This window comes from Phocoena phocoena, chromosome 3 (assembly GCF_963924675.1).
Source record: "Phocoena phocoena chromosome 3, mPhoPho1.1, whole genome shotgun sequence".
Classification (NCBI taxonomy): Eukaryota; Metazoa; Chordata; class Mammalia; order Artiodactyla; family Phocoenidae; genus Phocoena; species Phocoena phocoena.
In genome coordinates this window covers 64182802-64326980 of record NC_089221.1, presented here as the reverse complement: position 1 = coordinate 64326980, position 144179 = coordinate 64182802, and the positions used below count along the sequence as shown (strand labels likewise).

The following is a 144179-nucleotide window of genomic DNA, read 5'->3' as shown; positions in this document are numbered from 1 at the left end:
ACAGGCAAAACTAATCTATGGTGTTTTAAGTCAGGATCCTGGTTACACTGAGGGGGATAGTGGTGGGAAGAGATCAGGGCTGTTCAGTTTGTGAAAATTCAGTCATAAACTTCTGTCTATTTTTCTTTCTTTTAAAACTTTTTAAAAAAAATTGTGGTGTACACATACAGTGAAGGGCATAAAGTAATAATCTTAATACATACTCTTAGATGGATTTTTTACAGTTATATGCAACTTGTAACCACCACCCACATCAAGATATAGAACATTTTCAACACCCCAGAAAGTTCTGTGATGCCCATTTCCCATCTAAAAATCACACACACACACACATACACACACACACACACACACTATTCTGTCTCCTATTATATTGGATTTGTTTTTCATATGCTGAACTTCATCCGACTTCTGTGTCTGATCTATTTTTGCTCAGCATAACACCTGTGAAGTTCATCCTGACTGCTGCATGTGTCAATAGTTTTTTTTAAGTTGTATAATAGTCCATTGTCTGAATATAGTGCATTATGTTTCTTGATTCTCCTATTGGTGGATATTTGAGTTGTTTCTAGTGTTGAATTATGAATAATTCCTGTACATATCTTTGGTGGACACAGGCACTCATTTCTCTTTGGTTATAAATCTAAGAGTGGACTTGCCGAGTCATCGAGTGGACCTATGTTTAGCTTTAGCAGATACTGCCAAACAATTTCGGAAGTAGTTGTACCAGCCTTACTCTTACCAGCAATATATGACATATTTGAGATATTCTAATATTTCCATAACCTCTTCAACTCTTGGATTTGTCATCTTTTTAATTTTAGCTATTTTGATGAGTAGATAATCGTATCTCACTGTGGTTTTAATTTGCATTTCTCTTATGACTAATGATGTCTAACACCTTTACATATGTTTATTAGTCACTTGGATATCTTTTTTGTAAGGTACTTGTTAATGCTTTTGTCCATTTTTCTAAAGCTTGGGTTGTGTTTTGTTTAGTTATTTGTACTTGTTCTGTATATTCTGAAACTCAGAAAGTTGTCAGATACAAGCACTGAAGCTGTCTTCTCAGCTGTGGCTTTCTTTTTGCTTTCTTTATTGTGTCTTCTGATGAACAGCCTTTATTTTAATGAGGTCCAATTTATCAGGTTTTCTTTTTCTTTTAAGCTTAATGCTTTTGTTTAATATTTTAGATATATTTATCTTCCTAAGGACAGAAAGACTTTTTTCTTTGTTTTCTTTTAGAAACTTTATTGTTTCACTTGACACATCTAGGTCTATGATCCACCTTAAATTACTTTTTGTATGTCGTGTGAGGTAGGGGTCAATTTTATTTTATTTTCTATATAAATATCCCATTGCTCCAAGGCCATCTATTAAAAAGGTAATACTTTCCCCCACATGACTGCAGTAGTGTTTTATCATATATCAAGGGACAATATGTGTTTGCATACATTTCTGGACTCCCTGTTCTATGCCATTGATCTATTTGTCTTTCCTTGAGCTAATATCATACTATCTTGATTATTCTTCCTTTAATGAAAGTCTTGAAATCTTATAGTACACATCCTCCAAATTTGTTTCTTATTCAAATTGCCTTGACTATTCTAGGTGCTTTGCAGTATCACATAAATTTTAGAATCACCTTGTCAATTTCCATTTTAATTGGAATTATTATGAATCTAAAGATTAACTATGTAGATTTAACATCTTCCATTTATTTAGGTCTTTAATTCTCTCATCAACATTTTATACTTCTTAGTGTAGAGGAGAGGTCTTTTACATCTTTTGTTAGGTTTGCTTGTGGGAATTTGGTGTTTTTTGATTGTGTTATAATTAAATTTTTTACATTCATTTTCATTTTTTGTTGCTATATAGAAATGATTTTTTAATATAAATTTATTTTATTTATTTATTTTTGGCTGCATTGGGTCTTCATTGCGCACGCGGGCTTTCTCTAGTTGTGGTGAGCAAGGGCTATTCTTCATTGCAATGCACAGGCTTCTCACTGCAGTGGCTTCTCTTGTTAAGGAGCACGGGCTCTAGGTGCTCGGGCTCAGTAGTTGTGGCTCGTGGGCTCTAGAGCGCAGGCTCAGTAGTTGTGGTGCACCGGCTTAGTTGCTCCGCAGCATGTGGGATCTTCCTGGACCAGGGATCAAACCTGTGTCCCCTGCATTGGCAGGCAGATTCTTAGCCACTGCACCACCACGAAGGTCCCTAGAAATTATTTTTGAATACTGACCTTATATCAAGAGACCTTGATGAATTTCTTTATTCTAATAGTTTATAGATTATTTGGGGTTTTCTTTGTATATATTCATATCATCTGTAAGTAAAGATAGTTTTCTGTCTTCCTTTCCAAACTTTACACCTATTTATTTATTTTTCTAGCTTATAATGCAGGCTACAACTTCCAATGATTTTTGTACTTTTCTATACGTACAGTATAATTCAAAAAATTTTTAATTTAGTGGCATAACTGAGCTAGACTAACAGAGACTAAAATGACATAACCAAATGTAATGCATGAAAACTTATTGAATCTTGGTTTTAAAATATTTACAAAAGACCTGTTTTACAATTGGCAAATCTGAACATTAAATGATTAAATGAAATTATTGTTAATTTTTTGAAAACAGCTTGATAATAGTGTTGTAGTTATGTAAAAATGTACTACTCTGAGGAGATAAATGTTTATTTAGAGAGTAATGTTAATCATGACAAGTACTTTTAAACAGTTCAACAAAAATATATGCATGTGTATGAGTTTGTATGTATATATGTATATAGAGAGAGACAGAGAGCAAGCAGATGTGGCAAGATGTTAACAATTCTTGAATCTAAATAGAGAATTGTGGTGCACAGTTGGAGTGGCTCCCATGATCCCCACTTCCTGGAGTTTATGCTCTTTTGTGATGCCTTGTCCTTGACTGTGAGCAGGACCTGTGACTTGCTTGTAGACAATAAAACATGGCAAAGATGTAGGGTGCACATATTTATGTGTACATGATTATGTGATTAAGTTACATAAGACTCCAGTTTCTGTCTTAGTGGAGTCTCTCTCTCCCTTGCTAGCTTTGAGGAAGCAATTGGCCATGTTGGGAGCCCCACATGGCAAGGAACTGTGGTAGCCTCTAGGATCTGAAGATGCCTTCCAGCTGACAGCCAGAAAGAAACTGAACTCCTAAAAGAACTGAATTCTGCCAACAACCTGAGTGAGCTTAGAAGCAGATCCTTCCCCAGTTGAGCCTCAGATAAGACCACGGCCCTGGTCACCACCTTGTGCAGCCTTGAGCAATGCTAAGAACAGGACCCAGCTAAGCCATGCTAAGATCCTGAATCACAAAAACTGTGAGATAACAGATATATGTTGTTTTAAGGTGTTAAATTTGTGATGATATTTTTGTGTAGTAATAGAAAACTAACACAGGTGTGATGGTTAATTATGCCAACTTAACTGGGCCATAGGGTCCCCAGATATTTGGTCAAACTTTATTCTGGATATTTCTGTGAGGGTGTTTTTGGGTGAGATTAACATTTAAATAGGTATACCTAGTAAAGCAGATTGCTCTCCCTAATGTGGGTGGGCCTCATCCAATCAGTTGAAGGCTTGAATAGAACAGAAAAGCTGACCTTTCCCCAAGTAAGAGAATTCTTTCTGCCTGACTGTCTTTGAACTGGGACATTACCTTTTTTTTTTCCTGTTTTCAGACTCAAACTGAAACATCCATTCTTCCTGGGTCTCAAGGCTGCTGGTCTTTGAAGAAGAACTACACCATCAGCTCTCCTGATTTTCAGGACTTCAGGATACATAAGGATATACAGATATCACTGCAATATTCTTTCAACTTTTCCACATGTTTGAAAATACTCAAAATAAAAATGGGGGAAAATTGTTGGAAGTCAGGAAGTGTCAGGAGATAGTTCAGAGAAGGCTCCTATGAAGATTCACTAGATTTTTTCCCTCTTATTCTCAACCTCTCTCCTTTCCTTTTTTTCTCAGTGAATCTACTTTATTTAATAAGAGATTTTTTAAAAATTTATTTTATTGAAGTATAGTTGATTTACAATATTGTGTTAATTTCTACTATGCAGCAAAATGATTCAGTTATACATATATATACATTCTTTTTCATATTCTTTTACATTATGGTTTACCACAGGATACTGAGTATAGTTCCCTGTGATATACAATAGGACCTTGTTGTTTATCCATTCCATATAGCTTGTATCTGCTAATCCCAAACTCCCAATCCATCCTTCTACCACCCTACCCCGCTTAGCAGCCACAAGTCTGTTCTCTATGTCTGTGAGTCTGTTTGTATTTTGTAGATAAGTTCATTTGTGTCATATTTTAGATTCCACATAATATGAGATTTTTAAACACACAATAGCCACTGTAGTTAAACATAAATAATAAATCTATGCTTTTTTGTGGAGATTTATCCTCTATAAACATTATACTGAGAAAGTTTGGCCTTAGCCTTTGTTCTGCAAATGTTTCAGAATTTTTTTCTACTGCCACATTAGAAGATAAATGTCAGTCTAACTGAAGGCTTTTCTGTAAAACTCAGCAGCTTCACAGATGGCCTCTAATCCACACTCATAAAAGACAAGGCTACATTTTTTTGGTTGAAAATAATTTCAAAAGCTCTTCTTAAGTTCCCACCAGAACATAATGCTACTTTTGATGCTGCATGAGGTCAGTTAAATAAACTCAGGCAGTGTTCTCCAGGAGTTATCAAACAAACTGAGAAAATTACATAAAAATTATGGTTTTACCTAGGATTAATATAAACAATTTTCCCAGAAGCCTCAATAATTACATATGGCCAAATCACTGCTTTGCCCCAGGTTGCTTCCTCTGATATGACTTGATGAATAATCCTTCATAGAAAGTGAACAAGGTTAGATGAAGGCAAACAATGGAGATATGCCTCAAATTCATTTTCTTAAAAGCACACCTTAAAGAAACCTCTAACCATTGAGAGCATACTTTTAAGGAGGTCCGTCACATAGTAAAGCAGTTTCTGGCTTGGGCTACACATTAGAATCACCTGGGGATCTTAACAAAACACTGGTGCTATGGGCCTTCCCTGGTGGTCCAGTGGCTAACACTCCGTGCTCCCAATGCAGGGGGCCTGGGTTTGATCCCTGGTTGGGGAACTAGATCCCATATGCATGCCCCAACATGAGTCCTCATGCCGCAGCTAAGAAGTCTGCACACCGCAACAAAGATCCCTCATGCCACAACTAAGACCCAGCACAGCCAAAACAAGTAGATGATAGATAGATAGATAGATAGAAAATCTCAGCAGAGAACTGGAACTTATTATTAAAAAAAAACAGAACACTGGTGCAAGAATTTCCATCCCCCATCCCAGAAAGTCCAATGTTGGTCTGGTATCAGGATTTTTAAGTTTATTTTATGCAACAAAGGTTTAGGAATTATTGTAATAGAAGCACCATATATGTAAACTCCTTACATATTCTTAGATTACATGCAGCAACTAATTTGAATCAACTGTACTAAATGGTGGATACTCATAATCTAGGCCACTCATGCTATACCAAAATGCACAAACCTAGAGGAAGAAAGAAAGGGTCTAAGATGGAGAAAGGATTCAAAATGCTGTCAGATTAGGAATTGCTATAGCAACAGGTGATGTTGATTCCAAAAAGAAAGACCTGGAACCCAACAGCTGCCTTCACATAATTCAAGGGTACACCAAAGGGCAGAGCTAGAGTCACAGATGACAGCTAAAGGAAGCTATATTTTGGTGTAATATAAGACTTTCTTAAAAAGCAGTGTATCTGTGGAACATTCTTTGACATAAATCATAGCAATAATTTTTTTTTTGGATCTGTCTCCTAAAGCAAAGGAAATAAAAGCAAAAATAAACAAATGGCACCTAATTAAACTTAAAAGCTTTTGCACAGCAAAAGAAACCATCAACAAAATGAAAAAACAACCTATAAATGGGAGGGAATATTTGCAAATGATGTGATCAATAAGGGGTTACTCTCCAAAATATATAAACAGCTCATACAACTCAATATCAAAAAAACAAACAACCTGATTAAAAAATGAGCAGAAGACCTGAATAGACATTTTTCCAAAAAAGACATACAGATGGCCAACAGGCACATGAAAAGATGCTCAACATCATTAATCATTAGAGAAATGAAAATTAAAACCACAATGAGATATCACCTCTCACCTGTCAGAATGGCTATCATGAAAAAGAACAGAAATAACAAATGTTAGCAAGTATGTGGAGAAAAGGGAACCCTCATACATTGTTGGTAGGGATATAAATTGGTGCAGTCACTGTGGAAAACAGTATGGAGGTTTCTCAAAAACCGAAAAATAGAACTACCATATGACCCAGCAATTCCACTCCTGGGCATATATTCAAAGAAAATGAAAACACTAATTCAAAAAGATACATACACCCCAGTGTTCATAGCAGCATTATTCACAGTTGCCAATATATGGAAGCAACCTAAGTGTCCATCTAAGCAACCTAAGGAATGGAGATAAACACACACACACACACACACACACACACACACACACACACACACACACTGGAATACTATTCAGCCATAAAGAAGAATGAATTTTTGCCATTTTTAACAACATGAATGGACTTGGGAGGGTATTATGCCAAGTGAAAAAAGTCAGACAGAGAAAGACAATTATTGTACGATGTCACTTGTATGTGGAATCTAAAAAATAAAACAAACCAGTGAATATAACAAAAAAGAAACAGACTCATAGATATAGAGAACAAACTAGTGGTTACCAGTAGGGAGGGGGGAGGGGCGAGGGGCAAGATAGGGGTAGGGGATAAAGAGGTACTAACAACTATGTATAAAATGAATAAGCTACAAGGATATAGTGTACAACACAGGGAATATAGCCAATATTTTATAATAACTATAAATGGAATATAACTTTTAAAAATTGTGAATCACTATGTTGTACACCTGAAACCTATATAATATTGTATATCAACTATACCTCAGTTCTGAAAAAAGCAATATTATCTGGGAATAGACTGGGTTGCCTTGAAATTGTGAGTAGCTGGTCACTGCAGGAATTCTGACACTAGCTTTTTTTTTTTTTAATAACTTTATTTTATTTATTTATTTTTGGCTGCATTGGGTCTTCGTTGCTGCATGGGGGCTTTCTGTAGTTGCAACTAGCGGAGGCTACTCTTCGTTGTGGTGCACAGGCTTCTCACTGCGGTGGCCTCTCCTGCTGCGGAGCGTGGGCTCCAGGTGCACGGGCCTCAGCAGTTGTGACACGCAGGCTCAGCAGTTGTGGCTTGCGGGCTCCAGAGCACAGGCCCAGTAGTTGTGGCACACAGGCCCAGCCGCTCTGCAGCATGTGGGATCTTCCCAGACCAGGGCTCGATCCCATGCCCACTGCGTTGGCAGGCAGATTCTCAATCACTGCACCACCAGGGAAGCCCCTGACACTAACTTTTGAGCTCTAGGCCAGGTTGTTACAGAGGAAACCCCTGTACCAGGTGCTGTGTTAAGGATATTTGCTATTTTTGTGACCATCCAATATCCCTTTGTTCTTTTCCTAGTAGCAGCCCCCTAGCTTTCTTTGAAGGCCCACTTCTATCTTACTCTCAGTTCTGATAGAGCCAACTCGCTGTCTAGCTCTAGGAAAGAATATCGATCCACTCCCAATCAAATGGAAAACTGTGATTGCCCTACACAGTGACTGGTTCGAGAATAAGCAAATAACCTGACTTGAGCCAGTCAGAGGTAATGAGATTAAACTCTGGGAATATTCCTTACATTTTTGAAGACTCTCTCCCATTAGATTCAAAATTGTGACAACGTGATGTGGAAAATATGAACTTGGAAATAACAAAAAGAAGAGAAGAAAATTTCAAAATGATCTTATTGGTAGCCTTAGAGATTAAATAAGATAATATATCTGTGAAACTAGAGGATGATGCTATAGAACAAGAATATTCAGATGCCAAAAAAGAGTTATTGGAAATTAAAAGATATGATGATAGTTCACATACACACACACACACACACACACACACACACACACACACAACACAAATGTACTATGGCTATGCTCAAGCATCCTTAGCAGCATCCCCCTTCAACAGACTTCTGGATAAACCACCTTTTATTATACTGCTGAGCTTCCTGGGTTCTGCTGACAACTGTGTGTATGAAGTACTTTCGTTTGATATTTTCAGTAAACCTCAGTTGTTAAAAACAAACTAAGAGGGCTTCCCTGGTAGCGCAGTGGTTGAGAGTCCGCCTGCCGATGCAGGGGACACAGGTTCGTGCCCCGGTCTGGGAAGATCCTACATGCAGTGGAGCAGCTGGGCCCGTGAGCCATGGCCCCTGAGCCTGCGTGTCCAGAGCCTGTGCTCTGCAACGGGAGAGGCCACAACAGTGAGAGGCCCGCATACCGCAGAAAAGAAAAAACAAAACAAAACAAACAAACAAAAAAACAAACTAATAAAAATATGACATTAGTAATGAAAACAATCACTTATGAAGTTGAGAGATAAATATGAGTAAATCCTACCAAAAGTAGAAAAAGACAAAAGGATGAATAATAGGAGAGAAATTATATATATGATTAATCCAATATTAACATGCTAAAAATAGGAGACCCAGACAAATAGAACAGAGAAGAGGAAACAAATAAATTATTAAAAAAGTAATGAAAGAAAATTCCTAGAATTGAAGGATGGGAGTGTTCATGGTAAAAGGTCCTACCACTGAAAGCACAGCAAAAATAAATTTTAAAAACCCACAGTAAGGCACATCATCGTCTCTGATGATAAGTTATCATCAGAGGATTTGGAAGAAAGTAAAAATCCTACCACTGAAAGCACAGCAAAAATAAAATTTAAAGACCCACAGCAAGGCACATCATTGTCTCTGATGATGTTATCATCATAGGATTTGGAAGAAAGTAAAAATCAAAGTGTAGCAGTAAAGAAGGGTCTTGCCCAGCCTCTGAAATGCAAATCCAAACAATGTCCTGCTTTTGTAATACGTATTTCTCTTCAACAAAGGTAAAAAAAATTTAAACATTTTGAAAGCTTGCTATTTTAAGGCATTCTATAGTGACCTCTTTCATAAATATGAAAACCAAGATTACCTGATCTAAACGAGACTATAAAACAGATTAGGTGATTCAAGAAAGGTTATCAGGAAAATAGCCTTGATGATGAAGGACTGCTGACTGTATATAATCCCAGGAAACTACATGTGACTAGCAAATCTCTCAAGATGACTTCTTAATGCTCCAAAATTCTCTCGATAAAGGACTGAATACAAAATTTTATGAATGCTACAATTGTGTAAAAGATATATCTGTATCATGGCCAAGCACAAAAATCTATAAAATTAAAATAACAAGTTTAGTATGTTTTCTCTATTGATGATGTTTTTATTCATCAAATTGTTCTTAATATTGTTATATTGGTTTGGCAACAAAAAATTAAATTCCTTTTCTTTTTCCTTTAAAACAATTGCTCCCAAGTACAAAATAAAAACTTCAATTCATTTTGATTACTCCCATGACATGTTCCAAGATAATTTTATGAAGACCTAAGTGTTCCATTTAATATTAGGAAAAGCAAAATGTTAAGAGATGTTTAAGCTCTGTAAAGTTGAATAGAATAGCATTTGAATGGCAGGATATAATTACAGATCACTAAGGGTACAGTACAAAATGTACCCAATCCCACCTCTTCATACTTTGCTAAGAACAGAGTGCTTCAGTGATATATGAGATTAATAAAATATCAAAAGAAATAATAGTTCTGGAAGAACCAAATCTTCCTGGTTAGAGTTATCAGAGCTGTAAGAATTACTACTAAAATTTAATAAAATCTATATCAACTATAAAGGACTAGACCCTGTACTACTTGTGTGTCATTGAATTGAAGTCTACCTTTTATTTTCATTTTACTGTTTCCAACAATGTGTGTCCAAATACTCCATCTAAACTTATAAGATGTCTATGGGCAAATATCATATCCTATATATTTATTTGTCTTAGTTCAAATTTCTCCTCGACAAGGTCTGGAAACAGGTGGAATGCGATCCTAGGAAGAAGAAGTGAGAGAATAAAGCAAGAAAGGACAGAAAGTATTTAAAGGGCATATTCCTAAGGTCACTATTAGGTAATGGAGACCTGGCTGAAATTAGAGGTGATCCAAGGGGATGTGACATGGGGCACCAAAAGCATCTGCTATACTCATACCTAAAATCTTGCCCCACACTCAAAAGACTCTCAGTAAAAGCTTTCCAAGTCATTTAATCTATTCCAGGACCCCCCAAAGCTTCCTGCTCCCAACAGTGATATTGTCAAAGATTATCTGAGGGGCTTCCCTGTTGGCGAAGTGGTTAAGAATCCGCCTGCCAACGCAGAGGACACAGGTTCGAACCCTGGTCCGGGAAGATCTCACATGCCGCAGAGCAACTAAGCCCGTGCGCCACAACTACTGAGCCTGCGTTCTAGAGCCCGTGCTCTAGCGCCCGCGAGCCACAACTACTGAAGGCCGTGGGCCTAGAGCCCATGTTCCACAGCAAGAGAAGCCACCGCAGTGAGAAGCCCGCGCACCGGAAGGAAGAGCAGCCCCCACGTGATGCAACTAGAGAAAGCCTGTGCGCAGCAACGAAGACCCAACACAGCCAAAAATAAATAAATAAATTTATATATTAAAAAAAGATTATCTGAGAAGTTGTACATTGCCTTTTACAATTACATTCCAGGACCTAATTTAATTTTGTCAGTTCCATGTGTCTTTGAAGCAAATAGCAGAAACATTCTCATATTAGCTTAAGCTAAGGAGGTAGTTATTATGTGGGGATATCTCAGGAATTCCAACATGACTTTTAGGCTGAGTCTGGATTTAGAAATATGAAGGCAGCTCTCTTCCCTGCATGCTGGTTTCTTCTCTCTGCAGAGTTTAAAATGAACCATCATGCTGAATGGAGTTGTTGATCAGTCATCCGGTGCCCATTGCCTGTATTGAGGTGGCACCAGCAGTGATTCAGAGACCTAAGATATGACTCTGGACCTTAAAGAGCTTAGAATTTTGCTAAGAAGGTAAGGCACATAAAGAATAATCTACATACAAACTAAAGACCAAATGACTCTTACCATGTAAGTATCATAGGAATTCTAAAAAGGGATACGTACGCCATGGTGGTTGGGATGGCTGGCCAAGGCTCCATGGAGGAGGTGAGCTAGGTTTCCAAAGAGATGTAAGATTTAGAAAAGTAGAGAGGAAAAGAGGGGGCAGAAAGGACAAAATGAGCAAGCAAAGGACCAGAGGAAGGAATGTGTCCGGTCCATTTCCAAGAAATGACTTGACTGGTGGCGATGGTGACTCATCCATACTCATTAACTAACTCCTTACTGATTGCTGCTCATGACGGTAAACCAGAAGCAATTAGTATGTTGGAAACATCTTCCTGTTCTTTTCAAACTACAGTTCAGTCATTGCCTTACCTTGCATAAGATCCTGAAAACTGTCTGCAGAGAATATCCTGGGTGAACTCTCTTACCTAAGCATAATCAATATTAAACCTAAGCATAATCAGTTTTAACTGGGATCAAGGAACACTTAAAATTCAGCCACCTGAAAATCACAGAAAAGGTGGTTTTCTTTTCCAAGAAGCATTGACAAGTTCTGTGTATTTTTCCACAGAACTTAGAGACATGGACTATATTACATTAGTACGAAGGCCTCATAATCCATTTTAACATTTCATGCTTAAAATGATTTCCTTGAATTAGAAACAAAACTGAAAGCAACATTAATTCTTAATATTCTAGTTATTAAACTCCCCATTGCTTAAGAAATAGCACATCCTTGACTTAAATCCATGAACTATCGAAGTATCATATTCCTCAATGATTATTATCACCTAAACATTACTTGAATACAGAATATAACAGCTATTTTCATCACACTGTGATGTAAAAACACTCACCAAATATTTTCAACATTAAAAAATATTTTTAAATATTGTATCTTAATCAGGTGATCATTTCTTAGTTTTCTTTCTTCCTTCTACATATTTGTTAAGTAGGAGGTAAAGCGTCAGCAGGAACGGTTCTTCTTTGAACACTGCTTTTTCCTGGAGTAACATATTGCTGGAGTTTCCCCACTAAAGTTTGTCCTAGTTTTGCCAGGATTCTCTAGTCTTCTCTGTACGAGGATACCACCATCCCCTACATAGTCACCAACTTGGTTTGGAAAGAGGTTTTTTTTTTTCCCACTGCAGATCGTTTGCTCATCCAGCAGTGTAACTTTAAAAAATAGTAAGAAGATCTATATTGGGCATAAACCAAATGATAAACAAAAAGAAACTCTAAATGACAAGAGCATGCAGAAGAGATGAGATATCCTGAAGCACATCAGTGATTTTGACACATCCCATCTGTCAATAACGTAACATTAAAGCATGCTGGAGTTTGGTCCTGCGCCACCCTCCCGGGTTTCCTCCCTGCACAGCCTGTGAGTGACAGCCCTTTCCTCGCACCTCACTGGGCCTCTGGGGCGAGGAGGTGCTGCATGAAAGGAAATCTGAGGCACACAGAAGTTAACTACCTGGTCCAAGATCACAGAACTAAGCTGTGAGACTTGAGTTGGATTCCTTCATGCATCACATCTTCCCCATCACTTAAGAAGCCATTGAGATACTTGCATATTTAGCTGTCTCCTACCTTCCATGTGGCTGAAGGGGTCTTGGTGCTCTGGCCTGGTGTCAGGCCTGAGCCTCTGAGGTGGGAGAGCCGAGTTCAGGACATTGGACAACCAGAGACCTCCTGGCCCCACGTAATATCAATCAGCGAAAGCTTTCCCAGAGATCTCTGTCTCAATGCTAAGACCCAGCTCCATGCAACGATGAGCAAACTCCAATGCTGGACGCCTCATGCCAATCAACTAGCAAGATAGGAACACAACCCCACCCACTAGCAGAGAGGCTCCCTGAAATCATAGTAGGTTCACAGACACCCCAAAACACACCACTGGACGCAGACTTGCCCACCAGAAAGAGAAATCCAGCCCCACCCACCAGAACACAGGCACCAGTCCCCTCCACCAGGAAGCCTACACAACCCACGGAACCAACCACACCTACTGAGAGCAGACACCAAAAACAACGGGAACTATGAACATGCAGCCTGGGAAAAGGACACCCTAAACACAGTAAGTTAAACAAAATGAGAAGACAAGGAAACACACAGCAGATGAAGGAGCAAGGTAAAAACCCACCAAACCGAACAAATGAAGAGTAAATAGGCAGTCTACCTGAAAAAGAATTCAGAGTAATGACAGTAAAGATGATCCAAAATCTTGGAAATAGAATGGAAAAAAATACAAGAAATGTTTAACAAGGACCTACAAGAACTAAAGAGCAAACAAACAATGATGAACAACCCAATAAATGAAATTAAAAATTCTCTAGAAGGAATCAATAGCAGAATAACTGAGGCAGCAGAACAGATAAGTGACCTGGAAGATAAAACAGTGGAAATAACTACTGCAGAGCAGAATAAAGAAAAAAATGAAAAGAAATGAGGACAGTCTTAGAGACTTCTGGGACAACATTAAACACACCTACATTCAAATTATAGGGGTCCCAGAAGAAGAAGAGAAAAAGAAAGGGTCTAAGAAAATATTTGAAGAGATTATAGTTGAAAACTTCTCTAACATGGGAAAGAAATAGTCAATCAAGTCCAGGAAGCACAGAGAGTCCCATACAGGATAAATCCAAGGAGAAACACAACAAATCACATATTAATCAAACTATCAAAAATTAAATACAAAGAAAGAATATTAAAAGCAGCAAGAGAAAAGCAACAAATAACATACAAGGGAATCCCCATAAGGTTAACAGCTGATTTTTCAGCAGAAACTGCAAACCAGAAGGGAGTGGCAGGATATATTTAAAGTGATGAAAAGGAAAACCTACAACCAAGATTACTCTACCCAGCAAGGATCTCATTCAGATTTGAGGGAAAAATTAAAACCTTTACAAACAAGCAAAAGTTAAAGAGAATTCAGCACCACCAAACCAGCTTTACAACAAATGCTAAAGGAACTTCTCTAGGCAGGAAACACAAGAGAAGGAAAAGACCTACAATAAGAAACCCAAAACAATTAAGAAAATAGTAATAGGAACATACATATCAATATATACCTCACGTGTAAATGGATTAAAAGCTCCAACCAAAAAACAGACTGGCTGAACGGATACAAAAACAAGACCCATACATATGCTGTCTACAAGAGACCCACTTCAGACATAGGGACACAAACAGACTGAAAGTGAGGGGATGGAAAAAGATATTCCATCCAAATGACAGTCAAAAAAAAAACTGGAGTAGCAGTTCTCATATCAGACAAAATAGACTTTAAAGGTTTTTTTTTTTTTTGCGGTATTTGGGCCTCTCACTGTTGGGGCCTCTCCCGTTGTGGGGCACAGGCTCCGGACGCGCAGGCTCAGCGGCCATAGCTCGTGGGCCTAGCCGCTCCGCGGCATGTGGGATCTTCACAGACTGGGGCACGAACCCATGTCCCCTGCATCGGCAGGCGGACTCTCAACCACTGCGCCACCAGGGAAGCCCCAAAATAGACTTTAAAATAAAGAATATTACAAGAGACAAAGAAGGACACTACATAATGATCAAGGGGTCAATCCAAGAAGAAGATAAAACAATTGTAAATATTTATGCACCCAACATAGGAACACCTCAATACCTAAGGCAAATGCTAACAGCCGTAAAAGGGGAAATTAACAGTAACACAATCATAGTAGGGGACTTTAACATCCTACTTTCACCAATGGTCAGATCATTCAAAATGAAAATAAATAAGGAAACACAAGCTTTAAATGACACATTAAACAAGATGGACTTAATTGGTATTTATAGGACATTTCATCCAAAACCAACAGAATACACTTTCTTTCCAAGTGCTCATGGAACATTCTCCAGGATAGATCATATCTTGGGTCACAAATCAAGCCTTGGTAAATTTAAGAAAACTGAAATCATATCAAGTATCTTTTCTGACCACAACACTATGAGACTAGATATCAATTACAGGAAAACAAATGTAAAAAATACAAACACATGGAGGCTAAATGATACACTACTAAATAACCAAGAGATCACTGAAGAAATCAAAGAGGAAGTCAAAAAATACCAAGGAACAAGTGACAATCAAAACACGACAACCCAAAACTTATGGGACGCAGCAAAAGCAGTCCTAAGAGGGAAGTTTATAGCAATACAATCCCACCTCAAGAAACAAGAAAAATCTCAATTAAAAAATCTAACCTTACACCTAAAGCAATTAGATAAAGAAGAACAAAAACCCCAAAGTTAGCAGAAGGAGAAAAATCATAAGGATCAGATCAGAAATAAATGAAAAAGAAATGAAGGAAACAATAGCAAAGGTCAATAAAACTAAAAGCTAGATCTTTGAGAAGATAAACAAAATTGTTAAACCATTAGCCAGACTCATCAAGAAAAAAAGGAGGAAGACTCAAATCAACAGAATTAGAAATGAAAAAGGAGAAGTAACAACTGACACTGCAGAAATACAAAGGATCATGAGAGATTACTACAAGCAACAATATGCCAATAAAATGGACAACCGGGAAGAAATGGACAAATTCTTAGAAAAGCACAACCTTCTGAGACTGAACCAGGAAGAAACAGAAAGTATAAACAGACCAATCACAAGCACTGAGATTGAAACTGTGATTAAAAATCTTCCAACAGACAAAAGCCCAGGACCAGATGGCTTCACAGGTGAATTCTATCAAACATTTAGAGAAGTGCTAACACCTATCCTTCTCAAACTCTTCCAAATTATAGCAGAGGGAGGAACACTCCCAAACTCTTTCTATGAGGCCACCATCACTCTGATACCAAAATCAGACAAAGATGTCACAAAAAAAGAAAACTACAGGCCAGTACCACTGATAAACATAGATGCAAAAATCCTCAACAAAATATTTGCAAACAGAATCCAATAGCACATTAAAAGGATTATACACCTTGATCAAGTGGGTTTATGTGTATATTGAAGAATGCAAGGATTCTTCAATATACACAAATCAATCAATGTGATAAACCATATTAACAAACTGAAGGATAAAAACCATATGATGATCTCAATAGATGCAGAAAAACTTTTGACAAAATTCAAAACCCATTTTTGATAAAAACTCTCCAGAAATTGGGCATAGAGGGAGTCTACCTCAACATAACAAAGGCTATATATGACAAACCCACAGCCAACATCATTCTCAATGGTGAAAAACTGAAACCATTTCCTCTAAGATCAGGAACAAGACAAGGCTGCCCACTCTCACCACTATTATTCAACATAGTTTGGAATTTTTAGCCATGGCAATCAGAGAAGAAAAAGAAATAAAAGGAATCCAAATCAGAAAAGAAGAAGTAAAACTGTCACTGTTTGCAGATGACATGATACTATACATAGAGAATCCTAAAGATGCTACCAGAAACTGCTAGAGCTAATCAATGAATTTGGTAAAGTAGCAGGTTACAAAATTAATGCACAGAAATCTCTTGCATTCCTATACACTAACGACATAAAGTCTGAAAGAGAAATTACGGAAACACTCCCATTTACCATGCAGCAAAAAGAATAAAATACCTAGGAATAAACCCACCTAAGGAGACAAAAGACCTGTATCAGAAAAAACTATAAGACACTGATGAAAGAAATTAAAGACTATACAAACAGATGGAGAGATATACCATGTTCTTGGATTGGAAGAATCAACATTGTGAAAATGACTATACTACCCAAAGCAATCTACAGATTCAGTGCAATCCCTATCAAACTACCAACAGCATTTTTCACAGAACTAGAAATTTTTTTTTTACAATTTGTATGGAAACACAAAAGACTCCAAATAGCCAAAGCAATCTTGAGAAAGAAAAATGGAACTGGAGGAATCAGGCTCCCTGACTTCAGACTATACTACAAAGCTACAGTAATCAAGACAGTGTGGTACTGGCTCAAAACAGAAATATAGATCAATGGAACAGGTTAGAAAGCCCAGAGATAAACCCACGCACATATGGTCACCTTATCTTTGATAAAAGAGGCAAGAATACACAATGGAGAAAAGACAGCCTCTTCAATAAGTGGTGCTGGGAAAACTGGACAATGACATGTAGAAGAATGAAATTAGAACACTCCCTAACACCATACACAAAAATAAACTCAAAATGGATTAAAGACCTAAATGTAAGGCCAGACACTATAAAACTCTTAGAGGAAAACACAGGCAGAACACTCTATAACTTAAATCACAGCAAGATCCTTTTTGACCCACCTCCTAGAGAAATGGAAATAAAACAAAAAATAAACAAATGGTATGTAATGAAACTTAAAATCTTTTGCACAGCAAAGGAAACCATAAACAAAACGAAAAGACAACTCTCAGAATCAGAGAAAATATTTGCAAACGAAGCAACTAACAAAGGATTAATCTCCAAAATATACAAGCAGCCTATGCAGCTCAATATCAAAAACACAAACAACCCAATCCTAAAATGGGCAGAAGACCGAAAGAGACATTTCTCCAAAGAAGATATACAGATTGCCAACAAACACATGAAAGGATGCTCAACATCACTAATCATTAGAGAAATGCAAATCAAAACTACAGTGAGGTATCACCTCACACCAGTCAGAATGGCCATCATCAAAAAATCTACAAACAATAAATGCTGGAGAGGGTGTTGAGAAGAGGGAACCCTATTGCACAGTTGGTGGGAATGTAAATTGATACAGCCACTGTGGAGAACAGTACAGAGATTTCTTAAAAATCTAAAAATAGAAGTATCATATGACCCAGCAATCTCACTCCTGGGCATATACCCTGAGAAAACCATAATTCAAAAAGAGACATGTACCACAATGTTCACTGCAGCACTGTTTACAATAGCCAGGACACGGAAGCGACCTAAGTGTCCATCGACAGATGAATGGATAAAGAAGATGTGGCACATATATACAATGGAATATTACTCAGCCATAAAATTAAAAGAAATTGAACTATTTGTAGTGAGGTGGATGGACCTAGAGTCTGTCATACAGAGTGAGGTAAATCAGAAAGAGAAAAACAAATACCGTAGGCTAACACATATATATGAAATCTGAAAAAAAAAAAAAAAAGGTTCTGACGAACCTAGGGACAGGACAGGAATAAAGATGCAGATGTAGAGAATGGACTGGAAAACATGGAGAGGGGTAAGGGTAAGCTGGGACGAAGTGAGAGTGTAGCATTGACATATATACACTACCAAATGTAAAATAGATAGCTAGTGGGAAGCAGCCGCATAGCACAAGGAGATCAGCCCCGTGCTTTGTGACCACCTAGAGGGGTGGATATGGAGGGTGGGAGGGAGGCGCAAGAGGGAGGAGTTATGGGGATATATGTATACATATAGCTGATTCACTTTGTTATACAGCAGAAACTAACACACCACTGTAAAACAATTATACTCCAATAAAGATGTTAAAAGAAAAACAAAAAACAATTCTTGAAAGTCTATCAATTAGAAAGAAATACAATTTCCTGAACTGGCTTTCTCTCCTAATTACCTCTGTAATTGCCCTTTCCTATTATTTTGTTCTCTTGTAATACTATACCCTCTTAACTGGTGTGTCTAACTTTTGTGTCTCCCTTCCCTTGTCTTTATTCCACATAGCAAATAAAAAATTATATTTGTGAAGCACACACAAAAAAATAGCATGCTGCATGGTAGTAATGCCTGAGAAAGCAGTTTTATTCTAATTACCAATTTTCAAGCCTGAATGAGACAAATTCTGTCCTTTGAAGTGATCTATTATTTCTTTTTTTTTTTTCTTTTTGGCGAGGGGAGCATATAACTAGTATCTGCCCAACATGTAAAGCAAATACCTCAAACTGAAGGAATAATTCTCTCTAACGGCCAGATATTGTCACCGACTGGTGACAAGTCCAATTGCAATGAAATTCTACTAGGCATTTCAACATCATGACCAAAAGAAGAAGGGACAAAAGTTCCAGAAGTGCAGCTGGATTCATGAGAGTTTTAGAAAGTTGACAAGTTCCCACAGGGTTGAAAAAAAAGTGTTTAAACACTTAGGCTCCTTGTCCACACATGTTTGGGACAAGAGGAAAAATTCAGGTATTACCCTGGCTCTGAGCCTACCCTGTTTTAGCCAACCCTGCATTCCAGCAGCAACTGAACACCTACTCAACTTTTCTGTGTGGCAATTCTCTGACCTTGCGACCTGATTCTGTGACTTCCCTGGCCTCGTAACCAAACACACACTTTTAGATCTCAGTTCTGCAAACTGGATACCTGTCTTTGCCTCTCCCTTCCCCACCCGCCCCATCTTTTCTCCAGGAGTGGTATCTGATTATAACCCCTGCTCTTTCACGGAGTGGCTATACAATTTGGGTAAATCATCTAGCCAGCCTGAATCTCAGTTTTCTTATTTGCAAAATGAGGGGTTTGGATGAGAGTTTCAAAGATCCTTTTGAATTCTAAAATACCACTGCCTTTCTGTCAGGTTCTTGGAGACTGTGGCCTGTCCCTGATTAGTCGTTTGTCTGTTAAAAGGGTGAGTAGCAATTAAATGCACTGAACAAACGTTAGAATGCAACATCTTTTGTAAAATACATGCTTTCCTGTCAGTTGGACCCTAAAAGTAACTGTAGTTTTTAAAATGAATTCTTCCTGATCTAGAATTGGACCAGGTACAGGATAATACCCTGTATCTTACTCTCACATAGAGTGTATATCAGCCAGTGTTTCTCCAAATAATAAAACCAACACAGGCTAACTTATACAGAAAAGAAATTTATTTGAAAGATACCTGATATTTCAAAGAATTTCATGAAGACTGGAGAATCAGCCTTGGAAACAGCAGCTCAGGGGTGTATGGCACAGTCAAGATTCCACCAGAGGTTCCGTAAGTGTAGGGTTCTGGCCCTGGCATCTCTGCCCTGGACGCTTGTCACCATCCACTGAAGTCTCAAGTCCATCCAGGCACTCTGAGTGATCTCTAGCTGTCTCTAGCCTTGTTATCACTCCCTGAAGACTCAGAGTCTCAGTAAAGAGCCTCCGATTGGCTGAACCTTGCTCAAATGTCCACACACAGGTCTAAGGAGTCCAAAGGGGAATTATCTGCTCGGGTCCATGTTCCAGAGTGGGAAGTCAGATCCTGGCCTCCACTCATCTTGGATTTGCCAAAATAGAAAAGGTGCTTGGATGCTGGACAATGCACAATGACACATAGTTTTCTCACTTATGATTATAAATTAACACATCTTGAAGGCGTACCTAAGAGGTTATCATGTTATCGAGAGGTTTACATCGCATCAATTATTCCAGCATTACTTCATCTCTTCATTGGTTTACATGAATCAGTAGTTGGTGCAGTAAATGAAAACATATTCATCAGTATGCTGACTAATTTATTGAGCTGGCTTTTCATATTTAGATGTCATGTCATCTGCATGACAAAATGAGTATTTGGAATGAATAACGAATCATCGGAAGAAAAAACACATCTTCCTTCTGAACATAGGTTGTCACTGAGTTTTAAAGTAAAAATAATACTATTTGGTATTTCGTTCTGGTCTAAAGTTCTTCACAGAGCTGATGTTAGTTTCCTTACGTCGTTGCACTGTCCTGGTTTTATAGATCAGTTGGGATTTCTGAGGTATCTGGAGTTTAGGTGACAGATGTCAGAAGAGACACTAGAGCTAAGTTTCTCAGCCTCTTTCTAGAACAAATCCTCTAAGCCTAAGAAACAGTTCTTCCACCCTAAGAACAGAAGGCAGGAAGGTTCCCACAGGATTGCTGCCGTTAAGTGGGACCCCTCCCAAGGCCAATGTAATAGAAGAGAGTTTTGTCAACAAGCTTAAGGACTGAGACAGTCTTCCAGAATATGCAGTAAGCTCAGAGAACTTGTCTGAGGAACTGCAGGGGTATCAGTGAGTAAGAGGCCTTTGGTTTTTGTTATGTTTTTAAGATATTCAGGGGACAACCAAAGAAAACCTCCCTAAAGAGAAGCAGCTAGCAACCCAGAGTCCTTTATCCTGGCACACAAAGTGCCTCCCTGCACTGGTCCACCCTTTGTTCTGGTACAAAGAATATATTCATCATGAAATAGATATGGATGAATGTAACAGAGATCCTCCAATGACAATGGCTTAAATAGATGAGAAGTTTGTTTCTCTCCATGTAAAAGCCCCTCTACTCTTCACTGATATACCTACTTGTCCTTCAGGTCTCACTGGAAATGTTACCTCATTTGAGAAGCCTTCCCTGATGCTACCTAGACAAGTTAAAGTATTTTTTAAAATAAATTTATTTATTTATTCATTTATTTATGTTTGGCCATGTTGGGTCTTCATTGCTGCGCACGGGCTTTCTTTAGTTGCGGTGAGCCGGGGCTGCTCTTTGTTGCGGTGCGTGGGCTTCAGTAGTTGTGGCTCGCGGGCTCTAGAGCACAGGCTCATTAGTTGTGGTGCACAGGCTTCGTTGCTCCGTGGTGTGTGGGATCCTCTTGGACCAGGGCTCGAACCCGTGTCCCCTGCATTGGCAGGTGGATTCTTAACCACTGTGCCACCAGCGAAGCCCCTCCTCTCTGTCTTGAGATCAGAATTAAATAGATAGTAAATGAATTCTAGTATAACCACAATTTTTAAGAGAGCTGGAGGGGTTCCATCAGTAAACCAAAGTGTTCAACTTATTTCTGGAAGGCAGAAAGTAGATGGAGGGATTTCAGATCAAGATGCTTATCAAACACATGCATCAACTTTTACTTGTTCCTAAAACCCCACCAAAACATATTGTTAATGGTATAAAACCATGAGGACAGCATGTTTCATATTCCAGATCATCCCACTTTATCACCCACAAAGTAGGATGTGTTTAATTGGGTTTGCACACCTTGGGTCAGTCCTGCCTCTCAGCTCCCGTCACCTTGCGTCTCAGTGAATCTCACACGGTAGGGAGTGGAGCAGCGCCAAGGACAACAGGAAGAGCTGCAAGTCTCATTCTGTTCTTGGTTCCATTCCTGAGGCTCTTCGAGTAAATCAGATGGCCTCTTGGAGCCCTGCTGGTCTCATAGGTAAAGTAGAGATAATAACATCTGTCCTGTTTCTTTCAAGGTGTGTTTGCTGGACTAAAATGAGACCAGAAGTAGGTAGACACAATATGTCCTCATCCTCAAGCCCTGACTGTTAAAGTCATCTCCCTTCGACATTCAAGTTACGATGCAGGCAGGGCACGCCTGCCTAGATTAACAGGCTCTTCCATCCCACCTCATCCTCACCTCACCTCACCTATGTGGGAAGTCAGTCCCCACAGTTCCACCATCAGCCCCGAAACAGGTCAGTCCCCAGGGCCTGGAGGATGGATAGGGACATGACATGGGCTGGGGGTACTGTCCACTGAGAGGACCTTGCCAACAGTGCAAAATCTGATCCATTCTCCATTGTCTTCTTGTTATTCCCAACTCCCACAAAGGAGAGTCTGCCTTCCCTAACGTTTCACTCAGCAAGGTGCCCAGGCCCAAACTGACCTGCACTCTCATTCCCTATATGAAAGCCTCTTGCCTCAGATGTGTTGGTGGTGCCAGGATTGTTATGTTCCAGCATCAGCCTCCCTCTCCTGCCTATGAGCCCTGTCACAGCACCCAAGTCAACAGCACTAATCCTCCAGGTGAACTGTATCCCAGGGCTTCATTGTCCTTTTTGTCCCCAGTCCAGCCTCTCTCCATCCATCCAACATGTTCCAATACCCGGATGACAGGTGTAGTAGGCTGAATAATGCCCTCCCCAAAGAGGTTCACATTCTAATCCCTGGAATCTATGGATATGTTACAAAAGGAACTTTGCAAGATGTGATTAAACTAAGGATCTTGACATAGGAGATTATTCTGGATTATCTGAGTGGGCCCAGTATAATCACAAAGGTTCTTATGAGAGTGAAGCAAGAGGATAGAAGGAAGCAGAGAGACACAAAGACATGTGACAACAGAAGCAGAGTTGAGAGAGAGAGACCCTGAGATATGAAGGGAATAAGGGGCTACCAGCCAAGGAATGGAGGCAGCCTCTAGAAACTGCAAAAGGCAATGAAATGGATTATCCTTTAGAACCTCCAGAAGTAACTCAGCCTTGCCAACACTTTTAGTCATGTAAAACCCAGTTTAGATACGACCTCCAGAACTGTAAGAGAATAAACTTGTGTTGTTTTAAGCTAAGCTTGTGGTAATTTGTTACAAGCAGCAATAAGAAACTAATTAAATAGGAGTGAAAATTAGATCATTTACTTTGAAAAACTGTTTGGCGATAATCTGCAGAAGCTGAACATATGCCTACTTCATGACTCACAATTCCACTCCTAGGTACGTACCCAACAGAAATGCGTGTACATGTTCACCAAAGACATCTGCTATAATGTTCCTAGCAGCATTATTTGTAATGTCCCAAACCTGAGAATTACCCCAATGCATATCAGTAATAAAATGAGTAAATCCAGGTACATTCACACAGTGGAATACTATACAGCAAAAAGAATGAACAAGCTAAATCCATAGACAGTACGCACCTCTTCAACAGAATGTTGAGTGAGAGAAGCCAGAAACAGAGTATATTCTGTATGATTCAATTGCTATAAAGTGCAAATACAAGCCAAAGTAATCTAGGCTAGTTGAAGCCACTACTCTGCCCCCTGGAAGGAAGAAATATGAGACAGTCTTCTGGAGAGCTGGTAATATTCTGTCTCTTGATCTTAACGATGCTTCAGTTTGAGCAAAATCGTTGAAATTGTGAAATGTGCACCTATTAAACATCTACTACACATTATTAAAAACTTTTTTAATGGGGGAAAGGAGACCGGTGCCTTCATGCAAATTTGCCCAATCCCTTCCTGTGAATCTCTGACCTTCCCAAACAAACGGATGTGGGCAATGGTCAACCCAGATCTAAGATTCCACCTCTGTAGAGACCAACTCTGGGTTAAAATGACCTGTGAACTTGCTTAACATATACTTACTAAAGGGCCAAATTTAGCAGATTATTTTCCTAAGTAAAGGAAGCCTGCTCAGAGATAAGTGTACTTTCCCCCTTTGAGAAGTCAAAACTACAAATTATTTTAATTTGACATCGTCTGAACAACAACAAAAGGTCATAGTCTTTTCTCCACCAGATGATCCCTTATAAATGAGTTAAAATCATTGCTGCTTCTTAATTTCATCTCTCCTTAATTCCACAGTGGAGTTTAATACATAAAATATACGTTGTGGAATTTTAATATGTATTAATATTTTAATAATAGTATAATGAAGTTATAAACTCATCAAAACAAAAGAAGAACGGCTGCTCCCACGAATGCCTCAACCTGAAGTGAGGCTCTGGCTTTACCAAAACAGGGTACAGGGACGGGAAGGGGGAAGAGAGACCCGTAGGGGACAGACACACGGACCAGCCTGGTGGATATGAACTACGGGGGGGGGGGGGGGGGGGGGGGCGGGATGCAAATGTAGACGGGCTGGGGGACTAAGGGCCGTTATAGAGGGGTGGCTGACGCCCTGCTGTAGGGGAGACGCCGCCGCCCTTGCTCTGGGCCAAGTCGCTCAGGCCAAAGCGCGGTGGCCTGTGGGGTGTGGGAATGGGGGGAGGGCGGATACTCGTGGGGACAGAAGGCGGGGCTTCAGAGGCCACACTTTGGCCCCCAAGGCCGCCGCCCACACCTGCAGCACAGCCGCGAACCGGCGCGTCACTCCCAACGGAAACGCCGTGCAGCCCGGGCGTCTGGCGAGGTGCGCGCCTCCTGGACCCCGCTACGACGCTTCGCCGCTCGGGCTCAGACGCCCGCATCTCTCCGCCGAGTGGGGGTTGGGGATACGGCGGCACCTACCGGGATCTGCGACTCTAGCCGCCGAGTCGCCGAAGACCACATCCCAGCCCGGACGGCGCCCCGGGGCCACAGGCACGGAGGGTCCAAGCGAAACCGGGGAGGCGGGAGGCACTCCGCCGACTCGACAGCGCGTCCCAGGTCAGTGTGAGGCCCTGGCTGTGCGAGCCCTACTTAGGGAAACTTTGGTTTGCGTGTTGGCTGCTGGGAGGAGGGCGCAGCCCGGGCCCAGCGGCCTCCGTGCGCCCCGCCCGGTAAGCTCAGGCCCTGGGAGCCGGCACCTCCCGCACACCCTGACTCTGCAGAGACCTGGCGCCCACTGAAGGCCTTCGGGGTGCAGGGCCCTGTCCAGAGACTCTGCCCCACCATTCCGGTCGCGCTCCACGGAGCCCATTCTCGCGCCTCCCGCAATCCCCGCCGGTTCTTGGCTCGGGCTTTGCGGCGGCGCGGTCTTGGACCCCGCCGGCATGCGGGTTTCGCCTCCTTCTCGGCCTTGCAGGGCTGGAGACGTGATGAGGGTAGCCCGCGGCCGCGGGATGTCTGAGAGGATCCGGGGCAGGGGGCTCGCGGGCGCGGGTCCGCGCCGCAGCGGGAGCGGCGCGCGCTCGGCCGCAAGAGCGCGCGGGTCGGAGGGACGGACTTGGACGTGTCTCCGCAGGTGTCTCCGGCCGCTTGGCGGCGGCAGGTGCAGGCTGGGCGCGGGGTGCGGGCCAGAGGGGGCTACGGAGCCGTTTGCAGCCACTGCCTCCACAAATGCGAGCCACACAGGTGCGGGCAGCCGGGTCCCCGGAGCTGTTGGGGGCGCAGAGCTTTGGCACCAGGACCTCAGTCCCTTTGTCGGAGAACTGGGGTCCAGAGGTGCGCCTGCCCCAGCATGGGGGCAATGGCTGCTCCCATCGGGCGTGCTATTTCCCAAAGAAGGGCCGTGTCCTCCGGGCGGGAGGTGTGGGGACCGCTCCGCAGCGGCTCTGGGCAGAACCCCTTCTCGTGGATGGCGATCGCCTCAGCCCTCCAGCTGTGCCTTGGCTCCGAGACGAGGCGACGAAACGCGCACCCCGCCCCCATCGGTGTCCCGATGCTGTCGCCCCAGTCACCTTCCTTTGCCCTTCTCCGACAGCACCTCGGGCTCGCTCCCTCCCCGCTCTCAGGAAAAGCTGAGCCAGTGAGGACTGTGAAGACGCTGCCAGAATCCTCAGCAGGCTAGAAATCCCATCACCTTGGTTCCCTGAGACTTGGAGGTATAGGTTGGCGTGTCTTTATGTGTGTGCGCTGGGAAGGGGGGTGTGTGTCTCAGAGACATGTGGGAGTGCAGCTCCCCCAGGGCCCAGCCCCAGGGCCCTGGGGGACAGCTGAACCAACTAGAAGTAACCAGCCCTTTTGGGTACGTGTGGGAAAGACAGCAAACCTCACCAGCTACTCCTCCCTCTTGGGCAGTTTCTAAATATTTCTTTCAAGCTGGTGCCAGAGAACACTTTTCCTGGCAAGTCACTATGTTTCCTGGGACAGTCTCAGCTGCATCTTTTGTTCTGGCTCTGACCCTTTCCTTGCATAGGGAGAAGACATATATCTTGCTTGTGGTGGGCAGGCTTGCCTCCTTCCAGGTGCAGCTGGCCTCCGCATCCTGGCCTGGGCTGCCCACTACAACTCTGGACTTTTCTCAGACCCGTCTGGGAAGGGTAGGACAGCAGACCTCCAGTACCTGACCTGTTCTAACTCAAGGCTGTACTCTTCTCTGAGCCTGTGGGCTCCCTTTGCCCCTCTCTAGGCGTGGCAGGCGTCTCTGCCCTTCACTCGTGTGCGGGAGAGTTGAGCATCAGGTGGCCTGGAGGTGATGACGGAGACAGCTTGGTGGGAGCCTGAGGCAGGAATTGATAGCTAATAGGTGGTGGGACTGGAATGAAGAATGAAGAGTTTGTCACAGATTCTTTCCCAGCGTGCACGGGAGGCACCCCCTATTGGGAGTGGAGCCTGGAATCTTATTAACAAACTCACCATGTGATCTTATGCCCACAGAAGGTGGAGAACCTGTTGGTATAGGCACATTAGCCCCCATTCTCAGACCCCATTAGCCCAGAGCATTCACGTTTAGTGATAATATGTTTAGAACCTGACATTGTTGAATTCCTAGCTGGCAAATATATTAGGATCTTCTAAGATCCTCACAGTCATCTTCAGTAAAGTAGGTATTATCCCCACTTTAAGAATGAGGAAACAGAAGCTCAAAGGAACAGCTTCTCAAGAGCCGGTAACTTGGGAGGAGACAGAGCCCCAGGCTTTGATACACAGTCTGCTGCCTCCTCTGGTCCCCTTGTGGGCAGCACAAAGACAGGGCATCCTGGGGCAAAGGTGAGGGGCTGAACTTTGAACTTGAAACCCATTTGTTGATTTCCACCCCCTTGCTGCCCTGCCCCACCATGGCCAGATAAGTAACTTTTTGGGAGGGAGCATACATCCTATCTGGAGGTGGAGTAAGAGGCTCAGAGGAAAATAAAATTTCTTTCTGAATGACAGGAAAACTGGGGGTGGCTTGGGGAGAAAAAGTCACAGGAAACACCAAGCCTATCATCTCCAAGATAGCTTTTAAAGCACCTCGGCCCACGTGGCACTGCCGTGTTAGATACCACACAAATTAGGTACTCAAAACAGAACCCTACTTTGTAAGAAGCAAGGAGACATAAGAGAAGGGACACAGGAACGTCTAGTTAAGTCCTGGCAAGCAGGTGAGTAAGAGAAAGAGTACCTTTCCCTCCTCAGCCACCTCATCTGCACAGAATGGGACAGACCAGGTGATGCTGCAGCCTTACCAACCGCAGCAGTCCTTGCAGGGTAGACTGCTTCCTGCACACACACACACACACACACCCCACACTGGATTGCCGTGCACAGAATCCACTCCAGACACTTTGCAGAGTCATAATCAGTGAAATATGATTAACTGCACAAACACTGTGGGGATGTCTTTCTCAACAAGGAATTAAAAAACTAGACTCCAAATGGGAGAGATGTGTGGAACAAATTATAGGTATTTATGTAGCTGTGATTAGCTTTGATTTCCTTCAGTAGGAACTGACAGCTGGCTGACAGAAAACTCGTCCAGGGAGAGAAAAGACATAAGTGAAGTATGAAATTTTGAATAATGTTTTCAGGTAACTTTCTATTTCCATGTAGAGTGGGTGTCTGGAGGGGTGAATGTAGTTATGGTTTGAATTGCTTCATTTATCGACAGATATTTTTAATAGGGTTCATAATTCTAAGATCCAGTGCTTTTTACTTCTTTTTCCTGCCTTCCAGTCCCGTGGTAGCTAGGAATTTCACCAGTCAGCCTGTAGACTCACTTTCTCTTGTTTTCAGCACACGGCTTCCAAGGTTGGAGCCTACCTGATCAATCTGTTCAGAGAATGAATCTTTGTTTTCTTGCCTAAGAGAGTGGTTGTCTACTTGGGGTGGGGTAAAGTTCTGGGGGTCCGGTTGTTCTATCCAACCATCCTGTAATGTTCAGCCCCGTGCCTCATTGCCACTTTTGGTGTCGTTTGGAACCTCCATGTCCTAAGCTTCCAGGGTCCTGTGGGTAAGCTGGCTTCCTTCTCGTGGGGGCCACCTCCCGGGGGCTTTATGTTGTAGCCTCTGCTATGCTAAGGCAGTTTACCACACCACCACCCACCTCTGTCTCCACAGCTTGTTTGAAATTGTTCATCTGATGATATCTCTCTTCCAGTTTTCTGTGTTCTTCAGAATAGATATCTTTTAAAAAAAATAACTAAACTGTAATTTTAGTGGGGCCTTGGGAGATGGAGAGAGGCACTAAAAGAGTAGAACAATATGCCATGATGAATTACAAGCAAAGTTAAAGACATTCTAATTTTAAAATCAAAAGCAATTTATCCAGCTGTTTAATAATTAACATCTTATAATAATGCAGAAATTATTGTATTTGGAACTTATAAGGAAAATGCACTTAAAGGATATCTTTTTCCATAGTTCACTTATTAGGTTCCATTTATATTTACAAACCATTATTTACAGATTCTAAAAAAAATTTTAAATATTTTATGTTATTTAAATAGTCTGTGGATTAGAGACATGATAAAACTAAAAGATGGCTAAATTCTGAGATAAAAATTTTAAAAAGAAGGGCTTCCCTGGTGGCGCAGTGGCTGAGAGTCCGCCTGCCGATGCAGGGGACACGGGTTCGTGCCCCGGTCTGGGAAGATCCCACATGACGCGGAGCAGCTGGGCCCGTGAGCCATGACCGCTGAGCCTACGTGTCTGGAGCCTGTGCTCCGCAGCGGGAGAGGCCACAACAGTGAGAGGCCCGCGTACCGCAAAAAAAAAAAAAAAAAAAAATTTAAAAAGAACACAGTGAGTATGAAGGCACAACAGGAAAGTCTTTTTCTAGATGTTGTCTGATTTCATTGCCAGCCCCCAGGGGACGAGTGTTTCATGATTGTCTTCCACAGATGGGGAACTCAAGACTCTGAGAGGCTGAGAGATTTGACCAGGGCGTACAGCTAGTAATTAGGAGAGTCAGGATGGAAATCTGGGTCTACCTGACTTTCAGACTTTCTCCAGTTGAACTGCTCTCTGTTTGGAAGGTGTAACAGAACTGGGGAATCATTTATAAGCTAGATTATGAGTCTGACTGAATGTTAATACAGTATTAGCACTAGGTACCCAGTAAGGATGTTTCACAGGAGGACACAGAAGGCGGGCACATTTCTGAACTAGGATCATTGTAGGCTAGAGAGGTGGTTTTCATCCCAGGTGGGGCTTACCTCTATGAAGAGTAAATAAATCAACTTCAATATGGGCATTTTTGACGTGCGAATGGGTGAGGTGAGATAAGAGAATGGACTGAAAGAGGGTGAAGGCATGAAGACAAGGGGATTATTCCAATAAAGTACCGATTACAAAATGAGACACCAGGAAACCTAACATGTATACACATGGAAGATAAAGTACCTGATAACGTTCTTTTCTGAAAATTTTAATGCTTAAACAATTCAGAATTGCTCTACTAAATGTGAACAATTTAAAAAGTGAGCCATCCAGTGGACCTTAGAAGTCTTTATAATGAGCAAAGCGTAAGCCTGTGTTGTTTGTGCTTGACAGCCCTGCGGTACTAAGGGGCGAGGTCTGCCTACGGCCTCACGGTAGATATATTCGCTAGTTGCCACTGGCTAGTGGTGTCACTGCCCAGCTTCCCTGAGGCCCTGGAGCCCATAGCACCCTCCCTTTCCACAGGACCAGAGCGGGGCCACTGCCCCCCTCAGACATCGCAGCCAGCCCCCCTTTTTCTCCCAGAACCTCCTGATGCCGAGTGTGGGAGGGAAAGTTATGGCAGGAAGTGGCCGGGTTTAGCACTGTGGAGAAAGATCTTTACATGAGGATATGTGAAAAGGTTTGAATGTCTTTCCAAAAGATTCTTTTAAGACTTTTTTTTAAAACAACATTGGCCCACATACTAGAAGCTATATGAAAGTTTAATATTGAAATCTGGTAACTGGCAACTGGTTCTCATTTGAATATCTGTTTATCAAATGCTACTTTTGGTCAAAGGTGCTTTTACATGATTGATACTGTTATCTCTTCTTGAATGGCAGTTCTATATTTTATATTACGTTCCAGCTTGTTTCTATAAGTCTCTTTGCTTTATTAAACCTATTTGTATACGAAAAATGCTAAAAGAAGGTTTCTTTTGTGATCACTGTCTCATGTGAGCCCTTTGCAGATGTTTTGCGTTCAGAATAAACCTCAGGTGGGACCCGATCTGTCAACCAGCCCTAAATTCCTAGGTTGCTGAGTTGCAGGTGTGTCTGGCTCTGGAATAGCTTTTTTAGAATGTTGCACGGGGGACAAAAATCATGTATTTCATGTGTTAACTTTTATTATATTTATGGATGTATATATCTAGTGGTTGTTCTTTGCTTAACATCATGAATGAAACTAAAGTGGAAACGAATAAGTATATTCTTTTGAGTACTGCTTATCAGGAGCTGACTAGCTGAAATTCCTTGAAAGTCTAGGCGTAAATACTATTGATAACACCACAAAAAGTGATTTATGTTGTGAAAACTAAGACTTACTATGGCTCTTTATAAATTTTAATTATGAAACATTCTTACATAAATGCTATGTTCTTTTTTCTGTACATGTCCCACTTTACAAAAGAGAATAGTAATATCATACAGGTGAGTACATGAAATATATACTCTTTGAAGAAGAAGAATAAAACGGACACCTATATACACACCACCCAGGTTGAGAAACAGAACATTACCTGAACCTTAAAAGCCTCTGTGTGTCCCTCCCAAATTGCATTGTTCTCCTTAGCCCTCACCAAGAGGTAACTTAGTCTTGACTATTGTGTAAATCGTTCCTTTGCTTTTTTGTTTTCTGAGTTTTCCACTTGCATGTGATCCTTAAGTAAATTAATTGTTTATTTTTGGAAAACTGGGTAGAAAGCACAAAATTAGATGAATAAAGAAAGATCAATATTAACAATATATGGCAAAAGTTCTCAGGAGAACATAAGTTGAACAGTCTCTGGATCTGAGTTCAGCTCAGCATTCCTGAGCATTTACAAGAGCCCCTCTGGGCAAGGTCATGAGTGAGTCCTGGGAAACATGGGGCTTACCATGATAGGGCTTCTGGCGGGCTGCAGTGTAGAGCAGATAGTGGATATGCAAAGGCAATGGGTTTTGAGTCTTTCTCCTCCTAAGCTCACCAAGACTTATCCCCAGATCTCAGAGCAGGTCAAAGTAAAACATTTGAGTAGGGCTGAAACGAGTGCCAGTGGCTGCCCCAGAAAGCAGGGTATGGAGGGGATAGCAGAGATGTGGTCAGGACAAAGCAAGTCATTTAAAGACCTGAGATCAGGCTTACCTGGGCATTTGGTCCTCAGTTAACAAGATGGTAAAATGGCAGTATGATCTCAGAGAGGATGTCTGTGCACATCCATTATCCTGGCATCTCCTCTCACCATCTTCTTGGGGATTTTCGGTGCCTTTCCTCTATGATGATCTCCAGATCTCGTTTCTTCTTTCTTGTTCCACCGTTTCATCTTGATAGAATATATTCTTCAGTAGATTCTTGAGAGTGTATCCCAATTCTTGACGGATGGCTTGGCTAGATAGAGAATTCTAATCTGGGAATCATTTTTCCTTCAGATTTTAAAAAATATTCCTCCGTTGCCTAAATCTTCTCTGTTCTCAGTGTTCTGGAAATTTACAACCATGTGCCATGGTCAGGGTCTGTCTTCATCCATTGTGCTATGTTCTCTTTGGACCCTTTCAATTTGGGAACTCATGTCCCTCATGTCTAAAAAATTTTCTTGATCTTATTCATCATTTCCTCTCCTGCTCACCCCTTTCTCCACCCCCACTATTGTCTCTTGCAAGAACTTCTATTAGTTGGATCTTGGATTTCCCGATCTAGTCCTCTAATTTTCTTGTTTTTTTCCCTCTTTATTCTTTTTGCTTGACTGTGTTAGAGATTTTTATCAATATTATTCAACCCTTCTATTGAGTTTTGGAGTTTGTATCATGTTTTTATCTTTTGAGAGCTTTTTATGATCTCTGAATATTCTTTTTAATAGACTCTTATCACTGTTTCATGGTTACAACATCTTCTTATCCCTTTGAGGATAATGAGTTTTTGAAGTTATTTTTCGGACTAATATCTGTCTTCTCCAAGTTGATTTTTCTATTCTTCTCTCTGTCTTTAATGTAAGAGGCTTTTTGTTTTCATGCTCATGATTAAAGGGCTTGGATTAAAAACCTAATGTGAAGCTTTTTCACATGAGTGACCTTTTTTTTTTTTAATTTTTGGCTGTGTCGGGTCTTCGTTTCTGTGCGTGGGCTTTCTCTAGTTGCGGCAAGCGGGGGCCACTCTTCATCGCGGTGCGCGGGCCTCTCACTATCGCGGCCTCTTTTGTTGCGGAGCACAGGCTCCAGACGCGCAAGCTCAGTAGTTGTGACTCACGGGCCTAGTTGCTTCGCGGCATGTGGGATCTTCCCAGACCAGGGCTTGAACCCATGTCCCCTGCATTGGCAGGCAGACTCTCAACCACTGCACCACCAGAGAAGCCCCATGAGTGACCTTTAAGCCACACTGTGGGATGATCTGGGTGGCATGTTGGGGAATCCCTGTGATCAGTCCTCTTAACTATTTTCTCCTTGGTAGGTCAGATTCTTGAGGGAAGAGTATAGCAGTTTTCTTCTAAAGGATAAAGATATGGCTGCCATCATTCTTGGAGCTGAGGTAGAAGGCTGTGAGTCCCTTCACTCAGTGGTCAGTAAACATACCATCACTTATTCTCCTATTTTCTTGTCCTCAAACATGCCTAGTGTTTCTCAGTCCAGAGACTCTCTGTTTCACCATTTCTGGAGAATAAACCACTGGACATCTTTTGAGGTGGGAGAGGGGCAGTCTTCTATCTCCTAGTGGCTTGGAGTGGAGGAGCACTTCTCAAACTTCAGTGTGCATGCAAATCACCTGGGGATCTAGTTGAACTGTAGGCTCTGACTCAATAGATCTGGGATGGAGCCTGAGATTTTGCATATTTAACAAGTTTCAGGTAATGCTGCTTCTGCTGGTCCAAGGTAGGACCACGGCACTTCCCGGAGCAAGACGTAGGGATCCAACTGCCTCTCTAACAGCTTTTCTCCTAGCCCTCCTTATTTAGCTGTACTCTCCACCCCCTAGTTATAGAGCCTCCTACTGCCGCCTCTTTCAAGGATTTTGTAGCGTACACGGGCTTAGTTCTCAACTCTGCCACCGATGACTCGAGGCACAGCCTTTTCAGGTTGGCTCAGTCAGTTACCACTGGCCTATCTGCTTTCTGGCTTCCAAAATGTTGTTTGTCATCTCCTCTCCTTTTCCTGCTATCTTTGTGAGTTTATGTTTTTTAAAAAAAAAAATCTTTACTTTTAGGGGATTTCAGGAAGGGACAAAATTAGACATACGTGTTCTGCCACATCACCGTAAGTATAATCATCTGCTAAAATATTTTCCTAAAGTTTGGTTGTAGTATGGTGTAGAGGCTGATTTATGATAAATAACTGTGCTATTTTAAGCCTCTAGATCTTTGCACAACGAGTGTTCTCTACTTTTCCTTTCCTCCTTTTTCTGCCTGCCAAACTCTCGCAGTCTTCAAGGTTTAGCTCAAATGGCTGGCCTCTGTGAAGCCCCTTCCATCCTCAAACCATTAAAGCCTGTGTGTAAACTCATAACCAGCTGCTTATACAGTAACTCTTCCAAACAGCTATGTAACCTCTTCAGGGCTAAGGCCTATACCTTTGTAGCTCAGTGCCCAGCACATATTAGGAGCTTACAGCTGTTTAACAATTGAATTAATTTCTATGTGCATGTCTATCTTTCCCTTTTTTCTTCACTTTCTTTCTGCTCTCTTTATCTCTTCTTTTCTTTAAGAAGTCATTATATTTATTATCCATTCCAGCAGTCCCCAACCTTTTTGGCACCAGGGACCAGTTTCGTGGAAGACAATTTTTCCACGGACCCTGGTAGGTGGGGAATGGTTTCAGGATGATTCAAGGGCATTACATTTATTGTGTACTTTATTTCTATCATTATTACACTGTAACATATAATGAACTAATTATACAACTCACCATAATGCAGAATCAGTGGGAGCCCTGAGCTTGTTTTCCTGCAACTACATGGTCCCATCCAGGGGTGATGGGAGACAGTGACCCGAAGTGTGTTTCTTATGTCCAGTCTCCTCCGTGATCTCGTTTTGGTCGTTGTCACTGCAGAAAACCCTGCTTCACAAAGATTGGAGGTTGGAAACGGAAACAGGCTTTTCAGTGCTTTTGTGGCAATCTCAGGATATTCCTCCTTGACTTTAATCCAGAACGTATGGAGATTTGACATTGTCTCAAGCATACTTTTAAGGCCACCGTCACTTGCAATCTCAAGCAGTTGATCCTCTTGTAGCTTGGACAAAGTCGATTCACCTGGCTTATTGACAGTATGGGTGGCGGATCCATTCCTTCCCAGTTTGGGGGTCTTTTGTGGTTGGGAAGTAATGCTCAAACTCTTTTAAAAGCTGAGATGGGTGATCATGCACCAGCTGGGAGAAAGAAGACCCTGGCTCGGTCTCTTTCAAAATCTCTGCTAATGTTTGAAACATGTCAAAAATCCTAATGTTCGCTTGTCGCCCCCATAATTCCAGTTTGGCTTTGAATGCAGCCACTTTATCTACCGACTTGAACACAGTTGTCATTCTCCCCTGAAGTGACAGAATGAGTTCGTTGAGCAGGTTGAATACGTCACACAAGTAAGCAAGTTTTTTTTTGTTTTTTTAAAATAAATTTATTTATTTTATTTATTTATTTTTTGGCTGTCTTGGCTCTTCGTTGCTGTGCGTGGGCTTTCTCTAGTCGTAGCGAGCGGGGGCTACTCTTTGTTGCGGTGCGAGGGTTTCTCATCACGGTGGCTTCTCTTTGTTTTGGAGCACAGGCTCTAGGCACGCTGGCTTCAGTAGTTGTGGCACGCGGGCTCAGTAGCTGTGGCTCATGGGCTGTAGAGCGCAGGCTCAGTAGTTGTGGCACATGGGCTTAGTTGCTCTGCAGCTTGTGGGATTTTCCTGGACCAGGGCTCGAACCCGTGTCCCCTCCACTGGAAGGCAGATTCCCAACCACTGTGCCACTAGGGAAGCCCAAGTAAGCAAGTTTTGTGACCCATTCTGTGTCACTGAAATGTGCTGCCAGTGGTAGCTGTTTTTCTAAAAGAAATCTCTGGAGCGGCTCTCAGAACTCAAAAACTCTGGCCAGTGATCTACCTTTAGAAAGCCATCTCACTTCTGTGTATAAGAAAAGACTTGTATACTCTGCGTCCATCACCTCATAGAGCTGTGCGAACAGACATATGAGTTAAGGGCATGTACCTTATTGTGGTTGATAATTTTAAGCACATCTTGTGAAATGTTGTTAAGTTCAGGTGACATTTTTCGGCTAGCCAGCATTTCTCTAGGGATGACACAGTGCATAGACTCACATTCAGAAGCAACCTCTTTGACCTGAGTAGTGAAATCAGAAAGCCGTCCAGTCATGGCAGCCGCTCTGTCTGTACGTATGCCAACACAAAATGACCAATTCAGTTTTCCTGATATGCAATCATTCAAAGAGTTGAATAGTTCTGCAGCTGTGGTGTTGGTTGGCAAAAAAAGTACACATAACATATCATGCACATCCTCCTGAAAAATATATCACACAAAAACAAGCATTGTTGCCTTGTTGTCAACATCGGTAGACTTGTCAACCTGGATTGCGTACTACGGTGACTTATTAAGCCTAACAATTGTGCCTCAGTATCCTCTGCTATTTCATCAATTCGTCTAGTTATGGTGCTAGCCGAAAGAGGAACACATGCCACCTTTTGAACTGCAGCCTCTCCTAAAAGTTCATGACAAATGTCCTCAGCAGCAGGCAGGATCAACTCTTCCCTAGTAGTAAAGGGCTTCTTAGCTTTAGCAATGCCGTTAACCACTAAGAATGATGCTTTCAGTGCAGACACATTTGATGAAGTGGTGGCCTTCAATAATTGCTTCTGTTTTTCGTGTTAACGTTTTTTTCTTTTGAAAAGGTCCAAAGGCTTGTCTTCTAATGCAGGGTGCTTGGTCTCCATGTGGCAAAGTGGTTTTGAAGGTTTCATGGCTTCCTTGGATAGCCTGTCGCCACATGTTATACAGAGAGGGCTTGAAGAATGTGAATCACCTGTTGCAGTGAACCTGTAATTTAAGTAGGACTCTTGGTATTTTCTTTTAAATGCAGCTTTCTTTTTGTTGGCAGTCTTAAGAGTCTTCTGCTGTCGCATCATTGTGTCTTTTCCCCTCTTCAAAGAAGCTCTCCAGCAACGTTTGTTTTTTACTCAATTTGGCTAGGATTAGCTTGCGGGCTTACCAAAACTGTGAGTGAGACAAGGGTGCAGTGCAGGAAAGAGGTGCGGACGGAAGTGGTAAATAAAACAATGGGTGGGCCACACATGGACTGAAATAAGTATCAGATTCTGACTTAAAGCCTGCCACCAGATGCAGCCTAATTGTCACTTGCCACTCACTGATAGGGTTTTGATATGAGTCTGGAAGCAATTGATTTATTATGGTCTCTGTGCAAACCTCTCTGCTAATGATAATCTGTATTTGCAGCCGCTCCCCTGCACTAGCATCACTGCTTCAGCTCCACCTCAGATCATCAGGCATTAGATTCTCATAAGGAGCATGCAACCTAGATCCCTCGCATGCACAGTTCAGAGTAAGGTTCACACTCCTATGAGAATCTAAAGCCGCCGCTCATCTGACAGGAGGCGGAGCTCAGGCGGTAACGTGAGCGATGGGGAGCTGCAGTAAACATAGATGAAGCTTCGCTTGCTTGCCTGCCGCGCACCTCCTGCTGTGCGACCTGCTTCCTAACAGGCCACAGCACAGACTGGTACTGGTCCGTGGCCCGGGGATTGGGGATCCCTTCTCTATTCTACTATACAATAGAAATCCGTGTCCCATATTCTTTATTTTAAAAATAAATGAGTAGAGTAAATAATACCTCTTGATTTCTCAAAGCTACACAATTCAATGAAATAGATCTAAATGTTATACAAACTTCTATTTGATTTTTCTCCCCAGCTCTAAGGACTGTTACAAGACTAACATTTCCTTGGCTCTCGATAAAGACATAATTCTTATCACCTCATGAAGTTATCTGTTGAATAAGTTTAAATCTAAATTTTTATTTATGTATTTATTTATTTATTGGCCATGCCGCATGACTTGTGGGATATTAGTTCCCCGACCAGGGATTGAACCCAGGCCCTCAGCAGTGAGAGCACAGAGCCCTAACCATTGGACTGCCAGGGAAATCCTGAATCTAAATTATTTAAATAAATTAAACAAATAATTTTCAGTTTTAATGATAATAAAATGTTTTTAAAGTCTATATGTCTTCACTTGTTTCTAGCCTAGAAAACTTTTTTGGAGCAACTGTCAAAATTTAACTCAATAGTATGTTGCTAACCCCATAACCTAGTCAGTGGACAATTTAAGTAATGGAATCAAGAAAACTACATAATCTCATGCTCACCATTCCTATCTCAGTGTGAATTCCAGACATTATATCAGTTATTTTAACATCTTGTAGTCCAAATATTTTTCATCCTTTAAAAGAAACATCGAAATGCCCCTCAAATTGAAAATTTAGATCTTAATTGCATTATTTAACTGAAAAGCATGTTTAAGTAATTAATACTAAGAAGTTTTTGTACTAAGCTATCGTAAACATGCTCTATTTTAGTTGATTCAGTTGCAGTTACACAGAATTTTGGCTTTTTTGCTTAAATTTGCATTTTAATATTATTTTAAAAATATTTTTCACAGGTGGAAACTAAGTGGATTATTGTTTAATTGATGTGGGATTTAGAGAAGTACTAGGCTAGTGTTATGTCATAAATATTCAATGAAGATTTTGGGAAAGTAAATTTTAGCTCAAGCTTCCCTAAATGTTGTTACTCTTCTAAATTTTTCTCTATATTAATAACACAATCTTATTTATGTCTTCTTTATACATATTTCAGACATTAGTTGTGAATAACAACATGAATATAAATTGGGACATTGATTCAGGCTAATCTTTTGTTCTTCATCTTCTTTGCTAACCAGGTATTGATTCTGACTTTTGAAGATGGATGAAGGTATAGAAATTTCCAGTGATGGAAATTCTCTGATCAAAGCGGTCCATCAGAGCCGGCTTCGCCTTACAAGACTCTTGCTGGAAGGCGGAGCCTACATTAATGAGAGCAATGACCGAGGGGAAACACCTTTAATGATTGCTTGTAAGACCAAACATGTTGATCACCAGAGCATCAGTAAAGCCAAAATGGTTAAATACCTATTAGAAAACAATGCTGATCCCAACATACAGGACAAATCTGGGAAAACTGCTTTGATGCATGCTTGCTTAGAAAAAGCTGGTCCTGAAGTTGTTTCTTTGCTCCTAGAGAGTGGGGCTGACCTCAGCTTGCAAGACCACTCTAGTTACTCGGCCCTTGTTTATGCTGTAAATTCAGAAGACAGAGAGACCCTGAAAGTCCTACTTAGTGCTTGCAAGGCAAAAGGGAAAGAGGTCATTATCATAACGACAGCAAAATCGCCCTGTGGCAGGCACACTACCAAACAGTACTTAAATATACCTCCTGTGGATATGGATGAGTGTTATTCCCCAGCCACCTGTGCCACTCCTTCAGAAATAGACTTAAAAACAGCCTCATTGCCACTATCACATTCTTCTGAAACTGAAATGACACTTTTTGCCTTTAAAGATCTGGAACCCACAGGAAGCAGTGATGATATGGGGGACCCAAGCTCCCCCTTGAGGAAGCCTTGCATGGCCCCTAATGGGCCGAAGCTACCTCAAGCTCCACACTGGATCAAGAGTCCCCCCTCATTAATGCACCAGAACAGAGTGGCGTCCTTACAAGAGGAGCTCCAGGATATTACTCCAGAGGAAGAATTATCCTACAAAACCAATGGGCTGGCACTTTCCAAGCGATTCATCACTAGGCACCAAAGTATTGATATAAAAGACACTGCACATTTGTTAAGAGCCTTTGACCAGGCCAGCTCAAGAAAGATGTCATATGAGGAAATAAATTATCAATCAGTTTTTTCAGAAGGAAAGCAGCAATGCATTGACATCCCAGTTGACCGGGACCCAGACTCTAACCAGACAATATTTACTTCCACCTTAAGAAGTATAGTTCAAAAAAGAAACTCAGGAGCAAATCACTATAGCTCTGATTCCCAGCTCTCAGCTGGTCTCATCCCTGCAACTTTAGATGATGGCAAAACACTTACAGGAAAGAAAAAGATCCTCTCACCATCTTCTTCTTTGTTGTCAGGATCCAAAGAATTGTTGGAGAATATCCCACCAGGTCCCCTGAGCAGGAGAAATCATGCCCTTTTAGAAAGGCGTGGTTCGGGAGCTTTCCCTTTAGATCACAGCATTACACAAACCAGACCAGGATTTCTGCCACCCTTAAATGTGAATCCTCACCCTCCCATCTCAGATATCAATGTCAGCAACAAGATTTCCAGCCTTCTTTCTTGTGGTCAAAAAATGCTTATGCCAACAGTTCCTATTTTCCCCAAAGAATTCAAAAGTAAAAAAATGTTGTTAAGGAGACAATCATTGCAAACAGAACAAATTAAGCAATTAGTTAATTTTTAAGAGATGGCTAGAAAATACGTTTTGTTCACATGTCTATACCAGAGAAATATGGAACTAGAGAAGAAAATTCAAACGTTCATCCTTTTAAATCTTTTAAGTGGTTAGTCCATAACAGTTAGGGGTATCAAAATGTACTGTGTATCATCATATTAGGCACTGTGGATATACAAATAATAGATAGCTTTTGCTAAGGGAATTCTCTCAAACAAAATTAAAACTTTTTTTCAAAACCTTCAATATTTAACAACCTTCATGTGGTCCAAGTTTTTAATTTAAACAAAAATAAGCAAAGAAAGAAGGTCACATATGTTGGAGATAACTTTAAAAATTTCAGATTTGCCAAATATTTTATTAGGAAACATTGTGTTCAAATCAATTTTTAAAAAGCATTTCATGATTGTAATTTTCCATGATGCCAACAGCATAAAAGAAAACATAAACAGCTATAAAGTGTTCTATGATCAATAAGCCTAAGCTACAAAGAAAGAATGAACTAATTCTTGAAAAATGTTGACTGCAGGTAGGTGACAACCTAATTAACATTTTAAAAGGTCAGCCATTATAGTAGACGAGGCAGCTATATGTGTTGTCAGCTTAATAAGTGTCAAAAATGGCAGATCTGAGTTTTATAAGCTAGTAATAATCTGTACCAAGTGTTTCTGTGCTGTTTTTTGCTTTTCTTTGTTTTTTAATGTTATTTATGGAATTCTTCCTTCTCCATATCCTTTAATTCCTGTTATTGTTTTTTGAAGCTTATTCATAGGTTCCCAATAACAAGATAATACAAAATTTAAAAAGCATTTCTCATTTTCTTATAATCAAAGTGTTCTTGTCTTTTTAAAGACAACCAAAAAAAAAGTTTGGGATTTATCATAAATAGAAACTAAATGCTTGCTTTGGTTGTAAAAACGAAAAACTGATCATTAGATTATCTTAGGTTAGCTAAAATTGAGAAAGCCAGTAGAAATTTAATTACAAAATGTATTAAATATTTGGTCAATATTAAACTATATTTTTTTCTGATATATAATTGTTAGACATTTATATAATTAGAATAATTAGGATAATTTCCTTGTGTGACATTCCAATCATCTAGTATTTAGGACCTGTGAATAACTTCTAACAAAGTAAATGAATACCATGCTAGAACCATAAAATATTATAAAATGACTATATCATCTATATGATTTCAAAGCATAGTGTTTATAGAGAGACCTTATTTCAGTCTAGCAGTTTTACAACAAAGAATAAATCAAACTGTACAAAACCTGAGTGTATTAATTTGAGATCCTAGCACCTGGCATGATGCTTTTCTTCACAATTTGATATAAGCAAGTTGTTATGTACATAGTAATTATTTAATTTCTTGTGGCTTTTATTTGAAAAAGTAACCGTAAGTTTTCCATTTAATGTTTTGAAAAACATTAATATTAATTGCACTAGAAGTATTTTTTGATTCAGAACTTAGAATCGTACCTGATGTTTATAGGTAACCGTAACCCTTTTCGCAAGTTTTAATATTGAGAAAAGGTCTTGGCTTTACATTGTAAGGGTACAGTTTGGAAGAATATGTAGCTAGATTAGTTCATAAACAAAATGGTATCAATAAAGATTTAAATGCCATTTGGGGTATCAGTGATTTTTACTTACCTCAAATACTAATGATAAATATTTCAACATAATCTGAAGAGAAATTGTGCCACGTATGTTACTTTGAGTAAATAGAAAACTAAGAAAGAATAACATTTGTTGCTATTCTCATCCCAACATGAAAAGAATATTTAATAGGATTAAAACTTTGTTGGCCATATTTGGAAGAATTTTTAGTCTTGTGTCAATCCTAGGAATATTTTAGGGGCTGTGGTTGCTTGAGCCTACTTGTAAAGTCATCCTGTGGGACTCAGTTGAGATTAGACAGCTGACCTTAAGTACTGAAAGGACTGATGACTGACTTAGTCTGAATCCTCCAGATTAAGAAAAACTAGAACCAGAAATTTGAAGTTACAGAAATATTTCAACTCGTTTACCTACTAGAGCTGTCCATCTATGGAAAAGTCTATCCTAGGAAGATAAGAACCACTTTTGGAAATAGGCTGAGGATAGATGTTGATCAGAGATTTAACAAAAGAGATTCCTTTTATTGAATAATCTTTAAAGTCTTCAATTTTGAAGGTTGTTTGAGATAGGCTTTACTTATTAACAATTCTAGATTCATTGGGACAAGTTGAAAACTAATGATTGAAATTACATTTTTTAAAAACATCTTTATTGGAGTGTAATTGCTTTACAATGTTGTGTTAGTTTCTGCTGCATAACAAAGTGAATCAGCTATACATATACATATATCCCCATATGTCCTCCCTCTTGCCCCTCCCTCCCACTCTCCCGATCCCACCCCTCTAGGTGGTCACAAAGCACGGCAGCTGATCTCCTCGTAATATGCAGCTGCTTCCCAGTAGCTATCTGTTTTACATTTGGTATATGTCAATGCTACTCTCTCACTTTGTCCCAACTTGCTCTTCACCCTCCCTGTGTCCTCAAGTCCACTTTCTACAACTGCATCTTTATTCCTGTCCTGTCCCTAGGTTCATCAGAATCAATTGTTTTCTTTAGATTCCATATATGTGTGAGCATACGGTATTTGTTTTTCTCTTTCTGACTTAACTTCACTCCATATGACAGACTCTAGGTCCATCCACCTCACTACAAATAGTTCAATTCCATTTCTTTTTATAGCTGAGTAATATTCCATTGTATATATGTGCCACATGTTCTTTATCCATCCGTCAGTGGACACTTAGGTTGCTTCCGTGTCCTGGCTATTGTAAATAGTGCTGCAGTGAACATTGTGGTACATGTCTCTTTTTGAATTATGGTTTTCTCAGGGTATATGCCCAGCAGTGGGATTGCTAGGTCATATGGTAATTCTATTTTTCGATTTTTAAGGAACTTCCATACTGTTCTCCATAGTGGCTGTATCAATTTACATTCCCACCAACAGGGCAAGAGTGTTCCCTTTTCTCCACACCCTCTCCAACATTTATTGTTTGTAGATTTTTTTGATGATGGCCATTCTGACCGGTGTGAGATGATATCTCATTGTAGTTTTGATTTGCATTTCTCTAATGATTAGTGATGTCGAGCATCCTTTCATGTGTTTGTTGACAATCTGTATATCTTCTTTGGAGAAACGTCTATTCAGGTCTTCTGCCCATTTTTGGATTGGGTTGTTTTTTTGATGTTGAGCTGCATGAGATGCTTGTATATTTTGGAGATTAATCCTTTGTCCATTGCTTCATTTGCAAATATTTTCTCCCATTCTGAGGGCTGTTTTTTTGTCTTGTTTATGGTTTCCTTTGCTGTGCAAAAGCTTTGAAGTTTCATTAGGTCCCATTTGTTTATTTTTGTTTTTATTTCCATTTGTCTAGGAGGTGGATCAACAAGGATCTTGCTGTGATTTATGTCATAGAGTGTTCTGCCTATGTTTTCCTCTAAGAGTTTTATAGTGTCTGGCCTTACATTTAGGTCTTTAATCCAGTTTGAGTTTATTTTTGTGTATGGTGTTAGGGAGTGTTCTAATATCATTCTTTTACATGTCGCTGTCCAGTTTTCCCAGCACCACTTATTGAAAAGGCTGTCTTTTCTCCACTGTACATTCCTGCCCCCTTTATCAAAGATAAGGTGACCATATGTGCGTGGGTTTATCTCTGGGCTTTCTATCCTGTTCCATTGATCTATATTCCTGTTTTTGAGCCAGTACCACACTGTCTTGATTACTGTAGCTTTGTAGTATAGTCTGAAGTCAGGGAACCTGATTCCTCCAGCTCCGTTTTTCATTCTCAATATTGCTTTGGCTAGTTGGGGTCTTTTGTGTTGCCATACAAATTGTGAAATTTTTTGTTCTAATTCTGTGAACAATGCCCTTGGTAGTTCAATAGGGGTTGCACCAAATCTGTAGATTGTTTTGGGTAGTATAGTCATTTTCACAACGTTGATTCTTCCAATCCAAGAACATGGTATATCTCTCCATCTGTTTGTATCATCTTTAATTTCTTTCATCAGTGTCTTACAGTTTTCTGAATACAAGTCATTTGTCTCCTTAGGTGGGTTTATTCCTAGGTATTTTATTCTTTTTGTTGCAGTGGTAAATGGGAGTGTTTCCTTAACTTCTCTTTCAGATTTTTCATCATTAGTGTATAGGAATGCAAGAGATTTCTGTGCGTTAATTTTGTATCCTGCTACTTTACCAGATTCATTGATTAGCTCTAGTAGTTTTCTGGTAGCATCTTTAGGATTCTCTATGTATAGTATCATGTCATCTGCAGTGACAGTTTTACTTCTTCTTTTCTGATTTGGATTCCTTTTATTTCTTTTTCTTCTCTGATTGCTGTGGCTAAAAATTCCAAAACTATGTTGAATAATAGTGGTGAGAGTGAGCAGCCTTGTCTTGTTCCTGATCTTAGAGGAAATGGTTTCAGTTTTTCACCATTGAGAATGATGTTGGCTGTAGGTTTGTCATGTATGGCCTTTATTATTTTGAGGTAAGTTCCCTCGATGCCTACTTTGTGGAGGGTTTTTATCATAAACGGGTGTTGAATTTTGTCAAAAGCTTTTTCTGCATATATTGAGATTATCATATGGTTTTTCTCCTTAAATTTGTTAATATGGTGTATCACATTGGAAATTACATTTTTGAATTTCAATCATCCACATGACTTCTTGGCTTTATTTTCACAATTATTAAGTGTTAGTTTTAGTGGCGCAAATTTAAATTTTGATTGTCAGGCAACACATTTCAAAAAGGATCTTCTCCTTTTCCAAAAAAAAAAAAATTGCTGTATTATCCCTGCAGCTGTGGGTCCTATAAATATGAAGAATCTGACATCCAAGGGAAGAACAGTTCCACCAAGGGATTTTATCACTGTCTTTTGAAATGGAAACGGTGATAACCATCTAGTCATCCCAGGCTCCTTCGTAAGAGAAAAAGGGGTCATGACGTTCGTTGAAATAATTCTCAGTACTACAAATAGGAGGTAGAAGGAATATGGGTGGAATTTGAGCAATTCACTGGGGACTCCCTTGTATTATCATAGTCAGTGGTAAATATAGGTTATCACAATCCCACACAGGCAGAAGCATCAATGCCTCAGAATTCTCAAGAATGAAGAGATGGGGGTACACCACCAGGTACATTCTTGACATTTCTGCCCATAGCTGTTGGAAGGGACAGCCTCAGGTGTCATATGACCCCACTGGTTCCCTTCCTCCCCAACAGTAAAGTGGACCAAGGATGGATAAGTGACTGAAAGGAACAAACTGGGATGAACCAATGGGGCTTTCTCTCAGTAATCTAAATTTGTTCTGTGGAGCACTGGAGTCCATGACCTCCCACTGCTGAGGACCCTGTCTTAGTTCTTGCCTAGGACAGTGGTCTTAGTTCTTACCCTTCCTGCAGTCTAGATGTTCAGCTTTTCCCTAAATTTTCTGGATATATCTCCTTATGGTAACTTCCTCCCTAGCCTCAGTTATTGGAGTTAATTTGAGTAGGATTCTATTATTGCATCCTAAATGTTTCCGACCAAGACAGTACCTAAAGCAGTATCAGTTGGATCAAAATGGAAAATATGGTCCAGAAATAAGATAATCATTATCAGAACAAGGACTGCATGGCTCACGCAATGAAAGTTCCAACTCATAGGGCAGCTTTGGCACCTAAGGATTCAGCTTTGAAGAGTATCAGGAGACAGTGTCTTCATCAGTGACCATAGCATGTCACATAGGCTCTTTAGAACAACGCCTGGCATATAGTATGCACTCCAAATTTTTGTTGCTTCTTATCATCATAAATATGAGGATAAAGAATTTTGAGAAACTAGAAAACTTTGATAAATTGGTGAGACAAGGTTATAATTATTCTCTTTCCCCTACAAAGTTCCAAATAGGTCATTTATTTAATACATCCCTTTTAACTCAAAAACAACTTAAATATACTTTTGTACTGTTTGAATTTTTAAAAACCACCTGCATATATATTTTTTCAATTTAAAGACTAATAGGGAATTCCCTGGCAGTCCAGTGGTTAGGACTCCGAGCTTTCACTGCTGAGGGCCTGGGTTCGATCCCTGGTCAGGGAACTAAGATCCCACAAGCTGTGCAGTGCGTCCAAGATGAAAAAATGTAAAAAAAAAAAGAGACTAATAAAACTTTTTCAATAACTGAATACATAGAGACGCAGAATATATTTAAATGTACTACACACATTTTATAGCTTAAGCAATGCTAGAATGATTAAAGCAGAAATGGCATTAACCTTTTATCCATACATGCTGAACACCTAAAACATTTTGAGACATTCACACTTATTGGTCTTAGAACTCCTTACAGTCTTTGGGACTTCCCTGGTGGTACATTGGTTAAGACTCTGCGCTCCCAATGCAGGGGGCTCAAGTTCGATCTCTGGTAAGGGAACTAAAGATCCTGCATGCTGCAACTAAAGATCCCGCACGCTGCAATGAAGATCCCTGCAACAAAGATCCCGCGTGTGGCAACTAAGGCCCGGCACAGCCAAAAAAATAAAAATAGTCCTTAACAGTCCTAAAAATCAGGACCTCAAGGGTTTTTGTTGTTGTTTTTTGCTTTTTAAAAAAAATCTAGGTTATGTGTATCAATGTTTACTACATTAAAATTTAAAACTGAGAAATTTTAAAAATATTGTTTTAAAGTGACAAACCCATTACATGTTAGCATAAGTATTTTATGAAAAATAACTACACTTTCCAAAATATATTTAGTGAGAAGAGTGGCAGTGTTTTGTTTTTGCAAATCTCTTTAATGTTTGGCTTAATAGAAAACAGCTGGATTCTCTTCTGTGTTTCTGCTTCAATCTGTTGTAATGTTTAGTTGAAGCATATGAAAAAAATATGGCTTCACACAGATATGCAGTTGAAAAAGGAAGAAATAATTTAATAGGTTTTTCAGATAATTGTAGAGTTTTCCTTGATACTATACTCCAACTTGGTAAGTGGTAGTTTCTTAGAAGGTTAGTTGTAATGTAGAATCTGAAACCACACCAAGGAACTTCCATTTTCTGTTACACTAAATTTCATTGCCCTGTCTCACACTTTGAATGGATTCCTTACCCAAGCAAGACCTTATAATATTGTGCATGACTCATTTGGAAAATATTGATTCCTTGAGTTATGCAGACCTTCCAAGTGTTGACACATTTCACTATATACCATAAAAAATAGTATTCATTAATGTCACCACTGATATCAAAGTCTTTTAAGTATAGGGAATTGTCAAGCTCACAATGATGGGTTCAAGTTTAGTCAAATTCTAATTTTTCATGTAAAATCTCAGGTTTCATCATTGGCAGCAGATACTGTCACTTGTTTTCCTTCAAGCGACAAGCTTGCTTTGTTCATTTTTGAGAAAATATCTGCCAAATACCCAAGACTAAGTAACTGGTCTGTCAGTTGTTCTTTCAAGTATAAATATTTTCTCCATGAAAAAAATGGCTAGTTCAGTTTGCAACAAGGACTTTTCTTTAATACAACCACTGAACTTCAGTATACAGCAGAATTGTACTATGCTTAACTCACATTCTGTCACATGAAATATTAAAAAGATGTGTACTCTGGGTCAAGATTTACTAAAATTAATAATTTTTGCTGAATCATTGATATTCCTATGTCTTTTTTGTTTTGTTTCTAGTGTGTGGGGCAGTGAAGAATATGATTGATAGTTGATGCCATGAACTTGATTCATACTAAGGCATCCACAATTTAACCTAACATTCTTTTTTCCATCATCACTGCAAGTGTCAACACAGTGAAACAGGCAATTTCACAAGTGGCTTTGACCTCATCCATTTTCTGAAAGCATCTCAGGGGAACTGAGGGGTTTGTGGGCCACACTATGAGAACAACTGGCCTAAGAGAATTATTGAGGTTTTGTGTCATCCATCCATCCATCATTTGTTAAAGGCCTATTCTGACCAGGTATCATAAAAAAATGAGTAATTTCTTCCCCCCAGAACAGCACAGTTGAGGGCAAAATACAAACGTGTAAAATAATTATTATCTAGCGGAGGATGTATATCAGGAGAAAGCCCTGGGGAAGTCTTGAAAGACTCTTTATAGGAACCTTGACTTAGGCGCAGAGCTCAACAGGCTCTGTGAAGAGGTCACGCCCTTCAACTTTAATTCAGAATTTTTTGATTAGCTCTTGAATTCACAAGGTGGCAACAGACTCTCACAGCAAATATTTCAATTGAATTTTCTTAATTCTTACTACATTATGTGACCCCAAGAAAGCGATAAAGAAGAAAGGGACAATGACCAGCCTTCATGATTCTTTAGCAACAACCAAACCTGGAACAACTCAGCTGCCAGATTTAGTCAGACTGGTCCCTCTCACAAGCAGAAGCATAGAAACAAAAGAGCCTCCCTAGAGGACAGGAGGTTGGGTGAGCCCCTTTCAAGGCCTGCCTGTTTTCTGTCTACTCTGATGGTTAGACTCGGGGGGTGGGGGTGGGTAGCCTTCACTGTTTAAAATTATGACATAATTAAAAATATGTAGTAAAGTAGCAATTACGGGGGAGGGGGGCTGTAGTTCTTTAAGAAACTGATAGAATTAAAGAGCATCCTTTCTGAAGTCAGAGTGGGAGGTGAGTTCAGAGGCAGGAAGATGGGGTTTTCATTTTTCTTCCCAAATTGGTATAAAGTAGCAATGTCAACAAATCACTGAGAAATATCGCTATACCTGGCCTCTGTTCTATCCTGTTTGGGTCAGTAGCACCACCTGACGCTCTGTTACCCAAGCCCAAAATATGTATATTAGACTCGTCCTTCTCCCCCATACTTCCCATTCAACTAGTTTACAAACTCTTACAAGCTCTTCCTTCTTAACCTTTCCTCTATTTCTTGAGCCTTCCCATCCCCTTTTGTTACCACCTTAATTCAGGGCGTCATCTCCTTTCACTTCAAGAATTCTAAGGCTCCTTCTCATGCCACTGGAATCACCTTTGTAACACTCAAACCTGGTAACGCTTCCCTGCTTAAAATGGTGGGATGATTCCCACAGCCTGAAAGAAAAGGAACAAACTCCTTAGCTTGGAAAGTGAATCTGGTCCCTGCCTAAATGTTCAGCTTCGAAATACAGTGCCTCCACAAACTTTTTTGAACCAGTGAGATCAGGCTCTTTCCCACTTAAGAGTTCCTTTGCTCACGTGCCTCTGTCTGAAAGGCCCTTCACTCTCTCTACCTGGTGAATCTTACTTAACACAACCTAAGTATTCTCTCCCAATTAGAAAATACTGCTGTCTCTCACCACCACCTGGTATATAGTTCCATCACAGGAGTTACAGCAAATATCCAACTTACTGTTAACAAGTCTCTCTCCCCCTACTAGATGGTAAGATCCTTGAGGTAGGAATCATTTCTGAATTATTTGCACAACCTCAGCTTATCAGACATCAATTAGATGTCCCCTTCCCTCCCCCCCAGAGTTCCTATTGAGCCCTGAAGTCCTGTTACATGTCTCCCTCATGAAAGACACAAGTGACTGAACAAATTAAGGTCCCTGGACCAAAGGATGGCAGTCCAAAGGTACGAAGGAGAGAGAGGAGCAATCACAGTGAAGAGTAAGAGTGACACTCATGGGGGACACTGGAACAATGACCCTGAGTTCCTGCTGCTGGGGTGCCAAGAGCTGCTGGATCCCGCCCCACTTCTTCCAAGAGCTGGTTATCAGCTCTTCTTGGTTTCACTAATTCATTATACTCCCATTTTCTAGATTAAAAAGTACTTCAGCGCTACTATTCTCATCTCTCTTTTTAACACATTATTTTCCTTGCATTAATTCATGAATTTATGATTGTAAGAAGATAGTAAGCTCATATTAGGTAGGCTCCCATCTTAAATTTCAAGATGAGGAATAGAGCATTTTTCTATATAGTCACTAGGTATTTAGTTTTTTGTTTTTTAATTTATTTGGTTGTGTTAGGTCTCCGTTGCTGTGCGCGGGCTCCCTCTAGCTGCGACGAGCGGGGGCTACTCCTCGCTGTGGTGCGTGGGCCTCCCATTGGATGTTGTACAAAAGTATCTTCTAGGACTAGGATTGCTCTGCAGGCTTGGGAGACAGCACTTGGATGCTGTGGGATTTTAACAGCAATAGATTAGACCTAAGAACCTGGAGAGAAAAAAATAGGTGGTACTAAAACATTTACTTATTTTCTGTCTGTGAACTTCTTCCCAAGTATTTAATAATATCTTACAATTTTATATGTCAATTGTATCTCAATAAAACTGAAATTTAAAAAAGGAAAGAAATAATTGCCTACTCCAAGTCATGAAAACATTCTCCTTTATTCTCTTCTAAATGCTTTATAGTTTTAGAGCTTTCACTTTTAGGCCTAAGATTCAGCTCTAATTATTTTTTGTATATGGTGTGAAGCAGGGATCAATGTTTTCCTTTTTCCATAGGGACCAAAATCCATTAAAATTTTACTTTGGGGGACTTCCCTGGTGGTCCAGTGGTTAAGAATTCGCCTTCCAATGCAGGGGACATGGGTTCAATCCCTAGTCAGGGAACTAAGATCCCACGTACCACGGGGCAACTAAGCCCGTGCACTGCAACTACTGAGCCCACGCGCCACAACTAGAGAGCCTGTTTGCCACAACTACTGAGCCTGTGTTCTCTGGAGCCTGCACGCCACAACTAAAGAAGCCTGTGTGCTGCAACAAAGAGCCCACGCACCGTAACGAAAGATCCTGCATGCTGCAATGAAGATTCTGCGTGCCGTAACTAAGACCCGACGCAGCCAAATAAATAAATATTTTTTTTTAAATTTACTTTTCAACAGAATACATTTTATAATTCTCTTATGTAATTTTTATTCCTGAGAACACTTTAAAATATAGCTTTAAATCTTAATCTAAATGACACTTAGTTGATATATTTCTCAATATAAAGGCATTTTGCCTTAAGACTAATACTTTAAAAAATATTATTAAGGATAAAGTAGTAAAGTTAATCTTCTGGACAAATGAATTTGATTTCAAACTTAATTAAAATGCAATTCATTTATAAATTCAGCTCTCTTTGTAAAAGCAAAGCATGGTCGTTTTAGAACATTTATAATGTAAACATTACTTTTTACTATAATTTTAAGAGTTATTTGTTGCAATTATTAACATTTTATAATTATGAAATTGCATCTTTTGCTGTTGGCAAACAATCATAGAAAGTGAAGTTTTAGGTGTTGACAAATAGCACCACATTCAGTTGTAGCTAAAATTTTAAGTGGAAATATGATCATTTTCTTGAAGTATTTATATGTATACAATGTTCATGTTATATGTCTTACTGCTATCTATCTACAATGGATATGATCACATGATAAGTCTAAAAGAAGGGAACTATCTGTTGAGCACTTGCTATGTGATGAGCATTGAGCTACAAGCTTCCATTGCATGAATCTCACTTAACCTTCACAACAACCCTACAAGAGAAGCTTCATCCTCTGCGCCCCTCCCCCATTTTATAGATGAAGAAATCAAGACTCAATGAGGTTAAATATTTCCCCAAATCTATGGCTATTAAGGGACAGAGGTGGTGCTGTAAGGGAAGTCTATCTGGATTCAAAACCCAAGCTCTTTTCTCTATATCGCACTACTTTATTTACTGGGAGAAAATGGTTGATAAAAGATAAATTACATATCTTAGGACATTCATTGGTAAATTACTTTCAATAAATCAAAGAAGCAACATGTTTTTCTGAACATCTTGCTCAGAACTATGCCAGGCACTGTAAATACAATTAAGAGTGCTCTCTTACCATAAAGCACTTTATAATCTAGCTGAGGAGACATAACTACTATGTATGACACAACTAGTGAAAAATATTAGTTGAAATTAACTGTTAAAGTAAGATCTGGAGACTACAAATGGTGTAGCTGTTTTTGAAATGAAGGACTGTGTTGAGGACACTGAATTAACTTTTAGAGTGAGACCACGTTAGGAAGGGTCTTGCAAGAATAAAATTCAATAAAGTTGAATTTAAGAATCCCCTAGAGATTTTTGATTTGACATAAAGGAAGAGGTGTTTTTTAAAAGTTTTTTTTTTTTTTTCCAGCAGAAATATTCAGGGTATCTTTGAGTAGAGTATGAGGAATGAAGTCATGAGGAACCAGTTTTTGAAATTCTAGCAGAACAAGGGCCTGAACCAAGGTGATGTTGGTGAGAAACTTGAAGATCAAATGATATATTACCAGGATTAAAATTCTGCTCTCCAATAGTATTTTGCTCACTCTAGATATTATGATCAAAATAAAGAATACAAAAAACGTATACGGCTGTCGGCATACTCCCCCAAATATGGAAGTTCTAGATACATCTAATTTTAATCCGTATTGTTTTTGGTAAAGAGACTTGATCTTGTTATAGGAAAGCTGCTCATCCCTGTGAAAGTTAAAAACATTTTTAACGCCCTCTTACTCTACTGTAGTCTCTGAATAACTAGTTCTCCAGGAAAAAGGAAAGAGGATGGCATATTTTTATGAAATCTCTATAATGCTAGTGCCAACAAAATGTGATTTAATAGCTGTATGACATGTGGATTCTTTCAATTATCTTCAGTATACCAAAATTTTTTTATAAAGAGTTTTAAAGATTCATTTTCCTAAAGTATTGTTATACTAGCCCAATGCAATCTCTTCTTTCCAAATCTTTTAGGTAAGTACAGTATTATAAGGACATAAGCCTAACAGAGTAAGCACTCAGTAAATGTTTTTTGACTGGATAAACTGGAACATAAATCAATCATCATAATTTATATGGTAACCAATTCAGACCAAAGCAAAGAAGGATTATGAAACCAAAACATGAAATAATTTAGCAGAATTTTCATCTTAGAGATTAATTTTGATTCCAATGGCTTGTTTAAATTCATGGTTTTGTGGTTCCAAGATGTCATAGAAAACTCTTTTTTTGTCAAAATGGCCTCTAATAAAAAGTAAATCTTCAGTGGAATAGCTATCGTTTTTTCCAGTCCAAACAGTCAGGCTGTACCTGCATTAAAATAAAACAGAATTATATAGTTAAAAGAGAAAGATAAGAAACAGTGATGAAGAATTCCAAAAACCCTAAAAACAGTTACTCTCATTTGTCTCTAACCCAAATTCACACAGAAGAAAAAATTAATTAGCAGTGGTGGAACTATATTTTCCTGTTTCATTCCTTCATCAACATCAAAGGGACTAGAGAGAATAAAATTCACGCTGCTGTTGCCTAAATTAGGTCCCGCTGTATCTGAATTAATGTTAAATGGCTTTAGAAACCCAGACTGGTAGCACTGGAAATGGGCCCAATTTTGGACAAAAGAACTGAGGAGATTGTGTTGCTGATCAAGGAATCTGTTCCCTACACAAAAACCACAGCTCTAACCTGGTTTCTTCAGTAGCCAGGCCACAGTCGAAAGCACGACTGGAAGGGACAGTGAAGAGACACAAATGTCACTGACGTTCCCAACATTCATATTCACTTATAAGTGGCCCCGCTATCCCTTCCGGGGGTTTTCTGTATGAGATACAAGAATGCCAAGAGATGTCACTAAGAATACCAAACAGAATAAACCTAGATGTATTTCTGGAGTTAAAAAACAATAATAATATGTGAAGATTTATTATGGATATAAGAATATGATCAGAATTGTAATGTTAATTAAATCATATATTTTCATTTCTCCTGTGACATTACTATTACATTACTCTTAGTAGAGTTTAGAGAAATGCGAAGCTGTTAAGTATTTTCATATTTATTTTCCTCATAAACTTGTCAGAATCCAGGGAAAATCTCCAAAGCAGTTCTTCTGCTAATGATAAAAAACAGTCTAAACAATGTATATATTCTTGTTATACTGACACATTACTGTCCTTAAGGAAATGTAACAAAGGAAAGTACTTTGGATTTTGTTCCATAGTAGTATTATGTGACAGACTAAAAAAGAATTTTAAACTACAGTAGGGAACACAGAAAAAAAAATGAGAATTACTTTAAAAACTTATATTTTTGCTAAAATGGCATTTTTATTACTTTATTGAGCACCATGGTGACAAACGTTATAAAAAGACAGATATGAATTTAGGTTAAAAGAAGTTATTCATTTTATTTCCAGTGTCATTTTGCCTCTTTTAATCCTCCCGCTACTGTATTTAAACAAAAAGTAGGAAAAATAAAATTGACTAAGGGTATTTTAAATGCATTCATTCAAATCAATTCTCAGATTTCATTTTTAAAGCTCTTTTCATTGTGATGTAACATGTATAGGAAAAGATGCATAAAACATAAATGTTTTAACAAATTATTATAAAATGAACTCCAGTGTAACAAAACACAAATCAAGAAAAAACACTGCCAGCACCTCAGGAGACACCTGTATATCACTGCCCCATCACAACCTCGCCTTTCCCCCAGAGTCCTCACAACCTTGTCTTTTGGGTTGCCATCTTCTTGCTTTATTTACCACCTGTATATCCATCCTAGACAATACAGTTTTATTTTTGCCTGTTAATGAATTTTATATAAATGGAATCATACAGGATATAAGTTTTTGGTCTTGCTTCTTTTGCTGAATATTGTTTGTGACATTTATCCAACTTAAAACAGGTAGTTGGTTTATGCATTTTCTTTGGGAAACAGTTTAGCAGTATCTACTAAAGCTGAAAGTATGAATATCCTATGACCTAGAAATTCTATTTCTAGAAATTCCTTTCTGATATAACCTTTATAAATGCAGGCACATTTGCACCAGGATGTGTGTGTGTGTGTGTGTGTGTGTGTGTGTGTGTTCACATTTATATATATGAATGTTCCCAGCAGCAATCTTTGCAATAGCCAAAACCATGAAATAATCCAAATGTCATTCAATGATAGAATAAACTCTGAATGATGTTGAATGTTTTGCCTGTGTTCTCTTCTAGGAGATTTATGGTGTTATGTTTTATATTTAAGTCTTTAAGCCATTTTGAGTTTATTTTTGTGTATGGTGTGAGGGTGTATTCTAACTTCATTGATTTGCATGTGGCTGTCCAACTTTCCCAACACTGCTTGCTGAAGAGCCTGTATTTTCCCTATTGTATATTCTTGCTTCCTTTGTCAAGGATTAACCGACCTTAGGCGTGTGGGTTTATTTCTGGGCTCTCTATTCTGTCCCATTGATCTGTATGTCTGTTTTTGTGCTAATACCACACTATTTTGACTACTGTAGCTTTGTAGTATTGTCTGAAGCCTGGGAGTGTTATGCCTCCTGCTTTGTTCTTTTTCCTCAGGATTTCTTTGGCAATTCTGGGTCTTTTAATTGTTCTAGTTCTGTGAAAAAATGCCATGGGTAATTTGATAGGAATTGTATTAAATCTGTAGATTGCTTTGGGTAGTATGGCCATTTTAATAATGTTAACCCTTCTAATCCAAGAGCATGGGATATCTTTCCATTTCTTTGAATCATCTTCAATTTCCTTTATTAATGGTAAACAACAAAGCTTTAATGTAATATTACTAGAGAAATTTTCATAACATTGGGGATGGGAAAGAATTCTTAAACAAGACACAAAAATCACTAGCCATGAAGGATATGTTCGAGTAATCTGAACACATTAAAATTCAGAAATTCCTTCCATCAAAAGACACCATGAACACTCTTGCACTGCTGGTGGGAATGTGAATTGGTTCAGCCACTATGGAGAACAGTATGGAGGTTCCTTAAAAAACTACAAATAGAACTACCATATGACCCAGCAATACCACTACTGGGCATATACCCTGAGAAAACCAAAATTCAAAAAGAGTCATGTACCAAAATGTTCATTGCAGCTCTATTTACAGTAGCCCAGAGATGGAAACAACCTAAGTGTCCATCATCGGATGAATGGATAAAGAAGATGTGGCACATATATACAATGGAACATTACTCAGCCATAAAAAGAAACGAAATTGAGCTATTTGTAATGAGGTGGATAGACCTAGAGTCTGTCATACAGAGTGAAGTAAGTCAGAAAGAAAAAGACAAATACCGTATGCTAACACATATATATGGAATTTAAGAAGAAAAAAAAAATGTCATGAAGAACCTAGGGGTAAGACAGGAATAAAGACACAGACCTACTGGAGAACAGACTTGAGGATATGGGGAGGGGGAAGGGTGAGCTGTGACAGGGCGAGAGAGAGTCATGGACATATATACACTAACAAACGTAAGGTAGATAACTAGTGGGAAGCAGCCGCATGGCACAGGGATATCGATCAGCTCAGTGCTTTGTGACCGCCTGGAGGGGTGGGATAGGGAGGGTGGGAGGGAGGGAGACGCAAGAGGGAAGAGATATGGGAACATATGTATAACTGATTCACTTTGTTATAAAGCAGAAACTAACACACCATTGTAAAGCAATTATACCCCAAAAAAGATGTTAAAAAAAAAAAAAGACACCATGAAGAACATGAACAGGTTAGGCACAGAGTTGTGGAAGATTTTTGTAAATCAAAAGGACTCTAACACAGAATTTATAATGAACTTACCTATGAAATAGAAACAGACTCACTGATATAGAGAACAGACTTGGCAGTTGCTAAGGGGGAGGGAGCCTGGAAGAGGGATGGATTGGGAGTTTGGGATTAGCAGATGCAAACTATTATATACACAGTGGATAAACAACAAGGTCCTACTGTATAGAACAGGGAACTATATTCAATCTCCTGTGATAAACCATAATGGAAAAGAATATGAAAAAGAATGTATACATGTGTATGTATGTATATATATATATATATATGTATAAATTAATCACTTTGCTGTACAGTAGAAATGAACACATTGTAAATCAACTATACTTCAATAAAATTTTTTTAAAAAGCTTTGTTGCTTACCTTTCATATTTAATAAAAGACTCTGAAAGAGATGAAGTTAAGAGAAACCCAAAATTAGGCAGAGTTCCAAAACAAATCAACAATAACAAAAACAGGACACCCCCCCAAAAACAACAACAACAACAAACTAGACAGAGAAGTAGAAGAATCCACTTAGTGCAATGCCATGGAGCCAAAGGACAAGGGAGTTTCAAACTGAAAAGGGAGACCAGCAGTACTCAAATGTTGCAGAGGTTAAGAATTTGGCTTGAACAAAGCATGATCTTCAAATGAGAAATTTCAGGAGAGTAACTGACTACACAGAAGTGGAAGGTGAGGAAACTGAGGCAGTAAGTAATGAAAGAAATGGGATGACAGGATCATCCTATTTGAACATGGCAGCCTAAAGTCAGCACTGCCTCCTTTTTCTCCTAGAATCACCTTAAAGTAACAAAAAGAACAAAAGAATGAAAATAGAAACCCCATCTTCAATGAGAGCTGAAAGTGCAAATTACAAAACAGGTGAGAAGGTTTCTAACAGCAAGAGAAATTAAGGCCACATGTTAAGGAGGTGGAGAGAGTTTGCTCATGTATGCAGATTACAGAGAAGGCCTATAAGAGACTCTTCTGGATGAGAGGCATATCCCACGGAAACACTTTGCACAGTGGGAATGGTGTCCTTGAACTACGAGTGGGAGCTTTCCTGGATTAGATTTGGTCTCAAAAAGCAGTGGAGACAAAGAAATAGAACAGGAAAGCCATAGTTGTAGGAATCAGACTGTTCCTGTGAAAACCCAAAAGTTTAAATTTAAGGGACACGTGAAAGATCTTACCTAGAGACACCACAACTGCTTATCTCCATTGACTGGGGAGAAGTTAAAGGCTAAACAAGTCACACGTAAGACTCTCTGGGTCATAAAGAGCATAGTCCTGATCCCTCTCCACTATGAACTTTAGGCAAGTAGCTGGTCTAAAAAACACCTCACTTTCTTTAAAGCAGATAATCAAAATAAATTTGGCAGAGATTTTATACAAAGAAAATATACAAGAAAATATAAGAAAAAACACATGGCAGATGGAGAAATAAAAACCTCATCATTAGAAAAAAACTATCAGATAGCTGAAACAGATATAAAACTACTTAAAAAAAAGAAAGCCACAGAACAGACGAAAGCCATAACCCACACATTTTTTAAATGATGCAGTTGCCTTTTTGAAGAGCACAAAGCAGATATACAAATTCATGGAAGAAGTTTCAAGACAACAGAAAAGAGATGATAAAATATTAATTGGCAGATCTTAGGAAAGAAGTGGAAAATTAATACTATTACAGAAATATGGTGAAATCTGAAGGTATACTAGACTAGAGAGAACAGACATTGTTGAAAATATTGTAAGGGTCAGAGAAGACAAATTATAAAATACAGTAAAATAAAATGCAAACAAATAAAAAGGAAAGAAAGACTAAAGAGAAAACAATAGATACCAAAGACAGGCAAAGGAGATCTACATATTCATCACTGGAGTTTCTGAAAGAGAAAACATAGTGGTACAAAGGCAACAGAACAAGTATTTAAAAATACAATTCAGAGAAGTATTACAGAAAAGAAGAGCATTTAAATCTATATATTGAAAAAAATGCCATATTGCTGAAAAAACTGGTATAGAATGGTCCATACTGAGACATATTCTAGTAAAATTACTAGGCCTCAAAGATAAAGAGCCCTTTCTACATTCAGTTTCCCCCATTTCCCCTCTCCAAAATCAAGTCGCTTATAAGGGCAAACAAATAATCAGGCTGGCTTCACACTTTGCCACATCAATACTCACATTAGAAAGCAGAAGAGGGGCTTCCCTAGTGGCGCAGTGGTTAAGAATCTGCCTGCCAATTCAGGGGACACGGGTTCAAGCCCTAGTCTGGGAAGATCCCACATGCCATGGAGCAACTAAGCCCGTGCGCCACAACTACTGAGCCTGAGCTCTAGAGCCTGCGAGCCACAACTACTGAGCCCACGTGCCACAACTACTGAAGCCTGCTGCCTAGAGCCCATGCTCTGCAACAAGACAAGCCACCGCAATGAGAAGCCCGTGCACCGCAATGAACAGTAGCCCCCACAAGCCACAACTAGAGAAAGCCTGCACACAGCAACGAAGACCCAATGCAGCCAAAAATAAATAAATAAAATAAATAAATAAATAAAAAGAAAGCAGAAGAGCAGGGCTTCCTTGGTGGTGCAGTGGTTAAGAATCCACCTTCCAATGCAGGGGACATGGGTTTGAACCCTGGTCTGGGAAGATCCCACATGCTGTGGAGCAACTAAGCCAGTGCGCCACAACTACTGAGTCTGCACTCTAGAGCCCACGAGCCACAACTACTGAGCTCGTGTGCCACAACTACTGAGCCTGCGTGCCACAACTACTGAAACCTGCACACCTAGAGCCCGTGCTTCACAACAAGAGAAACCACCGCAATGAGAAGCCCAAGCACCGCAACAAAGAGTAGCCCCCGCTCGCTGCAACTAGAGAAAGCCCACGCACAGCCACGAAGACCCAATGTAGCCAAAAAAATAAATAAATTTATATTTAAAAAAAAAGAAAGGAGAAGGGCAATGCCCTCAAAATTCAAAAGGCATTGTGAGCCAAGAATTTTACAGCCAGCCAATCTAGCATTCAATATGAAGTACAAAGTTGGACATTAAGAGAGTACAGTCAACTCAAATTAGGTGAGAGGGGGGTGAAGAAATACACAAATTCTATTATTGCTCATGGAAGTTAACGGGCACTTGTAAAGAAGTAAATTAAGCATATTTTATAAAGTAGCAGTAAGAAATAACCAATAGGAAAAAAAAACTAACTTACCAAATATTCAGAATTAAAAATACAAAAGAAAGAAAATAGCTACAGTGAAATGCTTTTTCAAGCTACAGAAATAGCAAATATGTTAATTTTTCTTTTAAATGACAGAAAGAAGACCAGACATATCTGTGTTATAAATAAATGTAAATAAGTTAAACTCTTCTTTTTAAAAGAAAGACTGTTAGATTAGATTAATGAGAGCTAGGTATCTAGGCATCTGATAAGGAATTTAACAACATGGAAAGAAAGAAGGCTAGAAAGAACCCTCAGGGGTTGGGTTGAAATTGGAAATATCAGTATGAACTCATGGGCTGGTTAAACACACACACACACACACACACACACACACACAGAGAAATGTTTATGTATGTAAGTCTATATAGATGTGTTTTTATATACATACATATATACATACACAGACCATAACTACACATATACATACACATATATTTTCCAGCTCTGTCCATTAAGAGGTCCTGGAAGCACTGACACCCTAGGAGCAATGATTATACTAAAATCCCAGATTTTGCTTTCTAAATACCACCTGCTGCTATAATCAAGCAGAGATCCTTGAAGAAGTGACTGATTTGAGAACTGGGACAAGTACGTGATGAGCTTGCCAAGAATGCAAGACCTGAGGTCTGTCATGAGGAAATATTGAACTGACCGAGACTGTGGACATTTTTCATAATAAAAGGCCTGTAGTCTTGAAGACTGTCATGTGTACGAGAGGAAGGGAAAAACTGAGGAACTAACTATTTTGAAGGAGACTTATGCAAACTAAATGTAATGCATGTTCCTGGAGAGTTTCTTGGACCACAAGAAAATAAGAAGGATTGCTGGAATGGCATATAAATTTGAATGGGGTCTGCAGACTGCATGGCAGTGTTGCCTCAATGCTGATTTCCTGGTTGGAAGGTTGCATACTAGTAATACAGGAGTGCATCTTTGTGTGGGGAAGTGTACACTGCAGTACTTAAGGATATGAGGCATCATGATAGAAAAAAAAACATAGAAAAAAAGAGAGAAAGAGAGGTGGGGGGAGAGAGAGGGATGGAGGGAGAGAGAATGGTTAAACAATTTGGGAATCTGGGTAAAGGAGATGTAGTAGTTTTATGCAACTTTTCTGTATGTTTAAAATTATTTTTTTAATGACAATAAATCAGCCTTAAAACAGTCAATGAAAAATAAAACTTTATAAATTTATTTTTCAAAGAAAAGATAAAGCAAAGTTATTCAAGCCAAACAAAAAGACAATGTGAATTTAGGTAAAAAATATCATTAAACAAGACCAAGAAGGAGAACTTTTAATAATAAGGTATAATTCTTCATGAAGATAATAAAACCTATATGAATATGCCCCAAATAACATATCATGAGCATTTAATAAGCAAAAATTATAAAGGCAGAAGAGGAAGCAGACAAAAACACTTTAATAGTTGGAGACTTTAACTCTCTTAGTCCATAAGAGAGCAAGTAGCCAAAAAATTAAAGATGCCAAATATTTGCACACATGCAAAATGGCACATTCATAAGGTTATTCATTATAGCATTGTTTGTAATATCAAAGATTAAAAACATCCTTTATGTTCATCAATAGGGAGGCTGGTTAGATAAATTATAGTACATACATAAATACAATGCACCTAGAAAAGGAGGAACTTTGAAAAAAGCTCCAAGATGTATTGGTAAGTTAAAAAAAAAAAAGCAAAGAACAGAACAGAAGCAAGGTATATAATATGATACCTTTTGTTTTAAAAAGGAGGGGAAAATAAGAATCTATACTTGTATTCACTTTTATATGCATAAAGAAACTACTAATGTGGTTGAACAAGAAACTGACAACTGTGCTTAGTGAGGCTGGGCAGGACTGGGTGAATGGGAGAAAGGCTTTTCACAGTATAACTCTGTTCATTGGTTTTTAAACCTTGTGATTATATTACTTATTCAAAGAATTACATTAAAAATATTTTTAAAAGCAAAGAGTAAGGCATGAAAGACTTAAATAACGTAACTAATAATGTATGTTATTAACCTGTCACAGTAGGTTTATTCTAATATCCAGTCTCCTTTCTGTCTTATAGCAATCCCCTGAATTCTAACTAGGCAAAAGACTGTACAGAATAATAGCTACATGTCCCAGCTTCCCCTGCAGCTAGGTATAGGCATACGACTAAGTTAAAGCCAATGAGTGTGTCCAGTGCCCTTGAAGAACAGACACAGGCCCTGAGCCTCTTTTTCCCTCCATCCTACCAACTGGAACTCAGACATGGCAGTAATCAATCTGACCATATAGATGAGGTCAATATCCTAAGGAAGACAAGTACCAAGACAGAAGGATTTTGGGTCCCCAACACTGTGAAGGCATCAAATCTGCCCTGGCCTATTTATGCTTTTCCAGTTATGTGAGACAGAAACAAACTTAAGTTTAAGCTATTGTTAATTTAGGTTTCTGTTATAACAGCCAAACTATATCCTCATAAAATACATGAACTCATACAAATATCCATATATCAAACCATTAATAAAACCTTAATAAAGTCTATGAAGTAGAAATAATATAGACATTATCTGATTACTATACAATAAACCTAGAAAACTATTAACCAATCCAAAATAAAATAATTCTACTATCTCAGTGCCTAAAAAATTTTCTCTTAAAAACAACTTTTGAGACAAAGGAGAACAAAACCACAATTGCAGAATATTTATAAATTAACAGTGATGAAAACCTACACATAAGATACAATAAGATACAGCTACAGCAGTGGTCAGAGAAAAAAGTATAGTCTTAAATATTTATGTTAATAAATATAAATATATTAATAAATATTAAAAATGAAAAGAAGCATCTAACTCAAGAAATTAGAAGAAACTACATGAAAAGAATTTTAAAAGATAAAAAGCAGAAATTAGTAAATCATAAACCAGAAAAATACATAATCCAAGAGTTCATTTTAAAAAAAAAGAGAAATAAATCATTTTCTAGTTTAATCAAGACACAAAGGAGAAAACTCAGATAAACAAAATAAGGAAATTATTTTAGAGACACAGAAGAAACCAAAAGAAAACTATTTTAATCATCTGTGTGTAAATAAATCTTAAAACTTGGGTGAGATAAACAATATTTTAGGAAAATACAATATATCAAAATTGGCTACCATACAGAAAATCAACCATTTACCATGTAAGAAATAGAAAAGACTGTATACGTTAAGCTTTCCCCAAAGCACCAGGTTTAAATGGTTTCAGTGTTGAGTTTATGAAAACTCAGGTACAGGCCTCATTTGAATGTTACCTTTAACATCCCCGAAAATGTGAAAAGAAAGAAAGGTCCCTAGTTTTTTAATGAAATATTCATGATATTGATACCTAAAACTGAGAAAGAAAAAAAAACTACAGACCAATCTCACTTTCAAATGCTGAAATCCTAACTAAAATATTAGCAATAAAGTTCAGCAGTACATTAAAAGAATGATAAATTCTAATCAAGTGGGGTTTTTCTGTAAATGTGTGGATGGTTCAATATATAAGATATTAATAAAATTTATTTTATTAATAGATAAAGGGAGAAAATATTTATTTTCATAGAAACTGAAAAAAGCATTTAGTAAAAACTCAATACCCACAGGAATGTGGATACTTCTTTAATGTTTGAGTATATGCTTCCTTACTCTCTACAATATAGTGAATTATCAAACAGGGTCTTTTTCTGGATGCTTTGTGATCATTCTTTATTTGTTAGAATTCTTTACAACTATTTGACATATGTGTTGAGGATGGTTTTACCAGAACCTATTTTTATGTATTCAAATGTATCAAACTTTCCTTCTATAGCTTCTGGGTTTTGTGCCTTACTAAGAAGGGTCTTCTCCATTCTGAAACTATATAAAAAAAGAATCATCACTTGTGGTTTTTTTAATGCATTTAATGTTTGTTGCTCAAGTCTTTAATTCATCTGGAATTTATTTTGAGGAAGGATTAAGGAAAGATGTTAACTTTGTTTTTCCTACAATGTTGGCCTGTTGTCCCAACACAAGTTATTGAACTTTTGCTCCAATGATCTGAAATACCAGATTTTTCCTGTTCTAAGTTCCATGATAGAGTTGGGTTTATTTTTGGACATTCCCTGCTGTTCTATTGACTAGTCTACTGAAAAGACAGTATCAAAACTATTCCAATATCTGTAGCTTTATAATATTTAATATATGGTCCAACCAATTTTTATTACATATTAAAATAATAAAATTTTGGGAATTCCCTGGAGGTCCAGTGGTAAGGGCTTGGTGCTTTCACTGCCGAGGGTCCAGGTTCAATTCCTGGTCAGGGAACTAAGATCCCACAAGCCGCGTGGCCAAAATAAATAAATAAATAAATAAATAAAATAATAATAAATAAATAAAAATTTTATATGGGAAAGACTTCTGGAATTATGACAGAATTCAAAGGGAAATTATTTTACCCACTTATAACTTTTTGTGAATGTATAACATAATGAAGAAAATGACAAACATTTACTGGGCACCTACTATGTGCAAAAGCTTTTGTGAGGAACAGAGGTGAAAGACATGATGTTGAGGTTCATCAAGGATCGTCATTCCAGTGAGGAAGTCCGAGCACTTACAGAATCAGTGTTCATTCTCTGTCTCTTTCTCTCACACACGTTGTCTTTACATAATCAGTTTTCATCTTCTTTCTGTCTCTCACACACACTCACATGCACACACTATATTGTAAAACTTACACGTACCTGTTTGATTGCTTTAACAGCCAAAGTAACTGAGAACAAGACTGCCTGACTAATGCTGCTCTGACAGGAAATGTTACAAGCTGATTTAGTTCATTACATATATATTCCATCTCTTTCACCATGATCCAACTGTAACCTGAAATGAAAAGAAAGATATTTAACTTTTCTAACCAAAGTCCTACAAGTCAATTAAATAAAAAACTCAATTACATATGAATAGGTAAATTCATAGGTAATTCATAGACATTTCCATTTGGATTCAGAGAAATTAAAATACCACTTAATGCAAGAAAAAATTTTGAGTGGAAAATGTAGATAAAAAATTAAATCTAAGTAATGTCACAAGTGACCTAGAATAATAAACAAAAAATTAAAACATTCAAAAGGAATTTATTAATCTCTCAAGTACAAAAAAGGAAATTCTGACATTATATTTACTTTAAAGATTCTAAGGCTCTGCATCATTAATATTCTCGATAAACTTATATCTTCTGCTTGTTGTTAAGTTTTCTTTTCCGAGAAAAAGAAAGAGTATTTACTAGCTGTTTAAGTAATAATTAACTTCAATTTTTTTGGGGGGTGGGGGTCTAGTCCAAATTACTTACACATTTTATCTAAAATAGAAATAGTGTTAAAATTGACTTTTATATATGTGTTTTACGTTTTAAATCATGTTTAGACATTGTGGGAAACATATCTGCCTGTTTATAAACAGCTTCAGAAAAAAATCTATATTTTAAAAATAGCCCCTACACTCTATCAAAACTATCCATAGGTTGTAAAAAGTACTGGTCAGTAAAGGGACAATTTACAAAAAGCCTATGTGAATACATTAGTTTAGCAGCTAAATGCCTCATGAAAGAAGGGCAAGGTCTGCTTTCCTTTAAAATCTGGAAAATTATACCTTTTTAATTAGAAAAAGGGGTTGCTAACAGAAGCTATACTTACATTACTTAAAAACTTATAAACTCTCTTTTCTAAATTTTGTAGCAGAAGAAGTAAGGCAGGATAAAACACATGTTGGTAATGACCAGAGGCCAGTGGGGGAAAAGCAGCCTGGAAACATTCAACACAAACAAAAGACCCAGATATGGTTTAACTTGGCTCAAGCCTGAGATTAAAGCCAGAGTTAGACTAAACCGTGACTAAAAGATTAGAATCAGTATGGAGGCTATTAAATTGTTTCTAGTTTACCTTCTTTAAACACTCTGAATTATATGCTATATTCTTTACTGAAACTAATAAAAATTAAAATGATAAGAAAATTAAAATAGAACAAATTTAAAGCATATTATTTTTTTCTCAATCATATCAGTTGTTGGTCCAGGGGGTTATAACCTAAATGTCACTACTCACCAGATAGCAGTTACTCTAATCTCATGTTAGATTTTAAAACTTTACATCTAAAAACAATAGTAGCAAATAAGTAAAAAGAATGCCCTGAACACAAGATAAAGGCTAACATCTCCACTGGCTCTAAATAACTTCTTGGTTAATTATTTTTACCATGTGTTCAGGTGTCCCAGAGCATCTGTTTGCTTAATGGCTGTTTACTGGAAAATCACTACCTAGGAATGTATGAATAAATAGAAAGATGAATCCAAATAGCATAATAAGTTTCAGCCAGGAGAAAGAAGCTGAATATCGGGTCCATCTGTAAGAGTACATAAAGGGAAAAAAGAAATCCAGCCTAGAGGAGAGTCTCATGGCCTCACATACCCCCTGTCTAGCCAAAGAGAGCTTAAGGGCACCAAGGTTCCAGCAGCCTACATTTGGAGCTCCTTCTAATGTCTAGGGAACAGAATTTGTGCTGTTCAACTGTACACCCACCGACTTCTGGCCTCACATTACTTGAAAAGTTTTAATTACCACTTCTCTATCTTTCATCTGACATAGGGAGTTTGCTCCAAAGTAAAAGGAAAGAAGAAAAGAGTACAGAATACAAGTTCAAAGAGACCAATTCAGGATTTGTTTGTGTATGTAAAGAGGCAGCTTTGGTTATTCTAGACCTTGCAAATAAACATTCTCCATGGAAGCTTGGTGACAGAATGTCACCAATGAATGAGTATCTATCTGAAATAACAGAAGGAAGAGTCATACACACATCTCTAGGGCCAGAGCTTTCTCTCCATTAGGCTCTTAGATTTTGCAGAATGTGTTTTTGGCTTTGTATTAAAGGTATTATTTTTATATTTGAGTATATTTTAATTTGACCAAAAAGGAATACATTTAGAAAATTATCACCTTCATTGACTTTCTCAGGATGCCATCCTGTTGTCCAACCTAGGGAAAATGTCACATCTGGAAAGAAGGATGTCACAGTGTCTATAAAAGGTTTTGCATCCACTACTCTGCTATTTCCATTTGGACCAGGAAGAATATCAGCATTAATCCACACTGGACGCTTCAGATGCCTCTTCACATTTTCCAAGAGCATCATGGATGGTTCTACAGCTGCCAGACTAAAAACAATTTGTTGTCAATGAGATATATTCCTAAAGTAAAAGTTCTTTTAGACTGCTGGCTTTAATATTGTCAAATTCATAATAAAAGTATAATACCATAATGCCTGAATTAAACAAAATCACAGAGCAGATAGCACTAGAGGGGAAAGCTAACATGTGCCATATCTTAAAATGTTGATTTATACTTACTATTCATGAAGGTACCTAAAAGGGTCTATAAATGTATGAATAATGACACTACATGTAGACAGAGGTTTCAAAACTCTGTATTAGGATCACTCCATATAAAAACAATTTATGAAAAGACACAAACATTCACTCATCAGAGAATGTATAAATAAGATTTAAAAATTAAATACATTCATAACCTGCAAATTCAAGTTTATGAAAATACCCAAAGTGCACTCAGGCCCCATGTCTCTAATACCAGCTCATGACCTTGGAGAAAAGGGCTTCTTTTCCTTCATGCATACTTGTGTGAGTCTGGACACATAAACACATTTCTAAAAATGATTGCCAAGTGTAAAATTATAACATTTCCTTAAAGCTTTTATAAACTTCATTTTTTCCTTTATTGTAAACACCTTTCCTGGAAACAAGAGACAACTATATTTTAGTTACTTTTTTTTTTTTTTTTTTTTCGGTACGCGGGCCTCTCACTGTTGTGGCTTCTCCCGCTGCGGAGCACAAGCTCCGGACGCGCAAGCTCAGCGGCCATGGCTCACGGGCCCAGCCGCTCCGCGGCACGTGGGATCTTCCCAGACCAGGACACGAACCCATGTCCCCTGCATTGTCAGGCGGACTCTCAACCACTGCGCCACCAGGGAAGCCCATTAGTTACTTTTAAACTAAAAAGCAGCTTCAGTCTTTTTACTTCCCTACATCTTTTTTAACGGACACATATATCTTGAAACAATAAGATTTTAATCAGCCTACATAATTTTTACTGATTAAAAATACACACACAAACTTTATTGGAAAGCTACGCTACTTATAATTCTGAATGTCTTCTGAACCTTTAAAGCCTATGTTCATTTCTAAGAAAATTAGCTTTTAGTGAATACAGCGATGGGAGGCTAAGAATCTGGGAGATGGATACTGGAAGCGAGAACATTCAGCACCTCTTCTCACCTTTCCATTTTTCTTCTTAATGGATTGGAGTCCTTCTGCCTATGCTTCTACCACTCTTCACCTCACTCCTTTTGGGCCTCCTATTTTAAGAGCTTCATTATTTTAATAACTTCATTATTTATAGGGTCATATTTATTAGTGAGCAAGGATACTGTTCACCAAAACCAGAGGAAACCAGCCTCTCTTTCACTCTGCTCCCATGTAATAAACTGCTTTTTTCTCACTCTTATGCCCCTGAAATGGAGGCCCTAGATTTTAGTGGACTGATAAACTCTAATGCTAGACCTTACAGACTCTAATTTAGATGCTGTCATTTCTCTGTCTCAAATGCTTTCTGCCTTGAATGGTATCAATGCCATGTTAAAAACCACAATTCTGAGATCTGGCCAGCTGTACTTCCTACAAAATTCCCCCATTTTTAGTAGCAAGCAACTTGTATCTATTACTCTAAAGCTTGCTTGTCTCCAAGTCCCACAGCAGCAGCCAAGTCCCCGTGGGGCTCTGCTCTTCATGGGTGGAGTGGGAGGTAACCTTGAACTAATCCACGCATGTCTCCTCTCCTTTTCCAGAAAGGATTCTTATTTCTTAAGAAATCTGGTGTCTGTGGAGGTTGGGTTAAACACTAATTTCCAGTTTACGTTTAGGAGGAAGCTTATGCTTTCTCAATTTAGTAAGCTGACATCAGGCTGTTTAACAATGGTTCGCCATCTGATAATATCTAGTCTCAGCATATTCTCTCCCAAACTGAAATTCCACCAGCATGTATTAAGTGTCTACTACATGCAAAACACTGCACAGTTAGACATACAGAGCTAAGACACAGAACATAATGAAATAAGAATTTAATGTACATATTCTGTTTTATATGTAAATATTTTAATTATCACTAATATAGACTATAGTAATGTCATTTTCCCTTACCAGAAACTTAAATAAGAAAAACAAAACCTATATTAAGAAAACCACAAAACTTTACTAAGAAGAAAACAACTTTTTGTTGTAGTTTTAATTTTCTGGAGCTTTACAAAATAATTAATAAAATTCCTCTGGAAGAGTAAATGTGGAGGAAAAGCCATAACATTTTTGGAAAAAAAAAAAAGACTGAGGATGAACTTTGCCCAAGAGCAAGATACAATGTTTACTACGAAGAATAACATACTATGTTCCTAGCCTGGAAGACTCAATATTATAAATATTGCAAAATTACACTTCGTTCCCAACTAATCTATAAATTCCATGTAATTCTAATTTAAAATATCCGTGGATATCATTCTCAATCCTTACATGTATTAGTATTAAGTTTCCCATAAAGAAATGACAAAAGGTCTGCCAAAATGATCATTTGAAGAGGAGGGTCCTGATCAGTATACTACCTAAAATTTCTTTTTGGTAGTACTTATTTAGGAAATTCCAGGGAAGATATAAACTTAGATCTTATAGAATAGATTTTTTTTCTAAAAAGTTACTTGGTAAGTCAAACTTCTCAGTACCTATTTTCCTATTAACTTTGTTTAGAAATTGGGGCTAACAAAATAAAAATCATACTTAAAATGATAATAAACCATTTAAAATTACATTCTAAGGTAAAATTCCAGATAAAAATTTTAAATCATCGTATATTACTTAGTTATTGCGTGTATACAAACAAAATAACTCAGAGGCACAAAACAAGAACTATTAAAATTTGACTATTAGGTCATTCAGCTACTCTTACAGACGTAGTGCAGAGTTCCGGTTCAGAGTGTGAACTCTTCAGCCAGGCTGGCAGCTCTCCTACCGATTACATGACCACAAGCAGGCTACTTACCCTTCTCTGCCTCTGTTCCTTCATCTGGAAAATGAGAATAGGAATAACCTACTTCTTAGGATTGTTATGAAGACTAAATGAATTTACACATTTAATGCTCTTAGAACAGTGTCTGACACACAGTAAGTGCTTATATAATTGTTAGTTAAATTCATTCCCCTTCAAATATGTTATGACCAAAACTCTTTTTTTAATGGCACAGCCTTTCAGTGGTAGCTGCTAGCATTTAGGAATGAAGGAGCTGGTCTGACTGGTGAGGAGCCAAAGAATATATCACAGGGGCTTCACTGGTGGCACAGTGGTTGGGAATCCATCTGCCAATGCAGGGGACATGGGTTTGAGCCCTGGTCCGGGAAGATCCCACATGCCGTGGAGCAACTAAGCCCATGCACCACAACTCTTGAGCCCACATGCTGCAACTACTGAAGCCCGTGTACCTAGAGCCAATGCTCCGCAACAAGAGAAGCCACCACAATGAGAGGGCCATGCACTGCAGGGAAGAGTGGCCCCTGCTCGCCACAGCTAGACAAAGTATGTGTGCAGCAACAAAGGCCCAACACAGCCAAAAATAAATAAAATAAATAAATTAAAAAAATAAGAATATATGACAGAGAGCAAGTCTACGGGCAATAGTAAACATCAAAAAAAAAAAAAACTGAGCACATGAAAAGGCAAGGAGCTCTAAAATTCAGCTCACCAAGCACTAATGATTAAATGCTTTATTTCACAGTACAGAGAACACTGGACTGGCTCCAGGAAACCTGGGATCTGGTCCTAGCTCAGCTCTCAAGCTTAGCTATTGTCACTTAACCTCTCTAGGACTAAGTTTCTTTGTCAAGAAAATGGAGTTGGACCATTCACCCCTCTAAAAGCTTTAACATCTTGAAACAGCTTTCATTCACCAACAGTGTAAAGAGGTTGACTGGTACACTCAGGCCCCCAACAACTGATGAGTAATCTTAAAAACCCTGTGAGTAAGAGCTCCAAATCCTTATTAATTTCTTGAGATAATTCAATTTTAAAATATTGTGCAAAGATAAGGCAGGATTACCACACATCCTAGATTTTCATAGCAGTTGCCTTCATGGGCCTTATGGTGAGCTTTTATGGTGTCACAATAAATTCCTGGCTTTCCCTATAATTTTTATACTGCCAATACCACAGAAGTAAAATTTTCCGTGATAGCCACAGGGAAGGAAACAACACCTAATCTTGCTCTCTTCATTATCAGTGTTTCCAAAATATTATTTTTAAGAAACTCTTCAGTTATTAAAGAATTCTAGATAATTCCCCTTCCACAAATATAATAACACAAATCAAGTAGGAAACGCATTAACTACCCCAACAACTGCCAAATCTCTCTCTCGAACTACTTTTTAATGAAAGTGGTATTCTAAATTTACCATTCTACTATTACAATGGTCACTTAGGATAACTTCTTATATAAAAATTAACTTAATTTTAGCCTTAAAGGGTTCCCAAGAAACAATTTTAGCAAACAACTCAGTGTGTCTTTGGTCCATTCCTGAAACATATTAGTTTGCAATTCCATTTTCAGTTTAGATGAAGTATAAAGTTATTTAGTCAAGCACAGATATATGAAGTTATTGATTTTTTTTCCATATTGTTATTCTATAACAACTAGGAGACTGAACATGTTTGTACAAATACCTCTTAAAATCCAGTTTGATGCCTTTATTGCTTTTTATAACTTCAGCCAGCCATTCCTGTAAAGTATTATCACTGTTTGTTTCAGGAGGATGAGCCATGATTGGTTGGCCATGTTCTGATCCAGCACTTGGAAAAATGACATCAGCCTCTATCATATGAGCAGTACCTGTCCAGATAAAATAACTTACATTAATGCTAATAAAATAGAGACTGTAGGAGACGGCATATTCAGTATCCTTTTGAGGAAGATAAAAGGAAGGAAAGAAAATAAAATTTCCTGAGTAAAGACTAAGTGCCAGGTACTATGTCAAGCCTTACATGTTGCACTTATTTGTTACACGTGAGCAAACAGGCAGTGAGGAGTGCAATACCTTTGCCTAGGTCACACTCAAGCTGTTGTCCTAATATTTAATTTCTTCTCAGTATATGGCAAAGTGAGAATACAAAGGGAGGCTTAATAAGTATTTGTTGACTCTTCTGAGAACAACAATAGTACTTTTATCTTCTCACTCCTCAAATTAGAAACTACAGATGTTTATTGTTTATGATTGAAATTGTATGTTAGAGATTCAGTTCCTTGACCTAAAGCTTGGCTACTATGGAAAAGCACACATCCCTGGAATGGGTAAAGAGCTTCACCAGTCACTTAGTGTGACTGTGCTTAGCAGGCTCTGATAGACTAACTCCAAAGATGGCTGACAACAATTCCTCCCATATGTACATGCCTCTCTCCTCATCTCTTTCTCCTTCCCTTGAGTCTGGGCTGGTTTTGTGACTTGCTTTGACCAGTGGAAGGTAGTGGAAGTAAAACTCTCAGTTCTAAGTCAAGCCCTTAAAAGGCCTGGCAGCTTCTGCTTTCATCCTCTTGAAAGCCAGCTACCATGTAAAGAAGTTCAGGTAAGACTACTGAAGACTCAGAAACCACATGGAGAGAGAGAAGCCTCATGGAAGAAAACTAAGACCTCCTGCCCGACAGACAGCATGAAGGTCTCTGACATGTGAGTGAGGCCATTTTAGAATTTCTAGGCCCAGCTGAGCTCCCAGCCAAATGCAGCAACATGAGTGCTCCCAATCTATACCACATGGAACAGAAGAACCACTAGCTGACCCACAAAATCATGAAAAATGATAAATCACTGTCATTTTAAGCCACAAAGTTTTGGGGGTAGTTTATTACACAGCAACAGAAAACAAACAGAATGGAAGTGGGGCCCTGCCATAACAAAAACCTGAAACCTGTGACACTGGTTTTGGGATCCAGCAGATTCTAGAAAGGCACTGTAAAGCAAGTTAGAAGAGCAGTGAGGAAATTCTTTTCACGTAGTGGTGAAACTTTTGATAACGTTGGCACTTGTCGCAACTGGTGGAAGATAGAGAGGGTGCCTAGTCAATTTGTGGATTTGGCTAAGGAGGTTTCCAGGCAGAATGTTGAAAATGCCAACGGGGTTTCTTTTAGCTCCTATGATAAAGAATGGGAAGAAAGAGCTGAGTTAAATAATTAACTATTTACATTTTAAGCAGCATAGAGAGGAAATATTTCCAACTCAGGACTTGTGCTGAGTTAGAAAATAAAACCATTCTTTCCAGCTGGCAGGAGATTCTCAAAGTAGGAGAAAGCCTCAGGTCAAAAGTCAAATCCAGGATGCCGTTAGTAAACCACGGCCTCGGGATCAAGACCAAACCAAGGATACAGCTACAAGACCCTTTATTAAGACTTCAGAAAGATGATGCCTTGGGTACCCACATAGCTAGACAAAAGAACATTATAGAATCTTAAGGGTGTTATCCCATAGCACCCTAACTAGCAGACCAAGTAGAGAGAGGCCTACCCCAAAGAGATCCAGCAATAAGGTTTTTGATTAAAGGGATGGTTTATAATTTGATATATAGAAAGACTAGTACATTTTTAATAGAGCTGTATCCACTCGGACCTGAAAAAAGAAAAAAAGAGAGAGACAGTTCAAAACGAAAAGAAGCCTACGAACTCTCAAATTTCTATAGGCAGGAAATAGGCTGAAAAAGCTACCCAGCTGCATATATAAGCCATTTTCCAATAAGCGTATGAAGAGGTGCTCAACATCATTAACCTTCAGGGAAATGCAAATCTAAACTACAATGAGATACCAATTCACAAGTACTAGGAAGACTATAATGAAAAAGACAATAACAAGTGTTGACAAGGACATGGGGAGATTAGAAACCTCATCCAGTCTGTTGGTGGGACTGTAAGAAGGTACAGCTGCTTCAGAAAAGCTTGCAGTTTCTCAAAAAAAGTTAAACAGAGTTATATTTGAGATGCAATAGGTCAAGCTTCTGTCTAATTTCATAAAAATTAAGCAAACATGACTTCTCAATAAAGTGGTACTTAGCACAATATATGTAGGCATTCCATCTTCTCTATCAATGCAGTTGTAAAGGAGCATATAGGCCTTGGAATTCCTTAACAGTAATAGTCAGTGTCTCTATTTATTAACTCCATTCATTTCCCATGAATAGAAAAAGAAATCACTAAATGGCAGTGACAAGGAGTCTCAGGTCCCATGTAAATTATGTTCCTGAAGGTCTCTTTTAAGAATAAGAATGGAAGCTAAGCAGTAGGGGGAAGAGATCATGGTGGCTTGAACTAGGATAATGACAACAGAGATGGACAGATGTGGACTAATTCAAAATATATTTTGGAACAGAATTATAATGTCTGAATAATAGAGCAGATGCAAGAAATAAAGAAAACAAAGAATAGATGATTTCCAGATTTCTGGCTTAAGAATATACGGGGAATTCCCTGGCATTCCAGTGGTTAAGACTTAGCACTTTCACTGCCGTGGGCCCTGGCCAAGGAACTAAGATCCCACAAGATGCGTGGTGTGGCCAAAAACAAACAAACAAACAAACAAAAGAATCTATGTGGATTATGGTGCCATTTACTGAGATAGCAAAGATCATAGGAAGTACAGGTTAGTAGACATAATTAAGAATTTCATTTTGAATAATTTAAATTTGTGATGCATGAGAACTCTCTAAATGAAAACACCAAATAAGCAGTTGGATAGACTAATACAGAAGAGAGGGAGGCCTGGCCTGGAGACATGTTTGTGAGCTGTCCAGCCTCTCTCCCTATTCTCCCACCCCTGGTCCTTGGGTAGAAGCCTTTTGAAGGTCAGGGAATGCTTCTACTTTGGGAGACTGCCTGGTCACCATATTTCCCAACTCAGGGAGAGCCAGATGAGGAAGTCTGCCCATCAAGATTATCACTCCAACCACAGGAGCCCCAGCTTGTGACAAGAGCCAGACAGTAGAAAACAGCTTTGTTTTTTCTGATTTTCTGCACAAGAAAATCCCAAATAGTTGCTACTCACACTCAAAACAAAACTCAAAGAAATATGTTTATAGAAATGAAGTTAAACTTATCTATCTTGCCTATACTGTTTACATGCTCTAATGCAGCAATTTATTATATTTTTTAATACATTTAGTTGATGACTATAGTCACACTTTTCCTAAATATGTTACAAAGCCTTTTTTTAAAAACTACATTTTTTATTCTCAAAGACTTGATGATTTCAATTTTTTAACGAGCATTTCTTTTAATATATATATTTTTAAAAATCTACATGCAGAAATGTTATAACAAAAAAAATTACATTATATGTAATAACTTTTTTAAACAATTTTGACTATTCTGAGGTCGGATGTGTTGACAATGCAACACCAAATGACACTCTTACATTGTTCCTCCTGTACTTTGTTTTTTTAAAACATAGACATTGTTGAAAATCCAGTATCACATGTTAATCAAAATAGAAACAGCTTCATTAATAATAGTTGTACTAAATTTAAGTATTCTGGGAGAAATAAGATAAACCAATAAAATACATGTCTCCAGGAATCTGCTTTCTTTCCTTTGGACTAGAAAGAAATTGCAAGACTAGCCAGAGCTGAGAAAAGGGACTGGATGAAAAACATCCCCCAAACTATAAAACTTGGGGCTCTTGTTGCCTAAGAGAAGGTAAAGAGGATATTATCTGAAAACTAAGTAAACTATAAAAAATTCCCAGATCAACACCAGACTTCCAGCAATTGGAAATGACTTCCATAAGTCATTTTTAAAACTTGGCTAAAAGTAAATGATCCATAGTTAATTAAATTATTTCTAGGAATGAGGCTTCTGCATTTACTATTACAAATTGTAAATTTTTAAGATTTTTTCCAAATTTTTAGTTGTTATATAGAAATAAAATTTATTTTGCTTTGATTTTATACTGTCAAAAAAGACAGATTGTCTAAATTAACCTATGAATTATAATCATTTATCTGTAGAATCATTTTGATTTACTATATACGCAACCATATTGTCTGTACATAACAGCTGTATTATTCCTATCTTTTTTCCATTTAAAAAAATTGATATATAATTCACATACTATAACATCGTCCTTTTAAAGTGTACCATTCAGGGCTTCCCTGGTGGCACAGTGGTTAAGAATCCGCCTGCCAATGCAGCGGACACGGGTTCGAGCTCTGGTCCGAGAAGACCCCACATGCCACGAAGCAACTATGCCCGTGTGCCACAACTACTGAAGCCCACGTGCCTAGAGCCCGTGATCCGCAACAAGAGAAGCCACCATAATGAGAAAGTCTGCAACTAGAGAAAGCTCATGTGCAGCAATTAAGACCCAATGCAGGGGCTTCCCTGGTGGCACAGTGGTTGAGAATCTGCCTGCCAATGCAGGGGACACGGGTTCGAGCCCTGGTCTGGGAAGATCCCACATGCCGCGGAGCAACTGGACCCGTGAGCCACAACTACTGAGCCTGCGCATCTGGAACCTGTGCTCCGGAACAAGAGAGGCCGCGATAGTGGGAGGCCCGTGCACCGCGATGAAGAGTGGCCCCCGCTCGCCGCAACTAGAGAAAGCCCTCGCACAGAAACGAAGACCCAACACAACTAAAAATAAATAAATAAATGTATTTAAAAGAAGTCAGGAGACACTTTCTTGATGGCATCATTTGATCTAGTTATACCTGAAGCCTTTAAAAAAAAAAAAAAAAAAAAAAAGACCCAATGCAAACAAATAAATAAAATAAAGTGTACCATTCAATGGTTTGCAGAATATTCAGAAAGTTCTGCAACCATCACCACCACCAGCTAATTCCAGAAAAATTTTGTCACCCCAGAAAGAAACGCTGTACCCATTAGCATTTACTCTCTAGTCCCTATTCCTATCAGCTCCAGGCAGCCACTAATCAACATCTTCCTGAAGCATTGCTTTTGCTAAAATTTATTTATTAAATAATCACTGTTTGGTTACTATGTGGTAGGCACTGTTTTAGGTATTAGGGATATTAGAAGACAAGGTTCTTCCCTTTGAGGAACAAAGAAAAGCAATTTAAAAGAGTATCTTTACAATAAAAGAAATACATATTTAGATACATTACCCAGATACATAACTAAGATGCAAAAAATGTGTAAATTTTTACAATAAAACACAAGGTTACAAGGAATTCTTCCTGTTGGAACAGGGCACTTCAAGCTGTGCCCTACCCCTCTGGTGATATGCTTTCATTCTCCTAAGCTGCTGCAGCCAACAGGGGTACTTCATAGCAAAAGGCTAACTAAACTGCTATAGTAATCATCTGATTACAGATGGAGCTAGTAAACCAAAAGGCTTGGTTTCTAGCCTAGGCATAAATATTGCCCAAGGCATTATAAATTAGTATTCAATGACTTCATTCAACAACTATTTATTGAGCTTCTCCTTAGTACACTGTGAAAGACACAAAAATATGTATGTACGACATACAACCTGATCTTAAAAATTTTACCTAAATCACTACAATATATAAGCAAATGTAATAACATGTGAGAGTTTTAAATAAGGCATAGAAACGGTAAATCACTTCTGGACAATGAGAAAATTCTTCCATTATGGAAACTTATTCATTTTGTAAATAAAATGAGATCCTTTACAAAATGTTTATGTTAAATCACTTCTGGAAAATGAGAAAATTCTTCCACTATGGAAACTTGTTCATTTTGTAAATAAAATGAGATCTTTTACAAAAATGTTTATGTTAGCCAAGAATTTACACTTGAATCATCTAAGTCTCTGGCACCTGCAGATATGACCAGATATTTTTTTTTAAAAGAGCTGACTTCATCTATAATCTAATGTAAATACAAGTAACTAATGACTTACTTCTCAGTGCCTCATTCACTTGCACCTTGTGGTTAGCCCCATGATACCAGATGATCTGGGCGCCATCTTCTGTTGTGATCTGGTTATTTCTGAGAAAATATTCCAGTATGTTTTCACTCCAAGATCCTAAAATAACAGCATTTATATTAAAAAGAAGTTTTTATAGGGTAAATTTTTTTAATAAAAAAAGGGCACAGCATATATTGATAGAGAAAAATACAGTAATAAAACTGGGAAAATATAAGATTTTAAAAAATTAAGAACAAGTATTAAGATGTGGCAAGTATAAAAATATATATTTATATATAAATAGGCTATTTATGATGTAAGTAATAACTAGTAAACATATAGGATAGTCTGAACCTCAGAACTGTGAGGAAATATGTAGGAAGAAAAAAAAAAACTGGTAAGAAGCAGATATTTTAAAGCAGGAATTTTCACATGGTATCTTCTCCAATCCTGGCCCCATAAATAAGTAAAATGTATATAAAGCCAATTCTATGTTAAAAAAAACTTCTAAATTTTGTAGAACTTAATTGTCTTCTCCACCTGAGGCTCCATTCTATATTTATATTAACCATTTAGAATCTTAAATTACACATTTAAGCATATTTACCTTCAAATTATAAATGTCAACAACACTTACATGAGTGACTAAGTAAATCCTGAGTTAGTATTTATAGATTTATCTAGCATGTACAAATATATGTAATTCCCATAACTATCGACTAGTTTTTGGCAGACCAGATTTTTTTCTTAATTAGGCATTAAAATGTGTGAGTTAACCAAGACTAAAATACTTGAATCAGTTCTACTCCATATTATGCCATATCGCAATATAAGAAGGATAAAAGACTGAAAAACTGTGAAAGAGGTATCTATAATCTTACCTCGCCAGTTCTTGTTCACTGGTTTAAACATTTAAGTGGCTACCAAATGGCTGCAAACTCCCTATGCAAGAGATTATATCTTCCGTTTAATTATTTGTTTATTAATTTCACCTAACAACACTTAAAAACCTAAAAATGGCCATCATAAACTGATGATAAGACATTGAGAGAAAGTAAAATTTGATAAGAGAATGGAGGGGCATATGAAAATAACTTCTAAGTAACATGCATGGAACTCAGTAACCACTCTGCATATTGGGCTACAGAATAAAGAAACTAAACAGTTAGCTGTAGCATCCACTATCCAAGCAGTCTCCTATACAAAACACATGCCCCTTTTTAGCATAGGCAAGAGAGTCACAGACCTTTCAGACTCAGATGAAAATACATGGCCATCATTTTTTACATGTTTAACTTAGGCATCTTAAAAAGGTACAGTAACTACTGGCTAAAACAGAAATGTCCAACAATGGGAAAAAGTAAATCACAGTATATCCTCATGATAAAATATGTACGTGATGTGGCTGTTAAACATGAAGTTTTTGAGATATGCCAAAAATCTCACAGAAATGGTAATCATGCATGTTACCATAAAAAAACTAAATGTTAGTTAATAGCGCATGCTAGATGTATCCTTGACACCTTCCAACTAAACACACTGGATTCAAAATTTTTATAAGGGTAACTTGCAGATTAATAATAAAATACCATGATTCCAGAAATTAAAAACATGTGAAGCAAAAAGTTCTCCTTGCCCGGTTAATGGGTGAAACTGTACCTTACACTTAGCCACAACTGTATATATCTTTTCATATACACAGAATTTCAGACTCTAATTACCTATAATCTAGGGTATTATCACTATTTTAAGTAAACTGTTATTCTGAAAATAGGGCCAGGAGAAAGGCAAAATTACTTGTAATTTTAAAAAATTAAGACTTTTAGTGGGAGCAATTTCAGGTTTATAGAAAAAACTGAGCAAAAAGTAGAGAGTTCCTATATGTGAGCTCCCCTAATTTTTACATCTTTCTATGGTGATGAAATTGCTCTGAAATTGATTGTGGTGATGGTTACACAGCTCTGAATATACTAAAAACCAATGAATTCTATGCCTGAAATGAGTGAATTGTATGGTATACAAATTATATCTCGATAAAGATTTTTAAAAAGTTAAAAAAAAAAAGTAAAGAAAAAGAAAAATACATCCTCCCTTTGACCCAGAAATTCCACTTTCATAAACTTATCCCATTGACAGATATGTTTGTAATATGTAGGAAATGACACATTTGATATAAGGATATTTATTGCAGCATTGTTTGTAACAGCAAAAGAGTGAAAATAACCTAAATATTCAGAAACGATGAATTCACTAAATAAATTATGGTATATCCATGCAATGGAACACAATGCAGCCATTAGTAAGAATGAGGCAGATCCATATGTGTAATATAGTATAATCTCAAAGATATGTTAAGCGAGAAAAAAGCAAGGTGGAGAACAATATGTATAGGTACTGCAGTAGAAAGAATAATGATCCCTCCCCCCACAACAATGTCTATATCCTAATCTGTGAACTGTGAATATGTTGTTACACAGCAAGGGTGAAATAAAGTTACATGTGCAATTAAAGTTGCTAATCAGTTGACGCTGATCTTGGATTATCCAGGTGAGCCTAATTTAATCACATTAAGCATCTTATAAGATCCCTGTAAGTGAAAGGGAAGGCAGGAGAGTCAGTGTCGGTGTGATGCAATGTGAGAAAGACTTGACCAGCAACTGCTGGCTTTGAAAATGGAGGATGAGACCATGAGCCAAGGAATTCAAGCAGTCTCTAGAGGATAGTAAAAGGCAAGGACACTGATTCTCCCCTAGAGCCTCTAGAAGGAATGCAGCCATGCTGACACTGATTTTTAGCTAGACCCATTTCAGACTTTGGGCCGCCTGAATTATAAGATAATAAATTTGTGTTGTTCTAAGCCACTAAAAACTAATGCTCTAAAAAACTAGTTTGTATGTTTAAAAACAAAGTGGGAGAAGAACAAAAATGAGAAGACAGTATATGGTAGCATGTATACTACAATCTTAACTATATGGGTTTTTTTTTTTTGGCCATGTCACACGGCTTATGGGATCTTAGTTCCCCCACCAGGGATCAAACCCAGGCTTCCTGCAGGGGAAGTGCAGAGTCCTAATCACTGGACCACCAGGGAATTCCCTATATTTTCTTAAAAGTCAGGATTGTCAGAAAATATACCAAGAAGTTAACTAATGGTACCTCTGAATATGGGCACTATGTATTGTTTTCCTATTTCAATATACTTTACTGTATAAATGTTCTATAATGAGCACGTATTATGTTTACAATCAGGAAAAAATTTAAACTGAAAAAAGAATGTATTACCAAAACTGTCTGATGTGACTACTTATGTTTATGTAAAAGATACTGTAACCTTCTGGAGTAGAACTGCCTGGCTTAAAACCCCTCTAACTGTTTTGCACAGCAAAGGAAACCATAACAAAAAAGTGAAAAGACAACCCACGGAATGGGAGAAAATATTTGCAAATGATGCGACTGACAAGGGCTTAACATCCAAAATATACAAAAAGCTCATACAACTCAACAACAACAAAATGAACAACCCAATCAAAAAATGGGCAGAAGATGTTAATAGACATTTCTCCAAAGAAGACATACAGATTGCCAGTACTTACATGAAAAGATGCTCAACGTTACTAATTATTAGAGAAATGCAAATCAAAACTACAATGAGGTACCACCTCACACCAGTCAGAATGGCCATCATTAAAAGTCTACAGATAACAAGTGCTGGAGAGGGTATAGAGAAAAGGGAACCCTCTTACACTGTTGGTGGGAATATAAGTTGGTACAGCAGTATGGAGGTTCCTCAGAAAACTAAGAACAGAATTACTACATGATCCAGCAATCCCACTCCTGGGCATATACCCAGACAAAACTATAACTCAAAAAGATACATGCACACCTATGTTCATAGCAGCACTATTCACAATAGCCAAGACATGGAAACAACCTAAATGTCCATTGACAGATGAATGGATAAAGATGTGGTACATGTATACAATGGAATACTACTCAGCCATAAAAAAAGAATGAAATAGGGCTTCCCTGGTGGCGCAGTGGTTAAGAATCTGCCTGCCAATGCACGGGACATGGGTTCGAGCCCTGGTACGGGAAGATCCCACATGCCGTGGAGCAACTAAGCCCGTGTGCCACAACTACTGAGCCTGTGCTCTAGAGCCTGTGAGCCACAACTACTGGGCCTTTGTACCACAACTACTGAAGCCCATGCGCCTGGAGCCCATGCTCCACCGCAGGAGAACCCACTGCACTGAGAAGCCCGTGAACTGCAACAAAGAGTGGCCCTGCTGGTCGCAACTAGAGAAAGCCTGTGTGCAGCAGCAAAGACCAACGCAGCCAAAAATAAAATAAAATTTAAAATAAATTAAAAATAAATAAATTTATTTTTTAATAAAAGAATGAAATAATGCCATTTGCAGCAACATGGATGCAACTAGAGATTACCACACTAAATGAAGTAAGTCAGAAAGAGAAAGACAAATACCATATGACATCACTTATACATGGAATCTAAAATATGGCACAAATGAACCTATCTACAAAACAGAAACAGACTCAGACATAGAGATCAGACTTGTGGTTGCCAAGGGGGAAGCGGGGAGGGAGACGGGTGGACTGGGAGTTTGGAGTTGGTAGATGCAAACTATTACATTTAGAATGGATAAACAACAAGGTCCTACTGCATAGCACAGGGAACTATATGCAATCTCCTGGGATAAACCATGATGGAAAAGAATATAAAAAAAGAATGTATATATGTGTATAAATGAGTCACTTCGCCATGCAGCAAAGATTGGCACAACACCGTAATCAACTATACTTCAATTTTTAAAAAGTGAAAGAAAAAAACCCTCTAATTCTGGGGTCAAACAACAGAGACACACTAATTAGCAGCTACTAAAGGCTGCATAAAAAAAAGCTGGACTAATGCTTGGCCACATCACTTTGTCTACATCTCCTATCCTCATCCTCACCCAATTGCCAAAGAGGAATAGAACTGCTCAAACTATTCCTCATTTCATCTGCTGAAATTATGGGTCAGGTAAATGTCACATTCCTTTCATTTCAACCAAGATCTCAAAAAGTAATACTCCTCCCTCCTCGCCACTCCTTTTCAACATTATACTGGAAGTACCAGCTAATGCACTAAGACAACAAAAAGAAATAAAAGGTGTACATACTGGGAAGAAGAAATGAACTCCTTTGTTCACAAAGATATGGTTGTCTATGCAGATAATCCAAAAGAATCAACACAAAAACTCCTGGAATTAACAAGTGATTATAGCAAGGTTGAAGGATTCAAGTTTAATACACAAGAGTCAACTGCTTTCCTATTTACCAGCAATGAACGTGAAATTTGAAATGAAAACACAATACCATTTACATTAAACCCACAAAACCAAAATACTTAGGTATAAACCTAACAAAATATGTACAAGATCAACATGAGGACAACTACTCTGATGAATGAGATCAAAGAACTAAATAAATGGAGAGATAGTCCATGTTCATGGATAGGAAGACTCAATATTGTCAAGATGTTAGTTCTTCCCAACTTGATCTATAGATTCAAGCAATCCCAATCAAAATCCCACCAAGTTATTTTGTGGATATCGACTAACTGATTCTAAAGTGTATGTGGAGGGCAAAAAACCCAGAATAGTCGAGATAATATTGAAGAAGGATGAAGTGATGACTCTATCCAACATCAAAACTTACTATAAAGCTACAGTAATTAAGATAGTGTGGTTTTGGTGAAAGAATAGATCAATGGAACAGAACAGAGTCCCAAAATAGATCCACATAAATAGAGTTAACTGATCTTTGATGAAGGAACAAAGGCAATACAGTGGAACAAAGACAGCTTTTTCAACAAATGGTGCTGGAACAACTGGACGTTCACATGCAGAAAAGGAATCTAGACACAGACGTCATACTTTCACAAAAATTAACTCAATATGGATCATAGACCTAAGTGTAAAATACAAAACGATAAAACTCCTAGAAGATAATATAGGAGAAAATCTACATGACCTTCGTAGATTTTTGTATCTACGGTCACATCACAGCAATGACCTTTTAGATACACACCAAAGGCACCATCCATGAAAGAAATAATGGATAAGCTGGACTTCATTAAAATGAAAAACTTCTGCTCTGCAAAAGGTAACATCAAGAGAATGAAAAGACAAGCCACAGACTGGGAGAAAATATTTGCAAAAGACACATATGATAAAGGACTATTATCCTAAATATATAAAGAACTCTTAAAACTCAACAATAAGAAAACAACCCCATTAAAAAATGGACCAAAGACCTTAACAGACACCTTACCAAAGAAGATAGACGGATGGCAAGTATATGAAAAGGTGCTCCATATCCACGCCATCAGAAAAACACACATTAAAACAACAGGGTATAACTACACACCTATTAAAATGGCCCAAATCCGGAACACTGATATATCAAATGCTGGTGAGGATGTGGAGCAACAGGAATTCTCATTCATTGTGGGTGGGAATACAAAATGGTACAAACACTTTTTTTTTTTTTTTTGCGGTACGCAGGCCTCTCACTGTTGTGGCCTCTCCCGTTGCGGAGCACAGGTTCCGGACGCGCAGGCTTAGCGACCATGGCTCACGGGCCCAGCCGCTCCGCGGCACGTGGGCTCCTCCCGGACCGGGGCACGAACCCGTGTCCCCTGCATCGGAAGGCGGACTTTCAACCACTGCGCCACCAGGGAAGCCTAATGGTACAGCCACTTTAAAAGAGAGCTTGGCAGTTCCTTACAAAATTAAACATACTCCTATCATACAATCCGGCAATCATACACCTTGATATTTACTCAAAGGAGTTGAAAACTTATGTCCATACAAAAACCTGCACACTTATGTTTATAGCAGCTTTATTTATAATTGTTGAAACTTGTAAGCAACCAAGATATCCTTCAGTAGGTGAATGGATAAACCCTGGTACACCAAGACAACAGAATATTATTGCTCTCTAAAACGGAATGAGCTCTCAAGCCATGAAAAGACACGAGGAAAGCTTAAATGCATATTAACTAAGTGAAAAAGAGCCAATATGAAAAGGCTACATACTGTTTAATTCCAACTACATGACATTCTGCAAAAGACAAAACTATGGAGACAGTAAAAAGATCAGTGGTTGTCAGGGGTTGGGGTGAGGAGGGTAAGTCGGTGGAGCACAAAGGATTTTTAGGATGGTGAAACTATTTTGTATGACACCCTACCATGGAACGTGTCATTCATTATACGGTTGTCTAAACCCACAGACCGTACACCACCAAGAGTGAACCCTAATGTAAAGTATGGACTTTGGGTAATTACGATGCATCAGTGTAGGCTCACAATTGTAACAAAAGTACCACACTGGTGGGGAAGGCTGATATGCGGAAGTTATGCGTATGTCAGGTATGGGTATATGGAGAATCACCGTGTCTTCCGCTCAATATTCCCAGGAACCTAAAACTGCTCTTAAAACAAACAAACAAACAAAAAAACTTCTTTACAGAATGTCAGAATATTCTTGCCATTCTTTGCCACACCAAAAGCTTTTCTTTACCGCCCACGCCGGCAACCAAGGCTCTAAGCCGCTTGATTCTGGGAGAACGTAGAGAACGCGGATCACGAGATCCAGAAAAGGAAGGAGTGCCGCCAGAGGAGTCTCTCAAAGGGCCCCCAACTACCGGCAGCGGGCCGGAGAAAACGTCCACTGCAAGCCCACTGTGTGGAGCACCGTCCCAGACCCGAAGCCTGGGGAGCCCCGCTTACCAGGGGCCCCGGCGGTCGCTGTCATGGTGACCGTGGTCCTCAGTCTGCGCAGGCGCTGAGCGGTGGGCGCTGCCGAAGACCCGTAACAGATGGCGAGAAAACCCGACTCTGCAGAGAAGAGACCTTGCCGTGGCCTCTGACGGCCGCCTAGGAGGAGCTTCCAGGCGGAGGCAGAAGGGGCCGAGGAGCGGTGCGCACGCGCAGAGGCGGCGGCTCGAGTTTCGCCAGCGCGCCGTCTTCCCGGATGGTTTTCGCGTCCTAGTGTCGCGCGCGTCGCTCCTTTGAAAGGTAGTCAGGAAATGGGTAGTGATGAAGAACGCGGCGTCAGGGAAAACAGAAGCTGGGTTGAGACGCCAAGTTGCTGCTGTGGGGTACGAATTTCCAAATTGGATATATTTTCTCTTTTTAATTTTAGTAGCATCCTAAAAAACGACATGAAATCCTATCTCCATAAAAATGAGCGTTTCTGCATAAGGAGACTGAAGTGATAAGTTGGAAGTTTTCTGTTCCCCTCTAGACTTCTCTACCGGTTTTCACTCAGAAACTCCTAGCAGCTGGATTCTCCCACCCACTGCCTTCTTTGCCCTCCTTAACTCCTTTCCACAGCCAAGCTGGGACTGGAAAAAGCGCCAGTGGAGTCAGACTGACGTGAATTAGCAATGCAGCACTTCCATATTCTGGTTCTGTAACTCTACCACTCAATCCGTCAGTTGTAAAATTAGGATAACAATTCATCACCTCACACACAGCACAAATGGCAGCCCTTCTCGCCCAACTCTTCATATTTTAATATACGTAAGTCTTTCCAGACGAGTTGTAATTATTTCAATGTCTTCAATAAGGCTTCCGTATTCTGTGGAGTTTCTCAAGCTCAATCGAAAAGATTTCTTGAGTTTCAGAAAGCACTAAATTTTAATGACTTCATTGACCTTAAAAAAAAAATCTTTCTTGAGATATACAATTGATTGGCTTGAATTTGATCTGCATTTCCTAATGATACAAAATGTTATACATTTAAAGGGTACAATTCAGTGTAGTCACAGAATTGTGCAACCAGCACACCATCAATTTTAGAACATTTTCATCATCCAAAGCAGTCACTCCCCTTTCTCCCCAGCCTTAAGGAACCACTAATCCACTTTCTGTCTTTATGGATTTGCCCATTCTGGACATTTCATTTAAATGGGATCATAGAGTATACAGTGTTTTGTGACTGGCTTCTTTCACTTAGCATAATGTTTGCAAGGTTCATATTGTAGCATGTATCAGTACTTTATTAAATTTTTTTGTGGCCAAATTTCCATTGCATATACCACATTTATTTGTCTATTCATCAATGGATGGACTGTTGCATTGTTTCCATTTTTTGGCAACTAATGAATTTTGGCTGCTATAAACATTCTTGTACAAATTCTGTGTGGAATTATGCAGATGTATTTCTCTTGGGTATATACATAGGAGTGGAATTGCTGGTTCATATGGTAACTCTATGTTTAACTTTTTGAGGAAGTGTCAAACAGTTTTGCAAAGCAGCTACATACAACATTTTACATTCCCACCAGCAATGTATGAGGGTTCCAATTTCTCCACATCCTCACCAATATTTGTTATTATCTGTTTATTTGTTTAATTATAGCCATCCAAATGGATATGAAGCAACATCTCATTGTGGTCGTTATTTTTATATCGCTAGTGACTAATAATGTTGAACATATTTTCAAGTGCTTATTGGCTTTTTATATATTTTCTTTGGAGAAGTGTCTATTCAAATTATTTGCACATTTTTAAAATTAGGTTATTTGTGGAGGTTTTGTTGAATTGTAAAAATTCTTTATAAAGTCTGACTACAAGTCCCTTAACAGATATATGATTTACAAATATTTTCTTCCATTTTTGCAGGTTGTCTTTTCACGTTCTAGATCGTATCAGTTGCAGTACAAAAGTTTCTATGGCCTATTGATAACCGTATTAGGTCAATATTTTCATAGATTTTACAGTAACTGGCTCAATTAAAATTACTCTTCACTATCCATTTTTTAGAACTACATAGTGGAATATGTGGCATGAGATAATGATGTCTAAGATTTGCTTGAAAATACTCCAGCAAAGAAATCAAGAGATAGATGAAGCAAAAGTGGAAAATCTTGATAATTGTTGAATCTGAGGAGTGTTATAGGTTGGGTATGTGGAGTTTCATCATACCATTTTCTCTACTTTTGAGTGTTTGGAAAATTTTATAGCAAATATGTGTCTAATTACTTTTAATCTTTTTGCACAAAGGGTTTCATGTGTTAAGGGTATATGGTACACTGAAGAAAGATGTACAGAGCCTTACGAAGATCAGAATGTGAAAAATGGGCATTGACCTGATAGTTTGGAGCTGCTTTTGATGACATATTTAAAGAGGAATTAATGGTATAATATTAGCTCTGATTAACCCAATCTGGGTAGAGGTGGTGAGATTATGTGTATTAGAGGAGTGGAATAAGATGAGGTCATCTGTGGGTGACCTTTGATTCAGTACATACAATTCACTCTTGAATAAGAGTGTAGCTAGCCTTAGGATTTACTTTCCACTTAGCACTTAAATATATATATTAAATGTATATATTTTATAGTTTTCTGGCTTCTGTTTTGTTATTGACAAGTTTTCTGCTAGCCCAGTTGCAAATTCCCGTAACTATAAAGCAGTTTTTACTCTCTGGTTGCCTCAAATTTCTTTTTAAATATGCCTACATTGATAGCTTCCACTTACTTTGATTCCTGTCCTGGATTTATTCTGCAGTTCAGCAGACAAAAGATGTTTAAATGTCATCTGCCAAACTGGGAGTCTCTGCACTGGATTCCTACTTCCACATAATTTAATGCTAAAACGGGATCCTACTAACTCCCTAAATTGTGATTAAAAACAAACAAAAGGGCTTCCCTGGTGGCGCTGTGGTTGAGAGTCCGCCTGCCGATGCAGGGGATATGGGTTCGTGCCCCGGTCCGGGAAGATCCCACATTCTGCGGAACGGCTGGGCCTGTGAGCCGTGGCCGCCGGGCCTGCGCGTCCGGAGCCTGTGCTCCGCAACGAGAGAGGCCACGGCAGTGAGGCCCGCGTACCAAAAACAAAAAAACAAAAAGAACCAAAAAAACAAAAAACTAATTTAATTCAATGAATTTTAAATGGCCCTCAGGCCTGAAGTTAAAGCGTTTTTGAGAATTGAGAATTTAATTACTTTATATCTTGGTTCCTTTAGCTGCTTACATATTTTCTTTTTTAAGTTAACAAATCTGTCAGGCATTATTGCCACTCATCCAATTAGCTGTGTTTACTTACAGGGTTGAGTGAATCATGAAAACCCAGACTCATGGGATTTTGGAAGTTTTCAGCTAGCTTCTATGACACAAATACTAGACTTTTTGATATTGTCCTATATGTCCTCGAAGCTCTTCATTTTTTTCCACTTTTTTTTCTCATTGTTATTCAGACTGGATAGTTTCTACTCATGTATCTTCAAATTCACTGACTCTTCCATCCATCATCTCCAGTAATTTATTTTACTGTATTCTTCAGTTCTAAAATTTCCATTTGGTTCTTTTTATAGCTTTGATTTCTTTGGTGAAGACTTCTCTCTTTCCATTCATTTCAATAATGTTTACCTTTGCTTTGTAGAACCTGATTAAATTAATTCTTTTTGTCTTCTTCTGATAATTCCAACATTTGGGTTACCTCAGAATTGGTTTTTGTTCATTGTCTTTTCCCTTGAGAGATAATTAAGATTTCCCTAGTGTTTTGTATCTTGAATAATTTTCGATTATTTCCTGGATATTTTGAATATTATGAAATTCTCAGTCCTGTTTAAATCTTCAGAAGAGTGTTTTTGTTTTGTCTTGTTTTAGCTGGCAGTCAATCCAGTTAGTTCACACCACACATCCTGGCCTGCTTTCTGTGGGCTATTGTTCCAAAAATTTAGTTCTCAGTGACTTTGCACTACCATTCTAATCTGCCCAAATTGTGCACCACCCAGTGGCTAGTCTGAAACCTGGATAGTGAGCTATACTGTAGATCAGTTTTCAAAACCTTTGGCTGCTTCTGGTCAATTTCACACATGCACAGTGTGGAGGTGATCTCAGGATTTTATATACAAATTTAGAGGTTCCCTTTCTTCAATTCCCTCCTATCAATGATCTTCCTCACACTCTCTGGTTCTAAGATCACCCCTTCTTGGTGTTCTGGCTAGAAGGCAGAGCTTTAGCTTCCCCACAACATTGCTAGTGTTCTGCCCTGCACTGACTGCCACCATTGCACAGTGGGTAGAGAGGGGGGTGCTGCCTTTTTGCTGTCTCTAGATTAGGTAGGGCAGGGAAAGTCCACATTGCCCCATAGGGTTTACATATGGTAGGGAGGGAGGGGTGCTGCTATTTTTCTGCAGCTCTCCTGGAATAAGGTAAGTAAATTCAAAAGGATTCTGTCTCATAGTCCCCCAACCCCCTTCTCTGTCCTCTGACTAGAGAGAGCAGACTGTTCCTTGGACTCTGTGCCAGCTGGCAGTTCCTATTTTAAAGTGCCTATGTGTAGATCCCTTTTTATTTATTCTGTTTGGAATTTGTTTAACTTCTTGAATCTGTAGAGACATGTCTTTCGTCAATTTTTAAAAGTCTACATTATATCTAAAAATATTTGTTCTGTTCTACCCTCCCCTCTCCTTCTGCAGCTAATTAAGCAGATGTTGGGAATTCTCACTGTATCCTCTATATGTTTCCATCTTTCCATCTTTTTGTTTCTCCATGCTGCATTCTGGATAATTTCTCCTGATTTATATTCTAGTTTATAAATCCTTCCAATTGGTTATATCCTGTTCTGCCTTTAAACCTATTTACTGAGTTTTAAATTTCAGTTTTTATATATTCTTGCAACATTTGTATTTAGTTACTTCCCAAATTAGTTCCATCACTTTTTAGTTTCCAGTTCTCTACAGGTATTTGACACTTGACTTTATTTCTTTAAACACAGAAAGCATAAATGTAATACCTAAGACTATATGAATTTAACTGTTTCTACTAATTCTTGCCTCTGGAATCTAGTTTGCTTATGTGCCTACTTTTTTTGTTTGTTTTGGTTTGTGTGTGGAGGGGGGACCACCTTAAAGCAAGTTAAATGCTTAAGAGTCTTTGGGTGATGTAGGCAATTCTAAACTTGGCTACAATTTTACCTAATTTATATTTCTGATTCATCCTCATCTAAAGGCTGAAACCCTTTGAGGGAGTCTCAGCCTACTGTGGGGAAGTTCTTCTGTTAGATTCACAATTCCTGTTAGATTCACCATCTTGTGTGGGCCTTGAACTTTGATATCTGTCCCCCTTACCCCATTAGGCTGTCATATTAGGGCCCCATGCTCACTTCTCTTTTTCTCTTTACTTTTGGACTGGGTGTTCCATACTGTCTTAAAAATCTCTTTGATGTTTTAAGATGCTTTTTATATTTTAATCAGCTTTGGTTGTTTTTATCAATGGCATAGCTCTAAATATCCTAACATGCAATTTCCAGAAACAGGAAGTTTCCCACAATTGCATCTTTGTTCCTACATGGCCAAACCCTACTCTTTCTCTTGGTATTCTCTGTACTTAGCACATACTACTTGTGGAATGGAATCCATAAATGTTGATAAGAACTATGCTTAATTTTGTCAGAGCAGTTAATCTTATTTTTTTTTTTTTTAGAAATTTGTAGTTATAGCTGCTCTAAGATATAGGTATCTTGTTTTAGTTAGCTAATATTAGTTGCTTCATGTAATAAACCACCAGAAAATTTAGCAGCTTAAAACAACAGACATTTATATCTGAGATTCAGAAATCTGAGAAAGGCTTAGGTGGGTGATTCTCATGAGGCTACAGTCAAACTGTGGCTGGGGCTGCAGTCTGAAGGCTTGACTGGGTTGGAGGATCCCCTTCCACTTGCCTGGCAGCTGGCTTCCCCAAGAATGAGTGACTCAATAGAAAGAGAAGGAGAGAGAGAAGGAGACAGGCAGGCAGGGAGGGAGAGGTGGGGAGAGAGGGATGAAATGAAGAGAGTGAGTGGGGAGAAATACACCAAAGATGGCAGCCATAGAACTTTTTATAACATAATATTGGAAATGACATCCCATCCCTTCTTCTATATTCTGTTGGTCACAAAGTGGTACAGTGTGGGAGGTGACTACACAAGGGTGTGAATAACCAAGAGGCAGGGATCATCGTGGGCTATCTTGGAAGCTGGCGAGCACCTTATTTTACCAAAAGAACAAAAAAAGAAAGAAAAAAAAACTTTACTATATTCGGAGGTTCATAATAAAGCTCTTGAATTAGACCTATTTCTTCATTTGTAAAAAGCATGAAAATATGGCTGTAATTTTTATCAATGCACATTCAGAAAATGTTTCCCAAAAGGTGTTAAATATTAAATTGTGTATCATTCCAAGCTAAATCTAAAACACAGAATATAAAGAGAAGATTTAAAACTACTAAAAATCTGATGTAAAAAAAAAACCAAAAAGAACACCAATGTCAATTAACTGGTAAAAGATAAATTTAGATGGTGAGGCTTAGTGTTGGGTAGGAAAAAAAATAAAGGTTTTAAATATAGCTCAAATAAAAAATAACATTCCAAGTATTTTCATAAAAAATTGTTATGAGAAAAACAGTCCTCCTATGGAAACATATGGTCATAATTCCAGTAATGGATTTTCTTCTTGCTTTTCTGCCATTAAGATTGCTTTTATCAATTACACAGTGGTTGGAGAAGCAGTGAAAACTTTAAGATTCTAAATAGAAGCCACATAAATCAAAGTAATTGAGGAGATGACACTGTGTTCTTCAGTGTAAACAGCACACTACATTTTGTATAAAAAATGAGGGGAGATAATAAAAATATATTTGCTGCTACTACACCTAAACCTTGGAAAGATACACAATAATAAAAATCACTTCTTATTGAGATTGGAAAGTGAGAAGAACAAGGTAGATGCATACAAGGTGGGCAGTAAGACTTATATTAAGTTTTTAACATTTCTTTCTGATTTTTGAATGTTTACATATTACACATATGAAGCATTTTTTTTAATCACAAAGAAAAAAATTAAAACCTAGGACTGTTTAGAGGTTTCTGGTTTATTTCAAGATATTTTCTTTTTAAAATTTGAGTCAAGTTATCAAAGTCATATTACTATTAAAAAAAGAAGAGTTGTATTCTTATAAAACAATATTTAAATCTAGGCTGTTATAAACTTAGGCAATTGAGACACCATAGTCAGGCTACTACTTTTATGATTAAATTATGATTTTTATGATTATGACTTTTATGATTAAATAAGGTAAGATATTCACACAACACAGAAGACTCTTTAAAGTAAATTGCCTTAAAAGGGAAAGTTGAATGTTTTGACATATTACTGACTCTTCAGATTTTCAGCTCTTGCCTAGACAAGTTTAACGCCCACACCTTCTCATTATTGGTATGGCTATGCTCCTGAATTGTTTTCCAACCAGCTACTCAGAAGTCATATCTCTATTTTAGCAATTACTTTTACTTTGTTAATTATCTGCTTCACACATTTATCTCCAAGAAGGAAAGAACTATTTTATTCATCTTTCAATCAATGAAGCCTACTAAAGTGCTCTGCATATAGCAAGCATATATGCATATACTAAGTCTGCTGGATTGCTGCAAAAGCAAATGGGCTAAATTTTACTTAATATTTCAAAATTCTGGAAAGACAGTATTCTTAAAAGGCATAGACCAAAAATAGATCATTGCAGACTAAGTACAAAGAACCATTCTATTTCTTCACCTTTAAAAAAATTAAAAATTTAAATTATCAATGGGAAGAACATGACCAAATGCATTCAGAAACATATTGTACATCTACAAAGAATACTTTAAAATGTGCCTCCAAAGGCACAGTAACTCCAATTTTCATTAAATGTAGAGACTTTAGGGAAACAAATCCAAAGCTATCCCATCATGGGAAAAGTCCTCTACCTTCTGGTTATTTTAAAGTAACTTCAGTATTCATAGATTGTGCCCTTAACTTATACTGCAAAATAAACAAAAATATAAAGAAAACAAATTGAGTTAGATATGCAATTGCTTATGATGTCAACAAATTTCACAAGTTATTACATCATGTTGCTTAATTTTATTTAATGTCTACAACATTTTACATTGTTTATGAAGTAGTTACTTCCAAAAGACTGATATTTTCCTCCATGCTGTGTCTTTGGCTAGTACTACAGATGTGATTCAGTAGGAATCATATGACCAAACTGATTCAAATTCTCAGTTTTTTCCTAGCCTGAGACCTAAGAACCTGAGTTATAACCCTGACTTCATCTTCAGGTTGAGATGCTTCATAAATACTTTCTTAAAACAGGGCTATTTAGTGTAGTTTCTTTTTCTTGAGACACAGGAGTGTTTTTGATACAAAAACATATATATTCCACATTAGAATAAAAAAAGCATCAAAATAATGATTACTATTTTAAATAACTTAAATGACAGGATTAACTAAAATATGACCATTACTTTTTTTAACACAACGTACTTTAAAAAATTTTTTCTATTTGAAGTAAAGAAGAAAGTTCTGTAACAGTTTCAAATGCATAGAATTTAACTTATGTTAATATCCTGTTATAAAAAATAACTACCATATAAAGAATTTTAAATATGCAAAAGTAAGTAGTTCATTAAACTTTATACTTAATACATTGGTGTCAATGAAAATATGTAGACTTGCCAAGAAACTTTTAAGGTTTAAAGGAGAAGTTAAAAAAACACCCGTTTCAGGCATCATTTATTGCTACATAATGACTACTTCACGGGTCATCTGGCCTGTCGTCAATCACTCTTAGAAGTGGTATATACAGTGGTATACTTTGGAAGGAAAGGAGGAAAAATAATGCACTGCAATACAAAAATATTACCTATTTATAAATTATTAAAGATTTATAAAACACATACCAAATCACATGTTCTTGCTATAAAAACAATATAATTATAGAAGCACAAAATCCTGAAGCACCCACAGTTACTTTAAGAATACCCATTTAATAAAGAGAAAACCATATATGTATATATAAAATAATAATTTGAAAAGAAAAAAGGCAAAATTCTGATTTTAATGCAAACAATCAGTTTATCTAATCATGGAGGTAGGTCTCCACTCCAATTATACAAATAAGTTATCTGCCTTATTCAAAGAATTACCATATAAGTCTAAGATCTGGAAACTGGTCTGTGCCATTGAAATACATTTTTAACAGACTTTAGAAACCAGTAATTTAACTGGCATATAAACAAAAAAGGTAGTTCCTTCATAAGCTTACATCTGAAAAGAGCCTTCATTAAAATCATTCTTGGCATAAAGAGGTATACCTAAGTGCAGGTACTTTGGCTTAGCATTTAAATAACACAGTTAAATGCTACAAATTTTTTAAAGACAGAAGAAATCCTTGTCTTTTTCAGTACTTGTAAAGTGTAAAGCTTCAAAAACTGTGGATCTCTTAAATTTTTGGAGATTTAAATATTGTGCTAATGATTTTTAAAAGACCATTCCTGCCTAAAAAGCAAAGCTTACATGTTTCAAACATCAAATGTATTTACTTTTAGTGTCTGTGGCATTTCAGCTTTAGTGCTGGAGTTAGTTTTAACAAATCAGTTTGCAATATATAATACGACTCACGTCCTTTCACTAAAAAAGATTTTCAATAATAAAAAATACTAATTCTATTTCTAATGGTAAGCTAGTAGAGTTGGAGGTCCCACCGTGGATCACAGGGATGAGAGCACTATCAAGATCATTTAGATAATGCTGAGGAAGAAGTTGGCCTTCAGATCCTGCCTGAAATTCAACCTGGAAAAAAAAAATCTTGATGAGTCAACCCTAGAAAGTGAGCAATCTTGTTTAGTTCAGCAGATGAATATAAAATAAACTATTTAAGAATATCATTCAATTTAAGCACGTTAAGAAGATACTTGATATTTTTTTCATAAAATAATGTTTTACATTCTCCTTTATTTCTTCTATCTACTACATAAATTATAATTGTTCCTTCCACAGATACTATGAAAATAAAATTGCCACTACTTCATACTTCAGGTTTCTTCTCAATGAACATGTAAACACATTGGCGGACCAAGGTTTTGAATAATTGTCAACATGACTTAAATAAAGACCCCATGGTATTTAAAAAAAGATCTACTTAAAAATATTTTGAATTTATCATAAAATAATATTTGAATTTAATTTTGCTGGTGAAAATTACATTTTAATACATATGACTAAAATAATTAACAATGCTTACTCAAATAATTATCAGGTGCTTCCTTGAAAAAGGAACTTTTAATAGTGAGATAAAAATGTAAGTTCTTTTTTCCAATAAGAACTGTAACACATCCTGCCTGAAGAAGAGCAAACCTTCAACACATGGAATTGTTCACGTTAAGATTAACCATTCTGGGACTTCCCCGGTGGTCCAGAGGTTAACACTCCGCACTTCCATTGCAGGGGGCGTGGGTTCAATCCCTGGTCGGGGAACTAAGATCCCACATGCAGCGTGGCGCCGCCAAAAAAAAAAAAGATTGACCATTCTAATGAACAACCTGGACTGAAATCTATTATACTGGATGTCAGAAACAGTTAAAAAGGCACATTAAAATACTACTGGATTGGAATTTCCCTGGTGGTGCAGTGGTTAACACTCCATGCTCCCAAGGCAGGGGGCCCAGGTTTGATCCCTGGTCAGGGAACTAGATCCCACATGCCGCAACTGAGTTCACATGCCACAACTAAGGCGCCCATGTGCCACAACTAAGGAGCATGCCTGCCGCAATTAAGGAGCTCATGGGCTGCAACTAAGACCTGGCACAACCAAATAAATAAATATTTTTAAAAAATACTAGTGGAGTACCACTTTTCACCTATCAAATTGGCAAAGCTCAAAAGTTTGATTATATACTGCTTTGATAAGGATGTGAGAGAAAGAACACTCTCATAAATTGTGGTAGAAATATAAATTGTCATAACCTTTATTTGAGACAATATGGTAATATCTATTGAGTACATACTTGGACCCAGCAATTCTACATCTAGGAATATTTCTTATATACTCACACTTATGCAAAAGCAAACTATTGTGGATACCTTAAATATCAACCAGGACATACCAAACATGGATAAGCACTAAATAAATTATGGTACATTTATATAATCAACTACTACTGTGCAACTTTAAAAGGAATATGTAATTAAATGAAATATCTCTAAGATATATTAAGTTAAAGAAGCACTGTTTAAAAAAAAGTGAGAAGAGAACAAAAAGGACGTACAAACTTAATTGCTCATACATGCAAAAAATTACAAAGAATACATAGAAATGGATAACATTTGACTGCCTGACCAAGAAGGGAGGATGAGGGGGAGTATGGAAGTGGACTGAAGGGTTAGGAGTCAAGGGTAGGAAGGCGATCTTTCCAGGGCTATCACCTGATGCAACTCTACTGGGAACCATTTACATTGTAGTCTGGAGTTAATATCTCCAGAGGTCACCAATTAAATAGAGTACTGTGTGAATGCTGCTCTCTAGCGTGTTTAATGAGGTGGTCCCGGTATATATATATTTGTGAGATAATAGAAAATATATATTGGTCTCTGACCCCAATTCCTGGCATAAAGCTCCTAAAACCCTTGTCATTTCCTAAGTGATAAGAATACCAGTAACATCTCTTATTCTAATATTTATCTTTGATCCCATCCCTGACACAGGGCTCCTAAAAAAGTTGTAAATTCCTGAGTGATAAGAGATGGAGGAGCATCTTTTGTTCTTTTGAGTCAACTCTGGATGGGCTCCTAGATAGGGGCTGGTCACCAGAAAGACCAAGCCCATGATTAGAAGTTTTAAATTTCCAGCCCTACCCCTCATTCTCCAGAGAGGGGAGAGGGGCTAAAAACTGAGTTAATAATTGATCATGCCTACATGAGGAAACCTCCATAAAATCTCAGTAGAAGTGGGCTGAGAGAGCTTTCAGGCTGGTGAATACATCCACACTGGGAGGGTGACGCACCCAACTCCGTGGAGACAGAAACTCCTGCTCAGGACTCTACCAGACCTTGCCCTATGTATCTCTTCATCTGGCTGTTCATCTGTATAGCCTTTAATGAACTGACAGACATAAGCAAATGTTCCCCTGAGTTCTGTGAGCCGCTCAAGCAAGTTAATTGAACCCAAGGAGGAGGGGGTCATTGGAAGCTCTGATCCATAACTGGTTGGTCAGAAGCACAGGTGATAACTGACTGGTATATGAAGTCGGGGAGGAGGCAGTCTTGTAAGAGCTGTAGGATCTGATGCTATCTCCAGGTAGATCAAGTCAGAATAAAGTTGAATTCTTAGACACCCTGCTTGTGTCTGAGAATTGCTTGCTGGGGTGGGGGAAAGCCTCCACACATCTGGTGAGCAGAAGTGTTTTCAGTGAGTAGTGAAAGAGACACACAGGAAAGACATAGAAGGGAAGAAATCGGTTTTTCCCTACATGGGAGGAAAAAACTGAAAATTTCCCCTTTTTAACATTTTTAGACTTTTGTAATTTTAAGTCACATGAATATAGAATTTAGTCAGCATAATTAAAAAACCTACTTATCAAGCAGGAATGTTGTGGAGCAGGGGTCAGCAAGCTATGGCCTGTGGGCCAATGTGGCCCACCAACTGTTTTTGTAAACAAAGTTTCACTGGAACACAGCTAAGCTGTTTAGTTTACATACTGTCTACAGCTGCTTTCACACTATAATGGCACAGTTAAGTAGTTGTGAAAGAAATCTGACAGACCGCAATGCCTAAATTATTTACTGTCTGACCAAAAAAAGTTTGCTGGCCCCTGCTGTGGACAGTAAAGGAGATAATGTACAGGAATTGTGTACCGAACATTAATGTTCAACAAACTTTAGTTCTCTTCAGTGATCTCAAAGTAAAAGGTTAAAGAAAAACTTTGGATTATTTTAATATAAGATATATTCATTTCAAAAAGACATCACAAAAACATGCCTCACCATATCAGTGTCAATGGAAACTCTGAGGCCAATTTTATTTATCCCATTACTCTTTAGAGTTTTCAGGTGAGGGCACAGTGCAGCACTACAAGCCATGGCTATTTCTTTTGCAAACTGATAACGAGTTGCTGAAATAGATAAATCCTGGTCCTTTAGAAAGTAGAACACCTGAAATGTATTTAATTAGGAAACAAGTCATGATTAAGATTAGAAGTAGCTTTAAAAATGCAAAAATTGCTACCTTCAATTCAACTTTATGAATAAAATTCCAATGTTAGTGCCATGAAATTCACTAGTTAGGAACATTATATATATATAGTGTGTGTATATATATATATATATATATATATATATATATACACACACACACACACACACTATATATATATAGCCTGATCTATAGTATAAGTAAAACTTAAAACCAAAGATTAGGGAATATGGGAATGACTTAGCTATTTTTGCCTAAAGTTAACTTGTAGCAACAGAAGCTTTGTTAACTTGGTTTAAAGAAGCGTACTAATGAGCCCACCCTATAAGACCACCATCCCATAAGGACATCTTAATGAAGTTAAGATCAAACAAAGAAATAATGTTCTATAATTTCTATACCCTCTATAGTTTCTATCTTCTACATGTGTAAAATCACAAAGAATACCTAAGAAATCAGTAACGTTGATTGTCTGACCCAGGATGTAGAGTGAGGGGGAGAATGGAGGTAGACTAAGGGGCTGTGAGGCTACAGTTTCATATTCTCTTATTTTTAAAAAACTGGAACATGCAAAACTAACTTTCATATGTGAGTGCTGATTATAAACTGGTATCTATAAAATATTTTATTGTTTGTAAAATAAGAGAAAAATGAAAACACCATGGTCAAATAACATGTTATTATACAAACAAAGATGGCAATACCGTGAAAACTTAACTGCGAGCTGACAGGCAGTACCACCATACAATAACCTGAAATGATCCTATGGAAATGCAAATCTGGTGTATATAAGGCAGTCTGGGGTGGAGATATGTGTGTCTCAAGGTGTAATGAAAGTGTAATACGCTGCACTTAAACATTCAGAGGTTGAGTACTGCGAAATCTCCAAATTAACAAGAACATATCCAAACACAGCATGTAAATGGAAGGAAACGTCTTTATAAGTTACCTCAGTACACTTTACAATCTTCTCATCAGTTTCAAAATCTGCTTCCAGTTTTATTTTTTCACTTGGAAATCCTTGTAATGATATTCCATCCACTGAACTAATAACACTGCAGAATAAAATATAATAGAACAGATTTATTTAATACCAAAGTACTTTCTATGAAGTAAATTATTAGACTTGGACAAATGGAATAAGGATAAAAATTATGAAAGCTATAAATTTAAAGCAGCAGTAAGACATCTCAATTATACAAAAAATAATTAAAACTTAGCTCATATTCGTTTACCAAGATTTCTTGATTGTGTAGCAAATTATATCTACTTTTTCATATGCCCAATTCAGACCTGAGGTTTAAAATACCTTAGTCTCCTAACAGAAAAGCTGTCTCATGAATTGCAAAACTCTATTTTGGAATCCTTCAGCATTAGCCCTTCTCTTCCTTTTTTGCTCCAGATCTCTTAGCCAGTCTCCAAAAAAGAAAGAAAATGGGTAACTAAAGAGAGGAGGGAATAGCAGTAATATTCTGTAAGGCCTCTAATGTACATATTATTGAATTCAGTTGTTTGCATTTACAGTGGATCAATATAATACAGAATAAGCACCCAAAGGGAATCCATTACTTATTTGATAAAAATAATCCTAAGATATTCCATGAAAATACATATCTGGTATATAAAAGGCAGTCTGGGGGGGAAATATGTATGTGCCTCAATGTATCATATAACAGACAAAGTATCTTGTCTTTCTCAGACCTGGCATCAAGCCTACACTGCTACACAATGCATATCATTTGCCCCCTCCCAAACTGACCACCCTTTAATAGTTTACAGCATCCTGGCTAAGAAAACACACATGATGCTGGTTAGGTACATTTCTGAAAAACCCAGACTGCATTTATTAATTAAAGTATATGCATTTAAATTAATGGTATAATTCTATATTTATTTATAAAATATTTAATTTTGTTAATTTTGTTAACAGGATGTTTTTATCCTTTCTCCTCCATCAAATCAATTACATATTGGTAACAAAAAATTCCTACCCTTTGTTTCCTTTTTCTTCAGAATCTACCCAGCAGATGTCCACATATTCTCTCATGTCTACAGCATCAACTTTCCCACATGTAATTTTAAAGTCTTTTTGTTCTCGTAGAGCTAGCCGTAAGCCATCCATGGTCTCTGGAGTTATTTGTACCATTAAGCCATCTAAAAATGAGAGTTATGTTTCACATTTCTTTTACTGAATATAAATTTATATGTCTAAGCCATAAATTTTGCTATCAAAATATGTTCCATGCAAGTTTTAGACTATCTATTAAATCATCTTGATGGTTGTTTTCTGTTAGGGAATATGAAAAATATTTCACAATGTTAAGGATTCTTTTTTTTTTTAATGGTTAAACAAATAAAGGTGAGAACTTCCACTTCTGGCTATGATGAAATAATGATGCCAAACTGCCCTTTCATTATGGTAACCAACCATAAAACTAGACAAAATGTATGAGGCAATTGTTTTCAGGTTCTGGACAACAGGAAGTACAATACCATGGTCCCTACAGGAAAACTCAACAGGTGAGCCCATAACTGCCCAGGCTCTCTGCTTGGGGACAATTTCTGCATGGTGACCAGTAAGCCTACAATTGCTCTACTGGGCTGAGAAGTCAGAGATAAGACTTTAGGGAAACCTGAAATCTGTGGTCAAGACACTAAAAAGGGGAGCATCAGGAGACTGTGTTCAAGGACTTTTTGAGTCCTTGGACCATAACTGAGAACATATTAATAGAGTGACCCTAGATGAGGCATAACAGAAAATGGCTATTATATGGTTGGGAACAGAACAGAGATAATAGAAGTCAAGCAATGTTGGGGGATATTGGTAGTCTAGACCAACCAAAATAGACATTAGCACCTCATTAACCTGAACTGTGCAATGCCAAATCAAAGCTCTTACAAAATCTACAGGCAAAATAGATTTGGAGAATGAGTCCTGCCAGACTGTAAACACCTTAGGATATCCATAGATCCATCTGTTAAAAAAAACAAAAAATAAAGACTATACAAGCTCAGGGTAAGCAGACATAAAATGCCTGCTTAAACATAAATAAGCCTTCTTCAGCAAAAAAATCCCTTTACAAAAAGCTAAAAGAATCTAAAGTCTCTAAAGCATATCAATAATGACAGTACAAAATAAAAAATTACCAAAGACAGGAAAATGTGAGCCCCTATAAAACTGAAACTAACCATGAGATGGCCAAGACATTGGATTAAACACAAAAACACTTTAAAATATCTATTCTAAAATATATTCAAGGACCTAAAGGAAAACACATTTAAAGAATGAAAAGCAAATACTGGCTAAATGTATAAACAGATTTTTAAAAATCTGAACAGAGAAATAAAACTGGAAACGCCCCCCCCCAAATTCTATAACTGAAAAGTATAATCCAACTGAAACAGAAACCTTAATGGATAGGCTTAATAGTAGATTGAAAATGGCAAAAGAATCAGAGAACATAAAGAAAGGTCAACAAAAGTGATCAAAACTGAAGAACCCAGAGAAAAATGAAGAAATATAAAAAGGGCATCAAAGACCCTTGGGATGGTATAAAACAGTCTAATACAGATATGGATTACATATACATAGATAGACTATCTCCCAGAAGGAGAAGAAAGATCAGGACATTTAAAAAAATGGTAAGAAATTCCCCAAATTTGATGAAAAATATTGACACACACATCCAAGGAGTTCAATAAATGCCAAATAGGATAAATACAAAAAAACCCACATTGAGGCACACCACTGTAAAACTGGTGAAAACCAAAGATAAAGAGGCTATCTTGAAAACAGACTGAGGAAAAGGGCACATTAAATACAAGGAAACAAATATAAAAACTATTTCTAACTCTTCACTAGAAATAATGAGGGCCAAAAGACAATGAAATGACATCTTTAAAGAAAATAAAGACTTTCAAAGCAGAATTTTATGTCTAGCAAAAATACCCATAAAAATGAGAATGAAATAAAGACAGCTTCAGAAAAATGAAAAGCAAGACAACATTAGATAAATTAAAGCCAGCCAACCTGTATTACAAAAAATACTAATGACTTCTTGGTGTCTGCTCCATGTAAAGAGCTTGGAACTTGTCACTTCCATCCTCACAACAAGAAAAAAGCTGAACAATAAAATACCTAGGAATAAACCTAACTTCTATTCAACATAGTACTGGAAGTCCTAGCCACAGCAATCGTACAAGGAAAAGAAGAAAAGGTATTGAAATTGGAAGGAAAGAGGTAAAATTGTCATTATATGCAGATGACATGATACTCTATATAGAAAACTCTAAAGACTCCACACAAAAACTATGAGAACTGATAAACGAATTCAGCAAGGTAGCAGGCTACAATATTTACAGAAATATTTTGCATTACTTTAAACAAACAAATATCAGAAAGTAAAAAAAAAAAAAAAACCCTTTAAAAATTGTATAAGAAAAATACCTAGGAATAAACCTGACCAAGGAGGTGAAAGACCTACATGCTGAGAACCATAAAACATTGATAAAGGAAACTGAAGATGATTCAAAGAAATGGAAAGATATCCCATGCTCTTGGATTGGAAGAATTAATATTGTTAAAATGGTCATAGTATCCAAGGCAATCTACAGATTTAATGTGATCCCTATCAAATTAACCATCACATTTTTCACAGAACTAGAAAAAATAATCCTAAAATTTATATATAACCACAGAAGACCCAGAACTGCCAAAGCAATCCTCACAAAAGAACAAAGCTGGAGACATAAGCCTCCCAGACTTAAGATAATACTACAAAGCTACAATAATCAAAACAGCGTGGTGTTGGCACAGAAACAGACATATGGATCAATGGAACAAAAGACAGAACCCAGAAATAAACCCACACACCAACAGTCAATTAATCTTTGACAAAGGAGGCAAGAACGTACAATGGAGAAAAGACAGTCTCTTCAACAAGTGGTGTTGGGAAAGCTGGACAATCTCATGTAAATCGATGAAATTAGAACACTTCCTCACACCATATAAAAAGATAAGCTCAAAGTGAATTGAAGATCTAAATATAAGACATGACACCATAAAACTCCTAAGAGAGAACATAGGCAAAACATTCTTGGATGTAAATCATAGCAATATTTTCTTAGGTCAGTCTGCCAAGGCAAAAGAAACAAAAGCAAAAATTAACAAATGGGACCTAATCAAACTCAAAAGCTTTTGCACAGCAGGGAAGCCATAAACAAAATGAAAAGACAATCTACAGAATGGGTGAAAATATTTGCAAATGATGCAACGAAGGGTTAATTTCAGAAATATCCAAACAGTTCATACACCTCACTTTCAAACAAACAACCCAATCAAAAAATGGGCAGAAGACCTAAACAGACATTTTTCCAAAGAAGACATACAGATGGCCAACAGTCACATGAAAAGATGCTCAGTATCACTAATTATTAGAGAAATGCAAATCAAAACTACAATGAGATCACCTCACACCAGTCAGAATGGTTATCATCAAAAAGTTTACAAATAATAAATGCTGGAGAGGGTGTGGAGAAAAGGGAACCCTCCTAAACTGTTGGTAGGCATGTAAATTGGTACAGCCACTATGGAAAACAGTCTGGAGGTTCCTTAAAAAACTAAAAGTAGAGCTACCATATGATCCAGCAATCCCACTCCTAGGCATATATCCAGAAAAGATGAAAACTCTAATTCAAAAAGTTATATGTACCCCAATGTCCATAGCAGCAGTTTATAATAGCCAAGACATGGAAGCAATCTAAGTATCCATCAGATGAATACATAAAGAAGATGTGGGGTGTGTGTGTGTGTATACACACACACAATGGAATATTACTCAGCCATAAAAAGAATGCAATATTGCCATTTGCAGCAACATGGATGGACCTAGAGATTATCATACTAAGTGAAGTCAGAGACAAATATATGATATCACTTATATGTAGAATCTAAAAAATAATACAAATGAATTTATTTACAAAACAGAAAGAGACTCACAGACATAGAAAATAAACTTATGGTTACCAAAAGGGAAAGGGAGGAGAGGGATAAATTAGGAGTATGGGATTAACAGATACACACTAATATAAATAAAATAGATAAAATAACATGGATTTACTATATAACACAGGGAAATATATTCAATATCTTTTAATAACCTATAGTGAAAAAGAATCTGTAAAAAAATATATATATATACATATGAAAAACTGAATCACTTTGCTGTACACCTGAAACTAATACATTATTGTAAATCAACTATAATTCAGTAAAATTTTAAAAAATAAATTAAAAAAAATAAAAAGCTGAACAAACATAAAATGAACAACTCTTAGATCTATCAAAGAATTGATGTCCCAGGGCAAACTGCTGCCCTGAAAAAAGAAGCAAAATCAAAACCTACCACAACAACCCAACAAAAATAAAACATATTTCTCCTTACTTCTTATCACATATGTGATATAAGAAATATAATTGAATGTATCACATTCCATCATCAGAAGACATATGGCACACAAAATGGAATCATAAACCTCACTTACTTTTAAAAGGTATTACTGAAAAACATGGATCTAGACAAGAACATTTACAATCACTGCTTCCACTGGAAGTACTAGCCAATAAACAAAACAAAATAAAAAGCCATAATGGCCGTAAAGAAAGAAGCAAAACTATCATTATTAATAAACTATCATTATTTATAGTTATAAAAAAACTCTAAAAGAGTCTATAGAAAATTATTTTAAATAATGTAAGCTTAGCAATATAGCTGGTTATAAGATAAAAATAGAGAAATCAATTAATTTCTATTTTCCAGCAACAAAAGATAAAAGTTTTAATTTAAAAAGATATCCAAGAATACATTAAAAGGATCAGATACCATGACTAAGTGGGATTTGTCCCAGGGATGCAAGGATTTTTCGGTATCTGCAAATCAATCAATGAAACACACAACATTAACAAACTGAAGAATAAAAACCATATGATCATCTCAATAGAGGCACAAAAGCTTCTCACAAAATTAAAGATCCATCTATGATAAAAACTCTTCAGAATGTGGGCATAGAGGAAACATACCTCAACATAATAAAGATGCCACCAGAAAACTACTAGAGCTCATGAATGAATTTGATAAAGTTGCAGGATACAAAATTAATGTACAAAAATCTCTTGCATTTCTAGGCACTAACAACAAACTATCAGAAAGAGAAATTAAGGAAATAATCCCATTTACAACTGCATCAGAAAGAATAAAATACCTAGGAATAAACCTACCTAAGAAAGTAAAAGACCTGTACTTGGAAAACTGTAAGACACTGATAAAAGAAATTGAAGATAACACAAACAGATGGAACACAGATAGACTGTGTTCATGGACTGGAAGAATTAATATTGTTAAAATGAACATACAACCCAAAGCAATCTACAGATTCAATGTAATCCCTATCAAAATACCAAGGGCATTTTTCACAGAACTAGAACAAATAATTTTTTAATTTGTATGGAAACACAAAAGACCCCAAAGAGCCAAAACTATTTATTTATTTTTTTGTGGTACGTGGGCCTCTCACTGTTGTGGCCTCTCCCATTGCGGAGCACAGGCTCCGGACATGCAGGCTCAGCGGCCATGGCTCACGGGCCCAGTCGCTCCATGGCATGTGGGATCTTCCCGGACCGGGGCACGAACCCATGTCCCCTGCATCGGCAGGCAGACTCTCAACCACTGCGCCACCAGGGAAGCCCCAAAACTATTTTGAGAAAGAAAAACAGAACTGGATGAATCATGTTCCCTGACTTCAGACTATATTACAAACCTACAGTAATCAAAACAGTATGGTTCTGGCACAAAAACAGAACCATAGATCAATGGAATAGAATACAGCTCAGAAATAAACCCATGCACTTATGATCAACTAATCTACAACAAAAGAGGCAAGAATATTCAGTGGAGCAAAGACGCTCTCTTCAATAAGTGGTGCTAGGAAAGAATGTAATTAGAACATTCTCTCACACCATGTACAAAAAAATAAAAAACTCGAAATGGATTAATGACCTAAATGTAAGATCAGAAACCATAAAACTCCTAGAAGAAAACACAGGCTGAACACTCTTTGACATAAACTGCAGCAATATTTTTTTGGATCTGTCTCCTAAAGCAAAGGAAATACAAGCAAAAATAAACAAACGGGAACTAATTAAACTTAAAAGCTTCTGCATAGTAAAGAAAACCATCAGCACAACAAAAAGACAACCTACCAAGTGGGAGAAAACATTTGCAAATGATATGACCAATAACGAGGTAATATCCAAATATATAAACAGCTCATACAACTCAACATCAAAAAAAAAAAAGATAAAAAACCTGATTAAACAACAGGGAGAACGGCTTCCCTGGTGGCACAGTGGTTGAGAATCTGCCTGCTAATGCAGGGGACACGGATTTGAGCCCTGGTCTGGGAGGATCCCACATGCCGCGGAGCAACTAGGCCCGTGAGCCACAACTACTGAGCCTGCGCGTCTGGAGCCTGTGCTCCCCAACAAGAGAGGCCGCGACAGTGAGAGGCCTGCACACCGCGATGAAGAGTGGCCCCCACTTGCCACAACTAGAGAAAGCCCTCGCACAGAAACGAAGACCCAACACAGCAAAAATAAATAAATTAATAAACTCCTACCCCCAACATCTTCTTAAAAAAAAAAAAAAATGGGCAGAAGACCTGAATAGATGTTTTTCCAAAGAAGACACAGAATGGCCAATAGGCATGTGAAAAGATGCTCAACACTGTTAATCAGAGAAATGGAAATTAAATCCACATTGAGATATCACCTCACACCTGTCAGAATGGCTATCATCGAAAAGAACAGAAATAACAAATGCTGGAAAGGATGTGGAGAAAAGGGAACCCTCCTACAATGTTGGTGGGAATGTAAATAGGTGCAGCCACTATGGAAAACAAAATGGGGATTTCTCAAAAAACTAAAAACAGAACTACTATATGACGTAGCAATTTCACTCCTGCGTATTTATCCAAAAACAAACCAAAACCACTAATTCAAAAAGATACATGCACCCCAATGTTCATAGCAGCATTATTTACAGTTGCCAAGCAACCTAAGTATCCAACAACAGATGAATGGATAAAGAAAATGTGGTATATATATATATGTATATATATACACAATGGAATACTACTTAGCCATAAAAAAGAATGATTTTGTGATTTACAACAACATGAATGGACTTGGAGGGTATCATGCCAAGTGAAATAAGTCAGACAGAGAAAGACAAATACTGTATCATACCACTTATATGTGGAATCTAAGAAATAAAACTAGTGACTATAACAAAAACTAAACTGACTCACAGATATAGAGAACAAACTAGGGGTTACCAGTGGGGAGAGGTAAGCAGGGAGGGGCGATATAGGGGTAGGGGATTAAAAAGTACAACCTAGTATGTAAAATGTGAGTAAGATACGAGGATACAGTGTACAGCACAGGGAATATAGCCAATATTTTATAATAACTATAAATGAATATAACCTTTAAAACTTGTGAATCACTTTGTTGTATACCTGAAGTTTACATAATATTTTATATCAACTATACTCAATAAAAAATAAATTTAAAAAATTATAATGGCATTTACATTACACTAAAATTGTAATAAGTAAATAAATAGATACCATTTACACTAGCAATAAAATCTATGAGGTACAGGAATAAATAAGAAATGATATTCAAAACCTATACAAAAACTATAAAATTTTATTGGAAATGAATATTATTAAATATTATGTAAATAAATTGAAGGTAGCCAATGTACATGGATAGAAACAATGAAAATATAAAATATGCCAATTTTCTCATAATTAAACTAGCAATATAATGCAATTCCAATAAAAAGTCCAATGGACCTTTTAGAATCTGACAAGTTGATCCTAAAATTAACATGATAAAACAAAGGGTTTAGACTGGCCAGAGTGCTACTAAAATGAGGAATAAGGCATGTGTGTGGCATCAGAGATGGGAGGACTTCCTATAAAGCTATGTAACTGAGATAGTATGGAGGATGATATTAGTGAAAATGCAGACTAAGAACTTCCGAAAATACTCTACTCCATAAAAACAACAAGGAAACTGATGAAATGTCAGAAGAAACTTTTTTGAAACTGGAAATTAACCAAAGGCCTGCAGCAATCTGGGGAGTATTTATAAAAAAAAAAACAGCAGGAGAGAAGCAAGGAGAATTACAATCCTGCAGTCTGTGGAACAAAAACCACATTCACAGAAACACAGACAAGATGAAAAGGGAGAGGGCTATGTACCAGATGAAGGAACAAGATAAAACCCCAGAAAAACAACTAAATGAACTGGAGATAGGAAACATTGCAGAAAAAGAATTCAGAATAATGATAGTGAAGATGATCCAGGACCTCGGAAAAAGAATGGAGGCAAAGATCGAGAAAAGGCAAGAAATGTTTAACAAAGACCTAGAAGAATTAAACAACAAACACCTAGAGGAATTAAAGAACAAATAAACAGAGATGAACAATACAATAACTGAAATGAAAAATACACTAGAAGGAATCAATAGCAGAATAACTGAGGCAGAAGAATGGATAAGTGACCTGAAGACAGAATGGTGGAATTCACTACCGTGGAACAGAATAAAGAAAAAAGGAATGAAAAGAAATGAAGACAGCCCAAGAGACCTCTGGGACAACATTAAACGCAACAATATTAGCATTATAGGGGTCCCAGAAGGAAAAGAGAGAGAGAAAGGACCCAAGAAAATATTTGAAGAGATTATAGTCAAAAACTTCCCTAACATGGGAAAGGAAATAGCCACCCAAGTCCAGGAAGCACAGAGAGTCCCAGGCAGGATAAACCCAAGGAGAAACACGCCAAGACACATAGTAATCAAACTGACAAAAATTAAAGACAAAGAAAAATTATTGAAAGCAACAAGGGAAAAACGACAAATAACATACAAGGGAACTTCCATAAGGTTAACAGCTGATTTCTCAGCAGAAACTCTACAAGCCAGAAGGGAGTGGCATGATATATTTAAAGTGATGAAAGGGAAGAACCTACAACCGAGAGTACTCTACCCAGAGTCTCATTCAAAGAGGATCTCATTCAGATTCGATGGATCTCATTCAGATTCGATGGAGAAATTAAAACCTCTACAGACAAGCAAAAGCTAAGAGAATTCAGCACCACCAAACCAGCTCTACAGCAAATGCTAAAGGAACTTCTCTAAGTGGGAAACACAAGAGAAGAAAAGGACCTACAAAAACAAACCCAAAACAATTAAGAAAATGGTCATAGGAACATACCTTATCGATAATTACCTTAAACGTGAACGGATTAAATGCTCCAACCAAAAGACACAGGCTCGCTGAATGGATACAAAAACAAGACCCATATATATGCTGTCTACAAGAGACCCACTTCAGACCTAGGGACACATACAGACTGAAAGTGAGGGGATGGAAAAAGATATTCCATGCAAATGGAAATCAAAAGAAAGCTGGAGCAGCAATACTCATATCAGATAAAATAGACTTTAAAATAAAGAATGTTACAGGAGACAAGGAAGGGCACTACATAATGATCAAAGGATCAATCCAAAAAGAAGATATAACAATTATAAATATATATGCACCCAACATAGGAGCATCTCAATACATAAGGCAACTGCTAACAGCTATAAAAGAGGAAGTCGACAGTAACACAATAATAGTGGGGAACTTTAACACCTCACTTACACCAATGGACAGATCATCCAAACAGAAAATTAATAAGGAAACACAAGCTTTATATGACAGAATAGACCAGCTAGATTTAATTGATATTTATAGGACATTCCATCCAAAAACAGCAGATTACACTTCCTTCTCAAGTGCACATGGAACATTCTACAGGACAGATCACATCTTGGGTCATAAATCAAGCCTCAGTAAATTTAAGAAAATTGAAATCATATCAAGCATCTTTTCTGACCACAATGCTATGAGATTAGAAATCAATTACAGGGAAAAAAAGGTAGAAAACACAAACACATGGAGGGTAAACAATACGTTATTAAATAACCAAGAGATCACTGAAGAAATCAAAGAGGAAATCAAAAAATACCTAGAGACAAATTACAACGAAAACGCGACTATCCAAAACCTATGGGATACAGCAAAAGCAGTTCTAAGAGGGAGGTTTATAGTAATACAAGCCTACCTCAAGAAACAAGAAAAATCTCAAATAAATAATCTAACCTTACACTTAAAGGAACTAGAGAAAGAAGAACAAACAAACAAAACCCAAAGTTAGCAGGAAAGAAATCATAAAGATCAGAGCAGAAGTAAATGAAATAGAAACAAAGAAAACAACAGCAAAGATCAATAAAACTAAAAGCTGGTTCTTTTAAAAAAAAACAAAAAAAAAGGCAGGAACTTGATTAAAAACAGCAAGTTTTGTGTCATTTTAACTTTCCTATTCCCATCCCCTCCTCTCCAGCATAGCAGAAGCCTAAAAACCAGCAGCCTGCAATCATAGTAAAAACCATCAGCTTGGTATCCACTGGAGAAGGCAAATGGGGCTGGAACTCCTTCAAAACCTCATTACTGGAGAACTGTCATTTTTTGACTTGTCAGGTGGTTCCTGGGAAGACTCCACGTACAATGTCTTTATTTGACCAGACTCTAAGCTTACCCAGTGAAAATAGTCTTTTCTCAGGGAGCATTTGTGAAAAACAATTAGAGGCCAGTGATCAACATCATAGCCGCCTGTGGCAGCAGATACTAGTAGAGACAAACGATAGGCCAACCAAACACTTAAAGGAAAAGTTGGGGAATAAGATGTCCATAAGGGCTTTGAAAGGCACTAACATATATCTGGGAATTTAGAAGGCCCCATGCATGTGCAATAATGTGTCCATGCTCAGGATGTGTGCATGCTAAGGAAAGACCTGGGAAGACCCTAAGCTGTCACCTCAGACTAACCTTTAGGCTATGCACAAGCAGGAAATGCAGGCTACGGCAGAGTTGTCAAGCTTGAGGTAGGCCCAAATGTTAGTCATGTTCTAGTTCTTGGCTGAGTGATGATTTCACATAAGTTTGTTGTATTATGCTTTGTAACTTACATATATTCTTTTTTTAAGTATCAAATACATTTTTAAAAGGAGATGGAAAACATCTTTACATTAAACAAATCTTAAAGATGAAACTCATACCTTCAACTATGCTGGACTTAGCAAGAAATCCTGAAGATGCTTTTAGAGCTCCATTGAATACCACAAAACTTGCACCTGTCACTAATTTAAAAAATACAATAATTATGTTTTAAACTGCTCTTTTTATGCTATATGATATTTGTTAAATGCATAATGTGGAGCATAGCATATTTTAAGTACCTGATAAACGCCATGCCCATACCACTTATATTAGAACAAAAAATACCAAACAAAATAAAGTTACGATAAAATATTTCATAAAGGTTATTTAATGTTTGTATCTAATAATTGATGGCTGTTGTACTATTTACAGTGTTTGTATCAAGTGAGGGTGTGGAAAGTCAAACATCCACTACTGTTGAGAGCATAAATCAGAACAATCTCTATGGAGGACAACTTGATAAATTGCTTTTAAAATTACAAACACATTTATACTTTGACATACAAATTCCATTTCTAGGAATTAATGTTGGCACATATACAAGGTTATTCATAGTGCATTTTTATAAACAGCCAAGGATTGGTAGCAACTGTCCATTAATAAGGGACAATTAAATGATGTTCACATATAAAGTGGAAAGTTATGTGCAATGTGAAAGTTCTTTATATACTAACAAAGAATAATCTCCAAAAAAAAAAACAAGGTGCAGAATGGAACAAATGTTATGACTTGTTTAAAAAAGTGGAAAAAAGGTGTATGTGTGTGTATGTGTGTGGTGGGGTGGTGTTTGCTTACATATACATACAAGCAAGAAATCCCTGAAAGGATATACCAGAAACTGATATCACTGGTTTGGTTGCCTGTGGGGAGGGGAAGAGGGTAGTTTGAGGGTCTAGGGTGGAAAGGAGATTTTACAGTGTGAATATTTATACCTTTTGAATTTTATACTATGTAAATATTCATCAAATAAATATTAAATAGCTGTAAAATTTTAATGACAAAAATGTCAATAGCATGTTAAGTTAAAAAAGCACAATATAAAAGTAAATATCCAGTATAAAATCATCTATTTAACATATATATCAATATAAGAAGGAAATATATTAAAATGTCAACAAAGGCCATATTTTGGCACTTTTTTTCCTTTAACTACTTCTTCAAACATATTTTCCAAGCTTATTACAAATGAGTATACATACTTTTATAATCAGAGGAAAAATTTTTATTAGCAGTCAGAATGTCTGACTATTTTAAATGTATTATTTTACAATAATGTATTAAGTTTTTGGAATACTTACTTAACTTTCAATTTGTTAGGCTCTCTAATGCAAGGATTTGGTAATCACAGCAGTCACTGAGGCCATTCAGCCGAGTAATGTCATTCACATCACCATCTTTATCATTTTTATATTCCCAGCCACTTAACAGTTTTATAAATCATTCTTCATCCTTATCTACCCTGTGCTCCCCACTAAGAGGAGTTGGAGCAGAGAGCAAACAAAGGCAAAAAATACCTCACTCCAGAGACACCCACCATATGGGACACACTAAACCTGAAGACATCAAAATAAATACTGTATTCCAAGTTTTTAAACCTAATGTTGCCCACGATAAATACAAATATTAGAAGCAATTTTTTTGCTTGTATAGCTAAAAATTTAAAGCATACTGTTTCATCACCATCAATTCAGCAAATAAGTAAGATATCTACATATAGGTATATTCCTCTTTGAAAGGAATTCTACTTTTTGAGATGGTTTTATGGATTGACACTAGGAACCAATACTCACCTTTTCTAGGATGGCCAGTAGCACTGTTGGCCTGTGTTTGATAAACTCCATCATTCTGTATACAGACTAGATGAGAATCTGCTTCTGTACTAAAACTAGCTCCAATGCTAATGACATGCTCATTAGAAGAATTTATTACTTTCATTACCTGGAAAAAAACAATATGCATTTAGAAACATTTTTAACATTTTGTGCTTTTATTAGTTATAATAATTCAAAGAGTCACATTTCTGACCACCTTTATCAAGCTTTAATCTGGACAACTCCCTGAGAATGTGATAGAAACAAATGATTTAAAATAAAATCACCTCAATTAAAAGACAGATAAAAGAGTAAGAAAAAATAGGATTAAACAAATCCTCTATTAGGAAACAAATCTAAAATTTCAAAAATATGTGTTTTTTGGGGTTTTTTTGTGGTACGTGGGCCTCTCACTGTTGTGGCCTCTCAGGTTGCGGAGCACAGGCTCCGGACGTGCAGGCTCAGCGGCCATGGCTCACAGGCCTAGCCGCTCCGCGGCAGGTGGGATCCTCCCGGACCGGGGCACAAACCTGCATCCCCTGCATCGGCAGGTGGACTCTCAACCACTGCGCCAACAGGGAAGCCCAAAAATAAGTTTTTTTGTCATTATGTATTAGTCCAATTCAAAACAAATTTAACACACTTCTAAAGAAATCTAATGTTCAATAATTATCTCAAGACTTGAATAAAGCAGTTATACTTACATCATTGTATTTTTTCCGAGGTATTTTTATGCAGCTTTTCCCCATTTCCATATGAATCAGTAGCTGATCTATATTATGCAAGGTATACTGGTAATTCCGAAGGTCCTACATAAAATAATGATAGTTCCATAAACCTTAAACTACTATCCATGAACATTTACCCATTCATTAAATCCTTTTTTTAAGAGTATCCATCATTTTAAAACTTGTGATACATAACTATCAAAACACCATCCAGAAAGCAATAGCAACTTCAAAAACCAGCTAATTCTTCCAGCTACTCCACAATAATAATAAAGATTATCATTCTCAGGAAGAATTCTGTAGTATTTGAGGGTGATCTCTTTCTAGTTACAGATCTTCCAAAACAACAGATTTTCAAACCGAACATGGATAAATAAAAGCAAGTTGGGCTTCCCTGGTGGCACAGTGGTTGAGAATCTGCCTGCCAATAGAGGGGACACAGATTCGAGCCCTGGTCTGGGAAGATCCCACATGCCGCGGAGCAACTAAGCCCATGCACCACAACTACTGAGCCTGCTCTCTAGAGCCTGCGAGCCACAACTACTGAGCCCACGTGCTTCAACTACTGAAGCCTGCATGCCTAGAGCCCGTGCTCCGCAACAGGAGAAGCCACCGCAATGAGAAGCCTGCGACCGCAACGAAGAGGAGCCCCCACTCGCCGCAACTAGAGAAAGCCCACGTGCAGCAACAAAGACTCAATGCAGCCAAAAAATAAAATTAATTAATTAAAAGAAAAAAAAAGCAAGTCCACTGAAATACATTTCTATAATAAGAGGTAAACACAAAATTACAGAAATTAGAGGTGGAAGGGAACCTGAGATCATCTAATCCAATACTTCCTATTAAAAATGAGGTGACTTGGGCCACAGTTTGCTCAAAATCATCAAATTGATTGACTTTACTAACGCTTTTACTAAGGCTTCAACAACTGTGTGGATCTCACATTACCTAAATGTGTAAGCACTGCAGCAGAATGAATCAAAAGGCAATTTGAATCAGGTATACATAAATTATACATCAAAAACAGACGCCATTTATGTTAAATGAATTAGGATTTATTATAAATGAACTTTCATTATACCAAATATGTCAAATTAAAATAGAAAAATATAAGTATGTAAAATTTGCTTAATGAATTGTTAAAGTAACAATATAAGAACACTTAATAAAACAGTTCAATTACTCACAACAAGTAAGTTCATAATAGTGTGTCCTATTTCTCCAAAAAGAGGTTTTCGGCCTCTGATACTTGTTAAAGGAGCAGGATATGCTATACACAAGAATAGAAAACTGGTTACCATCAACAAAAAACAAAAAAATCTTAAATTTATTACCTTTAATTTTCATTTGTCAAACATTATGGATAAATACCACTCAATCAGTTCTCTGGAGAAAGTAAGAAATGACATTAACCCATACCATGTATCTACCAGATGCTACATTGAACTGGGACCTTTACATACATTATCCTAATTAAACCCTATAACAACCCAATGAGGCAAGTATGTCTATCCCTACTTTACAAATGGGGAAGTAGAGACACAGATTAATAACCCTGCCTATGGTTTCTAAGTTAATAACTGGTGAAACAGATATGAAACTAGGCTTGGCCTGATTCCAAAGCATTTAATCTTTCATCATACATGTTGTTTCCAAACATTATGATGGCCATAACTGTTTAGACCTACATAAAGTTCTCATAATTTAAAAAGAAATATTCTGATAATTTAAAGCAAAATATGAAGAATTCAAGATTTTTAAGGCATTTGTAATTAATGTTCAATTGTGTGAATTTATGGGTGATAGTAAACTTCTATAGTTCTTGGGTCAGCATGATAAGAGGAACACATAGAATCAGAGAAGTCAATGCAGAGAAGAAGTGATATGGACTCTGTCACCTAACTACTTTTCTGTTTCTTTAGGACACTATAAATATTGCACACCAAAAAGGAAAAGTACCTTGGTGGCAATGCAGCAGGAATTCTGGAAGAAAAGGAAAGTGAAAAAAGGAAGGTAAGACTATTTCTATGATGATAAAAATCGGACACATTTTTAACCCAAGAATTAACCTGAGAATTTCAGTTCTCAGCTTAGGTTAAGCAAAGAAACCTCTCTAATACATATTATACAAATATACCTCCTTAAAAGTCTAAGAAAACACACATGACATTATCTATTTAAAAAAAGTAAGTCAGGGCAACTCACATCTTTGCTATTACAAGCATATATTTTACTTTTAAAAAGGACAACTAAGTTATTTGGATGACAGAGAGTACAGAAAGAAACATAAATTAGTGGTAAAACACATTAAAATGATAAACAATGTGATTAAGGTAAATGCTGACTTTTTACTTCATCTTTTATGAATAAGAGAGCATCCTTTGCAACTTGATAGAGGTAATTTTATCTAAAACAGTAATTTTCAAGAGGTTATGGCTTAGAATGACATCTGTCAGAGTTACAAACGGACCTCATAAATCATCTAATCCAACATGTAATGGTGTTGCAAATAGTCTCAACATAAAAGCGTAGGTAATCCTCATTTGACTAAGATTAGCTAAGTATTTTGATCTAACCTTCCATAAAAATAGCATTCAAATATTAGTATCAGAGACAAAACGTTAGGCTGAATGGATGAAACACTTGGCTCAGAATGAAGTCTCTTAAGCTCTTTGGTTCACACAGTACAAAACCTGAAATGAAAGTTAATTTTTACTTCTTGCACCACAATTTAATAGTATCCCATATTTAAATCTTAAATGGTAAGGACCAACCCCTCAGAACAGAGAGTTTAATAAATTTGCCAAATAGATTTAAATGAGTATCTCTTTCACTGAATTTGTCCATTTTGAAATAGTAATGGTAACTTTTATAACTTCTCTACATTTAATTTTCCTCCAAGAAAATAACTATTAAATTATACAAGAATCAAATGCCTAAATTTTCCTTAGATGTGATGTACTTCACATGCAACAAATAAATTATTCTTTTAAAAAGTGAGGGATAAAGAAAGGGTATGAATTCAAAGACAGTTGAACACAGAAATGATTTCAACTCAGAAATAACCATACACGTAAGACTGGACCACTATTTCACAACCATTTATGTTTGGCTTTATGGTGTACACAAATGGGGCGGGGGGGCATTTACCTTCTTAATATGTAGGCAACATAACAAAATGAATTCCCTATAGCAAATACTTTTAAGAAAACTTTTCAAGGTTTTCTATGTTTTTTTCTGAAATTCAAAAAAAATTTTAAGGTAAGTTAATTATAATAATTATGAATATCTAGAAACTCAGGACACAGCAAGGTTGTCTAGACTAATTTGGTAGTAGAGGAGGGCTGTTTTAGAATTTTATAAGTACATCAAAACAAAAGTAGTCCCATTAAACCATTAAAAATTTATTTTAATGATATCTGAAATTCTTATTTACATTCAGTATATTTGAACCTATGTAATTTAGCTTACTATTCTAAAACTTACCTTTATATTCTGCACCCAATCTCAACATTAAACGCATAGGAAAAACCTTTGCCCAGGGAATCTCTAGCTTCTGGATAAGAATTCCACAAAGAAAAGGATTGCTTGGTAACAGGAGATCATCAAGTTTCTGAAAAGTAGGTGTAATAAATAGAAATCCTCCATGATCCTTGCTGCTGAGAAAACTCTCAGTAAAGGTAATACTGTCCAAGTTTTCTATGTATTTTCCTAGAAATAAAATCATTTATAAAAAGATTTTAAGTTGTTTTGAAGCAGCATTATGAGTTTGAATGTCCCAGTATAAACTTAAATAAAAGCAATGTAAAATATTTTTCATTTATTTCCACTCTTGAAGAAGCACTGAATACCTTGTGTGCACAAAGTTCAGTTATTCCTGAATATTGGGAATTGTGAACAAAAATTTGAGAATGTTTCTAACCGTTAAGTGTTTTAAAATTTTTCTCCTTACTTCATGGTCAAGTGAAAAGTCATCATCATGTCCCCCAAATCTTATACAGACAGAAAAGTATACGGTGGTCCCCCCTTATCCACAGTTTTGCTTTCCATGGTTTTAGTTACCCCTGGTCAACTGTAGTTCAAAAATATTAAATGGAAAATTCAATAAACAGCAAATTTTAAATCTCTCGCTATCCTGCTCTGCCCCATTGGGATGTGAGCCACACCGTGAATCACTTGTCCAGCATATCCACGCTGTATATGCTACCATCCATTAGTCACTCAGTAGCTGTCTCAGTTATGATCGACTGTTGCAGTATCACTGTGCTTGTGTTCATGTAACCCTTATTTTTCTTAATAATGGCCCCAAGGTGCAAGAGAAGTGTTGTTGGCAATTCGGATGTTCTCGTACTGTGCCTAATTTATAAATTAAGCTTTATCACAGGTATGTATGTATAGAAAAAACAGTGTACATAGGGTTCAGTACCATTCGTGGTTTCAGGCAGCTAGTGGGGTCATCGAACTTATCCCCCGCAGATAAGGGGGGATTATTGTGTAGACACGTAAACAGACCAAGAAGGTAAATATATTTTCACTTTTAAAATTAAAAAAACTATAAAGACACTAATTACATAAAATGCTAAATTTAAGGAGACTGAAAATGATGACAGAGCTCTTTTAAGTAATCAGCAATCTCTTCACAAAATAAATCTTTAGTACAGTTAGCATAGCCCAAAGCAAAAATGCCCTTAATTTATCCATCCCCTGGTCTGAACAGTTCAAAATAAAATGGTATACCTTTCAGAGCATCCTTATAAATGGTGATAAAGAGTCTGAAGATGTCCTTAGGAATAGTATCTTCACTTGGCAAACATAACAATAGAATAATAATTTCTGCCTGTCCCAAGCCGTGCAATCCATTGGTTGAGAAGTACCAATATTTGTCTGAGGAATCTTAAGTGACAAAAGTGTACAACTATAAATGTCAACTTCTATTAAACAAAAAAATTAAATATAATTGTCCTTTGCATGAAGCACAACTTTTTAAACTCCTTAGTTTCCCAACATTCTCCTCACAAAAACTTTAAATTGAATTGTATGAGATTAATATAAAAAAGAGAAAGGATGAAAAATTATCTGATGGAGTCAATTAATAAACAACAGTAGGGCTTCCCTGGTGGCACAGTGGTTGAGAGTCCGCCTGCCGATGCAGGGGACACAGGTTCGTGCCCCAGTCTGGGAAGACCCCACATGCCGCGGCGCGGCTGGGCCCGTGAGCCATGGCCGCTGAGCCTGCACATCCGGAGCCTGTGCTCCGCAACGGGAGAGGCCACAACAGTGAGAGGCCCGCATACCACAAAATAAAAAATAAATAAACAACAGTAAAATAAAAGATGCACTAACAAGCTGAAATGTAGTGGGTAAGAATCAGGTTAGTTTCAAAGAGAATGAAAAGCTAAGAGATGCATTATTGAGTATTGAAGACTATTTATTACTGAGAAATATTTACTTCCTTACTTTTAATTAAGTCGTGTCATTTACTTTAAAACTGTCTTTATTGTTACTAAATCAGGATTCTTGCTTATCTCAATTAGCAAATTTCAATTTACCTAAAAGCTATATGAAATATGGTCAGCTGGGGAGACTGGGATTGACATATATATACTAATATGTATAAAATGGATAACTAATAAGAACCTGCTGTATAAAAAAATAAATTAAATAAAATTCCAAAATTAAAAAAAAATATATATGGTCAGCTGTATCATAAGCATCAAAATACAGCTTGCTATAAGCCCATGGCCTTAACCTAGGACTGAATGAAGGACACTAGTAAAAATCTTTAAGCTATTACTTCAAGTCCCACTGCATATAAAACTGCAAAATTTATTTATATTAATATTTGGCTACAAAAACCAATATCCAATACTGCTTATTTTTCACCATTGCCAGTCTAAATTTAACCAATGTGATTAATTATTCAGAAATCCTGCTTACCAATTAGGCAAAGAAAGATGAATCATTACTTACAAAATGCTAACTTGACATTCACAAGTAGATTAGCATTTAGGACAAACGTAACGGGACAAAAACCTTCGCCTTCAAGAAGCAAAATGATCTGCTCGTGAGATGGGTGTTCTTCTATTACAGGCACTAAAACATGAAAATAATATATTAATTAGAATAAACATGTCTTCCTGTTAAATATGCCTATAATGAAAAAAACATTTATAAATCCACCAATGGCTTAATCACATTTAAAAGCAATAGCAAACACGTTTTATAAAATCAGTCAACACCTGGACAACTGTTATATTCTAATTTTTACTTTTCAATTTATGTAAAGATATTACTATTATAATACATATAAATCCTGATCAATTATATTATATATAGTCTATGCACAAATATGTTGATTAAACAGCATATTGATACAATTTTAGTACCTTTAAAGTTTTAAAACAAATGTTTTTGTAAAGTGGACTCCTATCTGCCAGCCATTCCAATTACAAATTCTGAAATTTACAGCTGTGAAAGTAGTCTAGACCCAAGTTATACATGCTTGTACATATGGCTTGCTGCCATATGCCTTATGTCAGTGACAAGTGGTGAAAAAAGAACTTGACAACTAACAGGAAAATATACATGGCATGCAAAGAACAGGGCTTAAGATATTTTTGCCACTATCAATAGGATCATGAAATGGCTCCTACTTTCAGAACGGAGATCCTAGGCTTCATTCCCCTACATTATCATGCACAGAACATAATCATTTCATGTAAGATTCAGCATAATGCCTGGGGTAACAAGAATATATCCCTAGGGAACTACTCCAAGGTGGGAGATAGCCACAGAATCTCCAGATTAGAAAGGACCTTAAAGACCACCTAAGTTCTCTTCTTTTACAAAGGAAACTGAGGCCCAAGAGATTAAATTGCATGCTTCAAGTCATACGTGTATTAAGTAGCAGATGAGGAACTAAAATTCCTAGCTTTGTCATCCAATCCAATATTCTTTTCTTTAGGCACTATGTTCCTTAAAAAAAAATAATGATATGGAGTCAAAACTAATACAGGACTAAAAGTCTATGAATTTCCCTGTTGTATTGGACTTTTGCCTTATTTTAAATTAGGGACCCAGATGAGATAAGTGAATCACATTCAAATCAACTCAAAAGGTCAGATCTTTTTAGAATTTGTTTTTATACAGTAAGACTTTTTGTAAACTAGAGTTCCATGCCATCGTACCTATTTCAACCACACTGTCTAAATTTTTAAAAATACATTTTATATATCACAGACAAAATTCATCAATATATTCTCCTTTAAAAAAAAAACAAAACACCTCCTTTTTAAATTTAAATAACTGCTATCCTACCTGATCCCTTTTCTCCAGATGCAACCAGAAGAGGAGGCAAGCTGTCCTCATCATCAGGTAGAAGACTAATCTTATTGCAAACATTCTTGTCAATACCACACAATAACCTATAATCTGAAATACTAGCAACAGGTAAATTACTGTTAACCAAGACACCAGTAGGACTTGATAGGTCCTCAATTTCTGCAAAAACATCATCATCTAGTGTAAAAGAGCCAGAAGTAGGCAACCCCTCAGTCCCTGTGTTTGTAGGCAGTTTTTCCACAGATGGAACCTGAGAAATAGGACTTCGAATTATCTCATTTCTTATATCGCCTGCCTCACTGTTTGGTTTTTCCACTGTAGTAGAATGGGCATGATCCACTGTGTTTATCATCTGTAAAATATGGAAAACAAAAACCCAAATCAGTTCATAGTTTCTTTCTTCAGAAGCCAAATTTCCCAAGAAATAGTACCATTTTGGTTCTTTAAATTCAAGAGCACAGGTTTAGCTTTACTCTATGCTCAGGTAGGTATTTATGACTAACTTTATAGACTGGAAAAAGGAGGCAAGGAGAACTTCAGGATCCTATACCATACCACAAAGCGAGCACACTTAGTTCAACTCAAGGCACTCCTCCTAACAGACAAAAAAGCCTGGCTAGGGGGTGGCAAGGGAGAGGAAAAAGGGAGAAGGCAGGGAGGGGAGTGGTTAGGAAGCAAAATGGCAGACATACTCCACAACAGTAACCACCTAGAATAAACTACACCTCAAGTCTGCTTCAAGTAAGCCCCTTTCTTTTTGGACAGGCCAAACCTAAGTCAATAGAGAATTGTTTATGAACTCAAGTAATACTAGCCTCTATAGAAATTCCATTTTGTTAAAATATTGATTGAGGGTAGGTGCTAGCTAAGAAACATACTTCTGGTAATTAGAGCTACTTGTAAAACCTAGCTCGTGAACTCTAACTGACAAACAACATAAGTTTATATGATACGTGAACTTGAAGAGAGCAGGATACATATCCATCTTGTCTGATGTATCTTTACCCAAGATAAACCAGGTAACTGGCTCAAGGGAGATGCTCAATATATATTTGTTTAATGAATAAAAAAGCATTCCTACTTCACGTGTTAATACTTGCTTTTATGAGTATTTTGCTACTTTACATTGAGAGTTATTAGCGGGCTGGGATTCTATATTATGTATCTTCTATTTAACACCTAGCACATTTGTATAAACATAAATACTACCATCAGGTACTTTACTGAATATTTGAAAATCATTAAACAAGTTAGTCTAAATTAACTTACTAAATCTCAGTTCTATTTCCCCATACCAGTGGTTCTCAAAATGTGGTCCAGGGATCTCTGGGGTCCCCAAGACCCTTTTAGGAAGTCAGTGAGGTCCTAGGATTTTCTTCATATAATTTAACTAAAACATATCACAACAGACTGACTTTAGAAGTAGATGTGAGAATCTATCTTCTATTAAGCCAGACGTTAAAGAAATTCACAAAAATGTAAAACAATGTTATTCCTCTCACTAAACTTTTGTTTCAAAAACTTTTCATTAAAAATATTATTTCTATTAATTTAATGAGTTTATTTTTTAATTAATTTTTTAAATGTTTGTCAATTTTATATCAGTAATTATCAATAAACATAACCCACATAACCTATAGTTCTTTGGGGTTCTCAATAACTTTTAAGAGCATAAAGGGTCCTTAGATCAAAAAGTTTAGGGCTTCCCTGGTGGCGCAGTGGTTGAGAGTCGGCCTGCCAATGCAGGGGACGTGGGTTCGTGCCCCGGTCCGGGAAGATCCCACATGCTGCGGAGCGGCTGGGCCCGTGAGCCATGGCCGCTGAGCCTGCGCATCCGGAGCCTGTGCTCCGTAACGGGAGAGGCCACAACAGTGAGAGGCCCGCGTACCGCAGGAAAAAAAAAAAAAAAAAAAAGTTTAAGAATCACTGCCTTAAACTGACGTTAAAAAAGGGTAAAATCTAAAATATATTCATACATCATATGTTTCTCATTTTATGAAGCTCAAAGCATTTAAAAAAAAAAGTACTCTAAAAAATCACACAAGGAATTACTTACAAAATAAAATTTTATTAAATTAACAAGTCATTCTTTAGATTCCTTACCAGTGGCACATCAGGTAAGAGAGGACTAAAGTCTTCAGAACATCTTTTACTTCCAGATGATAATTTTGTTGTATCTGCAACTTCGCCATTGGGCAATATACCATCTGCAAACCATACTCTCTTCTGTTCTTTGGAGCATAATCCTAGAATCAGTTTAAAAAGTAAAGCATTTTAATTTGATAATATTGCAATGATTTAATACTAAATGGGTCAGGAAACATTTTCAAAAGCTTTTTGCTAACCATTGGCAAGCCCTGCATTCTCAGGGTTTCAAGGCCTAGAGAAATGGCCTTTTGTGATTCATCTACCCAGAGTAGAAGTTTTTTTCTAATTCATACAAACGCAGGGCTGGCCCTAGGAATCCCGTACTCAGAAAAAGAGTGGACAGGAGAGGTTATACCTTAAAGACATTGAAGGCAGATTTAAAGCCTATATTATTAAGGCTAACTTTGTGAGTGTGGAATAAAATTTAGGGACTAAGGCACAGGGAGGGAAAATGGAACAGACCAGAGCATGGTAGACAAGCAAAGGGAAAAAGAAGCATAAAAAGTCTAAAGAAAGAAACAGAATCACTTGTGCATCACAGGTCATTTCCTACTTTTAACTTACTTAACAAGAGAAGCATAACATGCTTTGTTGTTATAATGTTGATATTGAAATTTATTAATATTTTCCTTTCAAATTTGGAGGAAATAACTAGATGTCAGCATAAATATTTGTTCTCTTTTATTAAAAAGCATCCACGGAGGAAGGTTATGAAAATTCCTGCCAGATGATTTTAGAACATATAAACATCAAAAGGACCAACATCTACCTTCCATATCATAATACAGATAACACTGAAAAAATTGGAATCATATATGTATAATTTTTGCAACATGGGTGGACATATTAAATAAGGTTATCTTTCTTGTATTTGCAATACTTTATAATTTAATGATTTAAAAAGTCAATATAAGAGAATAAATATTTTTAAAAGCAGATTCACTCATCTTTAGAGCTATAATATACAACCATATATGCTGAAACTCATTATTTAAGTCATAATGATAAACAGAAAATAGCTATTGAGATCAAAAATAGTTGACAGAAATACTTGAATTTGTCTCTAACTGACAATTACAGTTATTTTCTAGCATGTTACAGACTAATAGTTTATTTTTAAGAGTGTACACAGGCTTACTGAATAGCACAGGGAACTATCCTCAATATCTTGTAATAACCTATAAGGGAAAAGAATCTGAAAAAGAATAGATATATGTATATATATGTATATGTATAACTGAATCACTGAGCTGTATACCTGAAACTAACACAACATTGTAAATCAACTATACTTCAATTTTAAACATTAAAAAATAAATTAAAAGTCTACACAGGCTTTACTCAAGATCCTAAACTACAATAGACTGTAAAAAAACAGAGAGCCCAAAGATTTTTTAAATCTTTAGAAGTTTGTTAAAAGATTTAAGAAACATTTTTTATTGTGGTAAAATATACATTTAAAAATAGATTTTTAAGGAAAGGGAGACATGCCAGTTATTTACCTATTGTCTCTCAAACCCAAGCCCACCCTTCCACATGGTGCTCTTTGATGCCAGGCTGGAAGTCTGGAAAGTGCAACTCCCAGACCCCCTTGCTAGTTGGTTCTGGTCACATTCCAGCAATGACAGGCTCTGGTTGGAGACTGGAAGGTGGGAACAGAAGGAATTCTTTCTGTGTCTAGTTCCTGCCAGGACTTACACAGCAGCGGCACCACCAGATATACCCACATGTCCTGTGATCTTCAGTACTCCTTACATCAAGCCTGGGACACTCCTTCTGTTATCTGAACACCAACCCTGTTAGGCTCCTTGATGGTCCCAGCATTTGCCACTTGGTGTTCCTCTAGAAGTCACAGTACCAGTCATGTGACATGGTACCCTAATCCCTGAATACTAGGTCTGAGAACCAAGCATCTCTTGGTGTTCCTGCACGGGGTTCTAGTAATACTGCCTCTCCCTTTGCATTCTCCCAACCCTAGGGATGGTGGTTGCTTCCTGTACTTACTAATCTGTACTTACTAGTCACTTTTTGTTCTTCTACCCTTCTAATGTACATGTATAACCAGTTCCCTGTATTAAATTCCTTCTGGTAGCTAGTCTGGTTTCTCTTTTCTCACTAGATCCTGTCAATACTAGAAAACTTCTACTTTGATCATTTATCTTTAATATTAGACACAACATTTTCTTCAAGTTACCTTCAACACTTGGTTGTTTAAGTGCTGAGATTGGTAAAGTTGTAGGTGAAGATATACTGGATGTTTGAGTCTCCTGAAGAGGCTGGATGGTGGCACATTCATCAGAATGATTAGATTTAAGATTAGAACCAGTTGGACTCATCATCCTTTCAAATGCCTGAGCTATAAAGGGAAAAAAAACTTGATCTCAGGTGTTTTTGACCTTCAAAGTAAATCATGATAAATATTCTATTTTTCAAATTGTAAGGAGAAAGAAATTAATGGCTAACTAAGAAGTGGCACTTGGCAAAGATAATATCCTTACTTTTAGTTGGCAGCACTCCACTTCAGTATAAGCTACCAATTAGTTATTTCAATATAATTTTGGCATATATTTGATATCTACTAAAGAAAATCATTGTTATTTAATATGACCATCTGATTTTGCCCTTGTACTCCTATAGTCTATTTCCAATATAGTTCCTAGTGATTCTTTTAAGACATAAATCATATCACATCATTCTTCTGTTTAAAATCCTTTAATGGCTTCCAAAGTAGAATGAAAATTTAAGTTGTTACAATGGCCCACAAGACCCTATATAGTCTGCATTTCTACCTCCTCTGCTTTCCCAGTTAGCTGTCTGACATCATTTCTCACTAATATCCTACTTGCTCATTAGAATCCAGCCATTGAGGCCTCCTTGTTCTTCAACAAGGGAAGCAAGCACAGTTCTAGCTTCGGGTCTTTGCTCTTACTATTCTTTCTGCCTGGAAAGTTCTTCCACGTGGCTTTATTCTCTCACTTCCTTCAGGTCTCTGCTTACACATCATACTATCATAAACCCTTATTCTGACCACCATTTAAAATTTCTACCTCTTGCCACCAGTCTGTTACTATCTGTCCCTCTTATACTCTTTTATTTTCATTTAGAATATTATCACCATCTGATATTCTCTTTGCTTTCTGTCCACATCTCCTCACATTCATAAGGTCCATGAGATCAAAAGCTCCATAAGAACAGGGAATATATTTTGTTCTCAGCTGGAGCTCCAAAGCACAGAACACTGCCTGAATACTGCTGAATGATTTTTTCATCCAAATAACACGGAACAGCACTGGTACCTCTCCCTTCAGCACTTCTCCAAACTGATCTGCTATAAATGCTGCTACTATTATAATAACTTTCCTCAAGTGCCAATGAATTAGCACCCTCATGCAATGGCTTCCGCTAACCAAGTAAAATCCAAACACAGTACTTTGAGTTTCAAAGTAATTTCCAACTTCCTCTAAGTTTATGTAATGGCACTCACATGCATGCTTCTTTAAAACTTATACAGTCTCAGCACAACTTCCTCATTATCCACAATCTCTAATGAAACTATCTTTTCTTCTTTGTGGAATTTGTCTTATAACCCTTGAGCCATCTTTCTCCTCTTATTAGTAACATTATTTTAAATGATCATGTCTACTGTTTTCAACCCTAAAGTTGGAGTTAAAATAACTTTTATTTACGTTTTCCTGTGGTATATAAATTAATGATAAACAGAGCCATAAATGAAATTACATGCTATAAGATATCAAAACAGAATAAATAAAACAGATAACTAAATAAATCCATTCCAAAACTTTCTTTGATAAACCAATGCTTGATCTCACTAAGAGACTACTAAGTCTCTTCAGTGACTAAATCTTCTCCTCTCCTGGATCCTTAGGGTCAATATGTTTTAATGTTCACCTAAAAATCTGACCTGTCAACTCAAATAATGTTTCAAATCTTCATGGCTGTTTTATTGTTTAAATGGGGAGAGATAATTATGTGGGAGCTTGCTCTAAGATTTCTTAACTCTAGCAGGTTACTTGGCTAACGGCACCAGCAGTAGTCTTAAAGGCTACTGAAACAGCATAAGCAAAAAACAACACAACTACAAGCACTTAAATTCTTCATAAACACTGGTGGCAATATGGAAATACAAGAAGATTTACACTCTATTATCTTCCAGAGCAGAGGTCAACAGCAGGGAGTAAAGCAGCTTACCTCAGGCTAACAGACTCACATCAGAGCTTTTTGAAGGATTGCTGAAAAAATTTATCTTCATTCAAAAGAGAAAAACAAATTATTATCAGGTATTTATTCTCCTGGCTAACAGGAAGCAGCACCTGGGCTAGCGCACAGGCCTGGTCTTAAAAGTCCCAAGTAATATTTGCTGGGAATTAAACTGTCAACAAATCTTTGAAAATGCCAAGAAGTACTCAAAAGAACAAACGTGTATTTGAAGAAACACACACACACACACACACACACACACACACACAAAACTGTGAGAACTCAAGTAAGATTATTGCTGATAACAGTAAGCTAGCTAGGGAGCCAGAGAAACAATGGGAAACACAAACAAAATTCTAAAACTGAGAAGGGAAAAAAATATATAAAAGACAAAAATGTGCAAATAGTGTGACAGTCCTATGAATTTATATAAAAATTATAAATGTACTTTATCTTTTATTCCCACTTTAGGTTGTAATTTTCTATAAGGTGGGAACTATTATCTTGCCTTATGCTATTAATATGTAAGACTGTATACTATTTATTGGTAGATATTCTATAAATGTTTAGATTAAGATGATGAGGATGACAATAATGGTGACAAAAACAAATAGGCAGATGAAATGCAGCATTTAGGGACTTGGTACCTGTTAAAAGTTAATGAACTGCCACTCCAGAAACTGAACGCTTCCTTTCCACACTGGTAGTAATAATTGTGAGAGTAGAACAAAAAGAAGAGAAACCAAGCCTTGGGATGTCCCACCTAAGCCAGATAAGTCAACACTAGGTCCCTGCCTTAAGAAAATAAAGAAGTTTATCTTTGTCACAATCCAGTTGTTTTTAAGATATATTCAATTACTGGAAGAAGATATGTCAGGGTAATACTCACCTTTACTAATAGTCTCATAGCAGACTACACATACTCTTGCTTCCTTTTCTAGATACTGCAATTTACACTTCCTATTACAACAGACACCACAAAATACCTATAAAGGACAAAATATCAAATTTGATTTTGTTTCAAGCATGTTTATACCAACTGGAGGCAGGGGGAGGAGAGACCCGAACTCTAACCAAAAACCATTTTTCTGATTACATAAACAAGTTTTCTAATCACCATAATCATAGGTAATTATTAAATGATTCTTTTTATTTTTATTATTTTACTTAAATGAGGTTTCTGTAATTTAAAATTGTATCTCTGATGAGAATTCCTTTAAGTCAATTATGTTAATTGGAAGGGAGCAAAAACTTTCTTAATGAATAAGTTCATAACTTAAAAAGCTTTCTGTGGTCCTTTACAACTTCTTTTTTTTTTTTTTTAACTTTTTGGCCGTGCTACGCTGCATGCGGGATCTTATTAGTTCCCCGACCAGGGATCGAACCTGTGCCCCCTGCAGTGGAAGCACAAAGTCTTAACCACTGGACTGCCAGGGAAGTCCCCCTCCTTTACAACTTTTAAAAGGAGAATGTTATTCAAAAAAGAAACAGACTCACAGATATAGAGAACAAACTAGTGGCTACCATCGGGAGGAGGAAAGTGGGGAAGGGCAAGATAGGGCTAGAGGATTAAAGGGTACAAACTACTAAATATAAAATAAATAAGCTACACGGATATATTGTACAGCACAGGGAATATAGCCAGTATTTTATAAGAACTACAAATGGAGTATAATCTTTAAAAAGTATGAATCACTATGTTCGATACCTGAAACTTTCATAATATTGTAAATCAACTATACTCAATTAAAAAAAAAAAAGAGGGGCTTCCCTGGTGGCGCAGTGGTTGAGAGTCTGCCTGTTGATGCAGGGGACACAGGTTCGTGCTGGTCTGGGAAGATCCCACATGCCGCGTAGCGGCTAGGCCCGTGAGCCATGGCCACTGCGCCTGCGCGTCGGAGCCTGTGCTCCGCAACGGGAGAGGCCCCAACAGTGAGAGGCCCCAACAGTGAGAGGCCCCAACAGTGAGAGGCCCGCATACCGCAAAAAAGAAAAAAGGAAAAAGAAAAACAAGTAGAATGTTATTTTTCTAAAAGAGAGTAGGGTTGATCTGAGACTAACATATTACTGGAAAATGCTGAAAAAAACGCAATGTTATTTCTAGAGGCAACTCTTGAGTCCATAGACTATTAAGATAGTCAGAACACAAATGAAGTCACAGCTTCAGCGTTCTGAACCTTGTGCAAGCCAATCTGCTTTTTTTCTCAGTGTTTACCTCAAGTATCGAGCATAACACTAGCTGCAGAGTAGTCTTGAAATTAAGTATTCAAGGATAAACTGGAAGCTGACTGAATTCCGTGCATCTGATGTGTTCATGTTAGAGAGAGAATGAAACGTATTCTTAGATTTCACAAAAATTAGTGTTCCTCATTTCCCAGTATGTAATACCCATGACAATGTGACATTTATTCAAACCTCAAGCAATCTATAAAATGACAGTGCTTTACACACTTCCACGTAGGTGAAAAACGATTTTAAACTAACTGAATCTTGTAATCATCTCTTTATCAGCTTTTTTGTCACATTAAATTTCATTTAAAATGTCTCAAAAGAATAAAAGACAAAGATTTTTATAGCTTACTTTTCCACATGCTCTGCAGTGATGTCGCCGTTTCGTAAAAGTAAATTTGACTTGGCAGTTCATACAATTTGGAGCTTCTGAATCAGGAACCCAAGTAGGTTGTTTCTGGCCCAAAACAAGGCCTTCTTTGCAAGTGTTTGCAGGCAGAGATTCTTCATTTGCAGTTACAAAACTGGATCCACCTTCAAAATTACTTTCTATATCAATGTAATTAGAATTGAAGCTAACCTGAGGATCAGTCACAGAATCTGTAGCACAAGTGGTTGGAACAATGGTATTTGCTATTCTGGGTTCACTTTCAGACATATTTGGAACATCCAGCTTATTTGGTTCCTTTGAACTCCTTGTTCTTGATGGAACACTAAACAGTTGCTTAGGTCTGGCGCCTCCAACATGAACAGATTGACTGTTACTATCAGAGACTGATAATTCATTTGTAATCTCAGACTTACTGCTAGATAACACTTGTTCAACTGGAATTGCACTTTTTTCCCCTAAAGAAAGGCTACCATTTTCTGTTGTATTCTGTTTATCAACCGTTTCGCAAATCATATTAATACCAGGACTTTCCCCAGTAGCTCCTGCTTCAGCATTGAAATATATATTATCGACATTTCCATCATCTGGGCCTTTCATATCTATCTGATTCATCTGAGATTTTGAGACATTTACATTTTCTTCAAATGGTTTTATGTTACTAGGCTGAAGATACTGTTCAGTTAGAAAGGCATCAAGTTCAGCATCACTAACTGGTGCACCACTTTTCATGCCTTCATCAATATTAAAGTAATCCAGATCTTGTCCACTGATATCATTGCTTGAAAAAGTGAAACCTTCACAACAGTCAGGAGATTCTGGGGCATTAGCACCAGAAAGCTCTATTTGAGATTCTGCAGCTGTAGAAGAACTGGTGTTATCAGGGTAATCCAAAGACTCAACTCTAACTACCATCTGGTTAGAATCTGCCTTTCTATCTCCCATCTTTTCAATTAATGGCTGATGAGGTATGTTTTTACATTTTTCCTGTTTCAAAAGATCAGTCTCCTTCAAAGGTTCCCCACCTGAAGTCATATTCTTCTGTATTTCTTCATGCACAGTCACTGCATCTTTTATATTATCTTTATATTCATTCTGGGGTAAACTATCACCATGAGCTTTATTTTCAATTAATGATCCACACAAAGGCCCAGGTACTGGAAGACAGGACAATGAGGAATATGTATTTTCACTTGAAACATGTAAAGCTGAAGCAGAATCTTGGTTTTCATCCTTATTATCTCTAAGATCTAAATTTCTTGAGTCTTCTTTTGCAGATTGTTTTATAAATATAGCAGTCCTATCTTCCTGAAAGGAAAAGTCAGTTAACTTGAAATTTTCATCTCTTAAATTTAAATCATTTAAGCATAAACCTCCATTTTTTGGAAGACTGCAAGACAAAGCACTTGTGCTGCCTCCTTCTTTTAAACATTCTGGGGCAGCTATGACTGGCACATCTACCTCCTCTTTTACCAAACAGCCATCAGCTTTTACTAATTCACATGGCTGGTTCTTGTACTGTAGGTGGTCTTTGGCATCAAACATTTTGGAACTTTGTTGAGTCAAAGCAGATGGCATGTTGAAATCAACAACTGGTTCTAACTGATTAGAGATCTTTTTATCCTCTAAATTTTCTTTTCCGCTGTAATTACACAAATCTGAAAGTGTCGTATCTACTTTTATACCAAATTCTTTAGTTCCACTGATTTCTCTGTTTTGTAATTCAGAACTGACATCATTCTGTTCCTCTTTGACTGTATTATTACCACGGTCTGTTGAAGAAATACAGAAAGTTTCTGACACTGAAGATAAATCCAATCCAATCAAGGAATCTGCACTAGACTTAAAATCATCTGGCAATAATTTTTTAATATCTTCTTCACTATTAATTACATGAACTAAGTTACCCATGTCACTTATCAGATCACAGACAGGTTTACTACATCGTCCCATATATAGAGGCTGGATTTCATCTGAAGTGCCACCATCCACAGAAGAAAGGAGATCAAGTCCTGTTACATTTTTTTCATTTTGTATAGAAGTTTGTCCCTCAAGTGTTTTTTCATTCAGGGCAATTTGATTTGTTTCATAGCCTGTTTCTGATGAGGCACAACAATTAATGCATTGTTGATCCTTTGGAAGCAGTGAAGTTAGCTGTGAGGAAGCCAACTCTGAAGAGACTGAATAGTGGTTAGAATCATATGAATTTTGCGCATCTTGGAGATAATCTTGTTCATCTAATTAAAATAGAAATATAATGTTAGTCAGGAGACCCAAATCAAAATTATTACAAAGACGTTATGGTTTCTACGACTTCTAAACTTTTTTTTAGACCAGAAATATATTACTCTCCTGCAAAATAGTAATAACCTCCAAAATTATTTTCACTTGGATTTAAATTACTTGGGGTTTTTACTTTTTAATGTAGATGTCATAATATGATAGAAATTCTACTCAAAATAACTCAGTTGCACTATAAAAACCAGACGAAGGAAGAGCTGAAAAACAATCTAACTTCTTTGTTCTGCCCTCCAGTTTCCTAGTCTTCATCCTAAGATGAGGAAAATACTATCTTTCATAGTAATGAAATACCAATTAATATAGAACTTTCAGGTTGCTTTCAGCTGGTTCGTATGTTGTTTTTAAAGGTCTTTCTTTTACCTAAACGTGTATCTGGAGAGAAACTTCTACCTTTCTTACTTCTATTTCTGGCTATTGGTTCTATTCAGTATAAGAATACACTAATTCATTATAATAAGTGAATGTTTTACAGAAGATAACCATGTGACCAAAATTGAAACCAAGTTTTGCTAAGAGTACTAATTACGGACATTTTAAAATTACATTAATGGCAAAAATGAAAAACTGACAAACCTGGATTCTGTTCAAAATCATCGAGGAGTTTATCCAAGTCACTGACTGCTGCTTTAAAATAACTGTCCATCCTACTTGTAGACTTACTCAGAATTTAATTCTTATGTGCCTAGAAAATACGAAGTATGATAGTTCATTTAATTCTCTGACATATAAATATTATACCATGTACTGCATGCCAAGAAACAGAGCCAGGGAATAGACACAAATAAAATGTAAGAGTATTGCTTTGAAGAATCTGTAATTTAGTTGGGGAAATTCCTCTATATATACAAAAATGACATGAAAACAAACTCTAACAACATAACATGCATACATAAACTATTTCAAATTTAAAACACTTATCTAAATAACTCATGGGTCAAAGAATGCATAGTTGAAAGCTATAAATAGCTGTAAGTACCACGTATCAAATAATATAAAATATACTACACACAAAAATACTGCATGTAAAAACTTGCAAGATTCAGCAAAAGTGAATACTTAAAGACAGATACCTAGAGACTTAGATGCTTATACTAGAAAAAAAAGAATGAAAACAAATAAGCTAACAGCAGAAATTAAAGAAATAGAAAACAAGCATATGAGAGAGGTACAAGAAAACTAAAAGTTAGTTTTATGAATAAAGTAAAAGAACCTCTGATCTGTGGCAGGAGCTCCATCAAATAAGCCTGAGACACCTTGAAGGAATCTATCAATGACTAATGGGACAATATAAAAAGGACACAGTAGCTAAGTATCACTGGCTTAAATGGGACAAATGAACCTCAAATAAATGAAGACTACAAAGGACTGACCACAAATCAAATGGATTAAAAAAAACGAACAAACCAAGAGATCATAATGATACTAAAAACAAAACCAAAAACCACCACTCATTAGAGAGTTGCTAGGGCAGTAACCCTTTACTCTGAAAACTGATATACTAAGAGAAAAGAACTAAGAATTTATCCTGCCCTTTATTTACAAAATGTACTTTAGGATAAGAAAACAGTTGCTGAGGAAGAATTCTTTATATAAGAATTCCAGTTGATAAATGCAGAAAGATATTAAAATTGTTTTAATCATTTCTTCATAGTCCCTAAAACAATAAATGGACTACACAATGGCTATCAATGGATGTTAAAACTGTTAGATGAAAGCTGGTTCTTTGAGAAGATAAACAAAATAGATAAACCACTAGCCAGACTCATCAAGAAAAAAGGGAGAAGACTCAAATCAATAGAATTAGAAATGAAAAAGGAGAAGTAACTAACAACTGACACTGCAGAAATAAAAAAAAATCATGAGAGATTACTACAAGCAACTCTATGCCAATAAAATGGACAATCTGGAAGAAATGGACAAATTCTTAGAAATGCACAACCTGACAAGACTGAATCAGGAAGAAATAGAAAATATGAACAGACCAATCACAAGCACTGAAATTGAAACTGTGATTAAAAATTTTCCAACAAACAAAAGCCCAGGACCAGATGGCTTCACAGGTGAATTCTATCAAACGTTTAGAGAAGAGCTAACACCTATCCTTCTCAAACTCTTCCAAAATATAGCAGAGGGAGGAACACTCCCAAATTCCTTCTACAAGGCCACTATCACCTTGATACCAAAACCAGACAAGGATGTCACAAAGAAAGAAAACTACAGGCCAACATCACTGATGAACATAGATGCAAAAATCCTCAACAAAATACTAGCAAACAGAATCCAACAGTACATTAAAAGGATCATACACCATGATCAAGTGGGGTTTATTCCAAGAATGCAAGGATTCTTCAATATACGCAAATCTATCAATGTGATAATAAACCATATTAACAAATTGAAGGAGAAAAATCATATGATCATCTCAATAGATGCAGAGAAAGCTTTCGACAAAATTCAACACCCATGTATGATAAAAAGTCTGCAGAAAGTAGGCATAGAGGGAACTTTCCTCAACATAATAAAGGCCATATATGACAAGCCCACAGCAAACATCATCCTCAATGGTGAAAAACTGAAAGCATTTCCACTAAGATCAGGAACAAGACAAGGTTGCCCACTCTCACCACTCTTATTCAACATAGTTTTGGAAGTTTTAGCCACAGCAATCAGAGAAGAAAAGGAAATAAAAGGAATCCAAATCGGAAAAGAAGAAGTAAAGCTGTCACTGTTTGCAGATGACATGATACTATACATAGAGAATCCTAAAGATGCTACCAGAACTACTAGAGCTAATCAATGAATTTGGTAAAGTAGCAGGATACAAAATTAATGCACAGAAATCTCTGGCATTCCTATATACTAATGATGAAAAATCTGAAAGTGAAATCAAGAAAACACTCCCATTTACCACTGCAACAAAAAGAATAAAATATCTAGGTATAAACCTACCTAAGGAGACAAAAGACCTGTATGCAGAAAATTATAAGACACTGATGAAAGAAATTAAAGACGATACAAATAGATGGAGAGATATACCGTGTTCTTGGATGGGAAGAATCAACATTGTGAAAATGACTCTACTACCCAAAGCAATCTACAGATTCAATGCAATCCCTATCAAACTACCACTGGCATTTTTCACAGAACTAGAACAAAAAATTTTGCAATTTGTATGGAAACACAAAAGACCCCGAATAGCCAAAGCAATCTTGAGAACGAAAAAAGGAGCTGGAGGAATCAGGCTCCCTGAGTTCAGACTATCCTACAAAGCTACAGTAATCAAGACAGTATGGTACTGGCACAAAAACAGAAAGATAGATCAATGGAACAGGATAGAAAGCCCAGAGATAAACCCACACACATATGGACACCTTATCTTTGATAAAGGTGGCAGGAAAGTACAGTGGAGAAAGGACAGCCTCTTCAATAAATGGTGCTGGGAAAACTGGACAGGTACATGTAAAAGTATGAGATTAGATCACTCCCTAACACCATACACAAAAATAAGCTCAAAATGGATTAAAGACCTAAATGTAAGGCCAGAAACTATCAAACTCTTAGAGGAAAACATAGGCAGAATACTCTATGACATAAATGACAGCAAGGTCCTTTCTGACCCACCTCCTAGAGTAATGGAAATAAAAACAAAAATAAACAAATGGGACCTAATGAAACTTCAAAGCTTTTGCACAGCAAAGGAAACCATAAACAAGACCAAAAGACAACCCTCAGAATGGGAGAAAATATTTGCAAATGAAGCAACTGACAAAGGATTAATCTCCAAAATTTACAAGCAGCTCATGCAGCTCAATAACAAAAAAACAAACAACCCCATCCAAAAATGGGCAGAAGACCTAAATAGACATTTCTCCAAAGAAGATATACAGAATGCCAACAAACACATGAAAGAATGCTCAACATCATTAATCATTAGAGAAATGCAAATCAAAACTACAATGAGATATCATCTCACACCAGTCAGAATGGCCATCATCAAAAAATCTAGAAACAATAAATGCTGGAGAGGGTGTGGAGAAAAGGGAACACTCTTGCACTGCTGGTGGGAATGTGAATTGGTTCAGCCACTATGGAGAACAGTATGGAGGTTCCTTAAAAAACTACAAATAGAATTACCATATGACCCAGCAATACCACTACTGGGCATATACCCTGAGAAAACCAAAATTCAAAAAGAGTCATGTACCAAAATGTTCATTGCAGCTCTATTTACAATAGCCCGGAGATGGAAACAACCTAAGTCCCCACCATCGGATGAATGGATAAAGAAGATGTGGCACATATATACAATGGAATATTACTCAGCCTTAAAAAGAAACGAAATTGAGCTATTTGTAATGAGATGGATAGACCTAGAGTCTGTCATACAGAGTGAAGTAAGTCAGAAAGAAAAAGACAAATACCGTATGCTAACACATATATATGGAATTTAAGAAAAAAAATGTCATGAAGAACCTAGGGGTAAGACAGGAATAAACATGCAGACCTACTGGAGAACGGACTTGAGGATATGGGGAGGGGGAAAGGTGAGCTTTGACAGGGCGAGAGAGTCATGGACATATACACACTAACAAACGTAGTAGGGTAGATAGCTAGTGGGAAGCAGCCGCATGGCACAGGGATATTAGCTCGGTGCTTTGTGACAGCCTGGAGGGGTGGGATAGGGAGGGTGGGAGGGAGGGAGACGCAAGAGGGAAGACATATGGGAACATATGTATATGTATAACTGATTCACTTTGTTATAAAGCAGAAACTAACACACCATTGTAAAGCAATTATTCCCCAGTAAAGATGTTAAAAACAAACAAACAAAAAAAAAAACTGTTAGATGAAAGGTTGAGGGGAACTTTATAATGGTGGGATCAGGCCAACACATCTAAATCCAGTGACCAACTTCACCATCAATTAATGTGGAAGACATAGAATCACATACAAAATATTCCTGCCCAAAAAAACAAACAAAAAAACCAAAAAAACCCAAAAAAACCCTGAATCCAAATCTAATCAAGTTTTTAGCACTAACTGCATATTTACAGGAAATTCAAGGATAGAGGGACAATTTAAATGATATCAAAAGAAAGCAATTGGCTAAATCCAGAAGGGGAAACACTTTTCAGCAATGTTCCTCAAACAGTTGATAGTGAATGACTTTTTTTTTTAAACTTCCAGTCTGTTACAAACTGTTACTTTTGTAAAACACAATAAAACAATACAAATTTTGCAATAATATACAAACAAAAAGATATAGATTATTTAACACATTTGAATGGTGCCCTGAGTAAGGAATAGGAGTGGGAAATGAAGGATAAAAGACAATAAACTACTGAAAGGGCCTTACTAGAGCCACTTATGATGGTCACCATGAACTGAGGACACATGAGGCTCAGAAAAAATGAGAGATATTTTAAAGATGGGTTAAAAAAGATTATATAGAGCTTAAGAGAATTGAACAAACAGGAAGACCTATCTGAAGAAATAACCTAAAATGTAGCCCAGAGAGATGCGGAAGAAGAAAATATGAAAAAAGAAGTTAAAAAACATGGATGACAGAATGAGAATGGAGCCCCGTAAGGAAAACAGAGCATGGAACAAGTATGCTTGAAAAGATAATGCCAGGAATTCCAGAACTGATGAAAAACACAACAGATAGAGGTAACCCATTACCAAGCAGTATAAATACAGTTGACCCTTGAACTACATGGCTTTGAACTGCACAGCTCACTTATCTGCAGATGTTTTTCAATAGTAAATACTGCAATACTCCACAGAGTTGGTTGAATCATGGATATGGAGGAACCATGGATACGGAGGGCTGACTATAGGTTATATGTGAATTTTTGACTTGCAGAGAATCAGCACCCCAACCCTCACATGGTTCAATGGTCGACTGTAAAGAGAAGTTAGATACTCTACAGTGAAACTTTTGAACTCCAAGATAGAATAGCCAGAGAGAAAATGTCATCTTCAAAGAAACAATAATTACGCTAGCACAAGGTAAACTTCAGAACAATTCTCATTAACAATGGTATGCCATCCTATTCATTAAAGCATATTATTCTTTTATTTCCATTTTTAAATTTTATTTATACCATACATATACAAAAGTACATGAAAACACATAGGCACCAAAACAAATAAAAGGAACTTGGAGGAAGAGACAATATAGGAAGAAGAAAACTTCAAAGAAACTAATATTCTCAGAAAAAAAAACCAATGCGACTATGAAACAGCAACAGGAAGCCATACGTAAAGAATATGTGAAGAAAAAAGATCATGAAAATTGATAACACAGATCTTAAAATTCAAGTGAGGCTTACAGAATGTAGTAAAAGCAGTGCTTAAAGGGGCACTTATAGCATTAAGTGCATATATTAAAAAAGAAAGATCTAAGAATCCATAATCTAAGCTTCCACTTTGGGAAATTAGAAAAAGAACAACTTAAGCCCAAAGTAGGTAGAAGGAAAGGTAACAAAGATCAGAGCAGAAATCAATGAAATTAAAAACAGGAAAACAGAGAAATGGAGAAAAACCACTGAAACCAAAAACTCTTTCTTTGAAAAAAGTAAAATTGATAAACTAGGCTAATTAAAAAAAGAGATACAAATAACCAATATCAGAAGTGAAAGAGGGGTCATAACTATTGATACCATGGACACTTAAAGGAAAATAAAGCAATATTATGAACAATTCTATGCCCCCAAACTTGATCATTTTGATGAAATGGACTAATTCCTTGAAAAACACAAACTACCAAAATTCACACAAAAACAGACAACCTGAACAGTCCTATATATATTAACAAAACTGAATCAATAATTAATAACCTTCCACAAAAAAAGTCATCAGGTCTAGATAGCTTCACTGGTGAATTTTACCAAATATTTAATGAAGAAATGATCCAAATCTTCCATAGTCTCCTTCAGAAAAAAAGAAGCACAGGGAACACTTCCTAACTCAATTCTATAAGACCAGCATTACTCCAATACCAAAATCAGATAAAGACATTACAAGAAAGAAAAACTACAGACCAATGTAACTTATGAACACAGAAGTAAAAACCCACAACAAAATATTAGCAAATCAAATCCAGTGATGTATAAACAAAATTATACGCAACAACCAAGTGGGATTTATTCAGGTATGCAAGGCGGGTTCAACATTTGAAGATTAATCAATGTAACATACCACATCAACAGACTAAAGAAAAATTATCATATAATCATATGAACTGATGCAAAAGAAAAAGCATTCGACAAGACCCAATACTTACTCATGATAAAAGCTCTCAGCAAATTATGAGTAGAGGAGAACTTCTTCAGTTTGATGAAGAATATCCACAAAATACCTACAGCTACCATTACACAATATATTTAGTGATGAGAAGCTAGATGCCCTACCCCCAAAGACTGGGATCAAGGAAAGGATGTCTTCTCTCACCACTCCTATTGCACATAGTACGGAAACCCTCACTAGTGTAATAAGAAAAGGAAATGAAAGGTACACTGTTTGGAAAGGAAGAAATAAAAATGTCTTTATTTGTGATGACATGATTTTCAATGTAGAACATCTCCCCAAACTGACCCCCCAATATGGAAAAGTGAGTGTAATAGCAAGGATGCAGGATACAAGGTTAATATACAAAAGTCAAATGCTTCCTACATGAGCAAGGAACAGTTGGAATTTGAAATTTTAAAAAACAGCTTTTACAATATACCTCAAAGATTAAATGCCTAGATATAAGTATAAAATATATACAGGACCTATATGTGGAAAACTACAAAATGCTGACAAAAAATCAAAGAAGATCTAAATAAATGGAGATATAGTCCATGTTTATGGACAAGGAGACAATACTGTTAAGATGTTAGTTCTTCCAACCTGATCTGTAGATTCAGTGTAATCCCAATCAAAATCCCAGTAAACTATTTTGTAGAACTCACGAAACTGATTCTGAAGTGTATATGGAAAGGCAAAGGACCTATAACAGTCAACACGATACAGGGATACCTTGAAGATATTGTAGATTTGGTTCCAGGCCAGTGAATATCACAATAAAGTGAGTTGCACAAATTTCTTGGTTTCCCAGTGCACATAAAAGTTATATGGCATTCGTCCAAATAATTTAAAGATTTACACTATACTGTAGTTTATTGTGTGCAATACTATTATGTATAAGAAAACCAATGTACACACCTCAATTAAAAAATTCTTTATGCTAAAAATGCTAATCGTCATCTAGGCCCTCAGCAAGTTATAGTAGTAACATCAAAGATCACTGATCCCAGATCACCATAACAAATATAATAATAATGAAAAGTATGAAATACTGCAAGAATTACACCTTACATAAGAATGTATTTTAAATGGATAATAGAGGGGGAGTGGCTAAGACAGAGGAATAGGAAGACCTTGAGCTCACCTCCTCCCATGGGCACACCAAAATTACTACTTAAAGAGAAACTATTGATGAGAACTAGCAGAAATGATCTTCTACAACTTAATATAAAGAAGGAACCCCAACAAGATGGGTAGGAGAGGTGGAAACATGGTACAGTCAAGACACATACCCTTGGGTGGGTGATCCGTAAGCAGCAGGATAATTACAACTGCAGAGGTTCTCCCCAAGGAACAAGGGGCCTGAGCTCCATATCAGGTTCCCCAGCCTGGGGGTCCTACACCAGGAGAATGCGCCTCCTAAAACATTAGGCTCTGGGCTTACATTCCGGATAGCCAGAGGGCTGGGGGAAATAGAGCCTTCACTCTTAAAAGTGTGCACACCAAATCACACATGCTCTGAGATCCAGGGCAGAAGCAGTAATTTGAAAAGAGATTTGGTCAGACCCACTTGCTGATCTTAGAGAGACTCCTGGAGAGGCAGGAGGCAACGGCAACTTACCCTGGGGACATAGATGCTGGCAGCAGTCATTTTGGGGAGCTCATTCTACCATAAGGACACTGGTGACGAGAAGCACCATTTTGGAATCCTCCTTCTGGCTTATCAGCCATGGGATCTGGACCTAACCAACAGCAGGCCAGCATCAGCTCCACGACATCCCAGACCTCACAGCCAACCATGTCAGGAACCAGCCCTGCCCACCAACAGGCCAACACCAGCCTCAGGACCGGGCTCCGCCCACTAATGGCCAGCACTAGTCCTGGCCCAAGCACCTCATGACCCAGCCCTGCCCACCAGCAGTCTAGCATCAGGACTGGGACACCACAGGCCATGCAGCCAGCCACGTCAGGACCTGGCCCTGCCACCAGCAGCCAGCAGTCTTCACACTACTCAGGGCATGGCAACCAAACCAGACAAGGGGTCAGCCACACCCACCAGGACGCCCACAGCAGTCACCCCAACAAAATAGAAGGGCCCATGCAGTCCACCTAGAGGGCACTCCCTAGAGCAGATAGGCCCGGGGATGAGAGGGGAGTATGCTGCTGGGCATCATAGGACGTCTTCTACATAAGGTCATTTCTCCAAGATCAGGAAGCATACCCAACCTACCAAATACACAGAAATAAAGACAGAGAATTAGGCAAATGAGGCAACAGAGGAATATGTTCCAAATGAAGGAATGAGATAAAACCCCAGAGGAAGAACTAAGTGGAGATAAGTAATCCACTTGATAAAGAGTTCAAGGTAATGATAATAAAAATGCTCAAAGAACTCAGGAAAAGAATGGATGAGCACAGTGAGAAGTTGGAAGTTTCCAACAAAGAATTAGAAAATATAAAGAACCAAACAGAGTTGAAGAATACAATAACTGAAAGAAAAAAAATACTCCAGAAGGAATCAGCAGTAGACTAGATGATACAGAGGAACAGATCAGTGAACTAGAAGACAGAGTAGTAGAAATCATTCAAGCTGAACAGGAAAAGAAAAAACGAATTAAAAAAAAAAAGAGGACAGCTTAAGAGACCTCTAAGACAACATCAAGTGTACTAACTTTGCATTATAGGAGTTCCAGAAGGAGAAGAGAGAGAGAAAGGCAGAGAACATATTTGAAGACATAATAGCTGAAAACTTCCTTAACCTGGGAAAGGAAACAGACATTCAGAACCCACAGAATCAAGGAATCACAGAGAGTCCCAAACAAGATCAACCAAAAGAGAACAAAGACATATGGAAATAAAATGGCAAAACTGCCATCTGTAACAACATGGATGGAACTAGAGGGTATTATGCTAAGTGAAATAAGTCAAACAGAGAAAGACAATTACTATATGATTTCACTTATATGTACAATCTGAAAAACAAATGAACAAACACAACAAAAGAGAAAGAGTCATATATATAAAGAACAAATCCCCCTTGCCAGAGGGAAGGGTGATGGGGGGAGGAGAGAACTAGATGAGGGAGACTAAGAGGTACAAACTTCCAGTTACAAAATAAATAAGTCATGGGTATGAAATGTACAGGGTGGGGAATACAGTCAATAATTATTTAATATCTTTGTATGGTGACAGATGGTAACTAGAGTTATTGTGGTGATCATTTTGAAATGTATAGAAATATCAAATCACTATGTTATATACCAGGAACTAACATAGTATTGTAGATCATTTATACTTCAAAAGCAAACAAACAAACTCAGAAAAAAAGATCAGATTTGTGGTTACCAGAGGCAGGGGGTGGAGGGAGGGGGAACTGGATGAAGGTAGCAAAAAGGTACAAACATCAGTTATAGGATAAATAAGTACTAGAGATGTAATGTACAGCATGATAAATACAATTAAAATTGCTGTA

The 144179-nt window shown here is 37.4% G+C and overlaps 3 protein-coding genes across 3 annotated transcripts; 1 reads left to right on the top strand and 2 right to left on the bottom strand.

The window, feature by feature from the left end:
* Nucleotides 1-25062: 25062 nt before the first annotated feature.
* Nucleotides 25063-40233, top strand: ANKRD34B (ankyrin repeat domain 34B). The gene is made up of 4 exons (XM_065875229.1): nucleotides 25063-25138; nucleotides 26115-26235; nucleotides 28058-28143; nucleotides 38667-40233. Exon 4 carries the CDS (start codon nucleotides 38689-38691, stop codon nucleotides 40231-40233), a length of 1545 nt encoding a protein of 514 aa, XP_065731301.1. The 5' UTR covers nucleotides 25063-25138; nucleotides 26115-26235; nucleotides 28058-28143; nucleotides 38667-38688.
* An 11041-nt stretch (nucleotides 40234-51274) lies between these two features.
* On the bottom strand, nucleotides 51275-85914 carry FAM151B (family with sequence similarity 151 member B). The gene is made up of 6 exons (XM_065875098.1): nucleotides 85812-85914; nucleotides 78010-78135; nucleotides 71816-71981; nucleotides 66986-67203; nucleotides 64742-64877; nucleotides 51275-53307 (listed from the first exon to the last, which is right to left on the bottom strand). The coding sequence occupies exons 1-6, from the start codon at nucleotides 85834-85836 to the stop codon at nucleotides 53148-53150; spliced, it is 831 nt and encodes a 276-aa protein (XP_065731170.1). The 5' UTR covers nucleotides 85837-85914; the 3' UTR covers nucleotides 51275-53147.
* A 9607-nt stretch (nucleotides 85915-95521) lies between these two features.
* On the bottom strand, nucleotides 95522-134057 carry ZFYVE16 (zinc finger FYVE-type containing 16). The gene is made up of 17 exons (XM_065874262.1): nucleotides 133988-134057; nucleotides 131078-133350; nucleotides 129386-129482; nucleotides 126473-126634; nucleotides 124234-124376; nucleotides 122107-122482; nucleotides 120760-120882; nucleotides 119527-119682; nucleotides 118276-118500; nucleotides 115977-116059; nucleotides 114766-114870; nucleotides 114041-114188; nucleotides 112310-112390; nucleotides 101072-101234; nucleotides 100030-100135; nucleotides 98873-99040; nucleotides 95522-95683 (listed from the first exon to the last, which is right to left on the bottom strand). Exons 1-17 carry the CDS (start codon nucleotides 134055-134057, stop codon nucleotides 95522-95524), a joined length of 4641 nt encoding a protein of 1546 aa, XP_065730334.1.
* Between the last annotated feature and the right edge of the window lie 10122 nt (nucleotides 134058-144179).

Bases quoted from the DNA above. Each gene is read 5' to 3' on its own strand.
- ANKRD34B (XM_065875229.1), top strand. From the start codon at position 38,689: ATGGATGAAGGTATAGAAATTTCCAGTGATGGAAATTCTCTGATCAAA.
- FAM151B (XM_065875098.1), bottom strand. From the start codon at position 85,836: ATGACAGCGACCGCCGGGGCCCCTG. The intron at 78,136-85,811 runs GTAAGCGGGGCT...CTGTTATTTTAG, and splicing joins AGCGACCGCCGGGGCCCCTG to GATCTTGGAGTGAAAACATA. The intron at 53,308-64,741 runs GTACGTGTAAGT...ATTTTAATGCAG, and splicing joins CTGTTAAAGCAATCAAACAG to GTACAGCCTGACTGTTTGGA.
- ZFYVE16 (XM_065874262.1), bottom strand. From the start codon at position 134,057: ATGGACAGTTATTTTAAAGCAGCAGTCAGTGACTTGGATAAACTCCTC. The intron at 122,483-124,233 runs GTAAGGAATCTA...CATATTTTACAG, and splicing joins TCTTACCTGATGTGCCACTG to ATGATAAACACAGTGGATCA. The intron at 118,501-119,526 runs GTATACCATTTT...TTTTATTTCTAG, and splicing joins TTATAAGGATGCTCTGAAAG to GAAAATACATAGAAAACTTG.